We start from the raw sequence: 134,727 nt of genomic DNA on the forward strand, positions 1-134,727 counted from the left end.
ACAGCAATTAGCTATAAAATATAGAAATCTTATCTGTAACACGTACCTATTAGCTGTAAAATATAGAAATCTTACCTATAAATATATAGCTATTAGCTATAAAATACAGAAATCTTATCTGTAACACATAGCTATTAAATATAGAAATCTTCGCTATAATACATAGCTATGAGCTATATATAATCTGAACTATTATTAGAGAAATCTTATTTATAATATACAGCTATTAGCTCTTAAACATAGAAATCTTACCCCTAATACTCAGATATTTTAAATATAGAGTTCTTGTCTGTGATATGTTCCTATCAGCTATAAAACATAGAAATTTTACCTATAATATATGGCTATTTGCTATTACATATAGAATTTTTGTCTGTAATATGGAGCTATTAGCTATTACATATAAAAATCTTGTTTATAATATGTACCTATAAGCTACAAAATATAGAAATATTGTCTATAAGATATACCTATTGGCTATAATATATAGAAATCTTATCTATGATACAGCTATTAGCTATAAAATATGGGAATCTTGTCTATAATATGTACCTATTAGCTATAACGTGTAGATATCTTGTCTGTAAGATATACCTGTATCTTATATATACCTATATTCTATAATACATAGAAATCTTATCTATGATACAGCTATTAGGTATAAAATATAGAAACCTTGTCTATAAGGTATACCTGTTAGCTGTAACATATAGAAATCTTATCTAAGATACAGCTGTTAGCTACAATATGTACCTATGAGCTATAAAATATAGAAATCTCGTCTATAATATATAGCTATTAGCTATAATATAGAGGAATCTTATTTATGATACAGCTATTAGCTAACATATAGAAATCTTACCTATGATACAGCTATTAGCTATGAAATATAGAATTTTTATCTATAATGTATACCCATTAGCGATAAAATATAGCAATCTAATCTATAAACCCCAGCTGCTAGCTATAACCTATAGCAATCGCATCTATAGGTACCTATTAGCGATAATTAATAGGTGGAATAATGTAGAGAGATCCTGTCTATATCTTATCTATGGCTGAGCATCCCCTCCCCCACAGTGCAGCCGTGGGGACAGGGACCCCCAAGAGTTGGGGGGGGAGGGGCGGGCAGTGTCCCCCCTCCCCCACCCTGGGGCTGCGATTCCCACTTTAATATTAAAAATCAATCTTTGGAGGGAGTAGGGGGGATTTTTTTTTTTTTATTATTTATTGGGATTTTTCCCACCCTATTTACTCCTCAAGGAAATTAATCTCGGAGGATCCTGGGGGATGCTCCACCCCCCCACCCCCCAATCACGAAAACTAATTTCCCTTCATCTTTAATTAATTAGCTCACGCTAACGAAAGCACCGCATTTCCATGACAACCCAGGATTCCAGAGCCCAGCCCGGTACCACAGCAATAATCGGAAATTAAACTAATAAATAATAGATGCTCACCATTAATGAACTAATTGTAAATGGAGATTAATTTTTTTTTTTAATTAAAAAAATCAACTTTTTCTCACGGCGAAGCCATTAGCACTCGCCTGGAAGCAGAATTAAATCAGGGAACAGTAATCGATTCCTTTTTATTAGCAAATAGAGGAAAAAAAAAAAGGATTTATCAGTTTATTGGTAAAATAACAAACAAAAAAATCACCTGGGAGGACAACGCCCCTCCCCCACCCCCTCTGAAACTCTGCTTCAAATCCCACGCCAATGTCCTGGAATTAAATTTATAAGGGATATAAATTTATAATGGCTTAACGGGCTACACAGATGGAATATATACAGCTAATGGAATTTTCCCAACCAGTGATGATTTATTTTTTTATTTATTTATTTTATTTTTTTATGGCAAAGTAGGCGACTATACAGCACAATGGCAAAATAAATTAAATATGTATGTGAAATAAATTAATTATGGATAGGAAATAGCCAGGGGTGAGGAGCCCCTGCTCTGTCACGGCCCTGGGGGGAGGGGGATGCTCGGTGCCAGGAGGGGCCAAATCCTGCCGGGATGCACCCGGGTGCGCAGCAGCCCCTTCCCAAGGCGCAGCCAGAAAGCACCGCGATGTCAAGGAATTTATGTAAATGAGGTTAATTTATGTTTCTGTGGCGGAATGAGCTGGGCTGAGCCTGTCCTGCCACCTCCTTTTGTGCGGGGGAGGACGGGGGGGGGTGCTGGAGAAGGAAGGAAAAGGAAGGGGGGGAAATTACGAAATACAATAAAAATTTAAAAAATCCTCCCAAAATAAAAAAAATCCAAAATATGTTAAAAGTTTTAAAAATTAAACATTAAAAACGTTTCCAAAATAAAAATTAAAAAAATCCCCCCAAATCTGCTCAAAAATAGTCCCCCCAAAATAAAATTTTTAAAAAAATCAAGAAATAAAAAATACTAAGTAAATAAAAATGAAAAATTCCCCCAAAACCTGCCCCCAAATAAAAATAAAAAAATAAATGAAAAAATAAAAAATATAAAAAAATAACACCCCCCCCAAAAAATAATCTCCCCCAAATTAAAAAAGCACCAAAAATATTTAAAGAATAAAAAAATTAAAATATTTTAAAAAAATTAAATCTAAACACACACACACCCCCAAAAAAAATAAATTCTGCAGGGCACGTAGCAGGGATGCTGGGCTGGCACTGGATGCATCCTGCTGGTGCTCAGCCCTGTCCAAGGAATGCCCATCCAGCCCTACAGCACCCTGCTGAGCACCCCAGATTCTATCCAGCCCAGCAGCACCCAGCTGAGCACCCCAACTGTCACCCAACCCAGCACCCTGCTGAGCACCCCAGCTCCTCTCCACCCAGCCCAGAAGAGCCCAGCACCCTGCTGAGCACCCCGGATTTTATCCATCCCAGCACCCTGCTAAGCACCCCGGATTTTATCCATCCCAGCACCCTGCTAAGCACCCCAGATTCTATCCAGCCCAGCAGCACCCAGCTGAGCACCCCAACTGTCACCCAACCCAGCACCCTGCTGAGCATTCCCACTCCTCTCCACCCAGCCCAGAAGAGCCCAGCACCCTGCTAAGCACCCCGGATTTTATCCATCCCAGCACCCTGCTGAGCACCCCGGATTTTATCCATCCCAGCACCCTGCTAAGCACCCCGGATTTTATCCATCCCAGCAGGACCCAGCTGAGCACCCCAGCTCCTCTCCACCCAGCCCAGAAAAGCCCAGCACCCTGCTAAGCACCCCGGATTTTATCCATCCCAGCACCCTGCTAAGCACCCCGGATTTTATCCATCCCAGCAGGGCCCAGCTGAGCACCCCAGCTCCTCTCCATCCCTCTCAGCAGAGCCCAGCACCCTGCTAAGCACCTTTTATTGACTTATTTATTTACCCACCCCAGCAGCACCCTGCTGAGCACCCCAGTTCCTCTCCACCCCCTTAGCAGAACCCAGCACCCAGCTGAGCACCCCAGCTTTTATCCCTCCCTCCCAGCAGCACCCTGCTGAGCACCCCAGTTCCTCTCCACCCCCTTAGCAGAACCCAGCACCCAGCTGAGCACCCCAGCTTTTATCCCTCCCTCCCAGCAGCACCCAGCACCCTGCTGAGCACCCCAGTTCCTCTCCACCCCCTTAGCAGAACCCAGCTGAGCACCCCAGCTTTTATCCCTCCCTCCCAGCAGCACCCAGCACCCTGCTGAGCACCCCAGCTCCACCCACCCCACCCAGGTGGGGCAGGACCGGGCTATATTAACCACCCTGCAGCACCAGCTGCTCCCAGTACCCCAGGCACCCATCCTGCTCACATCTCTAGCCTCCTGCTTGGCCCCCTCCCTGCCCAGGGATGCAGCCAAGCCCCAGCACCTCCCAGACATTCAAGCAGAGGAAAAGCCTTGGTAGGTCAGTGGGGACAGAGCGGGGGACAATGGTGCTGGATGGTCCTGAGCCCTCTTTTTTTCCCTTCCTGCAGCCACCAGGATGCATGAGGTAGCACAGATCCGGATCAAGTACCCCAACAAGATCCCAGTAAGGGCTGTGGCTCATCCTGGCATGGCCACCAAGGCTGGCAAATGAGTTGTAACTCTCGGCTAACAGATTTTTAGGGCTCCATCCTGCTGTCCACAGCCCTGTTTCTCAGGGTCCCCCGGCAGGGTGGTCCCCCAGCCCCTCCCCCACCCTCCAGCATCCTCTCCCTGCCACAGGTGGTCGTGGAGCGTTACCAGAAGGAGAAGACGTTGCCTCCCTTGACCAGGACCAAATATTTGGTTGCCCAGGACCTGCCCCTCTCCCAGTTCACCGTCACCCTGCGGTAGGTGCTGAAGGACCCCAAGGACCCCCAGGGTTAAGGGGTGGGGGTGGAGACCCCAGAGTGAAAGCCCAGCCTGGATGCAGCTTGGCCAAGTGTTTAGCCTTAGCTTAGCGCAATTAACCTTTGCAGTTAGCAAAGGAGCAGTATCCCTCCACCCTGGTGGGATAAAGTGACAATCTGCCCTTTTCCTTGGGGAGCCAGGGTTGTTAATTAGGGGTAGGTAATTAGCAGCCCTGCTGGTTGGTTTAGAACCTTGGTGCTCCTGGTTCTGCTTGAAATCCCCCCATCCCCCACCATCAAGGATAGGTATCTCCTGGCCAGATGGAGGTGAGAACTTGGGGGATGGGGGCGTCGAGAGCATGTGGGGGAGGGGTTGGTCCTCCCAGATGTTTTGGGGCACATCCAGCTGTGCCCTGGCACCCACCTTTACCCCTGTGGGTGACCGGTCCTGGAGCCAGGATTGTGTCCCTATGGATGGATCCTTCCTGGGGATGCTTCTAGAAGCCCCCTTGAGTGGTCCAAGGGTCTTTCCTGCACCTCCATGGGTACTTCCTTCCAGGATGCTGCTGGGTGCTGAGCAATACTTGTTTCCTTCCCGGAAGGACGCGGCTCTGCCTGGCCTCTTCCCAGACCTTCTTCCTGCTGGTGAACGACAAGGGTCTGCCCAACATGGCCATCACCATGCAGGAGCTGTACCGGGACCACAGGGATGAGGATGGCTTCCTCTACCTGACCTACGCTTCCCAGGAAATGTTTGGTGCTTCCTCCAGTGCCGCCTCGTGGGAAGTGTCTGGCGGTGCTTCCTCCCTCACCGCCTCCTCCAATGCCTTGCAGGAAGTGTCCAGCAGCGCTTCCTCCAACACCTCCCCCAGTGCCTTGCAGGAAGCTTCTGGTGGCGCTTCCTCCCTCACTGCCTCCTCCCACGCCACCTCCCAGGAAGCGTCCGGTGATGCTTCCTCCAATGACTCTTCCTCCTAGGCCTCACAGGAAGCGTCTGGTGGCACTTCCTCCTCTGCCTTGCAGGAAACTTCCAATGATGCTTCCTCCCATGCCTTGCAGGAAGTGTCTGGCGGCACTTCCTCCAATGCCGCCTCCCACACCTCACAGGAGGAAGCATCTGGTGGCACTTCCTCCAACGCAGTTTCCTCGTGGCTACTCATCCCAGGACTCCAGTGCTGGCGGGATCAGGGATGTCTCTCTCCCAACTTGGTTTAAAATCTGTGGGGGATCCCGGATCGCGGCTGCACCGAACCTCCCCCCTCCCATTGCCGGGCCCGGTAACGCTCTTCGCCGCTCGCTGCATCCCTAATCCTGCGGCTTTAGATCCAGATTATCCTCCCAAGGCGGTAGGAGGTGGTGCTGGTTGCCTCCGAGCCCCAGGAAGGTTATTTTTCTAAAAAGGTTTTACAGCTCGTTATTATTCCTCGGAAAATTTAGGCTCCTTCTAAACATTTTTCCTAACAGGATTGGGGACGGGGACTTTCACGCTCGGTGCGGGATTTTGGGAGGCTGAGCATCCTCGAGCCGCTGCTACAGCATCCCTGCTCTTGGGGGGTGGGCTACAAAAATACTTGGTTGGTGCCTCTGGCCACCTCAATGCGGCTGGTCCCTCGGGGGTGATGCCACCCTTAACTTGGGGGGCCACCGAAACACACCTGGTCCCTCAGAGGTGATGCCACCCCTAACTTGGGGGGCCACCGAAACACACCTGGTCCCTCGGGGGTGATGCCACCCTTAACTTGGGGGGCCACCGAAACACACCTGGTCCCTCAGAGGTGATGCCACCCTTAACTTGGGGGGCCACCGAAACACACCTGGTCCCTCAGAGGTGATGCCACCCTTAACTTGGGGGGCCACCGAAACACACCTGGTCCCTCAGAGGTGATGCCACCCTTAACTTGGGGGGCCACCGAAACACACCTGGTCCCTCAGAGGTGATGCACCTTTAACTTGGGGGGCCACCGAAACACACCTGGTCCCTCAGAGGTGATGCACCTTTAACTTGGGGGGCCACCTGAAACACACCTGGTCCCTCAGAGGTGATGCACCTTTAACTTGGGGGGCCACCGAAACACACCTGGTCCCTCAGAGGTGATGCACCTTTAACTTGGGGGGCCACCGAAACACACCTGGTCCCTCAGAGGTGATGCACCTTTAACTTGGGGGGCCACTGAAACACACCTGGTCCCTCAGAGGTGATGCACCTTTAACTTGGGGGGCCACCGAAACACACCTGGTCCCTCGGGGGTGATGCACCTTTAACTTGGGGGGCCACCGAAACACACCTGGTCCCTCAGAGGTGATGCACCTTTAACTTGGGGGGCCACCGAAACACACCTGGTCCCTCAGAGGTGATGCACCTTTAACTTGGGGGGCCACTGAAACACACCTGGTCCCTCAGAGGTGATGCACCTTTAACTTGGGGGGCCACTGAAACACACCTGGTCCCTCAGAGGTGATGCACCTTTAACTTGGGGGGCCACCGAAACACACCTGGTCCATTGGAGGTTGATGCCACCCTTATCTCTAGGGAGCCACCAAGCTGTCAGCAGCCAAGCTGGGGGGTCCAGGGGGAGCAAGAAGGGCAAGGATTTTGCCCCCACCATTGCAAATCAGCCGGGGAGACCCCCTCCTGCGGAATAACAGTACCCCATCCCCCTCCCCTCTGCAGAATGGGGGGGCTTGACACACCCCCCTCTGCCTCCAACCAGCACCTTGAGGATGGGGGATACGGAGCAAAAACCCATCAGCAGCAATTAGCTGAGCTCAAATTGGGGTGCTGTGCTGGGACATGGGCTTCCCACCCCCCCATCCCACAAAATCCCTCTTCAATATTTGGGGTTCCCCTCGCCCCTTGCTGCACAGTCATGCTGGGTGAAGATTTCCTGCACATTTAATCTGAAAATGTTAATAAATGCTAATAAATAAGCTTGAAAATTAGCTGCTGCAATGGCGGGAGCAGATTCCCTGATGTGCTTTTTTGGGGGGGGGGGGGGGGGGGGGGGGCGAGTTGAAGAGAGATTCCCCCCCCTGCCCAGGGATGCAGGTTGGGATGTGGGGGCTGTACGTGCCCCCCACGCCGGGTGCAGCCCCCAAAGTGTGGGGCAGCAGGTTTTTGCCGAGGATTTGGGCTGGGAATTATTTTGGGGGTGGGGGTGATGGCTCCATGTGGCGCCCTTGCCGATGATAAGGGGTGAATCCAGGCGATGGGGAGATCATCCCCATCATCCTGGGGTGATCTCGGTGACCCGTGTGATTCCTGGGGTGCAGGTAGGGGTATCCCTGCCCGGAGCACTGGGAGAAACTGGAAAAGCTCCCAGTATGGAGCTGCAGCCCTTTGAGCAGAGCAGGATGGGGCTGAGCGTAGAGGATCCACGGATCTCATTTCCCCCTGGAAAAGAGCTGGAAAAATATATTTACGGCCCCGTTCGCTGGGTGCTGGGGGGGTTGTTGCCCCCCGTGGGGGGGGGGGAAGTGCTGCTGCCTGCCCCATCCCCCCTTTTTCCCCATCCCCCCCTTCTTCCCCATCCCTTATCCCAACCACAGCTTTTTCTCCTCCTTCCCAGGCAGATGTTCAGAGGCAGTGCTTGCTCCCCTGGCACAGACACCTTCCTGCTTGGTGGTGGTGGTGGTGGGTTTTTTATTTTATTTTATTTTATTTTGTTTTGTTTTATTTCATTTTATCTTATTTTATTGTATCGTCTCTGTGCCAGATGCGTGGTACCTGGAGAAGGATGGGGTGGGTTTTCCCTGCCCACAACAATTAAAGGTTCAATTAATGCTGAAGGCTCCCAGGGCTCTACGATGTGGCACCTTACGGGTTCAGAGCAGGTTCGCCTTCTTAATTAGCTTAATTAATGGCTGAAACCAAGGGTCTGGAGCAGAGGGTTAAAGAAGGCGAGGTGTAGCCTGGCAAAGCCCTGGTCTGGGATGGCAAAGAGCTTCCTGCTCCCCTTTCCTGCCCTTTTCCCGTTTTCCCAGGGAAATACATCTACCTTCCAGGCACCTGGAAGGAAACAGCTTTTGAGGCTTCCCCTCCTTTCCTGGATTTACTCCATGAGGATGAAGCCTATGGGGAAGGCTGCACCGGAGGGCGAAGGGTTTCCCGTCACCCAGCCCAGGTTAGTGGGATGAAGGAACCTTGGGAGCACTGGCCAAGCTCCAGTAAAGCCCTGGGATACACTGGGAGGCAACTGGGCTTGGCCAAGGTGCACGAGGGTCCCTACTGCCTTCCAGAACCAGAGCTGAATCCGTTCCGGAGACTTCCAGAAGATGCTGGATGCCAAAAGCATCCAACAGTCCCACCTTATCCCTTGGATCATAAACTCCTTGCGCTTGATCCGGGTACCAGCACGGTGCCCAACACCAGGATCGTGCCCAACGATTTGCACGATGCACGGGGACACGCCGCGCATCCCGGGCTTCCAGACCGGGAGAATCCCCTCCCCCCCCCCCCGGATGCAGGGATGCTGAAAGCTGATCTCCTTCATTTCTTCTAGGAAACCAGATCAAAAAAGCTGCTGACCAGCATTTTACGGGATTTTGGGGATGCTGATGGATTTTTCGCCGGGTCATTTCTTTTGCTCCATGCCATTTGTAACCACAAGCCACCCGTCCTACTACAAATATAATTACATATTTATTGCCGATATCATTCCAAGTTAATTACACGGCAGCTAATTGGCTCAGCAGGGGTGGGTTTGCCATGGTTGGGTGTGAAGGAGGCAGCGGTAATCCTGAGTGCTTTTCTCCCCTGGTCCTTTGCCGCGCGATGCTGTTACTCCCTAGAGGGACCAAAGGGACCAGCCGAGATGCTGCAGATGCAGAAATTTTTCCGGAGCACTGAGATTCCTTGATCTGCTGGACAGGATTGACATCCTCGCTCCCTCGTTAAGATTCCCTTGGCATCTCCCGTTTTGGCGTGTTTGTTAGCGGGTAAATCTTCTATTGTCGGACGCTTTATGGTGGGAAAAATTGCTGTGCCTTTGTTTCGTAAATTGGACTTTCATCTCAGAAGATGCTGGTGATGGGGCCAGCGCCCCCCCCCCCAACACATCAGTCCTGATTAGGCTCATTCCTTTTGTCTCATCCTTGAATAGATGTTTTCCCTGAGAGCCGTAATCATGAAGCCATCTCCAGATTGAGGTGATTAAGCCCTTGATTCCTCTGGCTCCTCTTTATCCCAACCCCAGATGTGGTGGTTTGTCACATGAAGGGTGATGATGACAAGCAACCAGCGTGTAATCCATCCCCGTCTTGCTCCTGCTGCAGCTGGAGGCTTCCCAAAACTTGGATCCTGGGGGATGAAGAAGGTACCTCAAGGGTTTCAACTCTGCTTCCTGGGCTCTGGTCCTTTGTGAGATGCTCTTAGGTGATCCCCCTCCCTCAAAACCTCCCCCACCATCCCCATGGGATTGCTCTTAGGTGATCCCTCAAAACCTCCCCCACCATCTGATCCCCCTCCCTCAAAACCTTCCCACCATCCCCATGGGATTGCTCTTAGGTGATCCCCCTCCCTCAAAACCTCCCCCACCATCTGATCCCCCTCCCTCAAGACCTTCCTGTATCATCCCCATGAGATTGCTCTTAGGTGATCCCCCTCCATCAACCCTCCCCCACCATCCCCATGGGTTTTCTGCACCTTGCTGCTATAGTTGGAGCTCAGACGCTCCCACCTGGTGCATCCCAATATCACAAAATGGAAAACTAAGCAGTTGCCTTGCTCAAGGTTGAACTTCCAAGGCTGGGAGCTCCTGGGAGCTGTCGGAGCCTGGTCAATGCGGGTGACAGGACCTTACCCCAGGCAGGAGACAACCTTGGCTGAGCCCAGCGGGATGCTCCGAGCATCCCCAGGTGGAGCTGGAGTCACCATGCCCCGGAGCATCCCCCCCAGCTGAGTCCAGCTGGCTGAGCATCATCAGCTGGATAGGACCCCCACCTTGCAGCCGTACCCCAGCAGCATCGAAAAGGCAGGATTTTCTCTTGGCTGGTGCTGGTTTCCCTGCTCCAAGGATAAGGAACAGCTTGGGAATGACTCACCTTCCCCATCAGGCAATTAGCAGCAGATTTGCAGCTAATGAGCTGTCCTGCCTCTCACCAGGCAGAGGTAAGATACAGATTTCAAGAGATCATGGAAATAAACCACCAACCCCCTCAACTGCGTCGCAGGATATTTTTAAAACACCTTTTAAAAAAAATCTAAAAAAAAAATAAAAAAATTTTAAAGAATAATTTATATTTCAAAAAGCCTAATTAGCTGGATGGACAGCACCGGGATGAACGGAGCCGGGTGCCCAGGAGCCAGCGGGATCCACACACGCTCCCAGCATCACTCCAAGGGTAAGCAGCGGCCAAAGCAGATGGAAGATCCCGCTGGATCCTCCGCGAGCATCCCGGTGCCTCGGCCGATGGGTGCCGAGATGCTGGCCAAAAGCTGGCGGCACAATGCGCTCGTCGGAGCTTGCGCGACAGAACTTTACTAATTGATGCTTATTTATGAATAGAAACCTTCTAGGAATCCAGCATCGTCGCCGGCTGGTTCATTAACGATTAATGGCTTTTAAAATAAAGGCTTTAGATGTGATTTAAGGGGAGGAGGGGGATGATGCACCCCCTCAACTCAACGGGTTATTTTGCTGCTGGAAGTGGGGAAGGACAGGGAAGTGAGGAAAAACCAGCGGATCAGCTGCAAATTGCTCCGTTAGCACTGCTGCTAATTGCGTGCCTGCTGTTTGGCACAGCAGCAGCCAAAAAAAAAAAACCAACAAAAAAAACCAAACCCAAAAATTCTACAAATTGCTCTTTCAATCTGTGATCCCAGGCAACGAACTGCAGCGATGAAGGAGGAAGAAGTGACAAATCTGAAAGCATCACGACATAGTCGAGCCCGGGATGGGGGCACGGAGTGAGCCCGGGGGGAGAGAGGAAGTGAGGAGTGGGAAAAAGGTCGGAAGTGAGGAGTGCCGGGAAGGATGACTGCGGAGAAGGGCAGGTGGGGACAGCACGGGAAGGAGAAGGATGGAGAAGGATGGAGAAGGAAGGAGAAGGAAAGAGAAAAAAGGAGAAGGAAGGAGAAGGAAGAAGGAAGGAGAAGGAAGGAGAAAAAAGAAGGAAGGAGAAGGAAAGAGAAAGAAAGGGAAGGAAGAAGAAGGAAGGAGAAGGAAGAAGAAGGAGGGAGAAGAAGGAAGGAGAAGGAAGGAGAAGGAAGAAGGAAGGGGAAGGAGAAGGAAGAAGGAAAGAGAAGGAAGAAGGAAGGGGAAGGAGAAGGAAGAAGGAAAGAGAAGGAAGAAGAAAGGAGAAGAGGCTGGGTTGCATTGAGCTGCCTTGCGATCTGGCTTGGTCCATCCATCCTCTGGCTCTGCACCCACCCACAGCACGTGGAGGTGGCCATGGTGGCCACCTGGCCGGGCAATCCGAGCAGGACAAAGCTGGGGGCAGAGGGTAAGGATGTTCCTCTGCCTGCCAACCTCCGCTGGGTTCATCCCTGGCTTTGCCTGAACCTCTCAGCCCTGCAGATCCCATCCCTCAGCATCCTTCATTGCCCACCTGGTCCGACCAGCTGGGACCTCAGGGCTCCCTGGTGCCAAGAGGAAAAAAGTCTGGAGCAGGCACTGTGCAAGAGCTCTGCAGAGGCTGGATAGGACCATGGGTGCTGAGGACTGTAAATCACCTGGGAGCTTCTACAGCTAGCCCTGGCACACCAGGACCACGCAAGGACCAGCCCACCCAAAAGGAGACCACCGGCTTGTTTGAGGAATGTCCAAGGTCCTCCTGAGGACACTCACCAGCTCCATGGATTACCTGGAAGCGCCAGTTTCTCTCCACTGGTGCTCTGGCTGTAGCACAGGGAGACAAGTCCCGGCTGGAAGGATATCCAGTGGAGTGCTGTCTGCTCCTGGGGTGGCCATCAGTGTCTCTGGATAACGCTCATCCGAAGAGCTCCCACTCCTCGACCAGCCCAGCATCCAAAGCCACATCCCTGAGTGGGACTGGACCAATCTTGACCAGCCCAGCATCCAAAGCTGCATCCCTGAGTGGGACCAGATGGAACATCCAAAGCTGCATCCCTGAGCAGGATCAGATGGATCTCAACCAGCCCAGCATCCAAAGCTGCATCCCTGAGCAGGACCGGACTGGTGGCAGATGCTTCTGCACATCCTGGAAGCATCCTCCTTCGCTGCAAATGGGAGCAGAAGCTTCCATGAGGATAAAAGGGAGCAAGACAGGGGACACAGGGTCCCAGGACAGACCTCCTGGCAGCCAGGATGCTCCAGAAGAGATGAAGTTGGAGAGGAAGAGGAGGGAACTGGTTCATCCCAACGATGACGCCGCCAGCACTGCCTGACCCTCCCTTTGCACATGCAGGAGATGGAAGCCCCAGCTCATCCAGAAGCTTCCAAGTAATTCCCAGCTTTCCCTGGCCATCCCCAGAAATCATCAAAGCTGCTTCGTTCAAATTAAGATTTCCCCAAGGGCCGCAACCTGCTTTGCCAATGTACAAACTGCTGGAAAAGGATTAAAAAACCAAAAAAAAGTCTTTTTTTTTTTTCTTTTTTTTTTTTTCTTTCCCCATGCTAAGTGTTCCCGGTGGGAAGCCTTGATGCCTAGGAAATTTTGTGATCTGTGCACGAGGCGCCTTTTCCTTCTGCCCTGGCTCTTTCCGTACTTTGCAGGATAAAGAAGGAGGAAAACCAAAGGTTTTTTACCCTGCAAAGGATTTTCCTTTGCAAACTGGTGAGGCTGGGATGCTCCCACCCCCCAGCACAAGGGAGGGAAGGGGATTCCCGACCCATAGAGATGCTGAGGAGGGAGGAAGGGACTGTTGCTCCCAAAATAGCCTGGGGACCTCGAAACCTGCTGCCTTCTCCTCCAAAAATGCCCACCCCTGGACCACCAGCATCTACCAGCAAACCCCCAAGAGCAACCTGGTCCTGTTGAAGCCGCAGGGTGGGGTGGGGGTGGTGCTGGGTGACCTCCCAAGGTCCCCCCCAACCCAACCCATTCCAAATTTGAGGCTCAAACCCCACCTCGCACCTTTCCCTCCCACCCACCTCCCAGGAGGAGATAACGAAGCAGAACCTTCATCACCAACGTTGCTCCTGCCCGAATCCATCAACCGGGCAAACCCACCCACCAGCTCAACCATCCCAGCTGGATTCACCATGGAAGACCGTGACTTTTTAATTATTATTTTTTATTATTTTTTTTACCCCATCTATCTGTTTGTGGTTCTCATCCCGAGTTGAAAACACCCCTGAGAAATTAAGAAATTAAATTCACGCAAAACTCAAGGTCATGCTTTTGCCCCCACCCCTCCCCCCAAGGTCTCATCCTGCTGGAACCAGCACCCTCGTTCCCTGGAAGTCATAAAAACCCATCAGGTCAATTAATATGGAAATCTGTTCCCGCTTTGCCTCCTGTTCCAGCCTCCCATCCACCGTGTTGATGATTCCTGCGCCGTTGATGAATAGCCTGCCATAAATAGGCTCTGATTAATTGCGGCTGCACTCAGGAGGGCTGGAAATGCATCATTTTGCCGCGATGGATTGGGATAATGGTCATCATCTGCCTTTGAGTGCCATTCAACCGAGCCCTGGGAAGCCAGGTGCTTGGTTTTGAGCTTTTTTTTAAAAAAAAAAAAAGTCGTGGCCGCGCACGTAGCTCCAGAGAAAGAGCTCGCTGCCGGCTAATTCCCGTTTTTTTCCTTATTGATCACCTCCAGCAATGGGATGGAGGCAGAAATAGATCCAGCATCCTACCTGGACCGTTGGGTTGAGGGATCTGGCATGCAGGAATGAACGAGACGGGCACCAAATTGCCTGGCGTGTGCCACCGGCATGCTTGGATCCACACCAGCACCTGGGCCAAATCCTGGGAAAAGCACGGCACCTTGTCATAGCCAAGCTTTTGCTGCTGGAATCTCCAGCTGTGGACGTTTGGATACCCTCCAGCATCGCACCCACCTTCCTAGAGGGCTGTCCCAAGTTGCACTGAATAAAAAAAAAAATTATATGTATTATCTATATCTCATCTAGAGAGAAATAAATAGGATTATATATATGGGATGGATATTTTACATAGAAACCATCCATTTTTTCATAGAATAAACAGAATATCTATTTTTTTATATATTTACAGTCACATTTGGGTACATTGAGAAGATGCTGAGCGCCCCCTCCCCCCCCCAAGCCTGGGCAGGGCCCCACAGCTTTTGGCTGCGTCGATGCTGAGTTGCCATGGAAACCTTGGAGCCTTGGGATGCAGCTGAGCATCAGCGAGGGCTGCAGCCAAGGTGCCAAGGCAGGATGGGTGCAGGCGGGGGGTGCCCCTCCCCTCCAGAGGGACCCTGGCACCTTTGGTCACAGCCAGCCGGGGTGGGGGACACCCCCTCCCCAGGTTTATTTACTCGCTTCTCATTAAGGGGGCTGGAACCCCCCCCAGTAGGAATTTTGTGGGATTTGCCTTCTGCCTTCCCAGGAAGCTGTGCCAGGACCCCAGGAAAATCCCGATGGCATCTGAGCGGGTGACAAGCCCCAGGGGGGCACCCACAGGGCTGAAACTCCCCGTGGGACACGGGGTGGGTGGATGGGTGGGGGGGATGGAGACACAGGGAGGCGGGAAGGTCTAACGGGGTATCAAGCTCTGGAAGCAAACGAGGTCTCAGCCGCTAAATCCCGTAAGGAAACGATGGCGAGACAGGATGGGAAGGCTGGGAGGGATGAGCAGCCACAGAGATGGGGGGCTGGGGGCAGGGACCAGCACCACAGCCCAAAGATCCTGAGCAGCTCAGCATCTCCCACGTATCAGGTACACCCGGTGCCTGGCGCATCCTGCCCAAGCCACCAGCACCGGGGCGACTCTGAGCCAAAACATCACTGGTGGTGGGCGTTGGGGCAGGAAAATGGGAGGAAAAGGGGAGGAAAAGGGGAGGAAAAGGGGAAGGGGGATGGATTTCCCACCCCAGGACCAGCCGTGGATGCAGACAGCTCTGGATGATGCCCACATCCCAGAGCCAGCAGGTGGAAAGCCCCGCTCCCACCCTGCTCCCATCCTGCTCCCACAGCTTCCAGCATCCAGGTACTGGGAATCCAAGGAAGGAAATGCCAACCCCACCACGCTGGGTTTTCCAGAGGAAAAAAGTTCCCTCGTGTCTCAGGGACGAGGTGCAGGGGGTCGAAGGTTCCTCATTTATCTTGGTGGGGGGTCAGTGGGGTGAAGGCTCTGGGGGGCTCAGGGGCTTCTCCCTGCTCCAGCAGGGTGCCCAGCGTAATTAAGCAGCCAGGCTCATTAAGAGCCACCGGTGGAGCTAGGGTGGCTAAAAAAAAAAATATTAAAAAAATTAAAAAGTGTTCACCCCTTACTTCTGGTCTCTTCTCCAATTTTAAAAATAAAATTAAAAAAATAATAAATATGTAGCCCTTCTGGGCTCTCCTGCAATTTTTAAAAAATAAAATAAAAAAAAAAAAATTAAAAAATTAAAAATGTTTAGCCCTTCTGGGCTCTTCTGTGATTTAAAAACAAATTTAAAAAATTAAAAAATATTCACCTCTAAGTTCTGCGCTGTCCTGCAATGTAAAAAAAAAAAAATTACCCCCATTCCACAGCCCCCCAACCCCCCACATCCCACAGTCGTCGCCCCCCCCCCCAACCCACAGCCCCCCCCAACCCTCCCACATCCCATTTCCTGGTTTCAGCTCCAGCCCTTCCACCTCCCCCCGGATTTCCCCCGGAAGAAGGATCCCCCACCCCGCGGACGGGCAGGAAATTTCCATCCCTGCCCAGAAAATAAAATAAAATAAAATAAAAAAATAAAATAAAAATCATTCCCTCCCGGGGTGTTTGGAGGCAGCAGGTTTAATGAGCCACCTGAAAATCATAAACCCTGGCATTAATTAGCTCCGGGAAAAAGGAAATGGGCTCAGTTCCGGAAAAAGGGAAATGGGCTCAGTTCTGGGAAAAGGGAAACGGGCTCAGTTCCGGGAAAAGGGAAACGGGCTCAGCTCTGGCTCTGGATGCTCCATGGATCCCATCGCTCCCAGCAGCTCACTGAGGAAGCGAAACGCGCCAGGTGAGCGGTGATTAATCATTAATTAATGAAAAAAGAAGCAAAAAAGCCGCCAGGAAAAAAATTAAAATAATAATTAAAAAAAATCCTGAAAACTCGAAAAACTCTCCTCCATCCCAGTGCCTTCCTGCTCCATCCCAGTGCCTCCCCACTCCATCCCAGTGCCTTCCTGCTCCATCCCAGTGCCTCCCCTCCATCCCAGTGCCTTCCTGCTCCATCCCAGTGCCTCCCCACTCTATCCCAGTGCCTCCCCACTCCATCCCAGTGCCTCCCCACTCCATCCCAGTGCTTTTCTGCTCCATCCCAGTGCCTCCCCTCCATCCCAGTGCCTCCCCTCCATCCCAGTGTCTTCCTGCTCCTTCCTAGTTCCTCCCCTCCACCCCAGTGCCTTCATGCTCCATCCCAGTCCCTCCTCACCCACCAGGGCACCCCCAGCCCCCCTTTCCAGCCTCCCTCCGCCTCAGCACCCACAAAGAGCCCGGGGAGGGGGGGGAGGGGTGCGAGGAAATGCGGGGGTCCCGCACCCCGATGCCTTTTGCTGCGGGCGAGGGGGTCTCCAGCAGCCCCCCTGCCCAGCCAGCACCGCCCTTGACCTTGCAGCTTGGCTTTGCACCCACGTCAGCACCCTCCGAGCCCAGCCGGGCTGAGGAAAAGGGGCTTTGTGCTAAATTGCAGGCAAAAAAAAAAAAAAAAAAATTAATTAAAATATGAAGTCCATCCCTGTTCTCTCCATCCCCTCTCCAAGCCAGGACCAGGCACAAACCATCGTTTCCCTCCCCCCAAACCCTCCAGGATGCCCCCGGGCAGGATGAGTCCCGCACCACAGCCCGGCCACCTCTTATGGAAGCTGGAAATGAATTAAAAATAATGAGCAGGAAAGTTCATTAAGGGAAAAGCTAAACGCTCCAGCCTCATCCTTGGATGCTGCCAGCAGCTCTGGCAGCGCCGCGCGCAGCCGGATCTGTGATGAAACTGGGGGGGGGGGGAGGGGGGGGGAAGGGAGGGGGGAAACTCAGCAAATTAGATCCAGTTGATGATCTAATTAAGGTTGTGTTTGCAGAACTATGGGATGCACAAGCCAGTCCCTGGGCAGATGCCAGGCAGGGGCACAAAACGGCCCTGCAGGGAGGTGGTTTGTTTTGGTTTTTTTTTTGGGGTGGTGGTTGGGGTTTCATCTTCTATAACAGCTCAAGAGCTACATCTAGAGGTCCAGGCACCATCCAAGCGGACACCCAGGAACCTCCCAAGGAGGGATATCGCTTTTTCCTGGGATATTTGGAAGCTGGGAGATGTTTTTTCTTTCACCCACGAGAGCTGCGGGTGGTGGAAAAGCGGAGATCATGGATTTTTAATCTAGCGCTGGTCCCACCGGTGATGCTCCCAGGTGGGACCAGGTCCTGGAGATGCAGGTTCCATCCTCATCCTCCTCCTCCTCCAACCTTTGCCTCCCCCAAAAGTCCTTCCGAGTAGGGTGAGCCATAAAAACCATCGGTGCCAGGAGGCTGGAAGCACCGATCGGAAAATACGGGATTAATTCAGCAATTCAGCTGGAATGTTAATGAAATGCAAAGTGACACGGGGGGTGGCGTGATGGAGGAGTGGAGGGGGCTCTGGCGGACGCAAAGACGGGATCGTGCCAATGGGATTTTGCTGCGCTTGTGAGTTCCCTGGGGAGAAGGATCTGAAGGATCAAGAAATTCAGTAACGAGGATTAGATGGAGCCTGGAAAAATAATTGCGTTCCCCAGCCGAGCCACCGAGCGCTCCCTGGGTGGTTTCTTTTTTTTATATATATATATATTTTTTTATGGACAATTAGAAACAGCAGTGTTAAATAAAGCCGCTCCCGTCTGTCCATGTGCCCTTCGGGATCCAGTTCCGAAAGCCTGGAGAACACAAATCCCAGGGAAGGCTGTGGGAAAACTCATGGATGCTCCCGGGGTGCACGGGGACACCAGCCCAGCCCCGTGGGCAAGGGCCCGGCAGCCATTTATCCAAAGGGAAAGAGACCCCCACCCCACTCCCACCCCGAGCTCCCCCGGCACGGATGGGACCCAGGGGTGCTGATTTGGGTGCTGCTGCTTTGGTGGTGGAGACCCCGCTCTTCCCAGGACCCTCAGCCCCACAACTGCTGCTTCCCCATCGGCTCCCGCTCTTGGGACTGACGGATACTTCCCTGATGGGTACTTCCTGATGGGTACTTCCCTGATGGGTACTTCCTGATGGGTACTTCCCTGCTGGGTACATCCCTGACGGGTACATCCCTGATGGATACTTCCCTGATGGACACTTCCTGATGGGTACTTCCTGATGGATACATCCCTGATGGATACTTCCTGATGGGTACTTCCCTGATGGGTACTTCCTGATGGATACTTCCCTGATGGGTGCTTCCCTGATGGGTACTTCCTGATGGGTACTTCCCTGCTGGGTACATCCCTGACGGGTACATCCCTGATGGATACTTCCCTGATGGACACTTCCTGATGGGTACTTCCTGATGGATACATCCCTGACGGATACTTCCCTGATGGGTACTTCCCTGATGGGTACTTCCTGATGGATACTTCCCTGATGGGTACTTCCCTGATAGGTACTTCCCTGACGGATACTTCCCTGATGGACACTTCCTGATGGGTACTTCCTGATGGATACTTCCCTGATGGGTACTTCCCTGACGGATACTTCTCTGATGGACACTTCCTGATGGGTACTTCCTGATGGATACTTCCCTGATGGGTACTTCCCTGGATACTTCTGTGATGGGTACTTCCCTGACGGATACTCCCCACCATCCCAGTGCCTCCCCACTCCATCCCAGTGCCTTCCTGCTCCATCCCAGTGCCTCCCTTCTCTCTTGACGGTGTTTTTCCAGGAAACACAAGTTCTGCAGCGCCTTTGTGAGCAGGAACACGTCAGGACTGAACCCCTCGGTCACATCTCCCTTCCCCCCAGCACCCCTGGACCCTCATCCCAACCCAACGCTCTGTTTAACCCCATCCCGACTTCGGTTTATTCACCAGGATATTGCCCACTGCTTCACGGTGTGCCCAGGAAAGGGTTTTTTCCCCCTGAAAAAAAAAAATTAAAAAATTATTTCTTCTGGGTTTTTGTTTTTTTTTTCCCCTGAAAAAAAATAATATTATTTCTTTCGGGGTGGGAATGTCCACCGTGAGCATCCCCCGTGTCCCAAGGACTGATCCTTCCAGGCGGGATTCACCGCAGCTCCTAAAGCCGTGCGGATGAGCTTCCCTGTCTCTCCTAGACCCACTTCCCCCAGGATAAACCTTTCCCTCGGTGAGAGAGGTGCGTTTTTCCTGGAAGTCCGACACGGCTCCCAATTCCCTTCCCAAGCTCCTTCCCAGGGCTGGAAGCTGCTGCGTCACCAGCCGGAGGACAGATCCGGAGCTCCTCAGCTCCGCTTTGATAACGGCGCTTGACAGTGATGGATGCCACCTCCCGCGGCGCGGCGAGAGCCACCGGCACGGGGTGGAAAATCATTCCTGAGCCCGGTTTTGGGGTGGGGGGACAAACACGGGGTCCGTCCCCCCTTCCCCACCTGCCTCTCACCTTCAGCATCCTCCTGGTGGGCTGAGGGAGCTGGGGAAAAGCATCCCCCCCTCCCCCCGCGCCAGCCCTGCCTCCAAGCTGGCTCCTGATTTCCCGGGATACGACAAGCTTCTTCCTCAGGCTCTGGAAAGAAACCAGAAGAAATTCCTTAAATGATCCTTCCGGAAAAGTGAAGGTTTCAAACACGATCCTGTCGGAAGCGGTTACTGTCAGTGTCACCACGCTGGTGACGGGTCCAAGGGTTGACACGCGGCTGGAGCATCCAGCCAAGGTCTTCCCGCAGGAGCGGGGATGTGCTGCTCCATGACTTATCCTGGGAAAAAAATCGCCGTCCAGGCCGTCCATCCGTCGCTGAATCGGGATACAGGACCAGCGAGCGCAGCAACCAGCGGCTGCTCCCTCGGGAAAAGGCAGGAGAGCAGCTCCGAGCACAGGATCCCCTACGGGAACCACGATGCTGCGCCTCTTTTCCCAGCGTGGCCGAACCCAAATTTTGGGATAACCCATCCCCAAATTCCAGAGCAGCTCCCACCCTCCCCACGCACCCGCTCGCTCCTTCTCCGAGGTCTCGAAGCCCCAGCTGCCGCTCAGCACTGCAGGATAGTTCCCCTGGGTGTGACGCCGGGCTGGCTTCACCCCAACGCTGGAACCGAAGAGCCACCAAGTCTATTTACTACGTAGGTCCCACCTCGAGTAACGCCGGAGTAGCCTCAGGGTATTTATTCTTCCCTGGGTGGCTGCTTGGAGCCCACCGGACGGCACAGAGCCCCCCCAGCTCTTAGTAATAATACACCCTTGTTACACCTTAGTAATAATAATAATAATAAATTAGCCATAATAAATACCATAATAATAATAAATCAGCCATAATAATAATAATCAGCCATAATAAATATCATAATAATAATAATCAGCCATAATAAATACAATAATAATAATAATCAGCCATAATAAAGACCCTAAACACCCCCAACCATCACCAAGCGCTTTATTTACCTCCGCTCCCGCTTTCATCACACCACCCACTTATTCGAGAGTTTTCCTCTTTTTCAGGTTCTCACCCGCTTTGTCACCCTGAGCTGGATGGTTGGTTTTTTTTTTAATTATTATTATTTTTTTTAAATCGATGTGTAGCTACGGAAACCAACTTTGATCTGCTGTGCGGGAGCTTTCCATCTCCCCGACAAAAAGCAGAACGGCGAGGGATATTCGGAGGTTTGGGTTTGATGGTCCAGTAATTGGAGGGAGGAGGCAGGAGATGGTGCCTTTTTCCAGCTCTAAAATGGCAGATTTTAGCAAAAAAACCCAACCAAACCCCACAACAAACAAAGGAAACCCACCGCCACGCTCCCTATAACGGCCAATTTCACACCAGAAAAGGAACACTTAAATTCACAGAACGCGGGAGAGGCAGGAAACAGTTCCTAAACCGCGCTAGAAGCACCGGGTTTTAAAATGAACCTTTCAAAATGAACCTTTAAAAATCAACCTTTCGAGATGAACCTTTCAAAATTTAAAAATTAAAAAAAAAAAACAACAAAAAAAACCCCCCAATCCACCAGGATTTAAGCAGTTCTTAGGAAATCCAGCGTTGATTCGATGCAAAGCAGAACGCAGTGACAAAAAAGGGGGATAAAAGATATCAGCTTCTAGCGTCAGAAAAACTTTTCCAAATTGGTCTTCGGCCACATTTCCATTTTAAGACTTAAAAAGAAAAAAAAAAAAAACCAACAAAAAACCCCACAGAAACAAGAGCCAGCTCAGCACATATTGCAGAGGTTTGGTTTTTTTTTGTTCTCATAGAAGCCACAAGATCTCTACAGGCAAAGGAGGAGAAATAATCAATACCAGAGCTCTTGAAATGTTTAATTGGAGAGGGTTTTATTTTCTGCGTAAGAGAGCTGGAACTATACAGCTGGTTTGCATTGGACCGAAGCTGGGATATTTTTTATTTTTAAATTTTTTTTAATTCCCCCCCCATTTTTATTTCGCTAAACAGAAGCAATGCAGCGTAACTGGAAAACAACGCCTTACAGTGTTTAAACCACAAGTGGGATTCAAGAGGAGCCAGAGGAAAAAAAAACCAAAAAACCAAAACCCCAAAAACCCACACACACCCCCCAAAACCCAACAGCTTTCTAGTTAAAAAGAAAAAAAAAAATCCAAGATAATGTCCGTCCTACAGAATGGCATCCTAAATAATAAAAAAAAAATAAAATTACGGAGCGACTCCAGGCTGTGGAAGCACAGAGCATCCTATGTACCGCAACGGAGTTGGGGCCGGCTACGGATCTGCCTGTGGTGGCAACCACTGGCCAGGAACTCTTGTCATCAGACCCTCCCCCCCCCCCCCCCCCAAAAAAAAAAAGGCATCTTCAAGTTTTTCCAAGAGTTGAAAGCGATGGCAGGAGCAGAGGGAGCTGCCGGTGCCACCGTGGGGAAGGGATGGAGGGATGGGAGAAGGGAAGTTGAAGGGAAGCTACGGACGGACGAGCTGGCTCCTCGTTTGCTACCCGCCGGGTTTAATTGGTTTTTAATTAATGGGTTGGTCAACCCACCCAGAGCGGAGCGAAATGGCGTTGGGGCTGGTTCCAAAAAATAAAAATTAAAAAAAAAAAAAAAAAAAAAAAAAAAAAAGTGGAAAGAAACATGCAGAGGGGTTGGGGTGTTCGTTCCGTCCCAGCACCTGCCGTTCGCACGTCGCGGCAATAAATAATTGGGGGGGGTGGGGGGGGGGTGGGGGAGGGGGGAAGCACTGAAGTGTGTGACCTTTAGCATCCACCATCCCTCTGCTTAAGGAGACACGGCAACAGGACTCGAGCGGCTGTGGCATCCCCCCCCAAAAATGTTGGGTTTAAACATTCCCTCTGCTGATGAAAGACGCTACTGGCTTTATTTTGGGTGGGGGTCTCACCCTGGGCTGACCATGCACCTCGGCGGGGGGGCAAAACACAGGGGCAGGTGCCACAGAAGACACTGAGATATGAAATAAGCTTTTTTTTTTTTTTTTGCTTTTTTTTTTCTCTTAAATTGGAGATGAAGTTCATTTGGGAGAGTGCAGGGTTGGAGTAGGTTTCGTTTTTGTGGTTGGCTTTTTTTTTTTTTTCCCGTTGTCGTTTTATTTATTTTTTTCTCTCCTTTCTTCCCCTCGCCCTTTTCCTTTCGACGGGTCACCAAGGCACTTCACTCCGTGCGTAGGATGATGTGGATCCCTGATTCTGTGAACACGGGGCCGCTCATCTCACCAGCCCTCAGCGCAAACGAAGCATCTTCGAAAGGTTTCTGCATCTGACCTGCGGAGAGCAGACACCACAAAGTTTAATTAAGCCCGGCAACAAACGCAACATCTTCCTAAACAAGCAAACCTCCAAAAAAGCTCCCAGGCAAACCACAAAGTCACCAATTAATAATCTGCAGGTTTGTTTTCAGCTGCTGCCCGAAGATGATGCAAAACGACGCGTTCGCAGAATTTTTTTTTTCTTTTTTCAACAGGGTTGGGTGTTGGGTTTTTTTTTTTTTCGGATCCTACAGACACAACTGCAGGGAGGAAAGATACTCAGAGAGCCGTGGACCCAAAAGGAAGAGAAAAAAAATCTGTTTTGCAGACTCACTGGCACAAGTGGAGGCCGGTCTTGCAGCCGGGAACGGAACTGATGTTCGTTACAAGTGGCGCTAAATAATTGACAAGGCACACAGGGATCATGGCATCACCTAAATAAAAAATTGCTTTTCCGGGGGCTCCAGTCTGCCAGCCACAGAATTCCAGGAGATCTGAGTAATCCAGGCTGGGGAAAGCTGGAGGTGCTGGGAGGAGGGACCCCCCCACACCCCCCCCGGGGGAGATTCACCAGCGGACCCCCCCGTGGCTCGGCAGGGTGGGGGGAAGGAGCGAGCAGAGTGAGGGGCTCAGCCAAAAAATTCAAGCCCAGAGGAAAGACAGCAGCCGGCTACGGGGTGGGGGGTCCAAGGGGGGGCACTAATTTCCCCCGTGACACAGGTCAGACCAGAGAAACTGCCCCCCCCCCCCCCCCCCCAAAAAAAAACAACAACCAACAAACAAACGAGGTTTTACTGATGCCAGCAGGTCCAGGTCTCACCGGGGGGGCTCTCAGCAAAAGCTTCAGCAGCAGGATGAGACGCAAAGTGCCCCCCCCAGGACGGAGGGGACCCGACAGTGCCCCCCCCCCCAGCACAGAGGGGACCCTTCCTCCCTGCCAGCGAAGGCTGGGGGGTGACAGTGCCTCCCCCCCACCCCAGAGGGGACCTGACAGTGCCCCCCCACCCCCAGCATGGAGGGGACCTGACAGTGCCCCCCCCAGCACAGAGGAGACCCTTCCTCCCTGCCAGCGAAGGCTGGGGGGTCACAGTGCCCACCCCCCAGCACAGAGGGGACCTGACAGTGCCCCCCCCCAGCACAGAGGGGACCCTTCCTCCCTGCCAGCGAAGGCTGGGGGGTGACAGTGCCCCCCCAGCACAGCCAGATGCCAATCTCTTTGCAAATTAAAGCTTCCCGCCCCCCCCCGAAGCCCGCACATCCCAGAGGCATCGCATCTAGCCCGGCAGCATCTCCAGAATTTATCTTTTTCTTTAGCACCTCCCTCCCTCCCTCCCTCTTCCTCTACCGAGGCCGTTAGATGCCGCAGAAGATGCTCGATTCCTCCCTTTCGGGATCAGTAATAGCTTCAGCTTGGCATTTTCCCCTTCCAAAATAAAAAAATAAAATATGTTTTATCACCGGAGTGACCTGATGCATACGGCTTTCCAGAGTTTCGCTTCTCTTGTTTCAATTAATTGCGAGAAGAGGCGGCTCACGAGCTCCAGTGACAAAGCCAGCGTCGTTCCCTCGAATTTTTGGGGGGGTTATTTTCCACTAGGACCTGAAACCTTTACATCAGACGAGGTACCAGCCCCCCCACTACACCACGGTGGTCTTCCTCAACCAGCCACCTGACAATGCTGAAGGGTTTGCAGAAGACAGATTGAAATGGTTTCACGGCTTCGCCTCCCAAGTAACCCGTCCTCCAAGTTCTAACGAATTACTTTTTTGGGTTGTTTTTTGTTTTTTTTTTCTATTTATTTGGCTTCAAAAGAGGTAGAGAGGGGGTTGGACTGACAGCTCAGGGGTTTGGCCACCACGCATGGTTCCAATGCCATCTAGTGGAAACCGCCTCTTGCAAAATTTCCTTACATTTTGGTGCAGCCAGGAAAAAAAAAAACAAACCAAAAAAACCCCCCAAATCAATCTCTTCCCCTACGTCTCCGAAGAGCACGATGAGCTGAGCACCCGCTGAACCCAAACCAGCGGGCACAGCACCCTAGGATTAACGCTTCATTCCATAAAATCCATAAAATCTCGCCACCCCCGCCTGAGTGGATGTGTTTGAGGAAGCAACTGCTGCGACGCTTTGGGATACGGATGGGATCAACGAATCCAGCATTCCCCCTCCCCGGCAAGAACCTTCCTAGACCCTCTTCAAACAAAATACGCACGGACACCCTCGTCAGAAAAAGCTTTTGGGTTGTTTTCCCGAATACTGTAGCCGCACTTGGGACGTTTGTATTTTCCTCCTAGCAGAAATTACGGCAAAAAGCATCCCTAAGACAAAGTTCAGTGCTACACTTCCCCATCCGAAAGATTTTTTTTTTCCTCCCACGCCAGCAAATCTCTTTCACGACGCAGCATCCACCGGCCTTTTGTTGTCGCTCCATCACTGCACCCATCGAGAATCCCGTGTAACAAAACCTCTCACCGGCACCATTATCTCAGTGGGCTGCGACTTGATCTTATTTCCACAACTCGTTAATCACTTGCCAATAAAAGCCGAATCATTTCTCCGCCGTGCCGCTAGCCAGGCTTAGCCGCCTCCTCCTGATTCAGCGCTCATTATGCTGCGCCACCGGATTTCCAGTCAGCATAGCTGGAAAATCCTTTTTTTTTTCCCAGCAGGAAAAGCCAATTTCACGAAGGGCGTTTGCACAACATCGCCTCTCAGCCTGGAATAATATTAATCATTGCATTCCTAATTGGTTTAACTTCCAGGCATCCAACGACATTTCCCGCACAGCGGGCTAACCTGGCATCTAAATCCGTTTTTACCTTCGGCCCTACGTGATGAAGCATTATTAAACCCCCCTTCCCCCTGCCAGGAAGATCAGGATCGACCCCGTGATCCCGATCCGGCGTCCACGCCGCCGGGCTGAGCTGGGCTTACCTCTGCCAAACGCACCCAGATCGCCTCCCGCTTTGGCCGAGCTGCAGTCGCTAAACTGGGAAGCCAGAGATTCAAAATCCTCTTCTCCCGATTTTATCTTCTGGATGTAGCCTGGAAAGAAGGGAAGAATTCAGGTGGGGGAAGGCAAAAAGGGGGGAACCCCCCTCCCCCCCCTGCTCCCCAAAACCTACGCACATGGAACGAGGCTTTCAGACCCCCCCAGAACAGAGCCAGAATTAAACGTCCATAACACCCCAAAAGTGCCTGTCTCAGGTTTTCTTCCAGCTTTGCACCGTAGTCCATTTCTATTTAAGTTTCTATTAAATAATAAATTCCTGTGCTTCGGGAGGGGGTAGTAGGCAGAATCAACTGGGGTTTTTTGTTTTTTTTTTTTTTTTTTTTTTTTTATCGGGCTCGAAAATAAGATGAGTTTTTGATTGCAGAAGAGCTCACCTCACCAGAAGAATCCCCGAGGAGTGAATTATTTGTCAAGACAGCTTTTTAAAAGGTATTTAAAAAAAAAAAAAAAAGTTGTAGTCTTCGCAGCTCCACCTCCCTGTCCTGAACCCAGCAGATCCCCCCATCCCAAGCTCGTAAGAAGATAAATTAAGAGAGAGATCATCTTTTCCAATCAACAGCTTGTTAAAATTATTATAGAGCCACTCATTACAGATGCTGAGGGCTCTCGGGGCTGGGCAAAGCACAAGCGCCCCCGACACATCCCTCGGTGCCGCCCGGCAGCTCGTCACAGACCCTCGAGACCAGAAAATCCCGCAAAGCTCCACGCGCCTCCCCAGACTCCGGCTCCTTCGTTAAGAGGAGCGGGATCACTAATTGAAATCCCAAGCCAGCACGGGTCCGACTCGCTGCCACCCCCCACCAAAATGCAATTTAGCACCGGTTGCAAGAAACGTTCCCGCAGGAGGACGGCTGCGTAGAGCCAGACAAACTTAATTCTCTCTAGAAACCCTTTTAATTTTCAAGCCCCTCTTTCCAGAAAACCTCCCGTCACCTTTTGAAAGAATCTCTAAGGCCTGGCTTCCATTTTAGACCTAAGCAGCCTCCTACCTTCAAAGAGAAACACCGAGAAGCGACCGATGAATGGGGAAAAAAAATGAGAAAAGAAATGCAGTTTCCCCCTCTCAAAGCTGTTCTGTTTATTTTTTTTTGGTTTTTTGATCACCAAGCTTCCTATTTCAGGTCGGTCCCGCGCAAGCCCTGTAGCCTGCATATATAAAGAGCCTGCACTTTGCTAGATAAGTCTCTAAAAATAATAAATATATATATATAATACCTAAAATTGGGCTGAGCATGGTTTTTTCCAGCCGCAAGTGAGGGTCAGGCATGTTAATTCCAGAGCTAGGCATTATTATTTGGAGGCACGCTCCCACAAAAAGGAGAGGGCGGTTTACGATGCAAAAAGATGAGGAAATAAGGATTTTTCCAGCTCGTTTTAAAGGCTAGGGAATTTTATCCAGCAGAGGAAATATCTGCAAGGGCTGGGAGCAGGTAAGAAAATCATTCTGTAACGAGCGGAGCGGAGGTTGACGTGTCCAGCAGAAGTGAAAAAGCAGGCTAGCCGTTTCTTAATTCACTCCTTTGTCGCAGTTTCACGCTAACAAGACAAAACTAAGGGATTTTAAACCCTCCAGCCCATTTTTCCTCCCCAACTCAGTCTTCTCTTTCTGCCACTAGCCTCAACCTTTGGAATCCAGCAAGGTGTTCAGGACGGCTGGGTTTGCTTTTCCAGCTGGACAGACCAAAAGAAAAAAAAAAAAAAATGGGAAAAGGAGATTGATTAGCTCTTGTCCTAGATTTTAATTTTTTTTTTTTTTTTTTTAAGCAGGCGCCCTGAATGTAACTTTCTACAGCTTTTGAATTATCTTAATACCTTAATAACCTGCTCCAACAGAAAACACCAGCGCTCAGCACCAAGTGAGATTATAACGCGCGCGGATCCTACCTGCTGCTTAGATGCACGCGTGGAGGCGGAAAAAGTCTACCGTGCAAGTCCAAAACTTTACAAAACTTAAGACAATGGCTATTTATCCTGCATTAAAAAGAGAAAAAAGGATTCTTAATCTGGGTGGAAGACAGTTTTAGGAAAGAAACCGGTACCAGTTCATCCTCTTAAACTAAGCTGCTTGAGCACCAACACTCTACTTGCTGACAAAACGGAGTTTATCCTAAAAATACCTATTTGCAGCACCATAAATACGTATCTAACTGCGCAGAGCTGCAAGCACCCGTCAAACAGCGCACCCAGAAGCATCAGGAATTACAGCTTTACGATACGTCCTGATGTCAAAGTAATGAAGGACCCAAATTTAAGGATCAGAGCGTTGATGTTTATATCCCAAACCGGTCACGTCGGCACTTTCCGAGGGGTCAAGAGGGTTTCATAAGCTTGCAGAGAAAACCAGCTACGCCTTGAAGTAGAATTTAGTTATTAAAACTTCCTAATTTTATGCCAGCGAGCAGCCTGAGAGCAAAACCCGCCTGTCAGCTACGGGAAGGTTTTCCTGGAAGAAGCCTAAGGCTTTTTTTAAAGCCAAGGAAGCTGTTTCAAAGCACCTCTACCAGAAGAAGACACCTTGTTTCTAACCTTTGGCTCCGTCAAGCGGGGTTGACAAGACTTTTCCCCAAATGATCTCGGCTGTTTGGAATAAATTACACAGATTAGTGTAAAAAAAACAAAAACAAACCGCAACAAACCACTGTCTGGGTTTTAATAAAGTATCCCTAAAAATCTCCAGGGCTAAGTGAAACCAAATCATGGGGTATCAGCGCAAAAAAAAAAAAAAAAAAAAAGGAATGGCAACAGATGGTGCTGAAATGGGGAGTGCTGGGGAAGAGCAGCATCCAAGGGATGGCGCTTTGGGATGAATCCTGACCGATTTTGCAACAAGAAACGGAGTGAAGCTAACGGCACACGTGAGTAACGAGCTGGAGCCGGGGGGGGGGGGGAAGCACCGTTGGCAGGAGGATCAGAATATTAAACGTGACCCCAAGGACCCGGCGAGATCCAACGACACCAAGTGAACTCACGCACCTATTTACAAACACACACACACACAAAAAAAAACACAACCAAAAAACCCCCAAATAAACCTGCTGTCTGCAGAGAGGCTCGATCAGAAAGAGGAGGACGTCAAAAGGGAATGACAAAGCACTCCAAAACAGGCAGTGTGACTTTAAAAAAGCGAGAAGCTCCTGGTATCTTCAGCAGAGAGAAAGGCAGGAGTAAACGCCCCAGTAGAAGGCACAGCTGGAATATTGCACAGCACGATGAACCCACGCTCGAGAAAAATTAATTGAAACTGAAGTGCAAAGGAGGGCTAAGAGCAGAAATGGCAGAAGGGATGACCTACATTCCCAGAAACTAAAAGCCTGGTTGGCTCAGCGTGCAAAACCAGGCTGGTAAAGAGCAGGGTTCTCTAAATCCACTCGGAGGTCAGCACGGGGAGGGAATTAATTAAGAGTAATTAAACACCACCAATGCAAGAAACAACGGATAGAAACCGATCAGACGCAGGGTTTAGCTGGGAAGCAGGCTTTGCTACACGTCAGGGCAGGATACCCCCAGCTGCCCCTCGATGAAGCGGGCAGAGGGGACTAGGAGGTTTTCCTGCCGTGAATACCAGGGTCAGGCTCAGCTCTGGAATTTCCTCCCAACCCCGCATTCCCTGGGATGTTATCGCCGGTTGGAAAAGCACCCCGAGCGCTCCAGCTCCCAGCGGGAGGGCGAACCCCCGTTTCATCCTCCGCTGCGACTCCCTGAACGGCTTCCAAACCACCCAACTGGAATATCTGACATCGAGTCAAGTTCACCTCCCGAAAACATTTATCTTCAGGATCATCCCCTTTCCCCTGGGAACAAAGAATTCCTTCATCTCATTTCTTTCTCGGGTTTTTATTCGTGTATAAACGCCCCAGCTAGATTCGGAGGGAGATCTCAGCCGTTATCCCCTCTCCAAACCAAACATGCCAAAAAAAGGAGACCTACTTAGGCAATTCCACGCTATAATTCCATTCCCCAGGTACGGTACATCTGTGCAGGGAAGTTCACCGACGCCTGACTGTCAGGAGCCGCGGCCGAGCCAAGCCGCCCATCCTCCCGGGAAGTTTCAGCTGCTCTAGAAACAATCATTTTCAAGAAGCCACCAGAAAATAATTAATCGTCACCTGATGGTCCCTGTGACCTTCCCAGGAATAAAGTTCATTGGGGACAAACGCGGAGAGGACAGGGGTTAGGGTTGGGTTGTTCTGAGAGCGGCATTCCCGCTCCAAAAATTAATTCTCTTTACCAACAACACAAGCGGGGCGTTTACACGAAGGAAATTTTAATCACGACTCCTTCCTCTTCGGACCCCACAGACGGATTATGGAACAAGGGTTATTTGATAGCGAGAAGGCTCGGAAGCTGCCAAGCTTAACCTCATCCTTCCAAAAGGGGAAAGTTTAAATCGTTTCTTTCCCTCACCCTACCACGGAGCACCCAAACCAAGTAAGAACGATGACGACTGTTGAGCCCAAACAACATTATTTAGGCTTCTAAAAATAACCAATTTAGGTAATATCTCCGTATCAAAAAGCCTACCCAGTCACAAGCTCCTGGAACACCTCTTTTAGAGAGAAAAAAAGACAACTTTCCCTTCTAAAAATAGAAATTACCCCCTCTTACAAAGATTCACCAACGCCACGCCAGCATCACGCATCATTTAACCTCTGAGCCGTAGAACGCTCTGTGCTCGCCTTTCAGTTGAACGTCACTGCAAGAGACGGCTCTAGAATACTTTTTATTCTTAAAAGAATAATTAAAAAAAAATAGGAAGAAGGAGAAGACAGAAAGAACGTGCAGCTCAGCTGAAATATTGCAATCTTTTAATCTTCACACCAGCCTCAACTCCCTTGGCACACACACACATCTCCACGCTAGGCGTGCATCCCACTTCACCTCCTCTGGTCACACTTTTCCAGCCACCCTCACCTGAAGGAGACAATTCCCCCCCCCCCCCCCCCCGAAAAAAATTAAAAAGAATAAAATATTCCCATCTGTGCCAGTTCATCTCATCTCCCCTTCCAAAAGGTGGTGAGCAGATACCACCTGCTGGTCACCGCCTGGGTGCTTTGCTTTACTGAGCAAAATTTCCCCTCCCAGGGGTGGCAAGTAAGAAAATCTTTAAATTAATTGTTGATTAGGACTAATGATAGCCAAAACACCCTCGCTACCTTCTCTCCCTCATGGCTGAAGCCGTAAAAGATACACCAGACGCAGTACTGCGGTACAAACCTGCGCGCCCGCAGCGCGCCAGCTAGCCTCGGCGTCCTTGCCGCCAGAAAAAAACCACAGCTGCCCACTAAAGGAGCACGGTCTCGGTTTCAGTTAATCACCGGCACTAATTGAAACCTCACCTTAAGCCCTCAAATTCCTTATGCTAAAAGGGAAAAGCCAGGAGTAACAGCTGGGCTTCGAACTTGCCACGCTAAGAGCAAAACCTCAACGCTGAAGAAACACGACATCAATTCAATTCTACAGCCAGAGTTGCAAGGAAAAACAAATGAACTAAAATAATCGAGGCTGCTGAAATTAACACCGCCTATGATTGCGGAAGGCATGCAGCGCACTCACTCCTAGACCAGACCACAAACCAGAACGCTTTGGGAATTTGGGAAAAACCCGTCGGATCACCCGTACAGCCCTGTGCAGGGTTGATTGCCTCCTACAAGCAACTTGATTTCAAGCAGAGGTTAATCAGAACTTACTCTAAGTTGCTATTAGGGCAAGGGGTCAAGTGGCATTAAATAAACAGCAATGTTTAAAGAACATCTGGTTTATCTTTCAAGAAGTTTATTTTTAATAGAAAAATACACATTTACACAGAAAATACAAACAAACCTCTGAAATAACATTAAAAAAAAAAAAAAAAACACAGAGGGGAAGACATTTGGGCCGGGACCTATCTTTATGCCATCGAATCATACAGCAAAATTGTTTCTCCGGGTGGGCTGAGCCACACAAAAGTCCACGTTCAAACCATTTGGCTTGAAAAAAACCCTTTGCTATAGCAAGTTCACGACACAACCACTCGTCTCGGGGTTCAATTCTAGCCTGAAAACGACTTTTCCCCTTCCAACAGTATCATATTCTCTCTCTTTCTCCTGCCAGTATCATATTCTCTCTCTTTCTCCTGCATTTACTTGCCATTTATAAGCTCCAGTGCCTCATCTTTGGTCCGTGTGATCTTTTCCTGTCTCCACGACGAGGGTCTTCTGGACTGGTTGTGTTTCACCAAGAGATGCGAACACCGCACTTTGCTGGGCTCCCCCTGGCCGTTCTTCCCGCTGCCGCTGGGCCGTTCCCACTGGCTGGCATTTGTGATGTGGTTGAAGTAATAAACACGGCCTGTGGACAGAGGGGGGGGGCTGGGGTTAAAAAAAAAGCTCCTGGCAGACCCCCAGCATCACCTCCTCGACCCCCAGTGTCATGTTCCTGGCCCCCAGCGTCCCCTCCTCGACCCCAAAGGCATGGAAGACTGGATTTCTGCGCGTGCTTGGCCACATCCACGCCATCAGCTCAAACACCCAAGGTGGGAGAGAAGCCTTTACAACTCCACGTAATTCCCAACGCGAGCGTTTCCGTCAGGAAGCGCCTTTAATCAAAGCAGCAGCCCCACGCAGAAGCAGGCTCCAGCTGCCTTTCCAACTCACGCGGCTCGCCTGGATTAGCGACAAAACACCCACTGACACAGCCAGAAACCACCAACACCCCCAGGCAGCACCCTGCCGCTGCCAGGAGGGTGGGCAGCGCTGGGTTTCTGGCTGAGGGACAAGACCCTGTTTCTCTTGTGTCCTGTTTACAAGGGGGAAGCAGCACAGAGCCTCTCCGTTAAGCGCATCCCGCAGCAAACGTGGCTACTGGCAGCAAAGATCACATCTTTGTATGGCGCAGACCCTTCCTTCCAAAAACCCCCTTTTTTTTCTACCAGAAAAGAAGACCTTCCTGCACAAGAGATCTGTATTTTCTCCGGGTAGTGGAGAATGAAGCTCCTGTGGAGTCCCCTCTCAACACATTCAGCGTTAGAGCTGGGTAATTCTGCGGTTCCAAGGCCTTGCAGCGCTCAGAGCCGCGCGTGCATTTACCTGCTATAACTCACAGCACGGACCGAGGTGATTTCTGCTTCCTTCTAGGGAATCCTTCAGCCCAAAGCTCTCTGCTGAAGCTAGGAGCGGAGCAGGCTCAGGTAAAAAGCCAAAGCAAGGTGAGGGGCTGCAACAGCCCAACTGGACGGGTGGGAATCCTTCAGCCCAAAGCTCTCCACTGAATGTTGGGAGCGGAGCAGGCTCAGGTAAAAAGCCAAAGCAGAGTGAGGGGCTGCAACAGCCCAGCTGGGCGGGGGGAAGCAAAGGGGCCCGTGTCCCAGCTGCGATTCCAGCCAAGAGCCTGGACCTAACACCGGACGGCCACGGCTCCAGGATGCTTCAGGTGAGCTGGTTCTGACAAAGAAGGGCCCTCACAGACTCCTCTACCCCACCAGCCTCACGGCCTCCCCTCAGGCGAGCGACAGGAACAGCCCAGCTAGAGAACGCGGCCTCCCAGGAACCTTTCGAGCCTGGAAGAGGAGGCCAGACCCCGCTGGAAGGCCCAGCCCCCCCTACCACACAAGGAGCGCCCCCCTGCCCCCAGCAGCCGCTCCGCCCCCCGGCCGAGGCCCACGACGCCCTCAGGCACAGCAGCCCCGCAGCCCAACCCCCACAGACATCCCCACCCCCAGCGCGGCTCCCCACCCCCCTCCGAGGCCCAGGCCGGGCCCACCAGGCCGCACCCCGACCTGGGCCCAACCCCGGGCCCCCAAGAAGGCGCAGCACCGCGGGGGCGGCCACCCCCCAGCCCCTCCCGGTGGCCGCTGCTCGTACCGGAGCTGCGGCTCATGCGCTTCTCCCAGCCCGCGGGCAGCTTCTCCTCCTCCGCCATCTTCCCTCGGCTGCGCCTCCCGCACCGCCCGCGCCCGGCCCGGCCCCATTGGCGCGGGGAGGGGGCGGGGACGGCCCGCCCCTTCCCTATCCCCATTGGCCCAAGGGAAGGCAGCGCCCAACCTCCCCGCGCGGCCATTGGTGGAAGCGCCCGCCGTTCCGGCGGTCATTGGCTGCGGGCGGGAAGCCGCAGTGAGGCCGGAAGCGGGCCTGGGCACGTGACGCGGGAGAGGACGGTGGCCGCAGGGGGGACAAAAGGAGCAGGAACGCATTAGAGAAACAGCAACGCGCCGTTCCCGCGGCTCCCGGGGCCGCCGCCGCGCCACACAACAACGAGACTCGAGAGACACGTTTATTATAAACCACTTAAACACTCCAGGGCAGCTACAGCAGGTTTAGAGCCTCAACATGGCTCCAGCTGAGGGGCGGGAAGGGGGGAAACGCAGATTGGTGGGGGAGGGGGTGGGTCCCACGGGGGAGCGAGCACCGCGGGGAGCCGGGAGGGGATGGCAGCTGCTACTGGTAGTAGAGCTCCAGGTTCATGCCATCATGGATCTCATCTAGCGGATGGAGTTAAGGAGAAAGACGTAAGGTCGATGGGGTGGTGTTGGGTTGGGGGGGGGGGGGGGGCAAAGCTGCAGGGCACCCACCCCCCGCACCCCCCCATCCGGTAACACCGTAAACCACCCGCCCGCAGATGGATACAGTCGCCCAGTGTGACGTGATCCTTGAAGATGGTGTACCTGCGGGGACAGAAAACAGCCCTCAGGCAGCCGGTACCAACCCCACCGCCCTGGGGATGGGGGGGCGATGGCCCCGGCTGCCTCAACCCCCCCTCCCCGGCTCCACTCACCATTTCTTGAGCACGATCTTATCCCAGCGGGTGCCGGTCTGCGCCGCGATCAGCTTCTTCAGGTCGCGGATGGAATCCTCGGTGCTGGCGGGGCCGTTAAGGAAACGGGGGGAACCGGGAGCACCCTCACCCCCACCCCCACCACCCCCGAACCACCCCCTCCCCCGTTCCCGGGGATACTTGCATTTCACCCGCACTTTCTTGCCCAGACGATCGTTGCAGACGACTTCAATCATGGCTGCCTGAGGGATGAGACACCGGGGGTTAACGGGGAGGCGCAGGAAGGCACCGGGGGGGTGTCGGTAAGGAAGGGGATTAAAGAAGGAGGTCCGAGCCCCCCCCCCGGGGCCTACCGAGCCCTGCGTCACTCCGCCACAGCCGCTACGCCGCTAGACCCGGAAGTTACCGGGAGCGAGGCCGGAAGCGGAAGTGACGTGTTTAAGGGCCGCCGCCTCGTGGGGAAGACGCGGCCAAGATGGCGGAGGCGGCGGGTGTGGAGGTGTCGGTGCTGCCCGACTTGGTGCTGCTGCAGGTCCTGGCGCTGCTGCCGCTGCGGGACCGGCTACGAGCGGCCAGGTAGGGCCCCCCCGCCCCGCACTGACCCCCCCGCCCCCCCGGGCCGGGCCCTGACCGACATCCCCCGCCCCCCCGGGCCGGGCCGGGCCCTGACCGACCCCCCCCGCAGGGTCTGTCGCCGATGGCAGCAGCTGGTGCAGGACCCGATGGTCTGGAGATACGTGGATCTGAGCCCACACCGGGTACGGGCCGCCTGGCTGCAAGGGGGGGGAGGGGTGCGATTGGCGGGGGGGAAGGGGTGTGATTTGGGGGAGAGTGGTGGGGGGGTGGTTCGGGGGGGAAGGGGTGCGATTTGGGGGAGAGTGGGGGGGGGTGGTTCGGGGGGGAAGGGGTGCGATTTGGGGGAGAGTGGGGGGGGGTGGTTCGGGGGGGAAGGGGTGCGATTTGGGGGAGAGTGGTGGGGGGGTGGTTCGGGGGGGAAGGGGTGCGATTTGGGGGAGAGTGGGGGGGGTGGGTGGTTCGGGGGGGAAGGGGTGCGATTTGGGGGGAGAGTGTGGTTTGGGGGGGGAGTCACCCCGCTGCGGGTGGGGGGTGAGGGGGTTACCCTACTGCGGGCAGGGGGCTGAGATCGGGGGGCGGGGTGGGCGCCCCGCTGCGGGCGGGGGCTGGGAGCAGGGGGAATCACCTCGCTGCAGGCAGAGGTGGTCCCCCCCTGCCCACCCCCTGGGACCAGGCCCTTTTCTCTCTCCCCCCAGCTGTGCTCCCACAGCCTGTGGCACCTTGTGCGGCGCCACCTCGGTGACAGCCTGCGGACGCTGCGGATGCGGGGCACCCTCTGCTCCGTCAGCAAGCGGCGGCTGCTCTCCCCGGCGCTGCTGGCTGCCCTGAGCAAGCGCTGCCCCCGGCTCCACCGGCTGTCCCTGGCTGAGACGGATCTCCGCCACGTCCCCTATGAGAGCATCCCCCTTTCCCTCACCGTGCTGGAGCTGAGCCGCTGCGAGATCCCCACCGCCTGGTTCCTCGCCTCTGCGGCGCCCCAGCTGCGGCACCTCATTGTCCACAACACCCCGGGTTTTTTCGATCACCACCTGCTCAACGTCTCCTCCCAGAACCGCCTGAAGACGCTCAGCCTTTGCGGCACCTACCGCCTCACCGATACAGGGATTCAGAAGGCGGCTCCGCACCTGGAGGAGCTGGAGCGCCTGGTGCTCCGTCACTGCAGCTTCGGCGACGCTGCCATCTCCTTCATCGTCCGCCACGCGAAACGTCTCCGCTTCTTGGAGATGAGCGACACTGACTCCCTGACGGACGTGGGGCTGGCTTGTTTAGCCACGCTGCAGCACCTGCAGGCGCTGTGCCTCCACCTCTGCGATAAGATTTCTCCCAGTGCCGTTACTGCTTTGTGCCAAGCACTGCCCCAGCTGAGGAACCTCAAATTAACCTTTGAAAAGGAAGAAATCGATAAAATTCGGGCAATTTTGCCCCACTGTAGTGTTTCACACGCTCCTTGACGCACAGTCTGAAGCAGCAGAGCGTTTGCTGTTCCTTATTACATGTGAAGTTCTCCCTTTGGTGTAAAAACCTGTTTCTCTGGAAGCTGCTATATGTATTTTTGGGGCAAAATTTCTGTCCTTCTGCCCTTCGTATGAAATGGCTTCTCAGAAAGTTGGTTTGGGTAGGATTCCCCCCATTTTCTGTGCCTCAGGGGCCGGGGAGCACCTAGCTTTTGGGAACCCCACTGATGAAGTGACCAAAAACCGGCTGAGGTTACAAGTTTAACCTCTTTGCCTTCTCCTCTTCCCCCACCACTAAACGTTGGGAAGCTGCTTAATAAGCACGGAATTCCAGAATGCTGCTGGAAAAAAACAAAATCTGGCAGCCCAAACCCCAGACTCCCAGTTCATGTCTGACTGCGATTGCTTAACCGCCCTGCACCAAGGCGCCGCACTCTGCCGGGGAAGAAATAATTGGGCGACACGTTCCAGAGCTGTTCTTTTCTTGGAAAAGTGGAGGTGATCTGCCCGGCCGGCGAGCGTTTTCAAGTCCAGGATGTCACCTCGCTTCTACTGTCGTTCAAATTGAGTTCTTCAGGCTGCTCCTCAGAAAGGTTTTGGTTGTGGGGTGTCCTGAACGCCCGGCCTGGAGAGCCACATGTCTCTTGAGCTGGTGTTATCTCTGGATTTTACTGGGAGCAGCCACCTTTCCTCGTCACCTTTTATTGTCTGTGTTCTCCTTTTCCTCCCCACAATGTTGTAACCCCAGGTGACCAACACCACGGGCTGTGACGTAGCTGTTCTCAGGTTCTTGAGCCAAAGATGTTTTCATATCGTTGTATTTATTAAATAAAGATGCTTTTGATACACATTTTCTCGTGCTGTGAGGTTTTAACTGAGCTAATGCTTTTTTTAAAAAAAAAAAATCAAGAGGTGGCTGGTGACACCGAGCGGTGTCTTTGGACGCTAACAGCGTCCTTCTCGGAAGCGCAGCGGATGGATTAATGTCTCAGCTGAGCTTTTTCCGGGCTCTGCCTCGATACAGCTGGTTTTCACCCCCCACCCCCCCTGCCCTCCCTTCAGCTGCAGCTTATGCAACAAGCCGTTGGCTTTCAGACAGACCTGGATGGCAGTGACCCCCCCTGTGATGAAATCCTCATCGCTGCGCGTCTCGTTAATGGCTGGTCTTTGCGCCCTGGCCTCCTTTCTGTTCCTACACACAATCTCAGCGTAGCTTTGGGGCAAATAAACAATGGTAAAAAACGCCCCAGCTCTGCTTTGGAAAACATCCCAAGGCTGCTGGCTTAATAAGTACGGCCACGTGTTTCTCCCAAGCCTAGAGATTTACGTGGGAGTAATTAGCGTTATTAAAACTTCAAGCGCTATCTGTCCCAGCACTCTAGGCTTGGAGAGCGAAGGTAAAGCAGCAGAAAGGAAAATTAAAACCAGTAAAAATCTGTCTTATCAGTCAAGGCTGCGGGAAGAACCTAAATGTTCTCTCGATGTTTGCAGTGGGACGCTTGCGAGCCCGGCGCCGCAAACGACCCAATTTAATATCTGAGGGTCCCAACGTACCACTTTTCCGTCGGATCCGCAGAGCGCCTAATTGCTAACCGTGTGGAATAGCACACAACGGCAATTACAACTTCAGATGGCACGAAGCGAGCTTTTTCAGGTTTGGAAGCAGGAGGGGAGCTGTCAACATCGCGTGGCCATGGGCAAATTGCAGGAAGAAAGGGCTGGAAGGTTCTTCTTGAACCATCAGATGTGTTTCTGCCCTGGTGGAGCAGCGGCTCACCCTCCTCCCGCGTCTCCTGAAGCGCTTGGAGGGCTGGTTTAAACCCTTATTGCTTCTAATTTCCAAATTCAGGTGGTTTCCTACTGTTTATTTCATCTTTTTCTGACCTTTTACCTTGAACGATTCATCCCCAGCCCCACCTTACAGCTGTCTGTACATGCGTGGAGACGCCAGCTTTTAAAAATAGGGAAGAAAATTGGGCGCCAGCTAAATCCAAACGGCTCCTGGTGCCCTGTCGGGGCTGAGAGGAGCAAAAATCCACGGCCACCAAGGTGAAAAGAAAACCCAGCGAGGCCGTACGCTTTCTGGGCGATGGATCACTGTGGGGAGCGACCCTTAATTGAGAAGCTGCTCCTGCACCTCCATCCCACGTGGATGCACATCCACACCGGCATTGCGTTGGACCCGGATCCGTTTATATTTTTTGGGAGCTAGCGCATCTGTTGGGGCGCCGCTTGCGCCTTCAGCTTTGGTTTCCAAACCCCAAATCATTTTTCCACCACAAAAATGTGGAGGAAACACCTTCAGAAACTTGAGAATTATTTTTTGTTGGTGTTTTTTTTTTCTTTAATCCAAAGGGATGGGGAAAAGTGCAAACAAAAAAGGCACCTGGCTTAGCTGGAGGAAAAAAACAAACAGGGACAAACAAATTATTGGAAGTGGACACGATCCAAGCGGCTATTTTGAGAGGCCAAACCAATAGGACAGCTTGGTTCAATTATAACCTTTGGACTGACCATCCCTAGGGACAGTGGAAGTCCTCGATTACCAGAGATCCCGGCGCAAAAGCTGCTGTTTGCTTGGGGCTGAGCTGCATCCCCTTCCCGGGATGGACGAGGAACATCTTCACAACGATCTGCGTGTTTTTAAAGGTAACTCCAGCCACGCCGGCTTCAACCCGCCGCCTCCTCCGGTAGGAGGAACCGGGATAACGAGGCTGCGTCCTCCAGCGCGGTCTGGCTCCACCAAGACGTGGTTTCCGAGGGAGAGGAAGGTCCGTGCTCTCCTTCCTTCTCCTCTTAGGTCGGCTCTAACGCAGTTGCTTGGGGGGGGTGGGGAAGCCCACCCCGAGGAGCTCATTGCTGCGGCTCGGAGGTCTTGGGTGGTGGGCGCTGATGGAGATGAAGGTCTGGTCATGGTGGTGGTGCCCCACCAGCAACACCTGAGAGGCTCCAACCTTGCAAGTGTCCTGGACCGGGGAGAAATGAGGCTTTTCCCGGAGCTTTCCCAAGTCAAGCTTCCCAAAGCCAGCAGCCCAGCACCCTGGCAAAGCTCCCAAGGGTCATCCTTGCCACCCGGGGGGGATTCCCATGGGTGTCCCCCCACCCCAGGAAGGGCACCTGAGGACAGCAAAGAGCCCCCCAGATCACTTGGAGAACAATTTCCCCTTGGAAAAGGGTCGCCAGACAGCTTGGGAGGCTTCCAAAAATGTGTCACAGCCCCTAACACGTGGTGGGAGCTTGAAATTATTTTTATTTTATATGTCACCTGCCCTGCCCTTGAGCCGCGTGTCGCCGCCTGCGTTGGGGTGCCCTCAGCTCCCCAGGTGGATCTGAGCAGGAATTATCACTACAACCTCGGCTCCTGTAGCAAAGAGATAACGATTCTGGGTTATTTATTAACCCTTTGATAAACGGAACCAGAAGAGCTATGAAAAAATCCTGGTGATCCGTAGGGAAATTATGTGTCACATCTTTTTTTGGGGGGTTTTTGTTTGTTTGTTTGTTTTCTTTTCAAGACAGAAACTTCTTCCAGCAGAAGCTGAGATCCTTTTTCACCGTCTACTTGCTGCTGGCCCTCTCCTTCTTGCTGATCATCATCCTGTTCGCTGTGTCGCTCTCCAGAGGTACTGGGACATCATTGAACTAATTAATTAGGCAGGTAGGAGGCTGATGAAGGCCAAGCGCCGTAGAGGACTCTACAGGTCCTAATTCCAGAGGAGCTCCCAGACTGTCCCACGGCGTGACCGCTGACGTCCGTGCCACCCTCTGGGGCTAATCTGAGCCAGGATTTTAAATTCCCAGGGATTTCTTTGCCCCATAGGCTGCTGGAAAAGTAAATCCCGTCTTGATCCTTGGTGGGGTGAGGCACTCGCAGGCAGTCGGCGTGCACGACCGATAATCTGGCATCTTTCCCTCTCTCTCCATAGTTTCAGCCATTTCTTCCAAACTGGATGAGGTGCACCCGGAACAGAAACAGAATTTCTCCAGCAGGGATTCGCTCCGTAAGTCCTGGCTGCTTTTCCTCCCCTCTGGTCTCCCTAAATAATTCCCGAAGCGTTCCCTAAATCATTTACTTCGCTTTGCCAAGGTGGTGCGGCACATCCGTCCCCCACTGGATTTGCCACTGAGCCAGAAGCAACACATTTCTATTTTAGAAAGAACCAAATTTTCCTGGGAATAAGGAAAAACAAAACCCCGACCACCTTTTTTTTGGGGGGTGCTAATTGCCACCTTCCCGGCAATCCAATATGCCGAGCTGCAGGACCGTGCCGCTGCGTCTGGACCAGTTTGGCACTGGAGCTCTGCTGGGAAAACTTTCTTGGTGGGATAAGCCCAGCTCAGCTCCGTGCCATCCCCCTGAATTCCCTCCCATCCTTCTTTCCCCAGTGTTTCCCTGCGGACCTGGATCCAGGGAATGGGAATACTTTGACGGAAAATGTTACTACTTCTCCCTAAGCAGAACAAGCTGGCACAAGGCGAAGGCTGCGTGCGAGGAGATGCACTCGCGGCTGGCTGTCATTGACAGCTACACCAAGCAGGTAAAAAAATCCCAGCTCCAGGCAGGAAAGTTCCAGAATTCCCAAAATCCTCCTGTGCCTCCTTGGCTCCCTGTTGCCATCCTGAGCATCCCGGGAGCCGGGAGCTGGTCCTGTTATCCTTTGGATCAGCCAGCAGAGAGCAGGCAGAACCTGCTCTGCCTGCATCCCTGCCTTCCCTTGGATGCGGGCGGGATGCTGAGCACCGGCACCAATCCTGCACCTCCACCTGGTCGAGAAATAGCCAAGGGCAGAGCTGAACCTCCCTTCCCGGAGCCAACACGGAGCTCAGATGGCTCCAGCCGGCTCCAGGAGCCTTTTCCCGGTGCTTTTCCCTCCTGATTCCTCTCCCCGCTGCAGAATTTTATCATGTTCAGGACAAGGAATGAGCGTTTCTGGATCGGGCTGACGGATGAGAATTCGGAAGGGGAATGGGAATGGATCGACGGGACCGACTATAAAACCACGTTCACGTGAGTGCTGGCCTGCCCTGGGGTTTGCCACCCATCACCCCAAAACCTCCATGCCCCTCCCCCACCCTGCCCCGGCACGGCCATGGCCACAAGGTCTAACACACCAGCAGAAGCAAAATTTGGCATCTAAACCCACCCAAAAATCCAACGGGTTTCACTTTTCCCTGCCCTTCTCCCAACCCCAGGGCTCTGCCACCTGCTCCCGCCGCCCTCTCTCAGCTCCATCCTTTTCTTCCCAGATTTTGGAAAGAGGGAGAACCCAACAACAGCGGGAACAACGAGGATTGTGCCCACCTCTGATGTCGGGGCAAGTGGAACGATGTCTACTGCACCTACGAGTGCTACTACGTCTGCGAGAAGCCTCTGCCCCCCTGAGCTGAGCCCCGCGCCGAGGCAGCGGCCGATGCTCCCGCACCGCCGAGGCTCCTTTTCCTTAATTTATACTATCCAGGCGCTTGCTCCCGGCTTTTCCTCGCCTCCACGCTGTCCTGAGGAAGAGCAGAGATGGATTCGGATGGTCCTACGCCATATTTTATATATATATATACACACACACGTGTATCTTTAAAAAAAAAAATTAATGAAAATAATATCAAATAAGCAAAAAAAACCCCCAAAATCAGGAATCCAAAAAAACCCCCCAAAACCAAAATTGGGAATCCTGGTTCTCCATGGGGAGCTCAGCCTAATAAAGGACAATTAGTGCCCTGGTTAATGAAGTTTCTCTGTTTCTAGGAGGGCGTGTAGACGGGTAGGGGGAACTGGGGCAGCAGGACGCGTTTTGAGCAGCTCAGCAGCGGTGCTGGAGCGGGATGGGGAGAAATGGGGCAGAAGATGGGATTTTCCTGCCCGATGGCTCATACCAGGAGCGGGATGGGGACAGGTTGGGGACAAATGGGACCAAATATGGGATCTTCCTGCCTGATGGCACATGCTGGGGGCAGAGATGGGACAAATGGGGCAGAATATGGGATTTTCCCATCAAACTGGTTTCCAGTCAAACCATTAAACACCAATTCAGAGGTGGGAATGAGGTTTGGGCTTCCTAGCGGGGGAAAAACCCCATCGTTTTCCTAACTTTTTCCTTTTTCCTTGGTGTAGTTTGGATTCCCCCCAAAATACCTTGCATGCACTGCAAAGTGTGCGTGTGTGCTGCAGGGAGGGGTGTGCACACGCATGTGCGTGCATGACAATGTGCGTGTGCACTGCAAGGGGCTGGCGTGCACACACGTGTGCGTGCGCTGTGTGGGGGGGGTGTGCTGCAGGGAGGGGTGTGCACACGCGTGTGCGTGCACGACAAGGGGTGTGTGCACTGCGAGGGGCTGGCGTGCACACACGTGTGCGTGCGCTGTGTGTGGGGTGTGTGCTGCAGGGAGGGGTGTGCACACGCATGTGCGTGCACGACAATGTGCGTGTGCACTGCAAGGGGCTGGCGTGCACACACGTGTGCGTGCGCTGTGTGGGGGGGGTGTGCTGCAGGAGGGGGTGTGCACACGCGTGTGCGTGCACGACAAGGGGTGTGTGCACTGCGAGGGGCTGGTGTGCACACGCGTGTGCGTGCGCTGTGTGGGGGGGGGTGTGCTGCAGGGAGGGGTGTGCACACGCGTGTGCGTGCATGACAATGTGCGTGTGCACTGCAAGGGGCTGGCGTGCACACACGTGTGCGTGCGCTGTGTGGGGGGGGGTGTGCTGCAGGGGAGGGGTGTGCACACGCGTGTGCGTGCACGACAAGGGGTGTGTGCACTGCGAGGGGCTGGCGTGCACACACGTGTGCGTGCGCTGTGTGTGGGGGTGTGCTGCAGGGAGGGGTGTGCACACGCGTGTGCGTGCACGACAAGGGGTGTGTGCACTGCGAGGGGCTGGTGTGCACACGCGTGTGCGTGCGCTGTGTGGGGTGTGTGTGCTGCAGGGAGGGGTGTGCACACGCATGTGCGTGCACGACAATGTGCGTGTGCACTGCAAGGGGCTGGCGTGCACACACGTGTGCGTGCGCTGTGTGTGGGGGGTGTGCTGCAGGGAGGGGTGTGCACACGCGTGTGCGTGCACGACAAGGGGTGTGTGCACTGCAAGGGGCTGGCGTGCACACACGTGTGCGTGCGCTGTGTGGGGTGTGTGTGCTGCAGGGAGGGGTGTGCACACGCGTGTGCGTGCACGACAAGGGGTGTGTGCACTGCGAGGGGCTGGTGTGCACACGCGTGTGCACGCACTACGAGGGGTGTGCGCTGTGGGGAGCGGGTGGGAGCCGCTCTCAGTCACCCGGTACTGGGGGGTGTCCGGTCGTGCTCCCCAACCCAAGTACAGCTCGGTCCCTGGGGGGGGGGGCAGCACCCAGCGCACCCGCCCCCCGGGACACCCCCCCCGGTCCCCTGTTCCCGGGGCCACCCCGGCAGCCCCCGGCCCGGTCCCCCCAGCTCCCCCCGGTCCCCCCCTGGTCCCCTCCGGTCCCCCCAGTCCCCCCTGCCCCCCCCCCCCCCCAGCTCCCCGGCCGATGCCCTCGGCGGCCCCGACGGCGGGCGGCCGCACCTCTGCCTGCCCTGTCGGCGACACGTCTGTCGTGACGGACCCCGGCAGCCCCGCGGTGAGCGGCGACGCGGCGGATTAACACCACGGGCGGCGCGGACACCCCCCCCACCCCCCCCCCCCCCCCCCCCAACCCCAACCCCCACGACCATCCGGACCCCGCGGAGCCTCCCCCGTCCCTGCGACAGCGCCTGTCGTGAGACGCGCTGCCTCTGTCACGACACCCGCTACGGGGGGGGGGCGCCGTCGGTATCGCCTCTTGGGCTTACCGGGGGGCATCACCCCCAAGGGGGGTGGGGGTGGTGTGTCCGCCTGGGGTGTGGGTGGGGGTCCCGCCTGGGGGGGGGGGGGGGGTCCCCCCTGTGGGGTCCGGCTAGGGGGTGGGGGTGGGTCCCTCCTGGGGGGTCCGGCTGGGGGGTGGGGGGTTGTCCCGCCTGGATGGGGCCCCCTGCGCGCGGGCCGGCTCGGGCGCGCTCCCGGGGGGGCGGGGGGCGGCGGCGCGGGCGGGCGCGGGCACGGGCGGGGGCTGCGCGCTCTGCCCCGCACACGGGCGCTCCCCGCTCCGCTCCTCTCCCATCCCCTCCCTACCGGGACCGGCACCGGGAGCCTTATCCCGGTAAGTGCCCGAGCGCGGACGGGGCGGGCGGGGATGCGGTTCCCGGTGCCCGACGGGTGGGATGCTCCGGGGGTGGGGGGGAGGGGGCCACACGGGGAGGGGGGGGCGCCCCGTCCGGGAGCGGCGGCACCGGCAGCGCAGGGACCCGTCGGGCCGCCAGGACGGGACGGGGAATGGAGGGGGAGGGGGTGGATGGGGAGGATCGCGCTCGCTCCCCCCCGGTGCAGCCCCCCCGGTGGGCTCCGAGGATGTGGGGGGCAAGGTCGGTGTTAACCCCATCGGTCCCGGGGGGAGCGGGGGGGACAGACGCCGCAGCCGCCGTGATTTCGTTACCGTTCGTTCACCGGAGCTCCGGGACGCGGAAAACGAGCGGGAGGCACCGGTTAGCCCCGACCCCCCGGGGGGGCGACGGATCCCGGTCCTTAACGCCCCCCCCTCCGCCCGCAGCCCCCGCGATGAAGACGGAGGAGGCTCCATCCTGCCTGCAGCAGGCAACGCCGGTCCTGGGCTTCGGTGAGTACCGGGGAGCCCGGCAGCGGGTGCCACGCACCGGAGAGCGGGGACCCCCCCCAACCCCCCATCAGACAGCATCCGTGCCCACCCCCCCATCCTCAGACGCCCTCACCGCTGCGGGGGTCTCGGTGTGGCCGTAACTTGCTGCGGGACCCCCCAACCCTACGATCCCACCCGCCGGCAGCGGCATTCCCGGCTCCTCCGCCGGCTTTATTCCTTCAGCGAGGAGAATCCTTCCCCCTGGGATTGTTGGGGTGACCGGGAGGGGGGGGGGGGTGTCGGTGGGGCCATCTCCCCCGGCTCCACTTGGATTTCGGCTTTGCCATCCGGCAGCCTCAGAACCGCTGCGGCTCTGTGGGTTGGGGTTATCCTTACCGGCGCCCAGCACCGGCACAGAACCCCGGGAAAAGGATGGGAACACCGCCAGCCTCCATCCCTACCTCCTGGATAAAACCCCTTTGGAGTTTATCCCGTTTTTTCGGTGACTTTAGGGAGCAGCCCGCGGCAGGGCCAGGCTGTGCTCGCGTGGCCCTCGACCCTCCCAGCCAGGGGCGATGGTTTTGCCGATCCCAAATTTAAATTATAGCCAAGACATCCCCCCACGACATCCCGGGAGGGGGTTCCCATGCCCCCATGGATGCGGGCATTACATTTGGGATAACGCTGGGGTGAAGCGCCCGAGCTGCCTCCCCTCCATCCTGATGCTGGGTGCTGAAGCTGGGCTCACTCCTGTCCCCCTCGTTGTCCCTTTTCCCAGCCAGCACATGGTGGGGTCCCCCTCGTTGTCCCTTTTCCCTTTTCCCAGGAGAACAAGGTGGGGTCCCCCTCGTTGTCCCTTTTCCTAGCCAGAACATGGTGGGTCGGGATTGCTCTTCCTTCACGTATTTGTGGATCCAAACTGTTGCGTTTTTATGAGCCTGATGCTTTCAGGGCAGCGTAAAGCAGAATTTCCTTTACTTTCAGTTTTGCTTTTTTCTCCCCGGGCTGGCTGTGGGGGGGATTCGGGCAAGCCGACAGTTTTCCTGGGATTTTTCACCCCCCTGGAGCTCGGGATCGCTGGCTCATCTCCCGTTGTGTTACAGCATTGTGGCCTTGTGGCGAGCAAGACTGAGGTGTGAGGGGGCACCACAGGCAGGATCCCACTGCCTCCCACCTCCCCGAAGCCCTGGCACCCCGAATCCCTGGCATCCCAAATCCCTGGCACCCTGAACCCCTGGCACCCCAAATCCCTGGCATCCCGAATCCCTGGATTCCCAAATCCCTGGCATCCTGAATCCCTGGCACCCCAAATCCCTGGCATCCCATATCCCTAGCATCCTGAATCCCTAGCATCCCAAATCCCTGGAACCCTGAATCCCTGGCATCCCATATCCCTAGCATCCCGAATCCCTTGCATCCCAAATCCCTGGTACCCTGAATCCCTAGCATCCCAAATCCCTGGCACCCCAAATCCCTGGCATCCCATATCCCTGGCATCCCATATCCCTAGCATCCCAAATCCCTGGTACCCTGAATCCCTTGCATCCCATATCCCTGGCATCCCATATCCCTAGCATCCCAAATCCCTGGCATCTCAAATCCCTGGTACCCTGAATCCCTGGCATCCCATATCCCTAGCATCCCAAATCCCTGACATCCTGAATCCCTGGCATCCCGTATCTTTAGCATCCCGAGTCCCTGGCACTCTGAATCCCTGACATCCCAAATCCTTGGCATCCCGCTGCTGTGCTCACCAATCCAGAGGGACAAACACCCCCGGGGCTGAAGTTTTGTGTCTCCCCTATTTAACCTGATCCCACGTTGCCAGAGCTCCCTGGCGAATTAACTATCTGCTTTCAAACTGATTTCTTATTAGATTATTCCCAGTTTTTTTCCCCCCTAAATGAAAGAGAGAGGGATTTTAATCCCAGATGCCTCCAACCCCCCTCAGGCTTGGCTGATCCCGTGGTGACGCTCAGCCTGGGGTGGGGTGGGGGGGGTGGAAAGTCAAGAGGGTGGAAATATTTGATGGCAGAGGTTAATAGCAGAGGGAAAAGTGAGAAGTGGAGGCTCGGCATGGGATAAATATCCATAGGGAAGCTCCGTGCGTGCCACAGCCCCCAGGATGTTGCCTCGGCCACCCACGCCACTCCTGGCATTGCAGAGCTGCTCTTGTGCTGCTGCTCCGGCATCACCCAGCAGCGTGGCAAACGTTCAGTTTTCCTCTTCTTGAGCCAAAAGCCTCATTTCTGCTCCCCAGCTGCTGGATCCCGACCTGCCGGGGGGGTCTCAGGGTCCCAGTCCCCTCCAGCTGATGCTGTCACCCCAGTTCCAGGTGCCAGCACTTCATTAAGGAGCCTGAGATCTGCAAAGGACTTGGCTTGCTGCAACGGCCGGCATCGCCCGGGCACGTGCCCGCAGGCTCTGCCGGCTGGGATGCCGGCTGGGATGCTGGAGACACAGGACCCAAACCCAAACCTCATTTTTTTGCCTGCGTGAAAAAGCCCCAATTCGCCCAAATTTACTCCCTGTAAACAGCCCCTCCTGCGTGGGTGGAAGGACGGCAGCGCCCTTCAAGGCAGAGAGCCTCTGCTGTGGTTTCAAATGATTTGGGGGCTTCGGGAAAGCATCCGTGGCTAAAATCGGATGGAAAAAACCTTCAGGAAGCTTCCTGCTGGCGGATGCTCTCTGCTCGCCTTTTGCCTCCACCGTGGTGGTCCTGCTCCACTCATCCGTGCTCCCGCCACCGATGTGAGCTTCCCCGAGTCCAGGGAGCTGGCAAGCTGGGGGGCTGGTGCAGGGACCTGGCTGGGACCTTCAGCCGTGGGGGAGGGTGCTCAGGTGTAAGGGCTGCTTCCCAGAGCTGGGGGAGGGGGGAGATCTGCAGGGCTGGGCTGGTCTCTGCGTGTTCCCGGAGAAGTAAATCCCCTTTTCCTGGAGATGCGGCTGGGTGAGGGCTCCTCTGTGTCTCCCAGCCTTGTGGCTCTCCCCCAGAACACATCTCCTGCCATTTCCCACCGCTCCTTGTTGGCTTTGCCTCCTCACCCTGGGCCGGTGGCCAAATCAGAGCCGGGCTTAGCCACCCCCTTCAACCCCACGTTCCTCCAAGGTGCAGTAGAAGACCTTGGTTGCCCCCAGCAGGTTTTCTAACCAGGTTTAAGCTTCATCCGTGGGACGGCATCACCCTCCCCAGCCTTGGAGGGGGCTCGGGCAGGTGTTATCCCAGGATCCAGAAGTTTACAGGAGGATAAAAGCAGGGACAGGGATAAATGCTCCGAAACCCCACGGAGCTTGGCAGGATGGAGGTTGCGGACATTGGGAGACGGTGCCACTGCCTGGCTCAGCCTGCAACCCAGATCTGAGGCACCAGATAGTGTGTTTATTACTCTCCCTCCTCTACCTTGAAGTTATCGTGACAAAGCCTTTGAAGAGCAGCCATAGATTTACTTGTTGATAACACCGAGGAGAAAAAGAAAAATCTCCCCAACTGCTCTGGGAGCCTTTTTTAAGCAGCTTTTAGCACCAAATGTGGGGTGAAACTGGACACAATTCAGATGCAGCTCTGTGCTCCGACCTGGAGTTTTCCAACACGCTCAGCACCCGCCCTCTCCCAGTGGGACACGGATGGATTCGCTCTCCCGTTCCCACGTGTGTTTTCCCCGTCCTTTGCCATGTAGATGGTGCCAGAGCGGAGGGGTTGGGGTTCACCTGGCATTTATCACCCAGAACCTGGAGAAACCCCAAAACTGCTGCTTTCAGAGCCCGCTTTGACGTTGATTTTCCACCAAAAAACCTCCACACTGAGCCTCCCCACTCTCCTACACTAACACCACGTGGCTTTGGAATGAAAAACAAAAAAAAAAGCAAAACCCAACGGTGGGCGATGGCAAGGAGTTCCGTGAGGCTGAGCATCACCCCCTCCCAAAAGCAGATGCGGATTTTGCAGGACACGATCCCTCCCAGCACAGGAAAACCTTTTCTCACACCGTTTTTTTTTTTCTCCCCTGCTGCCCAGGTTCGGATTCCAAAATGCGGGAGGTTTGCGCTGGCTGCGACACCCCCATCTCTGACCGGTTCCTCCTGCGGGTCAACGAGCGCTCGTGGCACGAGGGCTGCGTGAAATGCACCGTCTGCCTGCAGCCGCTCTCCGGGACCTGCTACTGCCGCAACCGGCAACTCTACTGCAAGCACGACTACGAGAAGTAAGTGTCCTCCACTTGTTCCTGGGTTTGCCATCCCTCTTGGCTCGGTTTTGGCTGTGGTGGAGGCTCGAGGTGTTTCGAGAAGGGTGGGGGGCGGTGGGGCACGGTGGTGGTGGTGGCACATATGTTGGTGAGGTGACCAGGGGCATCACAGTGGCGATGGTGGGTAGGTTGGTGAGGTGACCAGGGGCATCGTGGTGTCACGTAGGTTGGTGAGGTGACCAAGGGCATGGCGGTGGTGGTGTCACGTAGGTTGGTGAGGTGACCAGGGGCATCACGGTGACAGTGGCACGTAGGCTGGTGAGGTGACCAAGGGCATGGCGATGGTGGTGGCATGTAGGTTGGTGAGGTGACCAAGGGCATGGCGGTGTCACGTAGGCTGGTGAGGTGATCAGGGGCGTGGTGGTGGTGTCACGTAGGTTGGTGAGGTGACCAGGGGCATGGTGGTGGCACATAGGCTGGTGAGGTGACCATGGGCACAGCATGTCCCGCATGGGGACAGAAGTGCTTCGCTTCGGTCGCATGTGGTGGCGTGGCCGGGATGAAGAGGATGGAGGGATGAGTTGTCGGCTGGGGAGGAGGGAAGCACCAGCGGTTGGCTCTTGGGATGCTGTTCCAGGAAATAGGGATGTCCAGGGCCACCCAGGAGATGAAAGCGCTTGTCATCCTGGGCCGGCAGATGTACCCCGAGGAGCTTTGCTTGGCAGGGAAGGTCCTGCTCCCTGCTCGTGGGGTGAAGGACAGACCAGACGCGGCCGGGAGCGGGCACGCTGCCCCCGTAGACATGTCCCCATGTCCCCCAACCGTACCTGGGAGCTGCTGGCGAGCTCTGCATGCTTTCGTGGCCGGGGGGGGCGGGGGGGGAGGACACGTCTGTGCCTGTCTTCGCCATGGAAGGGTGGCGGGCTCTGCGCTGCTCGCGATGGCAATCCCGTGTCTTCAGGAGGGTCGGCATCACCAAGTGTTTGGAACAGGATAGAAATGGGATAGAAAGGGATAGGATAGGATAGGATAGGATAGGATAGGATAGGATAGGATGGGATGGGATAGGATAGGATAGGATGGGATGGGATGGGATGGGATGGGATGGGATGGGATGGGGGGGGATGGGGGGGATGGGATGGGATAGGATGGGATAGGATAGGATAGGATAGGATAGGATGGGATGGGATAGGATAGGATAGGATAGGATGGGATGGGATGGGATGGGGGGGGATGGGGGGGGATGGGATGGGATGGGATAGGATGGGATAGGATGGGATAGGATAGGATAGGATAGGATGGGATAGGATAGGATAGGATAGGATAGGATAGGATAGGATAGGATAGGATGGGATGGGGGGGTGGGATGGGATGGGATAGGATGGGATGGGATGGGATGGGATGGGATAGGATAGGATAGGATAGGATAGAATAATATAGAAAAGAACAAAATAAATGGAATAGGATAGAAATAGAAAGAAGAACAAAGAGAAGAGATGAGAAAGGAGAAGAGAAGAGAAAGAGAAGAGAAGAGAAGAGAAGAGAAGAGAAGAGAAGAGAAGAGAAGAGAAGAGAAGAGAAGAGAAGAGAAGAGAAGAGAAAGAGGAGGAAGAGAAGAGAAGAGAACAGAAGAGAAGACAAAAGACAAGGCAAGAGGAGAAGACAAGAGAACAGAAGAGAAGACAAGAGGAGAAGACAAGGCAAGGCAAGAGAAGGCAAGGCAAGAGAAAAGAGTATTTCAGTTGGAAGGGACCTACAAGGATCATCTTGTCCAACTTCATCTGCTGTTGAACACCTTGCTAGGGCATCCAGCAGAAGACCGGGCGGCTGCGCTCCTCCGCTTGTTACAGGACTTTAATTGCTTAGATCGAATGTGGCGTTTGAGTGCTCAGTGAATCCAAACGGAGCTGACCAGAGGGAAGCGGCCCACCAAGCTGGAGGGGCTGGGGGCACTTCGTGAGCGGGAAGCTGGGTTGTGGTGGTGGGGATGGTTTTTTGTTCCAACAAAACCCAAAACAACAACAAAAAACCCTGGAGGGGCTGTAGGACAGCATATCGCTGGGCTGTGTGATTTGATAAAATACAATTATTGCTGCAGGTGACATTCTCCGAAATGTCAGGTTTCTCGATTTATCGTGATAAATTTATCAGCTTTGCCTGCAAAACTCCTGCAGCGCTGGAGATGGGAGAAGTGTCAGCAGCACCTTCGCTGGTGGCGTGGTTGCATCCTGCCCCAGCACTAAGGCAGTGAAGGGTTTTTTTGACTTTAGTGGGTCATAAATGCACTTTTATTGCCAAAGCAGCTCAGGTGCTTCTCTGAGCATTTCTCACGCATTTGGGAGGTGAACAGAGGATGGAAAAATCTCCTCTCTGCCACTGCCTGGCTCTGTAGCCACTGGCAAACCCTGTCGCCCTCACTGGTTGAAAAAGTGGAGCTTTCACCCTTCGCTTTCCTTCCAGCACCGGTGACGTCCTCTCCCGAGGGGCATCGGGCAGCCCAGGGAGCTGGTCTGGGCACCCCCACGTTTTGCAGCAGAGCAGCCACTGGAAATGAGTCTGGGAGGACAGGGAGAGGGGCTTCCCTCTAAGGACAGCCTCATCTCCCCAGTTCTGCCTTCCCTGGTGGCCACCGTGAGCCCCAAGTGGCATTTTTTTTTTTTTTTTTGGGGGGTGGGGGTGTGTGTGACGTGGCACAAGCAGCCCCTTGTTTCCCCTAAGGCTGATCCCTGACAGCTGTGAGCCGGAGCAGTGGGAGCCCATCTGCTGGCCACCCCCTTTCCTTCAGCATCTGAGGAACAAGAGATAAGCTGGAAGAACCTGAAGGGAGTGCAGGATCTGCTTCCTCCGAGCAGGACTTTGAATGAGATGAGCCAGCACCGCAGCCTCCCGTCTGGCTGCACAAGGCAAGTGGCATCGCTCCATGGAGCCGGGGGCAGGGGCGAGCATGCTGGAGGTTATCTCTCGGCACGGAGAACTTTGATCATGGCTGGAAACACCAGAGCTGCTTCCCACACCGGCTGTGGCTCTGTCCACCTTGCAGCGGGAGGGCATTGGCTCCAAGCAGGGGATTGCTCCAAGGCAGGGGATTGGCTCCAAGGCAGGGGGATGGGCTCCAAGGCAAGGAGGATGGCTCCCCGGCAGTGAGATGGCTCCAAGGGAAGGAGATGGCTTCAAGGAAGGGAGAGATGGCTCCAAGGAAGGGAGTGGCTCCAAAGGAAGGAGATGGCTCCGAAGGACAGGGATGGGCTCCAAGGAAGGGAGATGGGCGCCAAGGAAGGAGATGGCTTCCAAGAAGGAGCATGGCTCCAAGTGAAAGGAGAATGGCTCAAAGGCAGTGGAGTATGGCTCCAAGGAAGGGGATGGCTCCAAGCAGGGGAGGGCTCCAAGGAAGGAGATGGCTCAAGGCAGGAGATGGCTCCAAGGCAGGGATGGCTCCAAGGCAGGGGAGGGCTCCTAGGAAGGAGATGGCTCCAAGGAAGGAGATGGCTCCAAGGCAGGGGATGGCTCCAAGGAAGGGGATGGCTCCAAGGAAGGAGATGGCTCCAAGGAAGGAGATGGCTCCAAGGAAGGAGATGGCTCCAAGGCAGGGGATGGCTCCAAGGAAGGAGATGGCTCCAGGAAGGAGATGGCTCCTAGGAAAGGAGATGGCTCCAGGCAGGGAGATGGCTCCAAGGCAGGGGATGGCTCCAAGGAAGGAGATGGCTCCAAGGCAGGGATGCTCCAAGGCAGGGGATGGCTCCAAGGAAGGAGATGGCTCCAAGGCAGGGGATGGCTCCAAGGCAGGGGATGGCTCCAAGGAAGGAGATGGCTCCAAGGAAGGAGATGGCTCCAAGGCAGGGGATGGCTCCAAGGAAGGGGATGGCTCCAAGGAAGGAGATGGCTCCAAGGCAGGGGATGGCTCCAAGGAAGGGGATGGCTCCAAGGAAGGGGATGGCTCCAAGGAAGGAGATGGCTCCAAGGCAGGAGATGGCTCCAAGGAAGGGGATGGCTCCAAGGCAGGGGATGGCTCCAAGGCAGGAGATGGCTCCAAGGAAGGGGATGGCTCCAAGGCAGGGGATGGCTCCAAGGAAGGAGATGGCTCCAAGGCAGGAGATGGCTCCAAGGAAGGAGATGGCTCCAAGGAAGGAGATGGCTCCAAGGCAGGGGATGGCTCCTAGGAAGGAGATGGCTCCAAGGCAGGGGATGGCTCCAAGGAAGGAGATGGCTCCAAGGAAGGAGATGGCTCCAAGGAAGGAGATGGCTCCAAGGCAGGGGATGGCTCCTAGGAAGGAGATGGCTCCAAGGCAGGAGATGGCTCCAAGGAAGGAGATGGCTCCTAGGAAGGAGATGGCTCCAAGGCAGGAGATGGCTCCAAGGCAGGGGATGGCTCCAAGGCAGGAGATGGCTCCAAGGCAGGGGATGGCTCCAAGGAAGGGGATGGCTCCAAGGCAGGAGATGGCTCCAAGGCAGGGGATGGCTCCAAGGAAGGGGATGGCTCCAAGGCAGGAGATGGCTCCAAGGCAGGGGTTGGCTCCAAGGAAGGGGATGGCTCCTAGGAAGGGGATGGCTCCAAGGCTGCTGCCTTTCCTTCTGCCTCTGGTGAGGGACCTAAATAACTACAATGATGCTCTGGCAAACTCCAGATCCATTGGGAAACGCTGTGAGCTTCTCCCCGCCTGGGACAGGGAGCCCCTCGGAGCTCGGCAGCTCCCCGACGTCACTGCTGGTCGCCACAGATGCTGGCGATTCCAGTAATGCCATGGCACCGAAGGGCTGGGCTGGGCTCTGTCAGTGGCTGGTGCTGAGGTGATGCTTCCTTGCTTCATCCCATGCCACACAAACCACTTCCACGCGCTCCCTCCCCGCTCGTCTCTCCCGTGTCAAACCTTCCACTGAAATATTAGTGGAGGGACAACGCTGCTTCCTGGAAAACCCATGTGGAAAAGGAAGTTGTGACCTTCTGCAGCCGGTGCTGCTGGGAAGAGCTGGTGAGGGAACAAAGAGGCATCTGAGGATGATGCTGGGAAGAGGCTCCACCGATTTCCAGAAGTTTGGCAGCATCCTCTCAAGACTCCACGCTGCAATCTTATCTGCCCTGCGCTTGGTAAAAAAGAGCCACTGATGCAAGCGCTTGGCAGCGATGGGGATGGAAATAAAAATACCATGGCTTGCCTGTTTCTTCAGGGTGGCTGGGAGAGGCAGGGGCACGGAGCTGGGAAGGCACTGGGAAGCTGGGAAGGTGCTGGGAAGGTGCTGGGAAGGCACTGGGAAGCTGGAAAGCCACTGCTTGGCGTGGCAGGGAAGGGCTGAGCACTGTGGCACCCACATCCTGGCGAAGGGTGAGGGTCCCTGGGTGCTTTGAAGCAGAGGAGTTGGACCCCTGAAGGGTCTTGGCTTGGGCTGCTGTGCGGGTAGGCAGGAGCCAGGCACTGGGTGGGGGATGGGGGTGGTTTGACCGCTGTGGTTAAGAGTAACCAGCTCAAAACATCTTTGCAAAGAGATGTGAGAAGCATCGTCTCCTCCTCCGGGCGGGCGCGTGCCTGACCCGAGGCCAGTGACGGCATTTCCACGTGGAGAGACCTCAGCCTCCAACGCTGCTTTTTTGGCCGTCGTGTTGGGGTCACTCTGGTTTTCCCAGCAGCTGCAGGGCTGCAGCCCCCCGGCACGCTCTGTTCCATCCCCCTTCTGTGCCCCGAAGCATCTCACCGCCCTTCCAAAACCACCCCCTTGAGGGTCTCCAGCTCCTGAACCCCTTTTGGAAGCTAGTGCTTCGGGCGCTTTCGAAGGCTCAGCACCTTTGTGCCTTCACCATGGGAATTTCCAGGGAGGCAAAGTCTCAGTCCTCCCGCTTGGAAATCTTATCCCCCGGAGTATTTATGCTTGGCCTTGACTTCCCAAAGTTCCTGGATTTGGCCGAGGATGAATCCCAAGCTGCAGAATCCCGTGTCGCCCTGGGCTGCGGCGTGGTGACCCGGCGGGGAGACCCATCTGGCATTTATTCCTTCTCATGTGAAACTGCGCAATAAAGAGGAAAATGCTTTAATGGAGAGATAAGCCAGCAGCTGCAGCTGAACGTGGGGGAAGGAACGGGCTGTTGGGCTGGAGATGAAATGTTAAGCCCGAAGATGGATGTTGTTCTGCCGTCCCTGTCCTATAAAACCACCATCTGAAGGGTTTTGTGAAATTCTCCTCTTCCCCTCTTGCCGGGGGCCCAGCCAGCTCTCCTGCGCTTTGCTCAGGCACCTGCCCTGTAAATCCAGCTCCGGGCAGCTTGTGGCAATGCAACGGCTCGGGGGAAAAAAAAAAAAAGGGGGGGAGGGAGAAAAGGGGTGGGGGGTGGGGGGGAAGGAAGGAAGGAAAAATCCTCCTGAGCAATGATAGAGTGGCTGTAACGGCCGGGTGCGGGGCGCCTTGTTTACTTTGAAGTTTGTTTTGTGGAATGACAGGCGATGTGGGGGCTGCCGGGGGAGCTGTCAGGAGGGATCTGAACCGCAGCCTCGCGCTGGCAGCCTTCCCCCACTCCTCCGCGCTCTCCTCTTGCCCATGTGGAGCTGATTTGCTCGTCCTCTCGGTCGAGATACGGGGTGAACTTGGCTCGAACCTGACTTGCAGCTTCTCCATTGCCGAGCGTTTTGCCGGCACGTGACCGGCACAGCTGAGCACGGACCGAGTCCTCCGAGCACCCTCACAGTCCCCTGCTCCTTACCTGCATCGCTTTGGCTTCTCCATCTGCTTGTAGGATGGAGGCCAGAAGGTTGAGGAGGGGTCTGAGCATCGCATCCCAGCCGTGGGCTCTGCCTGCATCCCTTCGAGCATCCTCTCAGAGCTGTTCTCATCCTTGCTGGGCGAGCTGGGCAGAACCCAGCCCTGCACTTCAACTTGAGATAATGTTGCCAAGCCACGAGTGGGGTTGAAAGCCCACGCAAAGTTTGGGGTGGCCAAGGTTTGGGGGGGGCAAAGTTTGGGGGGATCCTGCTGAACCCAGAGCAGCTCATTTGCCTTTTGAAACCCGCCGTAGATAACCTCCGCTGCTCCGGCATGTGGAGCAGGGATGCTCAGAGAGCAGAGGTAGGAAACACGGACCCCCGAGACCAGACTCTTTGGTGCACGGTGGCCAAATGGCCGTTTCGGTAGCCTGGAGTGACATCCAGCATCATCCTGTGGAGACCTTGGACCATTCTGGGCAATTTTAGGGGTTGTGCAGGTTAGGAAAAGCCCAGCGAAGAGGCGAGTGATGCGATACAAATGGAGTTGCTGGAAAATGGGAACTAGCTGGCTTTTCTCATCAGGTGGAGTAAGGTGGGGGCACAGGCGATGGCTGGGACGTGGAGGGGACCGAGTTTTGTGCATCCCCAGGAGCAGCGTGGTGCAGCCCAGGAGGAGCTAGCAGCCCTGCTCCTCCCTGCCCAAGGGAGCGACACCCTCCCTGCCCAAATATTGGGGACTGACCCAGAGCGAGCCCCTTGGCAACTCTTCTGAGCAAGCTGGTTAATGTTTAAACCCATGGGGGAGGGCTCCTCTCCCAGCAAAGATCTCCTGGGTTGCAGAAGCCGGGATGGGAGGTGGTCAAGAGCGAGCCCAGGCGCTGTGTGCAAACCCCATTGCATTCCAGGAGCAGGAGTCAGACCCTAGAAATGATGAAATTGGTGTTGAAACCAGAAGAATTTGTGGTTTGGTGTTTTTTTTTTCTTCTCGTGGTGGGATTTTTTGGGCTTTTAAGTAAAAAAGCTTCTCCCTCCCCTTTGCTGCATTCGGGACATTGGGTTATAGGCAGCTCAGAAATTATCGGAGTGCTTCCCCAGTATGAGGGCTTTAAAAAATGGTGCTTGAGATGTATTTATAACCTGAAAAAGAGGGACTCGAGGACAAAACGTGATGGATTGCAAGAGCTGAGGATAGCTGCTGCTCTTACAAAGGCGCTTCTGGTTGCCTGTCCCACCTGGCTTTACCAAGCGCCGCTGCTCCTGCCTCTGCTGGGCATCCCAGTCCTGATGCTCCGGAGCAGGCAGGATCCGTCCCTCCTGCTCCACTACAGGCAGCTTCTCTGTCTGCTGAGCAATGGGGTGCCCCCCCCCGAGTCATGTCTTCTCCTGGCCCCCCCGCTCCATCAGGCTGGAGAGAGGTAATGAAAAGTGGCGGCGCTCTGGAAAGGGAGCAAATAAATGAGATAATGAGCCCCCTTGACGAGGCAGTGATGAATGGAGCCCGCGTGCCCGCCGAGCAGACCCTGCGGGGACCTCCACCAGTAACAAGAGGGGAAATGAGGGAATGGAGGAAGGAAAGAGCTGGCAACTCCTTCCAGCTCCTCCGGGCTGGGTGATGGGACTGAGTCCGGGCACCCTTGGGTGGCACCTTTCACAGGGCGAGGGGTGCTTGGCGCTGGCCCTGCGAGGAGCATCTGCAGCTGTTGGTAGACGCTTCGCTCCTCCAAACTGGGGAGGTTGGTCCACCAGTGAGGACCAGGCAGGACCTCAGTCGTGCAAAAAGTGGGAAGCTTGAAGCTGGGGAAGGAGCCCGGGGTCCTTTTGGGATGGTCCTTTTGGTGTGTTTGCAGCTCCGCATCTCCCTGGACGGGGTGGGATGCTGCCGGGGAGCGGGACCAGTTCCCCCCAGCTTCAGTGACCAACCCCATCCCACAGATGGGGATCCTGCAGGATCCCTCCTGCCTTTTTCCCCATCCCAAGGATCTCCTCCTTCCTTGTCGGGCGGGTGGTTGAGCCCTGTCTCCCACTGAGAGCGAAGCCCGGCTGATGATTAATGATGTTAATTACACAAAGCTATTCCTACCCCAGTTCTCACTGTTCCCTTGCATTGGTTTGTTCACAGGGCCCAGGAAATTAAACACTAACTCTATAATCACTGCAAAATGAAAGAAATATGCAGATGCGCCTTGAGCGTGATTAAGAAACCAGCCACCACGTGCTGTCTGTTCCCCATTGCCGTTGGATTCTTTTTCCAATGGAGGGGGGGAAATACGTGGGGAAGGAAGAACTTTTATTTTTTATGGGTGGCACATTATTTTTCTAGTGTAATTAAATGTAATTTACTTGGATAGATAGTCTTTTTCTCTTTTGGGCTGGTTTTTTTTTTTTCCTTCCGTGTTTCGTGTCCCATGGCCTCGAGTCTCTCCTGGATCCCGCAGCACCAACTTTCATGCTACTCCTGGGCAGAGTTTTTGTAACCATCCAGCATCCAGAGCCCTGTGAGCATCTCATTCCAGCTGTGCCTGCCTGGAAAAAAAGAATTGGCTTTCTCTTCTGATGAGGGAAAGGAAAAATATGCAGGTATCAGAGTCCACAACCATAATTTGAGGGACTGTCCCCCCCCCACGCCAGAGCACACAGATACACCTTGGCAATCGGGTGGGTGCCAAGGGTTTATCCAATTTATATTTATCCAACTCGGGATTTCCAGGGAAAGAGGTTTCTGATCCCTTCCAGACTTTATGGGCACAACACAGCTACCGAGGATGCTGCCACCTGGCACCTGGGCTGGGGGAGGTGGATATGGTCCAGCGGGCAAGCAGCCTCCGGGAAGCGCAGGGATGGAGAGCCTGCTCTGCGGGGCTTTGCTAATTAGCGTGGCGCTGACAGACGGGCTACAGCTTTTACCTTGCCATCGGGGAGCTGGCAGAGCCCCCCCCGGCTTGCTCTAGGGCTGGCCACAGTTCGCTGGGCTGGGGAAGGGGTAGGTTTGCTCGGCGGTGGGGTAAGGCTGAGGGTTCGCTGTGCGCTGCCGGTGTTGCCCCAAGACAAACCGGGTTTAGAGCCAGCACAGCCCCAGTTGGGCTGGCAGGTTCCTGCCCCGGTGTCTGGGTGAGGAGTGGGGGTTGCTGAAGGCTGGGCCAGCGGGCACGGAGCAGGGTCAGAGCTCAGGGTGACGATGCTACTGGCATCCCAGCATCTCGGATGCTATTCGCATCCCGGCACCTCCGTTCCCCTGGCGGTGCCTGGAGCATCTCTCCTCCCGCTGCAGCGGGGTCTGGATGTTACCTGCACGCACCGAGCGCTGCAGCTTGTTTGCAGGGATGCCGACACGCCACCCCATCGACTTTCCCAGCGCCAGAGCTCCTCAAGCAGCGTGCCGGGAAGGGCTCTGATGGTTTCGAAGGCTCCGAAGGGTGGGAGGCTGGAACGTGCTCCCACTTCTGGATGCAGCATCCCTCTCAGTCCAGAACCAGGGACCACCAGAGGGCAGGCGTGAAGGCAAAGGTGCCAGAAATAAACTCCTGGAGCCAGTTTCCAGGCTTCCAGCCGTGCCAGGGCTGTGGCACTGGGAGCAGCAGGCAGGCGGGCAGGAGCTGTTGCCCTGCAGCACGAGCATCCCGACGGGGAGCCCTGAACTGTTACTGCTTTAAGAAAAACACTTTTCTCCCAGACTAGGAGATGCCTGGAGCGTGGCCGGGGAGCCCAGAGCCTGTTCTTCTCTCTTTCCATCCGCAGTGGTTTAGGAAGGGTCCAGCAGAAGGGGTTTCCAGGCACTTGGTCTCGGCAAAGGGTTTGCACCAAAGTGGAAAGCCCACGGCTGGCGCGACTGATGGCAAGGATTTAAGGGAAAGTGATTTATGAAGCACAGAGGTGCTGCTGTCCCCCTGTTAGCACATCGCCTTTATTACCAAACGTGTCTAACACTGCAAGTGCAGCACTCGTCATCTATCACCCCGTTTCCTCGTCCTCCACCTCCTTCTTTGAGAAGTTTGCGTGAAACCAGACGCTAAAGAAACAAGGGCGAGAGGTGGCAACGCTGAACAAGCGTGGCTGGTGCCCCACAGAACCCTAAAAGTCAGGGTTAAGTCTTTCTCCCATCTTTCTCCCCAGGTATTTTCCTACCTCCTGCTTCCCAATCCTCTCCCCCTCTTTCCCTCCGCTGTTCCTGCTCACTGCTCATCTCCAGAGCTCTAGTAGCTCCGTGACTCCCGCGTTGCTAACACGCCGCTGGAGAATGTGGCCTCTTCTCTCCTAGCTGTTGCACAAATTGAATTATAAACCAGATCCATAATCTGCTTCCAGCTTTCATTTCCACCCCCCCTTAATGCAATTAAGCTTAAATGTGGTTAATTATAGTTTATCCTAACTATCTCGGTGGCAGCTTCACACATCTTTGACTGCTCACAGAGTTTATTTCCATTATCAGGGTCTTGCCGATGCGGTAATATCGGAGCTGGTCAGCCTGGCATGGGGAAGCAGCATCCCAAAACCCTTTCCCAATTCCTGGCTGTGGTTTTGCTGGTGCCAGGAGAAAGATGAAGCTAAAAAGCAGCTTGACCTGTTAAAAAAAAAAAAATATGCAGAAGTTTAATTAACAATATGCTTTTAAATGGGTGACGTTCATTCCAAAAAGCGGCGTCATTCCCTTGCAGTGCCAGGGTAGATTTTGGGGCACGGTTTAAGTGCTTTCCACGCTGTGGTTTGTGACCTGTTCCCTGAGGCTTTGGCTTGGTTGGGTTTTTTTTATTTTTCCCTTCTTCTCACAACTTTTCCCTTCCCTTCTCTTTATTCCTACCCCCTCCATCCCAAGTCAGGCTGGTCTGTACGTGGAGACCTCCCAGTGAAGTCAGCTGGTTTCTTGATTTACACCGGTGGGTTCCCATTGACAGCTTAAAGCTTTCACTGCTTAAAAAATCTCTTTAGATTTCTTAAAATCTGGATTATATTGGACTGGTACGTTGGTCAGGAGCATCTATGCAGAGGGATCGCAAAGCTGACAGTGTTAGCTTGGCGTGCTCTCTGTAGTAGATCACTCGCTAAGGCAACTTTAAATCCAAGTTGTTTTCTGGAGGTTGCTCCTGGTGTACCTCTCTCAATCCTTAATGCAGGTTTATTTTTATTTTTATTTTTATTTTTATTTTTATTTTTTGCTGAAATATTGCCCTGGTCATCTCTTGGACCACGGCTCTTTTGCCCGAGCATTTTAATACTTTCTAAAATGAGCCCTGCTTAAAAGGAGGGTTTATTTTGAACCCTTGCAGTGAGGATGCTCTGTTATTCCTAAATCACAACAGGAACGGTGGGGATATGCCCAGAACTTCCCAAAAAATCTAGCAGGGCACAGACAGGGACAACATTTTTTAATGGCCAAGTGCCAACCTCCAGCTCATCACTGGCCCAACTCAGCTCCAGGGGGTACCAGAGGCGTTTTGCCAGGAAAGTCGGCTCCGGTCACCAGGTTAGGACGGGCTGGAGCTAAATGTCATTCCTGGAGGCAGGAGCAGCCCTGGCCAGGCACGGTGCCCCGTGCCCCCGCACGCCCCCTCCCTCCTTTCCAACAGCGAGAAGAGGGCGAGAGCGCGGTGTTTAATTTAAATCGCATCTCCCAAGCTTGTTCTTTTCTCAATCAATATTGCTTTTTACATCATATCTAATCTCTTTCTCCACCCCGCCCCCCCTTCCCAAAGTAAAATTTAATTAAATAATTCTAATGAATGTTTAATGATGTTCTTTTGTCATTATTAAATCTGTAATAAAAGTGTCTGCAGCCCTCCTACCTCCCCCCATCAATACCCCCACCGCCAGCCCTCCCTCTCCCGTGCACACACTGTCCTGCTGTCTCTCTTTCCCCCCTGCCTTCCCCCCTCTCGCTGTGACAACGCCGGCATTCAGACCTGAAAACAGGAAATGAGAAAAGGAGAAACAGGATATTGAGTTTGGATACTATCAGGATGGGTAATATCACCCCTAGCTACTAAGCGAAGGAAGCCTTCTCCTGCCAGGCATACTAATGGAGATGTGGAGGCTTCCCGGAGCCGCGCAATAAGGCAGGGCAAAATCAATATGAATTGAGAACTCCCAACTTGAAACCTGTGGACCTGGAGCGAGTTCTTGGTTCGCGTCTTGTTGAGCGGAGAGGGTGGAAAAAAAGAGGAGAAAGAAAGGAGCCGACGGTTCCCTTCTCAGGGGGGGAGCGGGAAGGTGCTGTCTCGGTGATACAGAGCCAGAAATTTTGTCTCTTCCCACAGAGGTGGAATCCCCATCCAGGTGCAGTTCCCATTTTTTTTTTTTTTTGAACCAGGGGCTGAAGCTTCCCAAGAGCTTCAGCGTGGAGGAAGAGCCCGCTTGTGAGCGGGGTGGCTTGCCAAGGCATGACACCAGCTCTCTGCACTGGGAAAAGAAAACGATTTCAAAAAGAAGAGGTGGGCAGGTGGGTTGGGGGCAGGACCCACCTCCTCACTCCTGCACTGGCAAGTGGCTTTGCTCCCGACAGCATGCAGAGTATCCTTGAAAAAGCACCAAGCGCAGGACCCCAGGAGAGTTGAGCGGGAAATTGCACGGGTTAAACCCGGAGAAATAGATGCTGCCCCTGCCCAGCGTGTGCCCATCCCCGCTCGGCTCAGGGCTCCCACGATCTGTTGGAAATATTAAAAAAAAAAAAAAAAAAAAAGAAAAGCAAGCATTTAGAATACACTCTCAAAAGAATAAACCCAAAGCTGCAGCCTAGTTCCAGTCCAGCGCAGGTCTGGAGAGATCCAGCGGTTGAATCCCATCTTCCCCCAGCTCCGAGCGAGCCTCGCATGGGATTAGAGCAGAGCAGGAAGATCTTTCCCTCTGCCTGGCAAGGCAAGGGCAATGCCGACGCTGAAACCCCCTCCACCGCATCCCCCCAGCGATGGGGGGGTATTTTCAGCTTAGGGGAGCTCCGGCAGGGCTGGGAGCGCAAGGCAACCAGGCTGTTCGTGCAGTGTTAGCAGCTGGAAGGGAAGGGCAGGAGGGAATGGCTCCAGGTACGCGTACTGCCGCCGTCCCTCCGTTCTGGATGGGTTTGGAAGGAGCCTGCTCGGTTTCTTCCTCGGGAGCGGCGAGGAATACCAGCTCCCATCGAGAGCAACAATACCCAGCGAACACGGTCCTTGCACTGGGTGGCCACGCGGTTCCCATCACTGCAGAAGCCCCTGGCGTGGGGGACAGCGGGATTTGGGAAGGGCTGCAATGCCCCGAGCGGTCCCACTGGGAAAGCAAGCACCAGATGGGTACCAAGACGGGTAAAACTCATTTTTAGGACCCGTTTTCCCTTCCACCGAGCTTTTCAGGGAACGGCGGTGGAGTGGGATGTTTTTTTGGGGGGGTACACGCTCACAAAACCACACAACCCCCTTCTCCCACTGTATTTTCCCACCGTCCTTCCCACCTGACAGAGACACCCCAGCACAACCCCTCCCCGGCAGTACTCAAGGAAAAGCATGTTGGGGGTGTGTGTGTGGGGGGGGGGGGGGGGGAGGAAAAACACCAAAAGAACCCCCAACCCACATTTTTTGTTAGCATTCAGCAGTGATATGACAGACGCCCTATGAATTCTGGGAGATTTTAATAAAGAAGACAGGCCTGTGAAATTTAATAAAAGAGTTCATCAGATTATATGGTGATGGCTCAGTGCCACCGTGCTGGCAGTAATATCCTCGCAGTGGGGGGTTTAACCCCTTGAGGGACAGAGCAGCAGCAGAGTATTAAATCTTTCAGTAGCATTTCACTTGTGTCACTTTAATATTTATGAATCTCTCCGGCTTTGGGAACCTCTTCGGTGTTGTTTTGCTTTTCTGTTTTGCTTGTGGTTTAGGTTTTCGGCGGCGTTAGCGGTTGGCTTTTTTTTTTTTTATTATTTTTCCCAGCGTGTTTTCACCGCTGACAGGAACAGAATCAAGCCCAGGGAGCAGAGCTTGCACCTCTTACCTTGGTGGATGCCAAAGGCATTTACAGGGTCCAGCCAAGCAGGACCACGCTTGCAAGACGCAGGGTTTTTTGGCTACTCTTTAGAACCCAGGGCGATGACACAAAATGCTGCTCACGGTGCTAGATGCAAAACTGCGGGGAGATCTCTTGGCTGCATGCTCCATCCCCAAATCCTGCTCCACACAACCGTGGTGCTGCCCTCATCCTTTCCCAGGGGTATTTCCAGGGGTATCTCCAGGGGTGGGGAGAGAAGGTTGGGTCGTTCACGCTGTGTGGCAGTGAGGATGCAACGGCAGCAGTGTGATGGTGGCTCTTCGACTCTTACCTCATCCCTCTGCCTTTTAGAGAAACATTTAAGCGAGGTGACTAACGCCTGTTATTTTAAATTTGGGTTTTTTTCCACTCCTCGGGGGAGAACTTTGCAGGCAGCAGGCTTTGGTAATCTTTGACTTCTGAAGATTTCTTTTCTGGCGTACAGGTTCACATCAGAGGTTTGCAAAAGTTTGAGTCTCGGCAGTTTCTGACAAGAGGCACAATGACATGATCACAAAGTTCCTTTCTGGCCATAAATCTACCCATGTAACCCCGCAAAGAGTTTTGGAGGCAACGGAGAGCAAAGGTGACTGTTGCCCCCAAATGACTCCTCCTCTTTCCGACCCAAACATTGCTGGGAAAAGTCAGAAATTAAGCAGAAGGAAAATTTCTTTTCCCCCCTGGTGCCGCTCTGTATCGCCGACCCAGGGGAAATGGCTGGTGCAGTCGGGAATGAAAGCGCATATTGTGCCGCCGCAGCCTCCTCGTTTCCCTTGTGTGTTCCCTTCCCTGTCAAGCCCCCAGCCCAAAATCTGGAAAGGGGCTTTGCAAGTTCCACTGCAATATTTCAGACAGCAACAATGGATTTGGCAGCTCAATGTTAAGTAAACAGACCTCGCTTAAGCCTGGACTGCTTCATTTTGACTAAACCCTAACTAAATAAGCTCGTTTCACCAAGCACAGGCCTCCCAGCTTAATTCCTTGCTTCATTAACACCTTTTAATCCCATCGAGACAATCGTATGCCTGCCAAATTACCCTTCCCAGGCCTGGGTCAGCGTCTTCTCCGTGTCACAGCGGGTCAGAGAGGTTCTCAAACAAGTCACTGCTCAGCTCAGCTCCATCTGGGAGCCGGGTGGCCGCTTCTCCAGAGCCATCGGCCGAGAGACCGATGCCCTCGGCTCCAACACGGCTGCTCTGCCAGGATTAACGGAGAGTTTGGGGGTGTTTTTTACCAGGACTAAAGTCTGATGAACGAAGTCCATAAAACCCTCTGAAAAGATGGAGAAAGATCTGAAAGCGCCTCGGCTGTGGGCAAAAGCCAGAGGGATGCAGGTGGTTCCTCTTCTCGCTGCTCCACACTTTGCAACTTTGCTGAACATCTTGGGGGGAAATCAATCACAAAAACCAGTATTTTTTTAAATGGAAAAAAGAGAAAATAATCGCAAAAAAAAATGTTGTTCTTAGAAAGCAAAGCAAGGAGTTCATGGTAAAAAGAAGATAGTGAAGCTGTAGGCAGGGGGAGGGTCTCAAATAAAGCGATAGTTTTTCACAGGGTATGTCACTCCTTGCTACAAGATGCTGCTGGGACCAAGATTTCAGCAAGCTTCAGACCGCCAGGCATCACCGTGGTGTCCAGGCATCCAAGAGGAAGGGGGAAATAGCGTCGGGACTTTTGGGTGGTGCCGGTTGTGCTCCTGCAGGCGCTCAGCCTTTTCTGCAGAGGGGTCAAATACCTCCGGGCAAGGAAAGCGTGGGCAGCTGGCGACCCTGGCCTCCAGCCCAGCACCAAAGCTCTAAGAGACAATCCACCTCCGTCCTGGCTTAGGTGACACATGCCGTCTCGGAGCTGGTGAATGGTACAGGTGCGCTGGCCCCGGCTGCCAGGCAGCTCTCCTGCCCCCAGCGCCGGTTCTCTGGCCACGCGTGTCCATCCATGGGAAGAACCAGCTGCCAGGACCGGTCCCTGTCACCCCAAGCCTCTCTCACAACACCGACTTGGGAGCGACCATCCTACTTGCTCCATGGCCGAATTCCCAGAGACGTTCCCACTTCCAAGCCCACCCGCCTTCCGGCTGCTGACACTTTTTCCAGCCAGGTGAGCAATCCCCCGGCAGGAAAATCAAATTTCTATTATTTTCCAAGGTAATTAACTTAAGGCAAGCTGGTAAGAGTCATAGAATCATAGCACGGGGTGGGTTGGAAGGGACCTTAAGGATCATCTCGTTCCAACCCCCGCTGCCACAGGGACACCTTCTGCCAGACCAGGTTGCTCAAAGCCCATCCGACTTGACCTTGAACACTTCCAGGGATGGGGAATCCGCAGTTTCTTTGGGAAACCTGTGCCAGCGCCTCGCCACCCTTCACGAAGAAGGATGAGGGACATGTTCCTGCGTGCACACACCTGCCTCTGCTCACTGGATGGTTTCCGACTGTTCACAGGAATAAAAGCCGACAGCCTTATCACACCTCCTGTAAGGATATATCAAACAGAAATCAAACTCAGGTGGGATTTGGGGGAAATGGAGGTCTTAAGGACACAGGGGGACCTGGACAAAATAGAAGTGGGCTGTAAGGATCAGGCAGGCCAGGGGTCTTTCTGAAAGAAGCGGGGTGTCGTCGTTGTGAGTTGCAGGTGCATTGAAGTGGTCCTGCTGCTGCTCCGGGAGCAGGCAGAGCTCTGGCTTGTGTCGCTGCTCTTCCTAAACGCGCTTTTCATTACGAACCTGAGAACCCGCTTATTTTTCAGCCTGTCCCTCAGCGTTGTTTCCGCAGGCAGCCGCTTCCAGACACCGTGCAGCCGCGGCCGCGGCACAGCCTCCCAAGCCTCCTTGCAACCCACTGCCAGCAATGGAGATGTATTTTGTTCCTATGGCAACCCAAACAATATTACCTTGACTTAAACGGATTCAGGCAATATTAAAACCAGCCTCTTTAGGAATTCCTGGTGTTGGAGGGGCTGAGAATTTTAATTTTGTGTAATGCGAGCTGACACCGTGTTTATGAGCTGCTTGCTGAATGTTTTCTTCAATTAGTACAAAGCAGAGCGGATTTGTTTTCGGGGCTTAGCTGGGAGATGGAGGGTGCGGGCATCACGATGCCAAAAGCATTATTGAGTTACGCTGCAGTTACGCTTCCCTCACCTGGTGGCTGAAAAAAAAAAGCCCTTTTCATGGAAGCCTGGGACATGGCAGCGTCTTTACATGAGGCTTTGCTAACTGCCTCGTCCCAACAGCGGCGGGAGGAATCAACAGGGTGAGGTCTCCGGTCCCAGCTCTATTTTGTTTTCACCTTTCCTCGTTCTGCTCCATCCCTGCAGTTAGAAGCACATCAGGCTTGGATAAGCAATATTCCGGATGTTTTCCGCAAGCAACCAGGGATATCACTCAGGCTAGAAATAGAAAAGGAACGAGGGAATGCTCCAGTTATCTCCATGGATAACAATAATTAAGAAAACACAAGTGAGAAGCAAAACAGGCCATCCTCGATCAGTGTTTTCCTAAATTATCCTGTTCCTTACTTGGAGACAGGTCGGGATATTGAAGTAAAGCTTCTGTTTGTCAGGTTTGTGTTCTCAGCGTGTCTGGCGCTGGATTTGGAGCTCTGGGGTGGAACCAGCTTGGCTTGGATGTATTACAGGAGCAAACGCGTCTCTGGAAGATACGACAAGACCGTAGTACCTTCTGGTAGCATGGGATGCAATGGAAGCTTGGGGCTAGCCTGTCCCCAAGTCGAACGGTGTTCGTGTCACTAGATCCAGCTCCGTAACGAAGCCAGGCAGACTTTTCTTCGGGGGCGGTAATTCTCCCAGCTGAGATGCAGAGAAAAGTCAGTGCTTGCTTTAAAACCGGTTGTTTGAAGGATAAGGGACAGAAACCTGGGAAGAATAGTTTGGTGACCCACGACCAGCGTGACTAAATTATAAGCGGTTTGCAAGAAGATGAAGCCATGATGAAGTCTAGCTGCTGGGCGTGGAATACAGTAAGATTCGAACTGGAAATAAGGCATAGAGGAGCTCGTTAGCCCCTGGAACCTCTTCCAAATGGACGTGGACAGATCCTCCTCCTCTCGGAGCCTCCAGACCGCAGCTGGCTGGCCTTCCCTCTACGTCCACCACCAGCGAACGGGCTCGAGGTGGGAATCCCTGAGCAAGATCCTCTGGGTTGCAACGAACGTGGGGTCAGACTACATCCCCATTATCTTCCACCTGGGCTTAAAACCCAAGAACGTTAATGACTTTCATGTTTTGGGGTATGTCACAGGTTCCTGACTGATCTCAGGCAGCCGTGATCGCAGGCTGGCTCTGCTGTTGGGTCTTTTTTATCGTTTTTACTATTTCACTTCTGCTGTAAAAGAAGGGTGTTGGTGTTAGGAAAGGGACAGACTGGGACTCAGCCCAGATTCAGACTGGGACTGTGCCTGGAACACGCTCCCAGTTTGCTCCTTCGTCAGACAGTGAGAGGTTGTGGTTAAAAGGCTGCTCTTTACTCCCAGCTTTTTCAACTAAAATTTGATTATTGTTTTTCAAGCGCGACTTACAGAAAGACAAAGAGGAAAGGGGGAGAGAAAGAGACACGGGGAGGGAGAGAGGAACATGCACACACTCACACAAAGGAGAGAGAAATCCCACACCATTCCAGTTGGAATGTCCCAGACACTTCAGCCGAAAGCCACTGCACAGCACAAATCCATGGTGGTATTTGGAAGGGATGAGCCCACCCCTGTAAGCCTCTTCATCCTGCTCCACAGAGTTTGCCAGGAGGATTAACCCAGTCTTGTTCTCAATCCCAGTTTATGAGTTCCCTGCTGGTGGGGAAGATCCTGTGTGTTTAAACAACAGCCTAATTAATCCCTATTTTATTACTTTCTCTTGTCAAGTGGCTAAATAGAAGCTGTCAGCCGGCAGCCACCACCGCTCACATTTGTTTAGATCCCAAATTACTTCATCAGAACCATCTGCTCTGTACGTGGGGTGCTCAGCAGTTGTTTATTTCTCTCTCTGGACACGGTGTGGGCCACAAACAGCTTTCCCCCTGGGATTCCCTGCGTAAGGCTACTCCAGGCCCTGGGGATGGTCCTGGAGCGGTCCATGAAGTCCTCTCATTAGGAGCAACCTAACAAAGCCAGGCAGCTGACGGCCCTAGGGAGGACGAGGGGACACAGAGCTCTGTCCCACCGGGCCAGGCACGTTTGTGGTCCTCCCTGGTACCAGGGAGGGTCAGCAAGCCCCAGCACGCAGGTGGGATGGATGCTTCTTGCTAGCACAGCTCCAAACATCCACTTCCTCCTTCCCTTGGCTTCCTGAGCCCCAACCCAGGGCTGATCTCCCCTGCCCCAGGGTCTAACCGCTCGGATCTTCTTTTCAGGCTCTTCCAAACCAAGTGTAGCAGCTGCTTGAAAGCCATCGCCCCCTCTGAGCTCATCATGCGGGTGCTGGAGAACGTCTACCACGTTCACTGCTTCTACTGCTGTGAGTGTGAGCGGCGCCTGCAGCGGGGAGATGAGTTTGTGCTCAAAGAGGGGCAGCTGCTGTGCCGCAGTGACTACGAGAAGGAGAAGGAGATGCTGAGCGCTATCAGCCCTGCACCCACTGAGTCCGGTGAGAGGCTGGAGCCGTGGTGAGCGTGGGGAACCGGGGTGAACCTCGTCCAGGGTGCTTACTCCCTGATTGACTATGGGGGAGGCTGCAGAGGGAGATGTACGCAGGTAGAGGTTGTAGCATCTTTTCCTGATAAACGGCCAAGGGGGTACGAGGCTGCTGAGATCCACTCGGACGATCTGGTGAGGTCTGGGTGGGCTTTTGGATGGGATGATCCAGGGCCAGGCTGGCCCAAAAGCACTGTCTCTGAACTGACAGCCCTGCCCCCGAGCCACAGCTCAGTCCACGAGCTTTCCTGGCTTCGCTCTGCGCTTCTGCTCTACATCGCAGCTCAGAAGGAGCAAAACTCTGCCACGTTTCTCTAAATCCTTGCCCTGGGAGGTGGCCCAGAAAGGCCAGTCTCTGCTGAACCACCACTACTGATCCTCTGTTGCAGTGAAAAGCGAGGACGAAGACGGCAGCCACTCGCACGGCAAAGGCAGCGAGGAGAGCAAAGACCACAAGCGCTCCAAGCGCCCGCGCACCATCCTTACCACACAGCAGCGTCGGGCATTCAAGGCCTCGTTCGAGGTTTCCTCAAAACCTTGCAGAAAGGTATAAGGAGGCCACTCAGCACAACTGCTGGCTTGGATCCTCGTAAAGGCGATGTAAGTTCTGATTCAGCTCTCTGGGTTTTGTGGACAGGTGAGAGAGACCCTGGCAGCTGAGACGGGCTTGACGGTGCGGGTGGTACAGGTCTGGTTCCAGAACCAAAGAGCCAAGGTGAGTGATGGTTCTCCTGGGTTCTGCATACCTGGGGAATAGCACACACGCTCGTTCAATTAAAAGGGAACTTAGAATTTAGCTTAGGAAAAGAAAAAACAGAAGAATAGAACAGCTATGCAGGACCCAAGCACTGGTCCACCTAGTCCCACAACGTGTTACTTAGCAGTAGCAAAAGCACAAAGAGAAATACAAAAATCGATCGATTATAGATGTTTGCAGGGCTTAACATTTTTCATGCTGTGAAGGAATTTTTATTACTCTTTTTCTGCTTGCTTTCCCCCCCTTACTACACAAAGACGAGAAGGATTTCCCACTTCTTTCTTCTAGAAGATTAAACATTTCGAATTTAGCAGAATTTAAAGGATGAAACCAGAAAATAATGTGGCTTTGAAAAACCTCGCTCTGTAGTAAAACCAAGTCCTTTGTTTTTTAAACTGCAAACGGCTTCTCCCACAAATATAGCTTTTTGTCAGCCCCGTTCCTCACCCAGGGATGCCTGCAGAGGACTCACCCAGAGGAGTATGAGCAGCTTTATATCACAGCCGTGCTCGCTCCCTGTGAAAACACAACTCACTTGCCTCCTCTCTCGCTCAGAACCTCAAATCCAGGGTCTCCATCTCCTTGCAGATGAAGAAGATTGCTCGCAGGCAACAACAGCAGCAGCAGCAACAGCAGGAGCAAGACCAGCTGGGCAACCCTCGTTTAGGGACCGGGAGAGGGACCGGTCGCAACAGCAGGCAGAGCAACGACGACAGCGAAGGTGAGGAGCGGCCGCGGATGGTGACAGCTCTGGGGGCTGCAGGCTGGGATGGAGGGGACCCACTGGGGGTGTATTTGAGAGGGAATGGGCACAGGAAGAGATGAGCAACGAGCACACATACCAGCTGAACTGGCTAGCTGGAACGGCTAGGTGATGTTCAGTCACGGGTAGTCGTGACACACCACGTATCTCCTCTTTTTGAGAAGACTATGGTTTTTTTCTGTCGCTTGTACGCACACAGCCCAGTACCACACGGCGCTGGTCCAGAGTGAGACCACCAAACGCCGCTGCAGCAATGAGGATAATGTTATCGCGATAGTGCTACGTGCTGTGCACCCTTTTCTTCAACCCATCCCACTGGTTGTGTCTCTAGACGCTGCGAGCGTTCACGGTCTGGATGGGCTGATGGTCCCCTACCCCAGGATCCCCCAGCAGCAGCTGCTGCCCCTGGACCAGAACGGCTACAGCACAGACTTGTACAGACAAGGGCTGACACCCCCGCAGCTTCCAGGAGACCACCTGCACCCCTACGGTAGGAGAGCGGTGTGGAGACCGTCCTGTCTCTGCATCAAAGCTGCACATCGCAGCCCGAGTCGTGAAAAGCCAATTCTGCCGAGGTCAGCAGCAGCGAGTGCTCCACGGGACCTTCTGGCCAGCCCTTCTCAGAAGTCTGGGGAGGCCAGAGCCTCAGGATGAGCTCGGCTAGGGGGCAGGGAGCAAGGCTGGGGTCTTCCCTCCATCCACCGTGAAATATTTGAGTGAGGAAAGAAAGAGTTACGCCGACAGCCGGTCCTGCGTGTGGGGCTCACCTCACGCCAGCCCTGCTGACCATTGCTCCGGGTAAAACACGGTCCTGCTGTCACCCTTACTCAGGTTCACACTCGTTTCCTTTTCCTTTTCTAGACTCAGAAGGAGTTTTTCATGATATGGACAGCGACAGCATCAGCCACCTGGGAGACTGCCTGCTCTCGACAGCCGAAGCCAACCTCCTCCAAGCCCGTGTGGGCAACCCCATCGACCGACTCTACTCCATGCAGAGCTCGTACTTCACGTCCTGACCATAGAAAAGCTCCCAGCTCTTCACGAGTATCTCGGATGGATGCTGCTTCCAATTCAGAACGAGGGTGAGGGAGAAGAAACAAGACCGAGACCTTCAGAGACATTCCTTGAGCACTGCACAACGGAGGACGCAACCAGCTCCGCCACGCGTACAAGCACTAATTCCTGGAGACTTTTCACAGCCTGAAGGACTTTTGGGACGTCTCTCTCCTTTTTTTCTAGCCACCAGTAGATCGATGGTGTGATGTTGTTTAGCTGTAACTTTAGCAGTTTGTCCAGTGTTTAAGCTTTTGAGCATTATGTCCTGCAAGCAAAGACTGGCCAAGCTAACCCGAGCTGCCCCTCGAAGCAGGAGGTGCTCTTCTCCCAAGAACTCGAGTTTATTTAAGCCTCGGTTGCAGCTGAGCTGCTCACTGTGCTGTTTTGCCTCATTTCCCAATCCAGACGCAGGCTTCACGAGACAAGGTTAATTCCCAACAGTAAAATCCAAGGTCCTGAGCCATCTCTAGGGGATGCCACCGCTGCTTCCGAGATTTTCTACGTGGTGGTTGATCGGCTGGCCCAGGGCCGTTTGTTAACATTTCACATTTTGGAAACGCACAGTAGTTTGGCCCCCGATTGAAAACAGCTACCCTTGGGTACCTGCTTCAAGGAACAACAGAATATTTACCCTCTCTCATGTTCAGGGATGTCAGGAGAAGCGTAACACACCCACAGCGAGTCCTTTGCCAGCTTTATGCTTGTCTGTCTCTAAAAGAGCAGTTTTCCTCCCTTTACGGACAGAACGAAAACTTCATTCTCAGAAAACAACAGCTGCCAGCCACAGTAATCTCAGTCTCTTTCTTTAAAAATGAATCAATTTTACTCTAAAAATACTCCTGTGGGAAAGCCCTTCCCCTGTAGGTCTGTCCACAGAGAGATTTCCCACCCTGACTGCGCTCCCAGTTTACTCCAGGCACCCCAGCACCTCGCTTCCCTCCATCCAGTGACGAAAAAAACGGGATTGCGTTATCCCGTAACGTGTCCCTGCCGAGTCACTTCGCTCCAAGAGGCTACGTTTGGCTTTTGCTTCGAGGGCAACATCAGGACTCGGCCAAGAGAAAAGCATCCCTGCTGCGGATAGAAAGGAATAACCCATTTTCTCCATCCACCACCATGCCACGAGGCAGGTGAGTTACGAGAAGCAGGTGGGCAGCAACGTGTGTACCCACCAAAAGGGCAAGAAAGAAGAGAGCGGAGAATGGAAGTCTGAATTATTACCAAAGGGAAATTCTTTACTCTCCTGCTTCGGACCCAAGTCTGGGATTTGGTTCTTTATATACGTGAAGGATAGCCGGTATTCCTGGAAAGGTCAGGTTTTCCCAGGAGCCTGCTTACAGCACGTTAGCTGAAGGAATACGGTCCTCCAGAACTAACCTTCCCTTCTCTATTTGAACTGAACAACCGGCAGACAACTCCAAAAGGAAACAACGCTTTATTTTTAAATCTTGGATCTCCAAAGCTGGGAGTCGAACAGCGCAACTCAAGAACCCGGCTGACTGATGTTTCTGTACGTGGTGTTTTACTTCCAAGCATTCACAGGTTTGCCAGCCTGATTTTAAAGGTGTGTAGCCACTCAAATGAAAAAAAAAAAAAAAAAAAAAAAAAAAGGAAATGGCTAGGTTTTGTTTTCTGCGGTTATGAAGGAAGATTCCCAGGAATTCCAAAAAATCCAGGATTTGGGGCTGAAAGGAGATGCAGTCCTGATGCATTTTGTTTTTTATCAGGAATTTGGCACCTTCTTAATTGCTTATAGAGAGCTGACATAAGGAATGACGTGTAACAGAACCACAGCCCTTATAAAGATCCCCCCACCGTTGCTTCCTTTAATAAAGCTGTGTGAACGTGACACGTGCTGATGTGCAGTCACTTCCCGTTGTGCTCACAGTGCCAGGTTCTGTAGCTGGACTTGCCTTTGCTCTCACTATCTGACAACGCCTATCCCCAGAAGGCAGTCATGTACGTAGTTTACAGACACTTTGACATTTCTTTTTACGAGGGAAGGGGGAGCCTTTTGCAGAAACAGCTATTTACGAGACGTTTGCCCAGATAGACAAGTTGTAGACCAAGCTGCTGCAGCTAGGTGACTTCCACCTTTGTTGTGTAGTCACCCACCCCTAAAAAACAAAGCAGAAAAACTCCTCCCGCTGTGCATTACTTTCAGAGGCTCTTGCACTACAGCCGGTCTCAGTTGAGATTAAGTTTTAAGAGGACGTTACAGTGAACTATGTGCAAATTGATGTTTCTCCCAAATACCAGAGCCAGCTTCACCCACTGAAACCCCACCCTCCCTTCTTGTGATCTAGTGCTGTGATGTGCCATGTTTTTTTGCATGTACATTTGAAAATAATAATAAAAAAAAACCAAGAAAAAAAAAAAGAAAGCAAACTCTTAAGTGGAAATCTGAAGCTTGCCTCGGCACAAACTGCATGCATGGGCAGTCAGCTGGCTCCCTGCAGTCCCACGAAGGTTGGCCTGGGCTTCCCAGGAGAATGGCCCATCCTTCACCCTTCCCAGGAGTTAGGTATCCTGGAGTAAAGGAGCAACTCGTGTGAGTGGCTGCTCATACCTCCATAGAGTCAGGAAACTCAATAGCAGGTGTCAGGAGTTGCAAAAGGAACCAGGATCCCAAGGTGAATAAATAAATACGGTGAAGAGCTACACTAGACCCGGGGCTCCTGATGCAAAGATGTCTGATGGTGACACGAGGGGTCAAGTACAAGAGCCAGTGATGAAACGGATACCCTAGAGCTAAGGAAGGAAAGGACCTGCTGTCAGATAGCAGGTGCTCCCCCATTTTGCGCCCAGGTTCTGCCTGAAACAAGCAGAGATCAGAAAGGTGGACACCAGCACCGCAGCCGACAGAGCCCACAGGCTGTCGGGCTACTTCTTACCAGAGGACAGAGCTGCTTTTATTTTCAGCAGCCAGGTAGGTATCAGTGTTCAGTGGCTGCAGGTGAACCTACTCCCAAGCCCGTCTGGCAGCTGGAAGTCTTCTTGCAGTGGTGAAAGACCTGGGGAGACAGCGAGCGTTAAGTGGGAAGAGGCAGAAGTAGCTTTGCATACATAATGCAGGAGAGATCTGGCCCTTGGGCAGCCCAGGGGTACCAAAAGGCGCCCCAAAGCACCTGTGACCATCAGCCAATTAAGCCTCACGGCTATCGTAGGACTTGGGGAACACGTACTTGAAACAGCAGCAAGAGGCTAAGCTCACCCCGCAGCAGAGTGAGGAACAGAATCACAAGCACCTGAGGTGACACCCAGGCTTTTTGGCTTTCCCTTTTTGCTCTGCACGGTCAAGAGGCAGCGCAATTGCTCGCATCCAGCTCGGAGGTGCAGGTCCTTGGCCGTGACACGCCAGCCTGTTTCCCCCAGGAGGCTCTGGGAGCACCCGCCACTCTCTGTCCTACCCAGGTGTCTTTCCCTCCTGTCTTTGCAGGCACGAAAATAAAGGTGAATAAAAAGCCAGTCGAGATGGCAGACTGACTGCCAGATGAAAAAAACCCCAACCAAACCCAAATGCTCCCTTCTGCCCACACAATTCCCCTCGTGCTCAGAAGCGGCTCAAAAAAAAAATAAAATAAAATAAAATAAAAAATAATCAGCTGGATGACAGCCAAGGAAAGCAAATGTGTGTGTGAATGGAATGTGGCTCTGCACAACTCTCTGCCCTCAACAGTTGCCCATTTCAGACCCGGCCCTGCCAGCAGCACTAAATCTCTCCCCGTGACTGCAAACACCAAAGGAACACGCTGATTTATGGTTCCTTTAAGTAAAAGAAGCAGAGTGTAAAACGAGAATATTTTCTGGATGAAAAATTAAAGAGATGTTTTGGTTAGTTCCTCATTCTAGGATCATGTGTAATTTACCTTATTGGTTTTAAAGTTCCACTTGAAAGGGAAAATGACATCAACAGGAGTTAAAGCAACAGGCTGAAAAAAAAGTCCTGACACACTTAACTTCACATTCTGAGAGATCGAAACCAAGAAGAAATGGAGGCAAAACAAAGCAGAGAATTAAGTAACCTAATGATCCTTGGCTTTCTTTTAGTTAAGGACCTCAGAACTCCTTGCATGCATTAATTAATTATCCCTCATTACTCCCCAGCCCAGTAGGTGTTATTTATTTCAGAGATGAGTAAACAGAGACATAGACCATGTTGGGAGGATCCTCTAAGGCCACACAGAAAGACAGCGAGTAAGTGGAAACAGAAAAAAAACCTGACACCCCATCTACTTAACTACCAGGCAAAAGGCACATTTGACTGCAAACAAGAGAGAAGAACAATTAAAAGTGGAGAAAACATAGAACCAGGAGACGGAAACCCAGCAGAGAATGGTGATGCTGATGCCAGAAGACAAGAAACAGAAGTGTAGCGACACAAAAAGACTTGTGGGAAGGAAGGATCCTTCACAATAATTAACCCCCAAGTGAGAACGCCTACACAAGCTTGGCGCTGCTTGCTTAACAGCTCTCATCCATCGCAGAATTTGCCCCTTTGGGTTCCTCTCCTCAGTACTGCAGGGCTGTAGCGTTTATTTCTGGTCTGGTCTGTGTTTGGGAGGATGTGAGAGGACCAATCTATCTGAATCCTGCTCTAATTATTCCCCCCCCCCCCAAGTCTCTCACTCTAGGAACCACAGGCTTATTCATTTATTGATTTCAGCCACTTGGCATTAATTTAGCTGAATCTCTTTGCAGTCTTTGGAGAAAAAAGCTGAACCTACCAGTTGGATTGACTGCCCGAGGACTTTTTCCCCTTGTTCAGCTTCGTGCCAGTGACTGTCCCCCTTCCAACGGCTTCCTGCACTCGCTTCCAGAAGCCTGTCCTAACCAAACTAAGAGGTATGAGATCATAATCCTGTGGTACAAGAAATGAAGAGGCAGCTTTCCTGGGTTCCCAGTTCCAAAATTTTCAGCTTTTCAGAGGTCTCCCTTGCCAGTTTACACCTCGTGTAAGATACTGGAGCAACAAATGCTCCTTTTAGCTTTTAAGGCTAAATATGTTTCCAGTGACAGGACCAAAAACCCACAACAGCTGGATTTGGAAGTAACAGCTTTTCCCAGCACTCCCAGGGACACTTGTTCACCCTGTGTATACAATTTTGCCTTATTTCCAGCTGCTACCGCGCATCCGAGCCAGTTAGATCCACGGCGGCTGTTCCCTTATGTTGGCAAAGGGCAAAAATAGCTGTAACGGCCACTCAGATTTTATTCCAGCAAATTTGGGTAGCCCATGCCATTAGGATGAGCTGCAAAACTCCTGCTTCTCGCTTAAAGAGGCCTTAAGCCCCTCTGCCTAAGTGAGAATAAAACTGATTAATCACGCAGCACTGCACGTATAGCTGTGGATTCCTTCAAGGCTAAGAGGAAAGCAAGAGAATACTCTCTGGCTTCTTCCAGCCGTTCCCCGGCCCATCCAGTTGAAGGAAAGAAAAATCGTTGCTATGCCTTTCACTTTTCGCAAAGGCATTTGCCAAATTTGCCAGGGCTACAAGATGACTTAATCTAGAAACCTTTCCACGGGAGCTGGCAAACTGAGGAGGGCCACAACTTCAGGTAGTGACCACCACAACACTCCCCTCCACGGGAAGGTTCTGTCAGTCTCTGCTACACGAAGTTATTTTACGTTTACCTTACACAGGCAGTGAAAGACGTGCACTCTTTAGTCACCATGCAACTTGCCGCTGCCTCACGAGTATTTTCTCGGAAAACATTTCTCTCCACTGCTGCAGGCAGAAACGGGATGGAGCAGCACCCTTCCTCTCCCCCGTCTCTGTAGTAAGGAGCGAACTGAACCCTGCGACAGTTTGGCTCATCGATGACAGTGGCAAGTGGCTGGCAGCTGAGCGGTTAATGTGTTAAAGCAAGTAATAATAGAGTGGCTCAGGCTCCTGAGGAGGAGGAGGCGGCATAACTGGGCTTAAGAGGGGGCCCAGTGCACCTTAAACATAATGAAAAATGGCTTTTCTGCTGACAGGCTGACATTTCAATACAATGTCAACAACATGTAAAGCACCTTTGCTCCTGTGTAACGGCATCCTTAATAAAGCTATTCACACCACAATTTATGACTAATAGGGTGCTGCCTGGTATAAATAAAAACTCAAAAGACTCAATAAAAATAGATACTTTTTTTTCCTCCTTTTCTGGTAGCACTTGCCCCCCCCCCCAAATTAATTTTGAGGCAAAGCTACTGTCACCTTTTCCTCCCCAATTTTTCCGTCAGAAGATAAACAGCTCTTTACATTGCAAATGCGCAGCATTCAATTAAAAAAAAAGTTTTCTACAAGCGTGTGTAGACGTTTTAAGACCACTGCTGAAATGCACCCACCTCTGAGGCAGGCACCAGCAATGCCGACAGCCAGCTTTGAGCTTCGGGCTCTGCTAGAAGCTGGAACAGCTCAACTTAAACCTGCTGTCCCTCTCCCCAAAGGAGCGAAACTCTGCCCAACTGGAAAATGCCAAGCCATGTTTGCCAACCAGCACAGGCTCAAAGGCGAGCGCTTGGACTTACGCCTGGCTGAAACACAAATAAGGATTAACGTGTCCCAGGAAGGGGTATGGACCCCTGGGAACCAGGTCAAAGCCAAGTTTCCTTGTCCACGTCTCACCCTCTCTTCAAGGTACAAAAAAACCCTCACAAACACTGGGCTGTGCCTTCAGAGGAAGACTCCACGGGCGTTGTACGTAATAGTTTCTGGATGTTGCCCACTCCCTGCACACTTTTGGAAGATTTTGATTTATACTTCTCTGTAACTCTTCTGGAAGACCCAAGCTCCTACTCTGGACAGCAGCAAAGTTCCGAAGCTGCGTTTGTGTCACTAAGTCACAGAAACTCATTTCTCCTTCCTTAAACCTGGTCTTGAGTTCCCCAAAGGACTTTCCAAAGTTTAAACTGGTGCTGGGAGACTCTCAGCCCCACTTCACAGCCCTACAGCAGTTTCCAGACGTGGCATGCTGGAGGAGACACGAGGGCCCTAGCTCGCAGCACCCCAACATTCTCCCTCCGCAGATGTGCTCACAGATCCCACGAGCCCCAGGTCTCAACCCCCCTCCTCATAACACCATCTACAGTTTCTTTTGTTTTAATTTCACACACACACTATTTACAGCCCAGGAACAACCTCTCCTTAGAGCTGGGCTCTTCGTCCCCCTGGGGTAGAACAACAGAGCCCCCCGCCCCGCCTCCAGCACCCCTGCACTGGAAGATCTCTGTTGCACTTCCAAGTAGAGCAGTCAGTGCTCTGAAGTCTGTGCTTTTTCTGCCGTCTCTGCCGGTGGGAAGACTCCCTCTGCTGTTCTAAACCAGCAGAAGGCCTGGGGCTACAACCCCTCAAGGCACCCCCAAAACTGGGAACCACACAGGATGTTTTCAGGTGAGTCAAGCTGACCTTTACAGTCAAAGAAAGGTCCCTGCAGTTGGTCCAGCTCAAAGAGCAGCTTCCATCATCAGTGGGAAAAGCCAGAACTGGCTTTGGATCTTGAGAAGTGTTGGGTTTTTTTATTGGGACGAAGGAAAATTATTGTGCTTACTCATCAAAGGAACTGTTGAAGAATACAGAGCACAGAAAAAGAGGTAAGGGCTGATTTCAGTGCTCGGCTCTCACACAAGCACAGCTGCAGGTCACTGCTGATCCTTCGGTGTCGCTTCAACACAGTTCCGTAATTTATTTACTTAGAAAGTTTTTAGAGGCAACTCAGCAGACAAACCCCAGCGTTACCCGTCCAGTCAATGGATCAGGAATGCTCTGGCATCCCGGTCAGAGTCCAGCTGTCTGCTGGAGACAAGCGTAGTGTAACCAGACCCAGAAAACCACATCCCAGGGCGGCGTGTTGTTTTTCAGAGGGGTAAAACCAACCCAACCAAGCACTGGGACGATACTCCAGAGTACAGAAAGACTTTTCATTCACTCCTGAAGATGAATTTTAATTCCAAGGCTCCCCTATGAAAAAACAGCACAAATACAAGCTTCAGGTAGGCTCTGCGCGCATGCAGCACCCTAGTTATGAGGTACAGTAGATTACCATGTCAGGTCATGGGAGTATGTCACGTTCAGGTGATTTCCACATAGTCAGTGACGTGTTATTTACTTTAAGGTGGCTCCATAGATGTTTACAAGATCTTCAGCAGAGCGCTGCAAGCTGACCTGCCCCAACAAAGCCATTCTGTATATATTACCATACCAAACCGATGGCCAAGCTGACCAATAGATTTAGACAAAAATCACAACTTTCCCTGGGCAAGACTGCTTCCCTAGCAGAGCCTTTCGCCCAGGGTATCGGCTCAGTCTGACAGAGAAGAACAAACCCATTTGGTTAAATACACCATTGCACTCACAGCCACGATGGCCACACACACATCGCTTAGAGCCCTGGACAGTCCATGCCAACGGATAAACCACTCTTGTAACCAAAATATACTTCCTGGCTGTGCTCAATGGTTTTCTGAGACAAGAAGGGAAGGTGGGTGGGAGAAAAAGGAGGGTCTCTGTGTATTCTGGGCTGTACTGTTCCACTCCAGCTGTGCAGCCAAGCAGCCCCAAGCAGACATGGGGAGTGGTTGTCAGTAGGAGGGCTCTGGACCACAGGTGTGGAGAGAAAGGGGCTCCGCTCCGCAGCCCGACACTCACCTCACGTGGAGAGCTTCACCTGGTCAGCGCAGAGCAGAAAGGCGTTGACCTGATCGCTACAGTTCATGACGGAAGCTTGGTTCTCCTTCAGACATTGCTCAAAGGCAGCAAACGGCTCCGCGCAGTCCCGGCGGATCTGCTGCACGATGGGGCTGCGGGACAACACCGGGAGCTGCATGGCCTGACCCTGAGGGGTCCAATCCTGAGGGGCCCGGCCCTGGGGGGTGTCTGGCCCTGGGGGGGTGTCTGGCCCTGGGGGGGTTCCAGCCCTGGGGGACCCCGGCCCAGCCCCAGCCCTCAGTGGCCCGGCCCAGTGGGGCCCAGCCCGGTGGGCCCAATCCTGAGGGGCTCGGCCCAGTCGACCCAACGCTGAGATGCCCAGCCCAGCCCCAGCCCGAGGGGCCCAGCCCGGGGGACCCAACTCCGGGGAGCCTAATCCTGAGGTGCCCGGCCCTGAGTGGCCCAGCCTGGGGAGGATGGCCCTGAGGGGCCCAGCCCGGCCCCAGCCCACCCTCCCCCCGCACTCACTGCGCGGCGGCGCAGCGGGACATGCTGAGGCGGAGCCGGTGACAGTCGCGCTGCCAGGAGGCCGGGCTGGCGGCCACGCACCGCCCGTACTGCTCCATCTCGCTGCGGCAGTAACGTGCCGTGATCTCCAGGGCCGCCTGCCTGCGGGGAGACGGCAACGTTACCGCATGGGGGGGAGGGGGGCAGCGCGGCCTAGCGCGGCCCAGCCCCGCCGCCGCCCGTACTCACATGCCGCCGGTGCCGCTGGGGGGCGCTCTGCGCATGCGCAGCCCCGCCCCATCCGCCCCGCCGGCCACTGCGCAGGCGCCGCGCGCGGCCCGGCCGGAAGCGGAAGTGGGTCGTTTGCGGGTCTGTCGGAAAATGGCGGCGGCCGGCCCGCCTCCGGGTCCGTTGGACGAGCTGGTCTTGTCGGTGACGCTTTACCGCCGGCGGCCGCGGCTGCTTCACGGCACCGTGCTGCCGTTTGTGGCGGGGCTCTACCCGGCCTGGTTGTGGCTGTGGGGACCGCGCGTGTGGGCGGCGTGGCGGGAGGCGGTGGCGGTGGCGGAGGAAGAGGAGGCCGGCCCCAGAGCGGGCCCGGGCCCTGCGCCCCCCGAGGCCGCGTTCTTGGCGCTCGCCGCCATCGGCGTTGTCCACCTGCTGACGGCGCTCTCGGGGCTGTGGTCGGTGCACGCTCACTGCGCCCTCACCTGCGTCCGGGTGAGTCCCGGGGCTGCCGGTGCGGCGGGGCCGGCCGGCCGGGCGACCCCTCGGGGGCTGCCCCCGAGCAGCGCCGGGAGGCTCCTACCGCGCCCTGCGGGCTCTCCAGGCGTGCGGGGGCGGCTGAAGGCGTGGGGGCGTGCGGTCCATAAGGGGATGTTTCTGAGGAAGACGGTGAGGGGACGCTCAGCATCACAACGCTTCTCCCCTTAGCTGGGCTTGGGCAGCATGGCGGCGTGCTGGTGGCAGAGTTCGGCAGGCCCCAGCCCCGAAGCGGCATTGGGGAAACCAGCGGCATGGCTGTGCACAGACAGCCTGGGATGCGGCGGGTGTTCAGCACAGGGGCCACTGCCTTTGCTGGTGGCGAGCCGCCGTCTTTTGACGGTGGACCAGCTGGTTGCCGTTTTTACAGTTGCTTACTGGCAGCTGTATGTGCCTCAAGTGCAAGTGAAGGACTGAATAGACGTCCTTTAGCGATAGGGTGTGATTTTGGGGATGGACTGCAATAATTGGAATGTCTTTGATTCTAACAACAGCTCCACAAAAGCACCCGGCTGTAAAGGCCTCTGTGGTTGGCCCGGTTTAGTGCAAAGGCCTCTGTGGTTGGCCCGGTTTAGTGCATCCCAGCCAGAATCCCTCTTGACTGGGGGAAGTTCGGGGCCTGGGATCTGCTTGATGACGTGTGTCTCGTTTATGTTTCAGGAGCCTTGTCCTAAGAAAGCCACATTGGCTAAAGTGGTGCCAACCCCCAATAACGGATCGGTCGAACTAGTGCCACTCCACAGAGACCAGGTAAGGACACTGCTGCTGGGAGCAGCGCTGATGTTTGTCATGGGCCAGGGAGCTGCCACAGCGTAAGCCTGCAGCTCCTCAGCTTTTAATTTAAGTAATTAGTGAATAATCGGCTGCGGTCAGTCACAAGTGGGGATGTTAAAGGGAGCACGGTGTTTCCTGGCACACGTACCACAAGAAGAATCACACAATGACAAGATACGTGAGGGGTTGGGGTTTCTTTCCTTCTTCAGGCCCAACTGTGTGTGGAGTGAAGCCTTTGCTGTGTGTTCAACTGATTTGTTTTGGTTCTTTTTCCCCCCTCTCTGCAGGGTGAGGATGGGCAGGAGGCTCTTTCCTTTGAATTTCAGAAAATCAAATACTCCTATGAGATAGATGGCAAGAAACAGTTTCTTCCTGTAGCTTTCCCGGTGGAACATCCTCTTTGTTACTACCAGAATGCCCGAGGTTATCAGGAGGACAAAGATATTCGAGCAGCTGAGAAGAAATACGGTACAAACAAGTAAGTTTTCCAGGTGCAGATCTCTTTGCCACGGTATCCCAGCGTTGAACCACATTTCTAGCCTTGCTTTATAGATTTCAGTTACTGCTGACACTTGTTTCAAAAACGGAGAACGGTAGCGTGCTGGGGGGGTCTTCTCCGGGGTGGGCTATAGATGGAAATTAATCACGTATAACAAATTAACTGAATCAAAGTAATTGAAAATAGGGAGATTGTGGACGTTCTGGAGTACAGCGTGGTTTGACGCCAGAGGCTGCAGGTGGCTTTTGGGTTGGGCTTTTGCTGGGAATCTGGAATGTTCAGATTAATAACAATCCGATTCTTTCCCAGGGCTGAGATGGTGGTGCCGGAGTTCTTGGAACTCTTTAAAGAAAGAGCTACAGCTCCGTTCTTCATCTTTCAGGTAAAATGAACAAACAAAAAGAGCTGTAAATACTTCTCCCTGCTAAAGAACGAGAGAATTCCTTATAATCCTGGCCTGAGAGCCACAAATCAGCTGGCAGCTTTCTAAAATCGAGAGCAAGTGCTGATCTTGCACTGTAACATCAATTTTACTTCTGGGAGGAACCCTCTTTCTCCCCAGTGGCTGTACTGTGGTTTTCTGTTTTTCTGGCTTGCTACAGTTCAACGTTTACCAAGTTAGCTTCCTGGAACTTGAAGCTTTTGTTTTCTGAGAGGGATCAGAATAACTCCCGTGTCATGCTCTCTCCACAGGTGTTCTGTGTGGGGTTGTGGTGCTTGGATGAATACTGGTATTACAGTGTTTTCACCCTCTCCATGTTGGTTGCGTTTGAAGCTTCTCTGGTCCAGCAGCAAATGAGGAACATGTCGGAGATCCGAAAAATGGGCAACAAGCCCTACATGATCCAGGTAATCCAAACCGGAGAGAACTGTGCAGGAAGTTTTTGCTGTAGCTGTCTTCTAACTGATTAGTTGCTCCTTTTTCCCATTCTTTGATCCTTTTCTGACACATACAGAGCTGCTGAAAGTGCTTTTCCTCCCCCCCCTCCAGGTTTACAGAAACCGCAAGTGGCGCCCCATTTCCAGCGATGAGATTATTCCAGGGGATATCGTTTCCATCGGTAATGACTTGCGTGATGGTTGTAATCAAAAGCTTGTTTAAAATCTGATTTCTTCTGGTGTGGTGAATTGAATTAGGTATATTAATTAGGTCTTGGCTGGGGTGCTTTTGAGGGCTTTGATTCGTAAGTGTCACAACTCAAGGGTCCAAGAGTTTGGGCTGAATCTATTAGACCTGCTAGCTGCCTTTAAGAAAGGTAAATCCCTGCATCAGTCGGCCTCAGATTCTTCAGCTTAGGACTGTGAAGATGAAGGGTTCCCTGACAATAAATTCCTCGAACGGAAAGGGGAAGGGCCTGGCACCTAACCCTGCTCTCCCTTTTAAGGTTGTGTTACCCCAGGTTGTGATCGCGGTCTCCGAAGCCTGAACAGCAGTGAGAACCCAGTGACTTGATGTTAAACATTCTTGGTTTCAGTTAGAGACCCAGTAACCTTCAAACCCTTTTGGGTCAGGGAGTGGGTACGTGCTGGGGTAAACTCAGCAGCTCATGGGGAGTTTTGAAGCTTTAGGAATCTCCTAAACTGAAGGAGAGCTGTGCCCTGCCAGGGAAGTAGCCAAACAGCAGTCGCTTCTCCCTTTGAGCTGCTTCTCAGATTTAACGTGTTAATTGCAGGCCGATCTCCTCATGAAAATCTCGTGCCGTGTGATGTGCTGCTGCTACGTGGAAGGTGTATCGTAGACGAAGCCATGCTGACAGGGGAGTCTGTGCCGCAGATGAAGGTCTGAGAAATGTCCTCTGTGCTGTCCCTTTGTCGTAACCTGGAAAAGTAAAAATGCAAAGTCATCCCTTGGCGTGAATGCCGGCCCAAGCAACCTAGTCTGTTTGTTACCAGCTCTCTGTCAGTGATTGATGGTCTCTGGTAAATGAGAAACAGAAAAGTCTGTTTTGTCTGGCAATGGCTCCAGCTTTTGGGTCTGAACTCCATCGTGCGGGCATGGCATCGCTCTCCTACACATTCCCCAGTCTGGATTCCTTTGGTGGGGTGGAGGTGGGAGGAGGAATGGGTGTAAAGCACTTCAAAGCCCCGAGTCTTCCTTTTTTTTATGCCAGTGGGTGACTTAAAAATGAGAAAGTAATGCTTGCGGAGCCTCCCTTGCTGAATTCAGTGTGCCAGGGGTGAACTAGTCCCCCGAAACCAGCATTCCCACAGATGCCAGGCTCTAAACCCAGACCGATCGGAGCTGAATGGCGTGTTAAGGTCTAGATTCGGTTCAGGCTTTGGTTGAAGTGAAGCTGAGAGCATCTCGTGGGATAAGAACAGAAGAGAATACTTTTAAGTGTACTTGTTTACAGCTGTGATTCTGAGGCTGAGTGTTGTCCCGCAGGAGCCTGTGGAAGATCTCAATCCAGAGCACATCTTGGACATGCAGACAGATTCCCGTTTACACATCATATTTGGGGGAACAAAAGTGGTGCAGCACATCCCGCCCCAGAAAGCCAGCACAGGACTGAAACGTACGTACCTGCGCAAATCTCCTCAGAGACGAGCGTGTGGCACGCTCGCAGGTTGATTTTAGGGGGCTTGATAAAACTTCTGGAGGGAGTCGTTGAGCCAGTCTCCTTGGCCCTGTCACTGCCAGTTTATTTTGATTATTAGGCTGCTGTGATGTCCTGTTGAACTTGACTACGTCCTCCTGTAAGAGAAGGGTGTAGCTTCAAGTTTATTCTGTCTGTGGTAAACCTGTACAAGATTTGCCCTAAACTTACCGTCTTCCTTCCTCTTCCAGCTGTTGATAGCGGGTGTGTGGCATATGCTCTGCGAACCGGCTTCAACACATCTCAGGTACATTGTGGACGTGCCTTCTCGTCCCCGTCTTGTCGATGGTGCTGGCTGTGTTGCTCAGCCCTCCGCAGTCAGAAAACGCTTACGAAGTACAGCGACGGGGGAAATATAAATCGGGGCATTAAAATTACTTGTTTGTTTGGGACAGGGATAAATAAGGTTGGTCTCTGTGGGTCGGATAAGTAGTCTGATGTTCGGTGTGGAAGCCCAGCAGTCAGGATTCGGGGTTCCTGCTGTCACTGGCCACGCTGTGTCTATACTACAGCTTCTGGTTATCCCTGTTTCTATAATGGTAAATGTTGGGAAAGGGCTTCTGAGTGTGTCTGGAAAGACTGGAGCCACAAACACGAGCTTTTTCAATCGAAAATTGAAGGCTGCTTCAACGAAATCATCAACTCCAGTGACTTGTTAAAAAACCTGCAAACTTGTTACTAATTATAAGTGACTCTAGGCTGCTGCCTAATAAGAGGATCACAGACGTGGGAATCATTCTCAGGCTCTGGCCCCAAAACACCAGAGTGTATTTTTAAAAATGGGTTTTGTGCGTGTTTTTAACAAACCAATGCATTACACATTTTTAACGAACCACTGCATGCTGCAGAGTCAGCTTCTTGCATTGAAGGCTGTATTTCTCAGGGGAAATTGCTGCGTACAATCCTCTTTGGGGTGAAGAGAGTGACGGCCAATAACCTGGAGACCTTCATTTTCATCCTGTTCCTGCTGGTGTTCGCCATTGCCGCTGCAGCGTACGTCTGGATTGAAGGTGAGATTTATTTTTTTTCCTTGCCTCTTCCAGGTCTCTGCACAGGACTTGCACCAAAGCCTGTGGGAAGGGCAGTCGACGTAATTCCTGGGAGTCACAATAACTGGGTTGGGCTGCGCCACTGTTTCAGTGTAGGGGCCCGCACCGCTGAGAAGATTCGCTCGGGGATTCCGAGAGCGATAAAGTGGATTGAACTGGAAGGAGACAGGGTTGTTGGTCTCTGGCAACAACGCCGGGCTCAGGACTTGTGAATTTAATTGTCTTGGGGGACTTGTAGGGTCAGGTTTTTACGGAACAGCTCTCTGCTGCTCCTCCGTGCAGTAGCATCCTGCCTTCTTGTTCCGCTGCCGTTATGCTGCTTTTCTTGCCCTCCCACAGCCCTTCCTCGGTAGGTGAGCTCCTCTGTGGTACTCATCCAAGTTCCCTGGGGCACACCCAGTCTGAGGATGAGGAGGTATACAGCTCTCCCGTCTCATTCCGTAGGCACCAAGGATCCCAGCAGGAACCGTTACAAACTTTTCCTGGAGTGTACTTTAATTCTGACTTCGGTCGTTCCACCTGAACTTCCCATTGAGCTCTCGCTGGCTGTCAACACCTCCCTCATCGCCTTGGCCAAGCTCTGTAAGTACCAAGCCTAAACACAGAGATAAAAAAGAACTTCTCTTGTGACTGGAACTGTGGGGACATCAGTGAGGAAATGAGAGTGTAATGACTGTAGCTTCCTCTTGTTTCTACGCGGGGATGGGGTGGGTTTGGGAGCTGGTGTGTGTGAGGGGGTTTAAAGGCCAAAATGCTTGGGAGTTGTGAGCTTTGAAGTGGGTCCTAAAGCAAGTGTAGGAGGGAACTGCTTGCTCAGCAGCCTCGCGGTTCTGCTTTGAGCAGCTTGCTACCCGTGGCATATGGAGGTCAGTGAATTTGGTGTTGGGCTGCATCGCTGCTATGGCTTTGGCGGCTGTTGTGGTTTCAAATACTGCCACAATTCAGAACAGGGAGGTTTGGGTTCGTTAACTATCAGAGCACTGTGCTGAGAGCTCCTGTCTTGTGATTAAAGCCACCGAGCGTCCTGTCATGGCAGATCTCTCATGGAATTTCCTCTCTTCTTCTAGACGTGTACTGTACGGAGCCCTTCCGCATCCCCTTTGCAGGCAAAGTTCAAGTTTGCTGTTTTGACAAAACCGGCACATTAACCAGCGATCACCTGGTAGTGAGAGGAGTGGCTGGGCTCAGGTAGGTCCTGGGTGATTTTTGTTACGTGATTTGCTGTGGTCCAGGCTTTGGGCGCTGTGGGAGCTCCTCAGGCACGAGTGCAATCACATTCCAGTGAGGAAGAGAAGAGAACTGGGGATTCAGAGTGAAAGATGTGGATTGAACTGGAAGGAGAAGAGGGTTGTTGCTCTCTGGCAACGACTATGGGCTTGGGACTTGTGAATTTAATTGTCTGGGGGAGCTTGTTGCCCCAGGCTTTTGTGTAACCGAGCTCTTCGCTGCTCATCCTTGTAGCAGCATCCTGCCACCTTGTGCCGCTGCCATTCAGAGCTGCGCTTGAAGGTCGATGCCGCGGCAGAGAGACAGGCAGCCAAGTCCTTCGATTGTGCAGTTACTTAAGTGTGTTAGTTCAGGCCTCTTCTTCGAGTGCTCTGCTTGAATCAAGTTTCCTTTGGAGGACTGGCAAAAATGATGGGCTTTGGCAGTGTTTGCACTTGAGAGAGCGCCAGATTTCCTACGGCTTTGATCTCACCATGAGAAGCTCTGCTGTTTACTATATTAGAGTAGGAATTTTTGGCTGGGAAAAAAAAAATTTTTCAGGATTTGTCTGAGATAATGTGAATGGGTCTGTTAACAAGGGCGGTCTTTTTTTTTTTTTTTTTTTTATGCTGCAGGGATGGGAAGGAAGTGACACCAGTGTCTGACATTCCTGTAGAAACCCACCGAGCCATTGCTACTTGCCACTCGCTTGTGCTGCTGGATGATGGGACGCTAGTGGGAGATCCGTTGGAGAAGGCGATGTTGATGGCTGTGGACTGGACCCTGACCAAAGGTAAAACCTGTTTCCAGCTCCTCCCTCCTCCCGAGCCCCGTTTACATGCGCTGGGGGGTGTGGGGTGGGTTTTTTAGGGGAGGGTGACAACGATGACACTGTTCTGAGCGTGACGTTACCTAGTCTGTGGAGATTTCCTATGCCTCATGCCAGCTTTCTGCACGGAGTGAATGGCATCCGGTATGATCCCAGGGACTGGTCTGGGGCGGTGGAAATCCTTGTACTCTGTGTCTGAGGGACAGCAAATAGTAGAAGTCCGTTCTCGGGCCTGCAGATACTGCGTTCTGCAGCTGCCAGGCTCAGGTTGGTGTCTTCCAGTTCTGCTTGCGCAGACGGAGTAAAATCAGGGTGCGAGTAGCGCAGGTCGCAGCAGTGGAAACGTGACAGCGTGGGTTTCAGCGAGGTCTGCGGGCAGTCCCTCTGGAGGCTTTCTGCTCTGCTTTCTTGTCTCTCACACGCGCAGACAGCGAACGTTAGAAATCTTTCGGAAATACTGTGTTACATATCCCGCTGAAATCCGTGCTGTTGTGTTTTTCCTTCTGGATTTTTACCTCCGATGAGAACATTTGCTATAAATGCACCTTCAGCCTGCTGTGCAGCTGTTATCCTAACGCACCCAGGTGTTCTGATCCGCTATCTCCCTTGCCTGTTGGCATGAGAATTTCCAGCTCTGTATGCTTTTATCTAAAGAGAGGAAAATGGCGTGATCTCAGTGACCTATGGGTTCCTTCGGGACCTTGAAGGGAGGGGTGTTGCTTTTGATACCGAGAAACCTTTCAGGATTTCCTGATCTGTTTGTTTCCAGATGAGAAAGTTTTCCCCAGAAGTATTAAAACTCAGGGACTGAAAATTCACCAGCGCTTTCATTTTGCCAGTGCCCTGAAAAGAATGTCTGTCTTGGCGTCGTACGAGAAGATCGGCTCGACTGATCTCTGTTACATTGCAGCTGTGAAAGGGGCCCCAGAGACGCTGCACAAAATGGTGAGCGCATCTCTCTAGGAGAGGAAGGGCCTTCGTTAGCACGTGTGCTCGTCCCCTTACGCCTCTGCTTGGCCCTGCCAAGCCTGGAACCCGAGGGATGTAGGCGTTACATCCCGCCCAACGGTGCAGCCATCCCATGCCTGAAAACGGGCTCCACTGGGGAGTTTCAGTCTAATCCCAGTGAGATCCCAGTATCTCGCCACGGGGGCTCCTGGCCCTGATGCTTTTGCTGACCACAGAGGGCTAAACCTGGGGGAATCTCCTCTTTCGCCCTTGATGGTGAGGGACCCTCCCAAAGGTGCCTTTTTTCCCCCCCTCTCTGTATATTTAATGCAAAATGCCGAAACGTGCTTGAAACTGTGTTAATACGATGCTTTTCCCCACGTCTTCTCCAGTTGTCTCAGTGCCCAAGCAACTACCATGCTGTCCACACGGAAATTTCGCATGAGGGTGCAAGAGTGCTGGCCCTTGGCTACAAAGAACTGGGTCACCTCACTCATCAGCAGGTACGGGTGTTTAAGCCTTGGAATCGAGCTCCCGTTAAAGGAAACGGAGACGGTGTGAGCAGGGCTGGGGAAGAGGGGGAGAGGGGGTCTCTTGGGATGTGGTTGCCCCAAACTGCTGTAACCTTGTTGGGTTTTTTATGATCTGGATCTTTTGGGAAGATGGCAGCCTCTGCCCTGTGCTCCCAGCTTTGAATTCCTGTCCGTTATTCGTCGATGTTTCTGTTTCCCTGTTGGTATAAAGCAGGGTGCGTTCTTGTCGCAGCTGAAGAGGCTTACCACAGAACTTCTCAGCTGTGAAACTGGTTTTATCTGGGGACGGGAACCTGTTTTCTGTGTAACTCCTTTCAGGGCTGCCTCAGTGGAGCTTTGTGCCGAAGGCGGCTGTCTCCTAGAGCAGCTGGGGACGGTCTAGCATTGCTCTGTGCATCTTGGGGCACTAGCTGGTGCTTTGATTGCAAGGAAACACCTGCTGGAAAAGGGGATTGCCACAAAGCAGCAGGTAACACCTTACTGGTTTGCTTTGGCAGGTGCGGGAGATGAAGCGGGAAGCTTTGGAGTGTGATCTTAGATTTGTTGGATTCATTGTGGTTTCCTGCCCTCTCAAAGCTGACTCCAAAGCTGTCATCAGGGAGATCCAAAACGCGTCACACCACGTAAGCGTCAGCAGCATCTTAGCCTTGCTGGTAGCCAAGGTGTTTGGGGTGTGGAGTTTGCGTACCCGAAGCCTTTGTGTAGTGAGGGCAAAGGCTTCGCTGTGGTGAAGGCAGGGAGACCTCGTGCATATGATGTTATTTTTGCGGTGGGCTTTGCCCCGGCTCGGAGGAAGCCTCCTCGGGGCGCTGCACATCACTACGTTTGATTGAGAATGTCACCAGCATCCAAGCTAGGCAGAAGTCCTTTCAGTGTAAAAGAGACTCATCATGAAACCCCACTTGCCCACCCAGAACTGATTCTCTGACCCCTCTGGCTTTCCCCTCAGGTAGTGATGATAACAGGAGACAATCCTCTCACCGCCTGCCATGTGGCCCGGGAGCTACATTTCCTCCGGAGGGAGCACACCCTCATTCTGCAGCCTCCTGTGAGCAAAGGTAACTGATCCCATGCAGGAAACTCTTCTGTGCTTTGGAGGATGGCAGCCAAAGGCCTGCTGGGGCAGCTGGGGCATCATGTCAGTTAGCCACGTGCTATTAGCACTGCTGCTTGGTGCTGATAATGGAGATGACTTGCTCTCCAGAAGCCTAGATAACCCTCTGTCCTTTTGCCCCTCTCTTCTCTGGCTTGGAGTACTACGCGAGCTCTGCCAGCTCCAAACGCGAGCTATCTAAGCACCAAAAGAACAGAAACAGCCGCAGCTTGAAGGCCTCCTTGCCGTGCAGGTTCAGAGGCTTTCCAGGGATGCCAAGAGCCATGTCGCTGACTGCAGGGAAGGGCAGTCCCCATGAGGAGCGTACCTAGGTGGGAGGTGGGCACAGCACTGTCCTGAGAAGCAGCAGGCCTCGTGTCCATGAGGCTGAGGGGCTGAAAACCCGAGAGTCAGCGTCTGTGTGGTGGCTGGGAGCATTTCGCACAGCCAGGCGCCTCAGCCACGCTCACATCCAGCTTGCGCTTCCCTCTTCCCAGACTCCGGCTGGCAGTGGCGGTCCGTCGACGGCGCTGTCTTGCTCCCCATCTCGCCCACCTCCTTGCAAGAGCTGACGCAGCGTTACGACCTGTGTGTCACTGGGGAAGGTCTCTCCCACCTCCAGGCTGTGAACAGGCAGCAGCTGCTAAAGCTCATTCCGCACATCCAGGTGTTTGCCAGAGTGGTGCCCAAGCAGAAGGTAGGAAGCGGCAGCTTTAGCAGGGCTCGCGTGGCGCCTGGGAGCCACGTAGATACCAGCCCCTGATTAATGCCAAAGCTGTTTACAGCTAATGAACATACCCAGCAGCACCTCTCTTGATACCCGAGCCAGCAAGCAGCAAGAACCAGAGCTCAGGATGTGCCGTGTTCTTATCCTAGAGAGTCCTGAGCTCTTCGGCCTGTTTTAGCTCTGTGCTCCTAAAATGCAGCCCAAAGGTGAAGCTTTGGGAGCCTGGGTGTGAGACCAGTGAATTCCTGCAGAACAGGAACTGTTCTGTGTGCTTGACCAAGACACATAACCCAGTGCAGGCAGCAGCGTGTCGGGAGGCGCGGGCTGCCGAGGCTCACTGCACCCTTTTCTGCGCAGGAGTTTGTAATCACTACGTTGAAGAGCCTGGGCTACGTCACGCTGATGTGCGGCGATGGGACCAACGACGTCGGAGCTCTGAAACACGCAGACGTGGGTGAGTCTGCGTGCAGGACTCTCCTGCGTGCCCGGCTGAGTTTGGCTAGCGTTCCTAAATGCAAAACCGGTGTTCATTTTTCCGGTATTTTGAGGGCTGGGATCGATCTGCCCAACATCATTTAGTGGCAGAAACCAACATCAAGAGGAAGGATCGCTGTGCTGGTGGAATGCCCACTGCCTGCGTGCCAGCAGGAATTGGCTGCAAACACGTTTTTCTGGAAGAAAGATCCTTACATATGGTTTTTCCCCCCCCCCCAAGCTTTCTTTTAGCAAGCATAACATCTCTGAAGTCCCTGCGTAACTAGCACCCTGGCTCCGGGTGTAAACAGCAGTTGGGATTCCTGCTGTGTGGAAGGGATCACGGCTCTTTTTCCCTGCAGCTAATTTTTTTTATACTCTGACAGGAGTGGCACTTCTGGCAAATGCTCCCGAGAGACTGCCCGAACGGAAGAAAAGATCTCGAGACGGCCCCAGTGACGGGAGGCCTGCCCTGCCATCCATGGGGAGTGGGACTGTGAAGCCCACCTCCCGTGGTGCCAAGCACAGAGTCATGTCCCAAAGAGAGGAGCAGATGGCTATCCAGAGGGTTGGTAACGATATTTTTAAAAGTTAACTTACCCTTGCTCTTTGTTCCTCCTCTGGTTTACTGCTAATTCATGGGAACTGGAAATGGCAGGATGTACTGGGAAAAGACCAGCTTTTCTGCTTTTTATCCTGAAATCGTGGATTTGGGCAGAGAAAGTGCTGCTTTTCCAGCCAGCCATCGAGTTAGCGCTGCAAGCATGAATGCCTCCCCTTGGAGCAGGGGTGTGGGAGGGGGTAGCACAAGGTCATCTTCCATCCAGGTTGTGGTGATGAAGCACGTGTCTGTATCTTTAATTCACCGGCAGGAGCGGATCAGTCAGGTCCTGAAGGATTTGGAAGAGGAGCGTGTACCCGTCGTGAAGCTGGGCGACGCCAGCATTGCCGCCCCCTTCACCTCCAAGCTCTCTTCCATTCAGTGCAGTAAGTGCGTGGTGGGAGCTGAACTTTGCATCTCCGCGTTCCCCAAGGGGAATAAATCTAGATCGGAAAGAAGCCAAGACAGAGGGCGTGGGGTGGTGAGAAACGCCCCCCCCAACCCCAGGGCACTGCCAGTTTTTTGTGTGGAGCAACCCTCTGCGGGTTTGTTGGATGGGGACACGAGTGGTGAGGGGTTAACTGCTTCAGAAAAGGAGAGGGCTGAGGGACAAAGCCCCAGAACCCATTTTGTTTTTTCGTTTGGTTTCCAAACTCTGCTTCCTCTTGCTCCTTAGTCTGCCACGTGATCAAGCAAGGTCGCTGCACGCTAGTGACTACGCTGCAGATGTTCAAGATCCTCGCCCTGAATGCCCTGATCCTCGCTTACAGCCAGAGCGTCCTCTACTTGGAAGGGGTGAAGTTCAGTGATTTCCAGGCGACTTTGCAGGGTCTGCTGTTGGCCGGCTGCTTCCTTTTCATCTCCAGGTCGAAGGTGAGGGTTGGGACAGTGGCTGGTCTATGTCGGGCACACCGGGATGCCTGAAGGAGCGCCTCTCTCCCCAAAAAAGCTGTTGGATTTCAATAAGTTAAGAATCCACAGGGCTGGAGGGGGTGAGGGGTTTTGTTCCCCTGGATTTGGGAGGCTCCCAAGGCCAGCACTTGTGTGAGGGAGTATCCCGGGCTTGCAGGCAGGCAGCTTCGCTCGGGTTATGGGAATGGTGCGGTCCCAACGACTGCTGTCCCCACACGGAAAGGTTGGAAGAGGTGGGAAGCGGAATGTGGATAAATGGTTTGGTCGAGGCTGCTGCACCAGCTAAGCTGTGGGTCTCCTCGGCGCGTGAAGCGCAATTTTTGTAGGTGTTCCCTGAGAAACACTAACGTTAGTCGGATCCTGCTGGAAAACTGCCTAGAAATGGTCAAAACCATTCAAGGCACCTCTGCTCGCTTTGCTTTCCCAGCCTTTGAAGACGCTTTCCAAGGAGCGTCCGCTGCCAAACATCTTTAACCTCTACACGGTCCTGACGGTGCTGCTGCAGTTCCTCGTGCATTTCCTCAGCCTCGTTTACCTGTACCGCGGCGCCCAGGCACGCAGCGATTCCAAGTAAGAGTCTCTCCCTCCAACACTGGAATGTTTTTCTCCCAGTTGCTGCTACGTGGGAGGGTGGAGAGCAGCCTCCCTCACTACAGTGCTCTTCCTGTGAGCGCTTTATCAAGCACGGCAGGTGTTAGGAGTTTAATGTGTGGGACACATCCAGAAAAAACATTTTTTAATTGTCTATCGAGCACGTTGGCAGGGAGGTGATGAAACCAGCAGGAGTACGGTCTGATACGCTGTGGTTCCAACGTCTACCGTCCCCATATGGAAAGGGAAAAAAAAATAACACCAATGAGGTGGATTAGTGGAAAGGTTATAAAGAAAAATGCCCCAAAAAACTGATTTTCTTTCCAATTTTTTGATTGTTATTTTGTGAAAAAGAACCCCTTGATGACCTGTGCTTGCAGCCTCTGCGGCTCCGCTCTTACCCGTGCAAGCATGCTTGCTGGGGAACTGGTTTTGCCTGACCAAACTGGAATAAACTGGGCTCAGCAGGGCTGTGCAAGGGGAACTGAATATTCCCGGTGTTCTGGGTCTGACCTCCAGCTTTTTCCTTTCAGACAAGAGGAGTTTGTGGATCTGTACAAGGAGTTTGAGCCCAGCCTTGTGAACAGCACAGTCTACATCATGTCCATGGCGATGCAGATGGCCACGTTTGCTATCAACTACAAGGCAAGCCATGTTTTAAGTCGCATCTCCAGCAGCACCACCAAAGCGTTTTTTGTAATTAAGATGCAACAATACAAAATTCTCTAATTGCAAACTACGTTTTCTCAGTGCTCTGCCGGGGAGGAACTCCCTCTTTTCGCACCATGTGTCCCAAACCGTCGCAAATTGCACCCCGTCCCCTAGTTTGAATGAGTACGGCCTCATGGTTTCTCCCCGCGGTGTTTCAGGGCCATCCTTTCATGGAGAGCCTGCAGGAGAACAAGCCTTTGCTGTGGAGCATCGTCCTTTCGGGACTCGCCATCGTGGGCCTTCTCACAGGCTCTTCGCCAGAATTCAACGAGCAGTTCGGCTTGGTAGAAATCCCTACCGAGGTGAGCAGGCGGCGTTTCTCTGCTCCTACTGGATTTTAAGTGCGGTTTCCAGTGGGAGAACAGGTCTGAGCCCATCTTCAGGTTTTTAGCAGGGTGGCAGGAGCACTGACTGCCCGAGTAGCTCCGAGGGAGAGGATAGGGTAGTGATCCTGCTGAAGCGTTGGGGATTATTTTTTTTTTTTTTTACAGCAGGTTGTGAATTTTGTGAATTTCTGAAAACGGAGTCATTTTTATGAAAGGAGGAAGTTCAGGCTGTAGCGGAGCAGTTGCTGCAGAGTAGCGCCTCGTGGGGCAGCGGCTCTGGAGTAACTGAAGAAGGGGAGGGACCGACGCGTTGTGTTTTTTTTCCTAGTTCAAGATCGTGATCACGGAAGTGTTGCTGGCTGACTTCTTCCTCGCCTTGTTAGTGGACCGAATTCTTCAGTTCCTGCTGGGGAGCGCAAAACTTAAAGTGCCTTCCTGAAACGGGTTCCAAGGTCCTGGCCCCCAGCAGTGCTATGCGAAGGACAGCACCCGCGGCCGCATCGCACCGTCGCAAGAATCATCCTTAATTCTTTTGACAGGAACTCTGATCCTGTTTGGAAAACGGGCGTGGGGAAGCTTTCTTCCAAATCACGTGGATATCACCTCTGTGAAACAAGACCTGACTTTTTAATGTTTCCAGGATGTACCACCAACTGGCAGGACTTTTGTACTGCCCTAACGTTTAAAGGAAACGTTTACAGAATTTGGTAACTAAAACCAGAGTCGATGTATTTTAAAACGTGTTTGGGACTTCCTTGGTAGGGCCGAAAGCTTTGCGATGGTTTCAAATAGCCAGTGGGACCGAGTGCAGGAGTAAAAGCAGCAACAAACTAAAGGTGAGGCCGAGGGGTAGGAGTTGTGACACAACGAACAGCGTAAACACCCTTGCAGGAGGTGTAATGTTCAGAATAAAGACTCGTAGTGCTGACAAAGCGTAGGAGAACACACACAGCCAAGAACTTCTAGATGTTACCGCTGCCGTACGCGCCAGCCCCGAAGCCCTCTATTTCAAAAGCACTGCAAAAATATTTTGGCAGTGAGAAGAGAAACACGTTTATTTTTCTCCTTAAGCAGTTCCCATGATCAGATACTGATTGCATTTCTTTGGGTACCCCGAAATTTAAGCAGAGAGGGAGCAGCTCAGCCCAGCTGGATGCTGTTCACATCCTCCAGGTTGACTCCAGGGCTAACAAATGCTGGGTGGGAGCCTGGCAGCCGCTGTCCTTTCGACTACAAAAGCATAATTGTACTGAAAACAAAAAAAAATAATCGGTCAGGATGAGACACGGGTATTTAAGAAATTCTGAACGCGCCCGCTGCCCCCCCCCAAGAGGTGCGTGACCGAAGCAGCCCTGTTACCTCTTTCTCAATATCGGCAAGTGACTTAACATTCAGGTCTGTGAGAAAAACCTAAAACCAAATAAAATTAAAACATAAAATTTCTTAATTCAGCCAAGTTAGGAGGCAGGGCCAAGAACAGCAGCATAAGGGAACTCACATTAGTGCCAGAAATGAGCCTGCTTTCAAATTTGGGGTGTAGTGTGAAAGGCACTCCGTCCATAGCTGGGAAGAGAAAGGAGAGAAGCGTTAGGAAATCACAGGAACGGCTCTGAAAACAATTTAAAAAAAAAAATACATTTACTCCAATCTGAGGCCTTGATCAATTCCTACATAATTAATTACCACGCAAAGCAGATGAGTGGAAGGGGACACCTCAGCAGCACAGTTTGAGCAAGAGGTCAGTGATGGCTTTAATTCAAGCGAGAAATAACTTGGAGGAGGGGAGAAGTCTTTTAAGAAAACGCAGCTCAATTCCAGGCTCCACCGAGAAGAACCGCGCAGCAACAAGCTGCATGCGAACCAGCTAAAAGCCCCTTTTTTTTAATGTATATTTTAAAATACTCCTTAAAGACAGCTATGCTTGCTTCATGCAGCTTCCTCGCTTCTAGCTGAAGAAACACTTTACCCGAGAGGCCGTAGATGTTGGAGGTGTCGTACAGAGATGGGTGCTGGGAAGCGCGTTTGATGCTGCACCGAGCCGCTGGTGACCTGTAGCAGATCAGGATAATTAATGGCTGGAGATGTGCTCAGGTGAATGGGAACCACGAGGTGGGCACCGGCAGCCGCCAGATTTTATTCCCAGTTCTGGACTGGTTCAGGTAAGACTGGGGAAGGGTTAAAAAAAACAAACAACACCCCAATGTGGACGTACTGCTGGTTTGGGTCGGGGGGCTGGAGCGAAAGCTGCCTCAGGCCGGCGCTGATGGTCCGTGGTTTGGGGACGGGCTGGGGGCTGCACTTTGGAACCGGCCCCTTTTTACACCAGATGGCAAAACTGCCCATTTCCCTACGGAAAACCGGCGGGTGTTTGTGGGGGGGCGGCAGGGGGCGGGGGTGGGAGGATTGGGGGAGGGGCAGGACCCCCTACCCTATTTTCATGTAGTGCGGGAGGGCTTTGCTCTTGGAGCTCAGCTGGATGTCAAACACGGCCGTCTCGGCGGCGTCCAGTGGCACCAGCTTCACGTACACCCGTTTTTTCCGGGAGACACCGATTCCTGCGGGGGGGGGGGGGGGGGGGCGGAGCCGGTGGCAGGAGGAGGTTGGGGGGGGGGGGGGGTACCGGGCCCCGCCACCCCATCCCCCTTACCGTGGCGGGGGGGTGACTTACGTGGCTCTGGGAACTCGGGGGCGCGGGTGTAGCCGGTGGGCTGCGGGCTCCGGTCGCTCAACACCTGGACGTCGGTCACGACGGGCCCGGGAGCCGCCTGGACGGGACGGGACCTCGGTGCCGGACCGGGCACAGCCCACCCCCTCCCACCCCCCCGGGCTGGCACCCGCCGCCCACCCCCCGCACCTGGGCTCCGCCGCCGCTCACGCACAGGTACCCGCCGCCCTTGTGCCCGAAGCCTTTGCCCAGGTTGGCGGCCGCGCCCTCCACGGTAACGGTGATCTGCGGGCACACGGAGCGGCGTAAACCGGGAGCCCGGGCGCCGCTCGGCCGCGCCCCCCGCCCCCGCTGCCTCCCCCCGGACCCACCGCGGTCCAACCGGCGGGGGCTGCCTCGGGCGCAGCGGCCCAGCCCACGCCGGTCAGCGGGGTCGCCGCCGCCGCCGCCATCGCCGCCGCTTCCGGCCCGGAACTGGCGGAGCCCCGCCCCCTCCCCGCTGCTATTGGCCCGCTGCGGCGATTGGCTGGCGCGCTCTGACTGACGTGCGTGACGGCCACTGAGCGGCTGCGCGGCCGCCGGGCGCCTTCGAACGCGGAAGCGCGGGGAAAAGCGGGCACCGGGAAGGCACCGGGCTCACACCCGGCTCGCACCGGGCTTTATTGACAGCAGCGCGGCCCCGCAGCCCCCCGCCCCGCTCAGCCCTCCGGCGGCAGCGTCTTCCTCGGCGGGGCGGCGATCAGCTTGCGCACGGGGGACTTGTCCACCTGCCGGAAGGTCCTGGCGGCTGGAACGGGGAGAGGAGAAGGGGAAAAAAGCCTGTTAACCCCCGTTAAAGCCCTCCACGGAGGCTTCCACTCCCGAGGGGCTCTCGCTTACCGAGCTGCTCCGACAGGCGTTGGAGGTACAGCCGGCTGTCCTCGCTGAAGGTCTGCAGCACCGTCACTGCTTGCTGGAGCTCGTCGAGCTGCAAATTGAAAAAAAAAAAAGCAAGACAAAAACCACTCAGTCCTTCGCAGGGGGCTTAAATCTTTTCCCCCTAAACCAGCTGAGCGACCTCACCACAAGCTCCATGCAGCAAAAAACTTCCTCCTGGTCATCCAGGATCTTCTGGTAGTCGGGTTTGCTGCTGAGGACCTGGGCCTGGGAGGTCTGGAGGTGGGGAGGGGGCTCTGCCCACCCCCCCTGCCGCTGGCATTCCTCCAGCTGCCTGCAAGAGACACCGTCTCGGTGAGGCACAGCTCGCGGCATTGTCCAGTTTTCCAAGAGCTGCAAGATGTGGGAAGGGGGACGATCCACACCTGGAGATCTCTCCAGCACCTTCCTGGTAGCGCTGCAGGAGCCGATCCCAGGACTGGCACTCGGCAGTGAACCTGCGGGGAGAACAGCGCCGTACGCCTGATCCCTCTGTAACGCTCGACAACGGCACAGGCCCGTAGGAAAAACGGCTAAAAAATTAAATCTGCCCCAAATTCCAAGAGGCGTCTGTTCAGAGTCCCAGGCTGTGCACCGGTCGCTCTTACCTGGCGATGTATTCCTTGATTTGGGCCACCGACTCATCCAGAGCCACATCCAGTAAAACCCTGAAGCACAGATGCAGAACGGGCTGGGCTGCAGGGCGCTGCTGGAGCCCATCCCATCATCCCATCCCCCGCTCCAGCCAGAGCCACGTCCAGTAAAACCCTGAAGCACATCCCATCCCAGCACATCCCACCCCTGGCTCCAGAGTGGCAGCCAGGCACATGGGAATGTCTCTGGAGACGCCACAGCCTCTCTGGGCAGCCCGTCCCAGTGCCCTGTTACCCTCAAAGACTTTTTTCCTGCCACTCCAGTGGAGCTCCCCGTGTTGCAGTTTGTTGCCCCGTGGCCAGGCGCTGCTGGGAAGAGCCTGCCCCCACCCCCGACACTCGCCCTTACAGTGTTTGTACACGCTGGTAAAATCCCTTCTGTTCTCTCCTCTGCACAGGCCCAGCTTGCTCAGCCCTTCCCCGAGGCAGACGCTCCAGCCCCTTCACCATCTTTGCAGCCTCCGCTGACTCCTCCCCAGTAGCTCCCCATCTGTCTCAAACTGGGGAGCCCAGCACTGGCCACAGCACCCCAGACGTGGCCTCATCAGGGTCCCCTCCCTCGACCTGCTGGCCACGCTCCTCGTGGCCCCCAGGGTCCCACTGGCCACGAGGACACGCTCCTGGTCGTGGCCAGCGTGCTGTCCGTATGATCCTTGTTATCCACGTGGGTTTTATATCCACTTTAATAGGCAAAATCTTATTTGGGGTGGGTTTGACTTGCAGACGACTCCCCTCTCCACATCCTGCATGTGTACCAAGGGATAATACAGCTGCTTCTTCCCACTTCAAAGTTTCACCCCCCTCTAAAATCTGCTGGCCCATCTCCACAGCAGCCTTTCCCCACTCGTTCTGTTACAGATGCCTGGATGGGGGAAGCCAGCTAACTAAAACGTTTAAATGAACCCAATGTATTTTGACACAGCTGGGTTAGGAAGGTTTGTGCGGGCAGGCCGAGGTCGTACGTGGCAACAGACCCATTTTGTACTCAGGCTACTTGTTTCTCCACCCAAAAGCGATACGACTCACCGCTTACACTCCGCAAGGGATGAGTGGGGTGAGCCCTTACCCTTTAGGGTTTTCTATGCAGCTCTTTAGCGTTCCGTCTCGTTTCAGCTTCTGCATGTATCGCTTCAAGTCCTCTGAAACCGAGTGCACTGGAGATAAAGACAAAATAAAACAGTGCTCGTACCCACTGCCTAGAAAGCTAGTTAGTCCTGAGAGAGGAAGCGGTGACCTAACCTGCAGACACTGCTCTGATTCCTTATAGTTTTTCTAGATATTCTAGTTACACTGCTTCTAAAGAAACAACTCATCTCGGCGGCCACTGCTGGCTTTAGGGTGTTCACGTCTCTTCCCTCCCAGAAACCGTGGTCACATACAGCAGCTTAAAAACCATCTTTCCCATACTTTCTGCTGCACCCACCCCTTCCAGGAGACAGCTAGTTTCATTTTGAGAGGATGCTAGGGAAGGGTCGACGTTTTTAAGCCCAGGATTACCCTTACTGATGCTGTATCACACCTTACCATTAGCTCTGTAAGTCTCATGGCTAAAGCCGTCAGTCTGCTTCAAGACGTGTTCGAGTTTCTGTGCAGAAAACTAAGAGAAGATGGAGAAGAAGGTTTTAGCCCTTTCCTGAGCTGTATGACAAAGTCTGGGGGAGGATTTGTTAAGGAGAAAGGAGCCTCTCCTCCCCTTGCACATATTTCACAACTCTGTTATACAAATCAGAACGTACATTTAGTGGCAGAATAAAGGCAAGGGAAAAATAATTCACTTTTTAAAAGAGAGGACCTTACCTCGAAACTGGACAACAGCAGCACAGAAAGCCGGTCTATCTCTGGCAGATCCAGGCTAATTGATTTGCTTAATTCTGAAAAATCAGAACAAAATCATTTAAGAACAATTACATTCACACCAACGGCTGGCATTTTCCTGAAGGACACTTAAAAGCTGTTGTTGTATAGGAGCGTGGTTTGCAGGCTATGGAAGGAGCAGGGAAAAGAGGGAGAAACGCGAGTTCCTAACGAGGAAATGTCACACTTAAGGCTCCACCATGCTAATAAAAAGGCAGAGACTACAAACCACTGGTCTACAGAAGCCGTTAGCACAGGATGTCCTTTTATCCTCAAGTCCCTGGACCTCTGAGACCACTTCCAACACGGGTATCAGTGGCCACTAGCTAGGAATAACGTAATTGTGCTCTAATCGCCCTAAAGGTTGTGCCATAAAATCAAATCTCAACTTGCTGCAGGCTGCCCTACGAGTTTCTCGAGAGAGCTTGATAAAGGGAAGAAGCGGAGGCTGTACCAGTGACATCTTGGTGAAGGGGAGGCAGAGACGTTCGGCGTCTTGTGCCTTTCAGGCTCGAACGACGCCAAGAGCGACGCTTGGCTTGAGGAGTGGTGATGAGCAGTCTCGGGGACAAGCTAAAAGAACCCAGCATATTGTCACTCTTGGTACTCTTTCTTAAGGGACTCAATCTGAAGGTACTTTTCCCAAGACTGGGACTTCTGCGGGATGTCTTCACAGCTGCTCTGGTCACCCCATGGGGACTAGAGTTCTTGCTACCAGCAGTTTTGTCAGGCTGCTTTAGGAATTGCTTGGGATCCACTTGCTCCTCTCCAGGGTCAGAATCTGAGACAAATAAGATATAGTTGTAAAAAGAGGGGCAAAAAAAACAGGGGAAAGGGTCTTTTCTAGGGATTCAAACGCACTGAACCTTTGTTTGCGCTCGGAGCAACAGCAGTGTTATAGTTGAATTTGAAATAACTAGAACCCGAAATAAATTCACTAAGTATTTATTAAGGCAGGAAAGCAAAAGCAGCACTGGGCAGCCGGGGAGTCACAGCTCCATCCAGGCTCGCAAATTCCAACAAGTAACACAGCCCTTTTATTCTCAACTTCAAGGCCGGTTTAAGCAAACAGTTATGCTCTCAGTCCCGTAGCAAGAAGCTGTATATTACAAAACTAAGCTATTTTTACACTAAAGTCTAGACGAAGACAAAGGTTGTCATAGTAACATGAGATTATGGTTTAACATTGGCCTTGAGAAGGTACATCTCCAACCTCATGGTTAACAGTTAACTCTTTTCTCGCCAGACAAAACATTCTCAAATCTGTTGCAGCAAGATCATTCCTTTTGTTAAAAACCCCTTTGATCAGCAAATTACCCTTAGTTACTTATTACAGCAGCGCTGAGGTGCGAGGCCGCATCACCGCTCCACAGCCTCCCCGGGCCGCCGGGGGCCCCCGCCAGCGTGGAAATCCTCCTCCCGGGCCCCAAGCCTGCCCCGCCGGGGCAGGCCCAGCCTCTGGGGGCGCAGGTCGGCCCCGTCACCCCGCTCCCGGCCCTTACCTGCCGCTCCCCCTCCGGCCGCAGGGCGGGCTCCGCCGGGGGAACGCTGAGGAGAAAATCGGTTACAAGGCTGGAGGCGAGGCCTCCCCGCCGTCCCACCGGCCGGGCCAGGCCTCCTTCCAGCGCTCACCTCCTCCTGCGAGCCGCCGGAGAGCTGCGGTGGGACGGGAACCGGCCCGGTGCTCCCCGCCGGGCCGCAGCCGCTGACCGCCCGCTCCGCCATGGCGGCACCGCCCAGCCGTTGGGCGCGGGGCATGCCGGGAAGCGGGGCATGGCGGGAAACGCGCCCCGCCCCCCCCGCCGCGCGCCTCCCCCCCTCCCTCGCCCGCCCTGAGGGAGCGCCGCCGCTTTTCCCCGCCCGAGGAAAACTGACAGGAAATACAGCGAAAAAAAGGGAGGAAAAAAAGAAAAAAAAAAAAAAAAAAAAAAGCTTTGGAAGTTTATTATCTTTGATAAAATCTCAACTGAAAGGGGTGGACTCTGTGTTAACAGCTGCAGGAATGCACAAAAACCTATCATCCACGGGGAAGTCAGGTGATGCTGTTGGGTTTTTTTTCATTGGTTTTGTGGTGGTTTTTTTCACTAGACATTAAATTAAGAATTATGTGGAATGACACAGGATGGAAGGTCCTACCCGAGAGCAAAGTCCAGTGAGAGTTTTGGTAAAGCAACGTTCTGATTAATTAGCTCAGAATGAATTCTAGTTAAGAAAAGCTTATTTTCCTATACAAAATTACAATACAGAGAACGCATACAATTACAATACAGGGGGTTTAACTGTTAGTAGCTATCAACTAGAACAGAAATTTCATAGTAAAAAACTTTATGGAAATTAAAATAAGTCAATTTTCTTAAGCTGTAAAACTTGAGACAAACGCCAAGTTCTAGAAGAGACACTTTCAGATTCTTACCATAAAATCCATATTTTTAAAAAATGAATTTGGTTAGGAAAATGAAGCAAGTTCTTTTAAAACAATTTCACATCCCAATGGGCATAAGTAAAAAGAACTCAACTGTGTGAGGCTGAGAGGTAGAGAGGTATCATTGTAATCACAATCTTCTATTGGTTCCAGGGGTTTTTCTGAGGTAATTAGCTGTGTGTCAAGTTGTATAAACAATAGTATTGGCAAAAGAGCAACATTGACAAATTACACTAATGACCTCTTTCCTCTCATCAATAGGTCCTAAAAACTTAATTAGACGCATCCGAATTAACACTTCCAGGGTCTCCAGCAGGTGAAGTGATTGATGAAGGGGTGGTAGCATCCTGCCAGCTGCCATTAGCCTGAAGGGAGAATAAATGCAACATTTCATTAAAACCTTTAAGAAACTACTTGTAAAAACTTGTTTTTACACATTTCCACCTTACAAGGGACCAGAGCTTTGGAAAGGAAATTACTATTTATCAGCTCTGGCAAAGCAGGGTCCACAAATACCCCGTGTAAAAAACGCCCTTCCCTCCCCAGATTTTATGGTGTTACTCTTACTCCTAGCACTATCTCCTTGCGGCAAGAATTAACTGAAGCGCACAAATTTTCTGGTGACCAAAGCCATAACTTTAAGTCAAGTATTTGTATTAAAAGATGTCTTTCCCTGCTTTTTCCTATCCCCACATCAGACATGTCGGCAGAATAAAAAGTCAGCTTATATTCACAGATCACCGTGCCACAGTCTCAGGGCAGAGCTTGTGTTTCTGGTGAGTAAATACCTCAGTACATCTTACATCTATGCGCTGCGTCGTATACAAAGGATTCCCCACAATTGTGTCGTATCTTCCTGTCTGGTGTATGACATGATGTAAGGAATCCATCTAGAACGAGATCCCACCCCATGAGAACAGTTAAGGACAGAAAGTCAGGTTAAAGAAATGTGGTAGTACGTGGCACACACCTATCAGGCCAAAAATTCTTTAAATAAGGGGCGGGTTTTCTTGCAGGAAGACAAGTTTTCTCTGCAGTTCTTGCTATTAATTGAGCTACTACAGCTAGTTCCTTACCAAGCAGAATTGGAGCCTAGAATCACACCTGTCACCTACAGCTTTTATGACAGAGGAACAGATTTTGCACCATTCAGATGGATTTAGAAATTCAGCAGAAAGCTGAAAATTAGTTTAACGATACTGTTAACCGCAAATGCTAAGTTCTACTTACATGGAACAAGATTGGCTCTAAAATGAGAAAACACCAATTCATTAATGTATATTTAAAAGGGATAGAAACCCAGCAGTAAGTTAATTTAGGTATCAGTTAATTCTGTAAGAGAATATTCCAGTTCCAAGAGAAAAGATGCATTTGAGCAGGCTTGCTTCTTGACTCGTTTGAGAAATTTTACTCTAATCATGTTTTGCATCCGAGCCAGTGCTGGCCAGAGACAGAAGAACCCACCCCTATCTGGTATTAAGAGAATCTACTTAAAAAAAAAAAACCCAACCACAAAACACCCCAAGATTGTCTAATCCAACCCTGCTGTCAGACGCTGGGTCAGTCTGGTTGGGTTTTGAGTATCTCCAGGGACGGAGACCCCATAACCTCCCTGGGCAACCTCTTCATACCGTATAAAGGACAGAAACGGGATTTTAACTTTTATCTCGCTGCTGAAAGTACGTGGTGGTTAGTTGTTTTTTGGTTTGTTTTTTTTTTTTAATTCCTTACTGACCTGCGACTGCACATTGGCTCCCACTGGGGAGCTCTGGTAGGAAGTCAATGACTGCAAATTTATAAAGGAATCTCCGGAATTTGTCATCTTAAAAGAGCCAGAGGAAGCTAAAAAACAAAACCAAGAAAAAAGAACATATTTTAATGAGAAATAACACCCAACAAAAATGGTTCTTCAAGGAGTATTACGTAAGTTTAAAAGAAAAAGAAACCCTACAACCATTTTGAACACCGGTGGGCTGCGGTACTAATTGTCACAAGAAATAATGAGAGACCTTCCAGCGGACAGACTCTTCACTGGCACTCTCACTCACCTGAATTTGGTGTAGACGGAGAATTTGCCTGGTTGCCTTGAGCCACGACATTAGTTGCATCCACTGCCGTTTTTGCGGCATAAATATTGGCTTCTTCTTGGAACTTCCCCATGTTTTTTTTATATCGAATTCTTTTGTTACCAAACCAGTTGGAAACCTGGAAACATAGATATGGCTGTTAGCATTTGATCAAACTATTATATTTTCCACTATCTTTGGGAGTTGTCAGCAAAGGAGATGTTTTAAACTAGGCTTCAAGCAGAAAACACCTTCTACTAAACCCTTCGGAACAACCTAAATCCTGTTTAAGTACCAGTAACTGAAGCCTGTTGCTAAAAAACCCCACCGCTCGAGGAAGGAAAAATAAATTACTTAATTCCCCATAAAACATATTTCATACCTGTGAAACTGTGATGCCACCTTTCTTTGCTAGCTCTTCTTTGGCCTCTTCACTGGGGTAAGGGTTACTCAGATGCGAGTAAAAATACTCGTTCAGTACTTCCGTTGCCTGTTTGCTGAAGTTACGTCGTTTACGCCTAGAAAAATATTAGTTATTCCTATTTAAAATGGTGTTTTAGAGTAGAACGGCTAGACTTGGCTTTTCCCCTCCCCCTCTAAAATACGCTTGGCTTGAAGAATGTAAGAAGTGGGACTGGACACTGTCAATGGCAAAGCATATACCCTAGCAAGCAAAATGGGTGGCAAATTCTTAATATTTAAACAAGAACAACCCTGGGAACAACAGACTTGAGATTTCTTGCACAGTCATTGGCATTGAGCAACAAAAGAAGTCCTGGCTTGAACACCCGTTATCGCTAGGCTGCGTTTTCTCGTACCTTGCATCAAGAAAGCGTGAGCGCAGGATCATCACTGCCTCGCACGTGCTCTGCTTCAGCTGCATCTGGATGGTGCTGAACTTGCCGTGGATTATGTTCACCATGCGCTCTATTTCTTTCGGCGAAATCGGCCTTGTCCTACTCTGTTCCCTAAGCAGGTTCATAACGTGGGTGGTGAACTCACTGCAGGCCTGAAAACACACACAGTTGTATCGACAAACAATAAAATACCCTAGAATTTGTTTCCCCAACAAGAAAATATATGCAAAAAAAACTTTAGAGTTTCCATGTTTCAGCTTTACTCGATTTACTCTTAAAAAACAGCAACAAAGATAAACGAGACATTTAATATCTTTAGTTTGATGTCCAGTCCCTCTATCTTCACCTTACTTCCGTAACACTGAGATAACTTTTCAACTCAATTTGATATCCTTGCATTCACCTGAATTCATTATACCTCCTGTTCTGTGCTTACAACCAACACCAAAGGAAAAAACGGTTATTTTTAATTGAGATGATAAAAACTCTTCCATGCAGAAAGATCACCTGTTCATATTTCTCTAGCTCAGAGTGGTATATCTGTCGGATCTGTGACAGCTTGGCCCTGTAGTCAGAGTGTTCAATGCTATTGTCATTTGGACAGCCACCTGATGTTGCTGCTACAGCCATCGGTCCTCCTCTTCCTCTTTTCTCGGGCCCGGAGACACCCTCTGCCAGCAACATGTTATCTAGTCTCATTAGTTGAGCATCTGGGGGATCTTCTTCCTGAATACCGCGAATACTTAACACTAGATAAATATAAAGAAGGAATCAACAGATTATTTCTGAATCAGGAAAGAACACCCACTTCAATTCTGGCAAAGCATTTAAACGCCCTTCAGAGGTTTTAGCCGGTCTTGAGCTCAAAGGGGGGAAAAATAAAACGAGGCGGGGGAAAGGGTGCGTTTAACAAAGCCACAAGGCGATGCATCAAAACAAACAGGACATTGCTCAGATCAAGGAACACCGAAACATAAATCCGTACGCAAGGCACGAGCCTGACCTCGTCCCCTTTATATGCCGAAGATGCAGCCACGCTGTACAGCAGCAGGCTACAAACTGAGGTCTTAACAGCACTGAATTTTAAAAATCTATTAAAAACTATTTAAAAACTACCGATATCTGAAACAAGATGAAAAAAATACGCTAGAAGCCGGTTTCTTTAAGCTTATACTCAACAAACCCAGACTGCAGCAGTCTGTACACTCAGACTATTTAAGTTTGATTCCAAGCAAATATATTTTTAAAACTTAATTGCCAAAATTTTTTGACAATGTATTAGGAACTTCTTTTTTTAAAAGGCGTAAGAACTCACAAGATACCAAGTCAATACAAAAAAACGCCAACAGCGTTTTGACTTTTAACTGCTAGACAATTTTAGTTTGATAGTCGTCAAGCCACCAAATTCAAATGCCCTTTTCCAAACTCTTAACAGGCAGGTTAATGCTAATTTTGAACACACAATCAGCCTAAACTTAAAATCACATTGCTGAACTTGGTATTTTGCAGGTACTACAGAAATTAGTACGCAATTCTGATGAAAGGAGAGTTTTGGGGTGGCTGCAGACCCGAATTCGCTCTGTCACAGCAACGCACATCCCCAGAACATCCCCAGGCTTTTTGCAAGCAGAAAAAGGTAAGGCAAAAATAGCTGTACATGGGTAATGGCTGAGCTCAAGGTAGGACAACAACGAGGAAAGTGTTGACTGTTTTAAAAGTTAGTGGCTTTTCTAACTCATTATGGAATTAAAATGAGTACCTTTAAAAAAAAAATTAATAGCAGACCTACTGCATACACCTTTTACTGAGTGAACATGACAAGAAATGAAACAAACACAGAAAAAAGGGGTGTTTTTTTTGTTTGTTGTTGGGTTTTTTGTATTTAAAAATCGCCAGCTCTCCTTTTTTCCAGAAGACCCAGCAGAGAGTTGGCCAGTGGCCACTTGCTCCTCGGTCTTTTTGATAAAACTCACATTAAGCTAAGCACAAATTCAGTGGAACAGATATTTTGGTGTCACCTTCTTATGTGAATGTGCTTCTGCCAAACGTCTTTTTATGCACATTATGATGCATATCAGAGTACCTCATGTTGAAGTCAAGCTCCCAGCTGCAGCTTAATTTTATGTCACTTGTCTAATTATGGTAATTAGACATTAGTTATCATCAATTACACATAAGCTCATCTCAAGTTGACTGCTGAAAAGCACATATAAAGCACCTTCCCAGTCTCAAGGGAAGACTCTGGTTGGCCGACTCTAGCAAGTCACGAGAAACTAGAAAGGAGTTAACCACCACCAACACGTCGTAAACTCTATTTCCAACCTAGTAGTTGCAAATTTTATTTAATAAACTCTGACAGAGGTGAGCAGACCTAAGAACCGATGAGTGCAAGAAGCTTGGGTCTGTCCAACCAGCTCCATCGAGTTGACTTGGAACTTTTGGCATTAACTGCATCTTAATATGTGTGACAATTAAAACAAGTTCTACAGAAATCATTGCCGCAGATGTTGGTTTTTAAATTAAAGCCATCGTCTCCTGGAACGGATACCTTTGGCTTGAGCTTTATTTTTACTCCTAGCATCTTCACCTAATGATAATATTTGTACAGGTCATAAATTACATCAGATTCACTCAAAACCACCTATTCAGTCAATTCCTGACTCTGCTGCCAGCAGCAGACAGTTCCGATTTCCAAGTACAGTTGTTCATCTACCAATCTTCCAGAGCTATTAAATCTCAAAAGACAGCGCAACAGGAAAGCAAAGCCACGGCCGTTGCAGGAACGCCATGCTCACACCAGCTTCTGCAAGTCTCTCTTGGCAGCCTGGTAAAAACAATTCCAGGAGCACACACCGTACCACTCAAAGAGTTTTGTCAGGGTGGCTGCATCTACCCTGTGAGCTTTCGGCATGCTCCGTGGGTCAGGCATCGCCCGTTTCTGCATACAGTCCTGAAAATTACGCCAGCAGGAGTCCGCAGTCTACATGGCTTCTGCAAGAACTAGATTTCACTAAAGAAAAAGGAATCCAAAGGGGGAAAAAAAGTTACCACAATAAAAAAAAAAAAAAAGCATGTCGGTCAACACTGACTTGTTACATATGCCCGTCCTCACACACCGGTTATTAACTGCTGGCTCACTGTACTCTGAGGAGAATGCTTCCTCAGCAAGCTTACCCCTCTCAGTAGCCTTTCGGCCACTGAATTTTTCAAGTTCCCACCATAGTTTAGGAACATATAACAACTCCATTAATACTCAAGGCTTTGAGTCAAGACACTAAGAGACCGGAGTTACGGCATAGTCAGTGGTTTAAGCGTGATTTAGAAAGTCCTTGCGTAACGGTAAAATCCTTCACACTTAAATCCTTCCCTGAAATCCTTCCCAATCCATCATTTTTATGGATGTTTAAGAAAAATCCTACCCCGGCTCAAGAAGCCCAACGACTCGCTCCCGTCAGCTGCACTAATACAATATTGTGCATTCTCTGGCACACCACCTACCAGATATTCATCAAATATGTAAAATAATTATACTAAGCAAAATGAAATTCCCATCATTTCTAATTAATCTTTAATTAAAATACATCACAACCTAAGGTGCTGAAGCCTCACTCAGTATGCAAATGCAATCATTACAATATATTTACATCTCATTAATTAAAGATTTGCAGTTCTGTAATGAACTGTACAAGATCACTGGTACCAAAATAAGCAATACACGCTTTGCTTAAGATTTGCTTCCCCTTCCCGATTTTCCTTCATGGAGCAAGTAATGCAGAAGCGCGTGATAAATGCGTCTGTTTGGTAGCGAACACACACAGTTAGGACCAAAACCTGCATGATCAGTGCTAGAAATGAACAGCCTGTACTGTATGGAGCATAAAACACCTATGGAGAGTGCAAGAAGTAGGCACTTGGGTGCTGGACCAGCACCCCTCCTGGTCCATGTCTCTGTTGTTCCAAGATGATCCTGTCCCCTGTGTGACCCTTGCAAATATTTACTCTACGACTCACGCTAAATACTGACTCACGATGGTTTTATTCAGGCAGAAGGGTTTCCTCAGTCTGGCAGCCCACAAATCAGACTGTTCGGTGAGAAGGCAGGAGCGTATTTTTTTTAATAGCGGGTCACCTAAATCGATCGTGAAGCCCTTCTGAACTACTTACCGCTACTAAAATACCACACACATACATCGTGTGGCACCCAGCCAATTTTTCACCTGCACTGGACACCCCCATTTTTCAGTTAGTGGTCCTCCCTGGGGGACACCAGCCCCCCAAGCACCCCGCTACAGAGAACGACGTCGCTGTTGGTTCAGCTGCTCTCGCAGCATCGTCACAGAGAGCGCCTTCTCCAAATCTAACACTCTCCTGCACGTTCAGGGAGAGAGGAAAGCAAATGGAAACAGAAGACAAAAGCCAGCAGGGCTCCGAGCGCTGAGGAACAAGACTGGGCTACGTAAGAATGTCAACAAACTCAGCAACAAAGACAAAGCGTGTTCTTCAGCCACGCCGCTTGCCAAGTTTTATAACCAGATGAAAAGGTGCCCGTTGAATTAACCCAGCCGAGCGCCAGCACAATGCAGGAAGGACGGAGGGTTGCAGCTAGCAACGACAAGAAACAATAAAAAAATGGTACTCCATGTTACGATGCTGCAACAAATACGTTCCCTGCCATGGGCCAGAAATACAGAATCAGAGTCCTACTGTGCAGCGGGTTCTGTAAAAGTGGGGAGAAATATCCTCTCCCTGCCCCAAGGGGCCTGAAGCCATTGCAGACTACTGTCTTCTGAGTATGGTATAATCAGCCGAGAAGAAAAACTCTAAAATTTAACATTCAGCACCAAAAGCGTGCATCTCTAATAGGAGAGATGGTTAATTCTGATTTTAAGATAGAATTATGCCATGTTTGAATTCATACAGCTTGAATCATACCTGAAGTGTAACCTGACGAGCAAAAACCCCTGTCTGCTGCATGGATTAAAAACGCTCTAAATGCTTCTGAGTTCCCACAAAAAACTAAGGAGGCTTTATTGGATTATATGCCTCTTCAAATACCTGCGTATGCTCCAAGCAGGTATTTAAGACTTCAAAATAAAATACCTGTTTTTCCCAAAAGGTGGTTTAAAATAAAAAATAGAATCACTGGGGGGGGGAGATGATGACAACACACACGGGGCTTGAGCAAAATATTAAACGTGGCTAAATCTATTTAAATTACAAAGAGTAATTTCAACAGAATTACAAAGAGTACATCTGTAATTTCTTTTTCATTAATAAACACTGCTGCTGGGGAGAATTTTTCAGCACCTTTCAGCTGTCTGCCCATTGCAGAGGCATACGGCTTATCCTGAGCTATTGTGAACGATAGGAGCGCTCCAACAAAGAACGAAAGAAAGATGGGGGGGGTGGGGGGGGGGGTGGGGGGAGGAACACGTTTGAAACTGATTTCTGAGCTAGAAAAGAAGCTTGTGTGCCTGGGTCACAAAGAAAGCCCAAAACCTTGTGCTACAGTATGTCCAGGCTTTTGTTTGCTTGAAGCCATAACATCTGCTCCCCATAATTTAAATAAGGAATAGACAGACCATCAGACATTCAAAAACCTATGAGACCAAAACAAATCCAGCATAACCACGGCACCAGGGTCTGCTCCTGCAAGTGTATTTAGCTGGGAGAAGTCACAGTTTCAATCAATAAAACACAGAAGGTTCCTTTCAACCTAGAAGGGAAAACCAGAGGAAAGACCCTCTGTAAGGACAGCAATCCTCGGAGGACAGACAGACATAAAAGCTCGCCCTGGCAGCGCACACACACGCTTCCTACCCCAATATTTTCTCTCAGGAGCAAGCTGCTATCATGAGGACGCAAGATATGAACCAAATTCCCAAGAAATGAACGTGTAACGTCCGCCTGGGTGAGGAGGGCACCGCGGAGGACCGAACTGCATGGCCCCTCATTTGGCGATGCAATGAACAGCGCTGCAAGTTTCGATACGCTTTTAGAAAAAAATAACAAAAATGTAGGTTTAGGATGTTAAATATTAACACAACAAAAAATTTAAAAAAAAAAAAGAAAAAGACCACCATTTCGGTTAAGTATTACGGAAGTAGTTATTCTCTAAAAAAGCATCAAAATTCACTATGGTTTATAGAACTTATATATTCAAACAACGTTCAGCGTTCAGATATGAACACACACGGGGTGATTCAAAATCGAAATCCGTTTGCTTCTGCTCCTCAAAGCAAGCTGCACGATCACCAGCTCCATTTCCTGCCACTTCAGTTTTCCAATATCCCCAAGTGTTCTGCCTTACTGTCTCCTTTTCTCCATAATACAGTTATTTCTCAACTTCAAACTCTTCCTACCACGATTTCGGTACTAATTCCTTAAAGGGGGGGGGGGGGGGGGGGGGGGGGGGAGAAGGAGTGTAACAACATAGCAGCGTTATTCAGGATTCTCTAGGTAATCTAGAAAAAAAACCACCCCAGCCTATAGATTCTTTACATACACACAACTAGAACACCTACTCAAATAAGCAGCGTTTTGTCCAAATCTGCACGCAGACAGCATGACAAAAAGCACATCAAAGCAATTCCCAGCTTACAGAAGACTAGTAAGCCAAAAAACAGCCTTAAGTTGTAGAGTCTATCAGGGAAAATACAATTTTTTTGTATTTTTAATTAAATTAAATGCATTAAATGAGAGCGAAGCAGGTGACGGAATGTGGGTTTTTTGGAAGGCTGAGGCCAGGAAAGACATCAACGCACCTGTTTTTTCCTTGATCTCACACAGCACGCTGAAGAGAGCAGGCTTCATTCTGTGGCAGTTCAAGGCATGCTTTCTGAAACGGAAGAAGAAAGAATGAGCAAACGCCAGCAGGAAAGGCAGCGAAAGACGCCAAGGCTTTACAGAGGACTGGAACGCGCTGCAGTGACAGCAGGTTAACACATCGGATTAAGTGAGAAATGGGCAAGTTCTGGTGATAGATTTCATTTAAGCACCACACTCAGTCATCGCTAGGAGCAAACTGTCGTAAAAACACGCAGGCCTTAGAATCCAGAATTCTGTGTCACTTCCAGGAACTGCAGGCACCTTCGGTTCTACCAAAAGCGTGTTTTATACATGGGGATAAAAAGTTGCTTCTTGAGTATACTAATATAAAATCTAATCACGGAATCCATCAAAAGGTAGAAAAAACCCGGGGTTTTTAGGGCACATACATCCTGATCAGTAGGAAGAAACTAGTACCGCTCGCCGACTCGCCTAGCTCACGCAAGCGGCCGCCCAATCCAAAGAAAAGCAGACTGTATTTAACGGCATTTTCGTACAAGTTTTACCGCACGTGCTAATTCTGCTTTTTTGAAGCTCTTCCAGTGTTTGCGGCTTTGTTTTCCCACTGCTCTCCAGGAAGGGACCATGTTAATTACACTGTTAACACGGAATCCATCCTAATGCCTAATCAAAACAAGAGAATGACATCTTTTGCTGAGTTGAAAACACATTTGAAGCGCGGTGAGCGCCGTATAAAAGCAGGAGCTGAGGTTTCCCACGGAGGGCGGGCGGTGTTTTACCACCACACCGATTTCTAAGGCTGGCCAGCAGTCAGGTGCCCAACTTCCACTAGACGTCAGCGGAAAGAAGCATCTAACCGCACCACACGCCTCCAAGAAAGCCTCGTTTGCTTCTCGTGACCCCTTCTGTCATTCAGAAATAATATTTACGTCACCTTTACGGCTAGGTTTCAGTATGTCTTTTACATAAATACAAACTGGCCTTCCTTCTCGTGCACCAGTCTGTACTCCAGCCATCACAAACAGTGCAAATACAGGTGCCCAGCTTCCTCACAACCCGTAACACTTCCAGCTACCACCAAACTGCCAGCAAATACCAGAACATAAGCTTTTAACAAAAATTGCAGAAGCTGAAGCCAATCGGCCGCTTTCCTTCATGACACGGCCTAAAGAAGTATAAAACCCATTCGGCTACGGAGATGTTTGATAGTATCAACCCCAAGACAAACAGCCTGAGAACAAAGGCAGCTGAGAAGACAGCCTAGTGGAGCCTATTGTCCTTGCCTGATGAGGGAAAAAACAGGGGGAGAGAGAAAATGAATTCCAAGCCTTCAGACTGTACGCTCCACCCGGAGTCTAAAAAGTGGTGTTTACGTACAAGGCAGGAGAGATACTAGACCCAGAGATAATTGCATAATTAATATGGCCACTAACTCTTGTGAAGACGGCTGCAACGTCTTTAACAGCAGCGTTAAACTCACCCTTGGCAGATGAATTTCCTTCCATCGCAACTTTCACCCCAGTTTGCAACTTGTATTAAAAAAAAAAAAAAATCTCGCTGAGCACACTGCAAGAACGCTCTGGCGTTCACTAGGCGTGAAAATAATGCACACAAAATACAGCCACGTGCATTTTTAATATAAATAATAGAAGTAAACCCCAACAAATGAAACGGTTAACACCGTGTTACCAAGATCACTTCTGCAGCGGGTTTAACCAGGCTTGAGTTTTACTTTCTCAGCAGCGCGTCCTCTTAAGAAGGACCAAGCCAACCCAACAAACTTCTTGTCCAGAAGACAAAAGCAGCTTCTTTTATGCACATACACGTGAAAATCCACTAAAGTTGCTTTAAAACGTGGGGGCCTTCAAAACCTGCAGTGCTCCAGCTGGAGTTTGACGGCATTTCTAAGACAACGTTGAGGTCATTTAGTTTAAGCAATGGTCAGGCCATTTTTCAAAGCCCATTCCTCAACTCTTATCTAGAATTCAAGTTCCTAACAAATTTATTCTGGTCAAAATGATCTTAAATACGTCGTCAGGAGAGAAAACTACGGCTCTTAAGCAACGTACAGGCAAATTCACGCCTATAGGATCTATACATGAGCTGCAGACAGGTCTTTCTGAGAAGACTGGCAAGTAGAAAAGAAAAACTTGTTTGGGGAAGAAGCAACGGCCCCGCACGCGACCCCCAGCAAGCAACGCTCACGGATTTCATTGCCCTACAAGCTGCAGTTGAAAGTTACCCTAAAGAGTCGACTTTAAACCCAAATTATGAGTGCCTTCGAACACACGGTTTCTCCTCATATAACCCACGCAGCCCTCTGGAATCTGGTACCTGCCCATGGTAGTGCCACTGCCTCGGCATGCCGGTTGCTGACGGCGCACGGTAGCACCAGGCGTAACTAAACGCAGCCAAACTTTAGGCAGAGATTAATAAACCCCCACGATTTTATCGGCAGCCATCGTTGCGATAGGAAAATCAGGGCATGGGCAAGGACCAAGGGCAACGCCAGGGGCACGGCGCCACGTTCATCCCGGGGAAAAAAAAAGACCAGAAAACCATTTTGTTGCTTTTTATAAACCCGCTCGATGAGTCTCCACCTTCTCCCAACTGGCCTCATGGTGGGGGCTGCCCACCTCGCGCACGCCGAGGAAGCAAAGCGTGTAATTACGTGTAATTGCACCGCGCCAATCAGGGCCGGACGCAGCTCCAGGGCACAGAGAACACACCAGAAGATGCTGAATTCTGTTGATTTCCAGGCTGGTTTTGCCATGCAATTATTTACATCCCACCGAAGCCAAGGCAAGAGGAAAAGTAGGAACATTGCTCTTTTTCCTTTCGATAGGATTACCGAAAAAACTTCCCGGTGGCGGTGGAAAACGTCGCGAGCCCCTCGCCGTGAGGGGCTCCACGGACCTCTGCTGCCTCTCTCTTGCCCTTCCCAAGCAAACTTCGGCCCTCAACGGCTGCCACCGTTTCGGCTTTCCTGTTCCCAGTGGCGTCAGGCAGGATAATCCCGTTTCCACCGGGGATGACGGCTGCGATTCCCGTCTTGACGCCACCCCGGGCTATTTCTTAACGTGGCGAGAAGGATGGAGAGTGGGGAAATTAATTACAAGCAACGAGGGCGGCCTCCCGGTGCTGGAGGCCGGTGTGGAAGCGCTCCCCGGCTGACGGGAGGTGATGCCACGGAAGCACCGGGAACCCAACGCCAACTTTTCGCCTCCGGTGGGCGATTTCCCACCGACCCCCAACCCCCCCTCCCTCCCCGGGGCCTCACCGGAGCCGCGGCCCCATCGCACCGCGGGCCCCGCCGCAGCCCCGGTACCGAGCGGGGCAGAGCGTCGCGCCCAGCCCCGCCGCGCCGAGCTGAGTCACGGCACCGGGCTGCGCGGGAAGGCGGCCGGTACCGGGCTGCCCCCCCCCGCCCCGTTCCCCGCCCGGCGGCCGGGCCAGCCGCTACCTGGCCTGGGCCTCGTCCAGGCTCTGGTCGGTGATGGCCATGATCTGCTGCAGGACGTCGCCCGTATCGTGGTGCGCGGGCGGCGGCCCCGGTGGGGGCGCGGCGGCCGGATCCCCGGCGGCGGGCGGCGGGGGCGGCGGGATGCCGCCGGGTAGGGTCACCCCGGCGCCGTGCGCCGCCGTCAGCAGCCGCGACGGGTCCTCCATGGCGGGGGGCAGCGGGGCCGGTCCGCCGCGGACGGGCAGCGGCGCGGCCCCAGCGGCTCCCACACAACAGGGCCCAGCGCCCGCACCCCCTCCCGCCGCCACCGCCGCCGCCGCCGCCGCCCCCGCCAGGCCACGCCCCCTCCGCCGCACGCCGGGGGCGGGGCCGCCGGCAGCGCCGCGCCGGGTCCTAGCGCCGCCCGCCCCCGCGCCGGGTCCTAGCGCCGCCCGCCCCGCCCCGCCGCCTCCCGGAGTGCCGCCGGCTCCGCTGACCGCTGGAGGCGGCCATCGGCCATTTCAGGCGGCTCTGCGCTCATGAGCTTCGGGGGTCCCGCTAACTGACCTCTCATTTGTCAGAGCAGAAAACAGAACATCTCCGCATGCTAACACGCGTGTATGTGCCGTGCAAGGAGCCCGGTCGTCGCCCAGCCACCATCGTCTCCTGATGTCAGGCCAAGCATCACACAAGCACGGCTCCCATCTCCGCTTTTCACGCTCAAAGAGAGCAAAATTATTCAGATCAATGCTAATGGCACTTCATTAGTCAGGAACACAACCGAAGGAACAATCAGACTACACGTTGCTTCTGTGTTGCTAATCCTGTTCACGTTTCTTAGTAACCCAAGGAAACTGTCACTTCTAAACCGATTTGTTCTGCCCAGTTATTGCTGAACTACTGATCTTCTGCAACGCCAACGCCACGGGTATCCACCGGCGCCATAAGCGCCTTCTTCCATGAGCAGGCGGCACAGGCTCCAGCCTGGGCTCAGGTCGTGTTCACTCATCGCTTTGTCACCTCCGAAAGGCTCTTGCTGCCACCACGCGTGGCTCCGAGCGTGCAGAGGCTTCAACAGCAAAGCTACCGCGCATCTCACAGGTTTGCAGATGAATTAAGGCTTGTGGGAGCAAAGCAGTGCAGAACAAGTTATTTTTTAGAGAGGATCACCCAGACAGCTGTATAAGTTTGGGTATCTTCCTAAGCTGCTACTTGGAAGTTATAGCACTCTAGCCAGACCTAGGGTTGCCTAAAAACAGAAGTTAGAAAACCTCACGGTTAAAGTGTATTTAAATGTGTCTGCACAAGCATGCAGCTGAGTGCATCCGTCACCGTTCTTCACCTCTTTCAGCATTTTGCAGCCCAGCAGCATAACGTGGTTACAGCGTTCCACATCCTCTTACAGCTGCATTGCAAGTAGAAGCATCTTCTGCTCTCCTGATTGCTGCTAACCCAACGCCTGCATCTTCACCACATAGGCAAGGGTCATTTACCGTTCGGTGTTGCAGTTTTACTGCTGTTTAAAGTAACAATATCAGTTCTGCGAATACGAAACATTGCATTCATCCTCCAAAGCAGGCACGTGATGTTCATCGTCTGCTTCAGAACACAAAATCCAGGTTTGATCCCTCTCTCGGATGCCCGGTGGCCAGGTCTCAGTGTCAGCTGGGCACATCAGCTTCTCCGGCTGCTCAGCAAAATCTTTGTAAAGAAAACATTCCCTCCTAGACATCATGATGAATGAGGAAGGTGCTGCAAACCGACACGGAGCTTCCCCTCTGGGGATGTTCCCAGCGGAGCGAGTGTAGCGTACCAGCAATCGCCCGGCTGAAGTAGCTGTGCTCTGACAAAGTTAAAATACTTTTTCTGTTCCTCTGCAGCAAACACATTGAGGTTCTTACAAAAGAAGTTTACTAAAAGCGGCAATTACGGTAGCGTGCGGGGTCTTCACGACTCTGGAAGGCAGCAGGGCCCCCTGGGGGTCCCGCTGAAGCCCAGCTGAAGGCCCCCCTCCAAGTACAAAGCAGGGAAACCTCCTTCTCCTCCTGGTGAGCTTTATTCTCTCCCCCGTAACACCACACACCTCTTAAAACCACTGACACTTTCAGGCACCGCTACAACCGTGATCAATGCAGAGCCATGGGTAGAAGTCTTAGCATACTGCTGTTCCTCGGGGGGTCATAGTTGCATTTAGGGGGGAAAACAAACAAACAAACAAAAATTTGTTACATTAAAAAATGTCCAAGAAACCGCTGGTATCAGTGAACACAAACATCCAAGTACCGCGTTCCCAGAACTCTGCTTGCCTCCATCAAGATCTTGAAATCTTGTTTCCAGGCAGAGCATTACCGTTCTCTTAGTATTGGTGCATTTATTGATTGAACTGACTAAAGCTTTAAATCAGAGGGGAAAACAATAACCACAGTAAGACTCTCAATCGACCTGATCTTGGTATATTTACGATGGGGTTTTTTTAATCACTGGGCAGCGTTTGGACCAGAAGCAGCATCTTCCTGTTTTTATTTTTTTATGTATTTATGTGTGTGGATGTATTTGCATGTGCAGTGTCTATTGGAGAGACCCGTTTCTGGTTGTTGGGAAGCTTCAGTGCTAAAGCAACCCTGGCTTTACCCTCCCTGGATGTGGTTCTATAGGGACAACGCCCGCGTGGCCAAGCAGCACTTTTGCTCATGCTAATACTTTCCACCGCTACTACCACATCAGGGGATTGGCAGCAAGCTGCAGCTTATTTGTTAAAATTTCCAAATATGAGTAATTCGGATGGAGCTCTAACATTTCTGTGCAACGAAAACCAAGATCGGTGCTGGGTGTATGTTTTGCCTTTGTTATTTCAAGTAAGAAATCTTAGCTAATGCTCCTGTGGAACAACACAGAAAGCACCCTAAGCAAGCGACAGCTCGTTTAGAAAGGCCCCAGAGCAGGAGCAGGGTGGGGACGAAGAGACAGAGCAAGGCAAGGAAGAAAATGACAGTGACAGAGAAAACAGATAAACCCTGCAAGTCCCGGGGTTGTGACTTGGCTCAGAACCACCGACCCGTCCTCCTTTGTTATCTTAGCTCCCCAGTAAGTGATAGTGACGGTGACATTTATCCTGCGGCTTTCGATAGATTCTAGCATGTCACTTTTTAGCGGGGAAGCTCTGCAGCATCCAGCAATCTTCCATGTATTCCAACATCCCACCGCAGACCTGGGACCTGGATTTAGGCACACACCCGGCTTTAGGAGCTAGAAGTCCGCACTCAGGAAGATAGCGACCCCCACTTTGTGACTTCGAGTGCACACAAATGCGCTGCTTTTTTTTTTTTTTTTTTTTCTCCAGGCTTTATTTTCAGCAGGTTCTTGCATAAAATGCCAGGGCCAAACCCCATTGAGTAACACCCTTTAAGACCCCAAGGGGTCAGGTTTTCACAGCGAGGGAACTAATTTTCCCATGTCACAGGGCTGAATGTTTATGACCCTGTTGCGGCTCTGGGAACGCTGACTGATGAGATACAGAGCAAGCACCACTGAAGAAATGCTGCATTTCTCAGAGTTTTGCTAAAATGATTAATAAACCATCTTTTCTCCTTCACAGGCTGACTATAGGGGGAAAGGGAGCTGGATTAAAAGATGACAAGAAATTAAATTGTCTTGCAAAAGTTCTTGCTGATGCAGCCAAGGGAACAGGGAGAGCTGTCTCCAGCTCTCTGATAAATCGCCCTGTGCATTTCGATTGGAAATGGACTGGGGTATAATTAGCAAGTGAATTCTCTCCTGTCAGCACAAAAAAAAAAAAAAAAAAAAAAAAAAAGGGGGGGGGGCGTGGGGGAATGGTTCATTTTAAAACTACAGCCAGGACTTCAGATGCCAACTGACAAATTATAAACTGAGCCTGAAGCCCACAGAGCATCAAGGCGCAGGGTGAAACACCCCCGCTGTAGCCTACACCTTATCTCTAGGCATTTCCACAGCCAGAGCTACAGCTCAAATAAGTGTCTGCGTTGCGATGATGGGATTAGATGAGCCGCTAGACCTGTGATCACCGCTTTTGCGAGGGGAGGCAGCAGCACACAATCGATGAGCTCCTCCTGGAGAAGGAAAACCAGCAGGCTCCCCAGCAAGAAGCTTGTGCCCTCCAGCTGTATTTCACGATTCATCTGGGCCAGCAGATTTCTTCCTTATTGCTTCTGCCCACGAGATGCTTAAGTTACATGTACGTGTGAAGATACCTGCACGCTCTTCATACGGGCAGAAACACCCGCCTGGCTCTTGCACCTGTGACAACTGCTTGCTGTCGGCATCCTGGAAGTCGGAACATAGGAACTTGGTTTCGCAGATCAGCCTGAGGCTTTGCCCAGCCCCAAAACCAGCGGTGAGATGGTGGGAAACAGGCTCCACCACCACTACCACCACCCAACTCCTAGAGTCACATACTGGTGGCAGCGTGGGTGGCACAGCCCCTCCATGCAGAGCGCTGGAACGTTGCTGGTGGGAGGCTGTGCATCCCCCTTCTCAGGGGAGAAGGGGGCACGAAGCATCAGGCAGAGAAGAAAACACGGTGCAAGAACAGCCTGGCTGACATTGCTTCCCAGCAGAGGAAGGCTCCAGTGTGCTGCACAACAGCTACCCACACCCCTGCCGAGGTTTTTCTGCCAGTAAGGGGACTCGTGAGTGTATGATGCTCCTTGGAAGTAGCTCACCATTTCAAAACCCCACTTGTAGAGCGCTCTGCGGGCTCAGGAGAGCTGTGCCCCATCGCATCATCCCATTCCTGGCTTGTGGTTATTTGTGCACAAGTCCTGTGGCTTCAGCCTCAAGTTGCTCGCACATCCCTTGGCTACTGCCGCAGCCGCCTGGGGAACATCATGTGCTGTTAGCAGCAGATGAAAGCGACTGCAAAGTCCATGCCCTGGGCAACACAGCGGTGATACAGGTCACCATCAGTACCCCCAGGATACCCGCTTGTGCTCAGCTGGGACGCTTTGGCTTTGGCCTTCGTATTTGTGAAGTCCCTCCCTGACTTGCCACAATCTGTCAAGGGTTTCCAAATGCTGATGGGTTCCACTTTGATTTCAGCTGTGAGCTAAATTGCTTCTTACAGCCAGATTAAGGAAATAGTGCAGTGAGTCCAGAGGAGGCCATGAAGAAGATTAGAGGGTGGAAGCACCTCTCCTGTGAGGGTGGGCTGCGAGAGTTGGGGGCATTTGGTCTGGAGAAGGCTCTGGAAAGATCTTACAGCAGCCTTCCAGTACCTAAATGGTGCCCACAGAAAAGCTGGAGAGGGGCTTTGTACGAAGCGTGTAGTGACAGGACAAGGGGGAACGGCTTGAAACGGGAAGAGGGAAGATTTAGGCTGGATATGAGGAAGAAATTCCTCGCCGTGAGGGTGGCGAGGCGCTGGCACAGGCTGCCCAGAGCAGCTGCGGATGCCCCATCCCTGGGAAGGGATTCCCATTCCCTGGGAATGTTCAAGGCCAGGCTGGACGGGACTTGGAGCAACCTGGTCTGGCAGAAGGTGTCCCTGCCCGTGGCAGAGGGTTGGAACGAGATAGTTAACGTCCCTTCCAACCCAAACCGTTCTGTGATGATTCTCTGAAAACTGGTCAAACGCTGAAAGCTGCATTACACTTGCAACAGCCCATACCAAAAACCATCAAGACACAAGGAAGCATCTTTGACTACTTGTAATAGAAAAAATGCGATCTCTCGGATAGCCAGAGAGAAAATAAGAGCAAGCACTGCTTCAGCGAAGGTCCCTAAGGCATGGAGGCAGCAGGGAGAACAGGAAAGCAGCAATGCCAAAAGCATTTCTATTTCTCTGTCATCGTACAGCACAGCAGCCTCGGTATCTCCAGGTCCCACTACTCTACCGTGCTGCGTTACTCTTACCCAGACAGAAGTGGGTGGCAAGTGCTGGAAATCAGAGGCGGGTAGCACCAAATAAATAATTTTGTGAGAAATGACATCCCAGAGCAAAATCCAGTGGGCAAGCTCCTCTTACTTCCTGGCTGGTGGCACTGAAATCTAGATTAACCCATGACTATGAAACTTAGGAGGAAAAATACTCTCTTGCTACCTTTGGTTGGTCTTCCCACGTAGTGCTTGGGACATCATTTTGGACAAGATGGGGACACTTTGCAGCATTAGAGACATTACAAGCACATTCAAAAAGTCTTTCTGAGAAATCCTGGGCACACTTTTTTTTTTTCCAGTTTGCATTCCTTGCTTTCAGTGAGCAGGGAAAAACCTGGAGAGCAAGACCGGTTCTACCATGAAAAGGGTCAATGCAACTCAGCCAAACACTCCTTTCCAAGCACAAATCAGTGAAATGCTCTCCGTCACCATCACGGAAGAGGCCGAGGGGAGATTTACCAGGAAATAGGTGTGAAGAACTAAATAAGAGTTTTATTTTACCTGCTGGAAAATGCAGCCCCTCCTGACCTCATCCTTCTGGTGCCCACTGTATTCTCTGCGACAGGCACAGCGTAAGGACAAAACCTGGCCAAGACCACCAGCTGGAAGCAGCATCTTCCAGAAACCCTGCTTGAAGCTGGACTCCAGGATGCTACCAGCTCTCACATGAGACGAGACACAGGTTCTTCTTCCTTTTGCTCACAGAAGTTCCACTTCAATAGCGCGTGGGAGCACAGACTTGTGAAACCCAACTGCTGCTGCTGAACGTTGCGCTCTTTATAGCGAAGCTTTTCACAGAAATACCACAGGATGTAATTATTCCACCACCAGTGTGACCCTTCTTAAATTATCTTGGCTACACACGTGCCAATCCACTGCAGAGATACCAGGCTTCACTGCACGACTGCACTAACGCGTGTCCTAAGCCAGGAACTCACCCCACGAGAGCTTCGAGGTGCTCTGCCTTCTGCAGGGGGAGGCAATGCAAACGTGGTGGGCTCCAAAATTATCTGCCACTGGCATGCAGACCAGGGGCCCCAGGTGTCACACCAGGCATCCTCACACATTAAAAATAAACTCTCAGCCCCGATGTTCCAGCATTGCCCAAGACACAGGAAAGCACAACTGACTCCAGTAAGCTTAATTTTTGCAGTGGCTATGCTTACAGCGTCGCAGAAATTTTGATTTTCATTTTCCACAGCTCAGTAGGTCAGAGAGATGAAGAACTGAAGTTTAAAAACAAAGAAAAACCCACCATCACCAGCTTCCCTCTGTGAACCTCACTTTCCCCTTTGTTCTGTCTTTCCCCTTTCCACAGGTTGGGTTTTTTTTGTTGTTGGATTTTTTTTCTTTAATAAAATAAACCTTCAGACTCCATCGGTCCCCACAGTATTAGTCTCCAGTGCTACCCTCCCCCCCAAAAAACCCACACCAAAATCCATATTACTTTTGGCAGCAGCTTGCTTAAGGAATTCCAACCAGTCAGCAAGGCACGACCTCTCATTCCTGGAACCATACAGCCTATCTTTGATCAAGTTGTGTGTTCTCACTTGTCCTGCATTTGATCCCTTAAAAATAGTTCCTAGGTGTCTCTTCCTTCCTCCCACCTCACACAGTAAGTCTAGAACAATCTCACAAGCCTAAAAAAAAAACCCAACAAAACAAATCCCCTCCCCCCCAATTTCAGCACAATTTCCTCTTAAAAAAAATAAAAAATGTTGAAACCGGTAATGAACCTTCAAAGGCAGTTTCATACTGTGATTTTAAGGAAGAGCAGGGGGTCTTTGCAAACTGAAGGGAGGGATGTTGCCACATTTAAACTAGACACACCACAGGTTATGCATGATGAATTAAAACGCAAGCTATCCCACAAACCTGGCAGCATCCAGCTCTGGATACAGTGATAAAGTTTTATTTAAAATCTCCTAAACAGAACCGTGTAATCAGGTACCACCCCACCCTTTTCTGCAGCATCTTGTTTAGGACACAAAACTGCAAGTGCAACATGGGTCCTGCCTCCACGTAGTTCAACACAGCTTTGCGTTTCCAAATAAAACTAGGACGTAAAGTCACAGGGGATACCGAAGAGCCTAACCCCCTCTTTTTTTGTGATGCATGTTCTATAAATCCCATTTATGTCTCCCCATCTTCTGTGCTGGGAGGGCTGTTAAAATCCCCCTCCTATCTCTTCTGCCTCATCGATTCACCAGTTCTTTTCAAATCTCACGGAAAACAGCACTTTCCAGGCTAGCTCCTAATTTCCTGCTCTCTCATCTATTACAGCCAGCTGGAAACAACTAGAAATCCGCAGGTCCCAAGTCACTCAGGAAGAAAAATCTCGCTGAAGAATTCCAGGCAAGCCGCCTCCATTCCTGATGGGTGCCAGGCATCACTCAGACAAGCTCCACTAAAGGTTTGGGACTTTCTTTCTCCTCCTTACACTAATTAATTTCTATTTACCTTTGGGAAACCATGGATGAAACTGCATTTGTACGTTCAGGTCCCATCATTCAACAGAATCCGTTTTTATACAGGAGTATTGACGTGTTCCAGGTAGTCAGGATATTCTGCCTAGTACCAGCTGGTCACATCCCTGCTATACAGGTGGGTACCAACTGGTCACATCCCTGATACACAGATGGAAAAATCAAGGTTGTGTATGACCGTTCTTTCATATTTATACCACTTTGACAGGCTAAATTTAAATAAGTCATCTAAAACGGGGGGGGGGGGGGCGAGGAAACCCCTCGGAGGCAATCCTCTCTACATGGTGGTCATAAAGCATCACGAGCCTGTTGTCAATGACTTGAATTCTACCTGTGTGGCGGGTACTTACACAAAAGCTCTTGTCAGAGTGGGATGGCATCGCTGGAAGGCGGCTCGACAAGCAGCCAGCAGAAGGCTGAGGTCAGCCGAGTTACCAGATCCCTCGGGGAAGAACGTGTGCAGCTTATTAAAGGCCCAACTGGGCAGAAAAGCCAACTGCAGCTCTTTTAGGAGCCAAGTGTCATCTCACCCACTACAAAGATTCATTCACACCCAGATGCAGTCAATTCCTTACAGCCACCCCAATTAAATCCGACTGGTACTGGTCCCACCCCTAGGCAACACGAACTTTCTTATTTCCTCCTTCCCTCTTTGTTAATAAAAGCAAACACACACCAGGCTCTGCTTTAATTGTAATCTCAGCTTTGCCTGAAGTAGGGCTCGCGTGCCTGCTGCTTTGGGGATATTCAGGAAAGCAGAAAGCAGCGACCTAAGTTTGTTCTGCCCCAGCTCCACCACTCCCAGTAACAGCTCTCCAGGTGTTCACCAATTTCAGCCTTCCTCCAGCTCCTGCTAATTCGCCCCCTGCTTCCACCGCAGTGTGTGCCTGTAACAGTGTTTTCCAGGGAAAACTCTCTAGTATTCTAGCAACTAGTCATCTTCTTTGGCAATAAAAAAATAAAGCGAAGCCTCCTCTTAGCCCTACCACCTGGTAGGCCTTACATGCACAACCTTTCCCCACGCCAGCCAAGCCTGTTTGTGAGCAGTGGACCAAGGCTGTCGTCTTGCCCCCAGCTCTGGCTGAAAATTACTTCCTCCAGCTCTTGCTGGTCTTTCTGGAGGCTCTAACCCCTCCAGACACACACACTCCTGCCAGATGCTCTCAGAGGCAGCCTGCCTAGAAGGCAGACCAGTAGCAGGGCCACCACACAGCAAGTCATGAGGGATGCGAGCGTGAAGGGCAGCATCCCTCCCCTCCCAGCACCGCAACACACAACTGGAGGCTGTTACTTTTCCCAGGGCTTCGGGAGATGGGAAAAATGCCAAGTCCTCTCTTCTAAAACCCAGGACAAAACATTTATTCCAAAAGTCTCTGGGACACAGAGATGGGAACCATATTCCAAGACTGTTTGAGTCAATCCATGGGACTGTCACCTTAACGGTCACTTCCTACGTTTTGCAAGAAAAAGTCCATACACACGCATTTGAGTAACAATGCCTCCCGTACATTGTCTTCTCTGCAAAGCCAGCTGAGGCGATCAGGCAGGATCAGAACAGGGCTGTTGTATAAAAAAAAAAAAAAAAAAAAAAAAAGCACCCTGAAATTATAAATTTAGACCATAATTCCAAAAACCTGCCTTATGTTAGCCTCTCTGCTCTGAGAGAAGCCCATGGAAAACTAAACTCTGGATTTTCGGACTGTCACAGGCACTTTCACACTGTTAACAGTTTAACAGCTTGAAGGTGAAGGAAACCTGGAGTATTTACGGTTCCTCAGCTGTGAATATTCTTCTGCCAGCAGAGCCTCTGCCCTCCAGCCATGGCCTTGCAATCAGGAGCGACAGTTTACATCCCATATCAGATGCAGCCAACGGACTTACCCACAAAACTAAATCCTACGTCCGCTAATATTAATTAGCGCCGCTAAGTTCTTAGGGTGCTTTGCCGAGAGAAAGGCGACATACGGACAGACTGTTAACACGTTATTTGAGCAGTTGAGTATTAAGGTACAAACTGCACATTAAAACCTAAGGCAAAATACTGATTGCCTTGGAATCTAACCTAAACCTGTCCCAAAGGGTTTTCAGCGAGTAGAAAGATGGTTTAATGGGAACATGACTCACTCCACATTTATGAATAGGCAATGAACTTGTGAATACCACATGGTATCACTTAGCAGAACACAAACACAACTGCAACTGGTTACAGCACCGCTCTCCGTTTTAGGAAAGAATTAGGTGCTTCTCAGACATCCTCCAAAACCCCGGAATACTTTGAAATTCAGTCACACACACTTAGGAAAGCAGGAATCTGCTTCTCAGGAAGCAATTCCAAACAGATTCCTCTCAGAAGAGGATTTAAGAAGAATATGATTTCTGAAGTGGGTGGAACACAACCTGGATAAGGCTCTCTGGGGAAACACTAAAGCTCTGTTTAGGAAACAACGCGTAAAGCTGAAGAGCTTTGGCTCTTTGGAGCACGCTGCCACTGGAACGATTCTTTCTGAAGGCGGTAATACTGAAGTACCAAGAAAATACTTTGCTTGTTGAGAGATCACACAAGATTCCCGTTGCACAGAGCTTGCTTCCAGATGCTGCTAAATTAAATCAACTTTGCATTAGAAACAGCAGTCTTTAATAAGAATACTACTCAAAGTATGTTTGTCCTAAACAACGCGCCATCCAGCAGTTCCTTAAAAGCATCTTGTCCTTTATCGATGACAAGTATTTTATAGAAATATTTATGCTTGAGCATGTAAAAGTCTCCGCTGCTTTAGAAGCAGGTCACTCTTCGCCTCTGCTCTTCTGCTGGGAAAGCAGCCGCCATTCAGCACCGCGCTCGTCTTGCTGACTGAGCGCTAAATAGAGGAATCCACAGTAAAGTGCCCGTTCTGAGAAAGTGTTCTGCGGTCCGTGGTGTTCAACTTCACCGCCGTGGGGGTGTATTTGGAATTCCTGTAACAGACAAAGCAGAGGATCCTCCGGAAGGTGCTACGCATCTCGTTGTCCCTGTAAGAGTAGACTATCGCGTTTATCAACGAGTTGATCTCTGCCAGCAAAAGGACATATTTCTCCACCGCTAGAACGTTGCAGCTCTTGCAGCCCAAGCCATCCAGGAGGAGCACAACTTGCCCTGGAGTCCAGCAGATAACAAAAGCACCTGGGGAGAGAAGAACCCCCATTAGAGAAAAAACACGTTCCTGGCCGTGCCCCGTCACTCACCACAAAGATGCTCAGCGGAATCACTGGTGGTTTATCTTGTGAAAAAAGTTAAAGGCGGAGGAAAAAAGCCCACTAGTAGTTTCACCCTATAGTTTTGCTTTGGAAGAAGACCAAGGATTCAACCAGCAAATATTAAAAATGGAGGCACTGGGTTGTCCTCCCCTTCCCCCCGCCCCATTCACTCAGAAGAACTTTTCCCTCCAAGAACTTTCACTCCCCTCCCCTCGCCCCCACCACGCCATTTACAGAGCGAAGACAAAGCGGTCACATTTCCTATTTACGTGCCACTCCCTCCAAAAAGGGGAACAGGCTATAAAATTAGGGAAGAGCCAGAGTAAAGCATCTTAAATGAAATAATCACTGTTCATACAGTTTCTGGGGGTTTAACAGGGTGAGTTTGGAAGTGTCCTGGCCAACACACAACTGTTGAAGTCCCCCTCGAGCAGAAAATAGCCACGCAACAGGCTGGCCAGTGCCCGGACAGAGCTGGCCAGACTCCACCACCAATTCAGTCGGGCAAGGCTACGCTCTTGCCACCACCTGCAAAGCTCTTTGGCAAAAAGGCTAATTGCTGTTTCGCATGACGGAGTGGGAGGTGCCCGCAGCTCCTAAAACCCTTCTTACAGTCGTGATTTTAAGGCTGACGTAAATGGAGCACTCGCCCATCAGTGCTCCTGGAGTTCGTACATAAGGTTGTATCTTCAAGCGCACGAACTGCACCCTGCTGCGTCTTCTGGGAAAGGGTGGTCAAGGCGACAACTTGCTGGGAACCTCGTAACTACACCCTTTACTGAAAAACATCAGGAAAAGGACAACATCCAGAGGAGCAGCACCAAACCCAAGAGGCTGAATTTAGAGCTGTCGTTGAGTGAAATGCCCCACCAGTGAACACAGGGACACCTGGGAGGGATCTCCTGGGTTTCCAGGGGTGTTCCCCCACTGATTTCAGGCCACTGCATTGTGTAACCCTTTTAATTTAAGTAAATCATGCTCCCAGGTGGTCAGCACAGCAGCCACCGCATCTGGGCCAAGCAGCTCTCCCCCGCGCTTGTGGACATGACTTCACTCCCTTTAAATTTAGCAAATACACAAAACAGATTCCTGGTTGTCATGAAGGGAGGTCCAATACTTCTATCTTGAGTGAGCCTGCAGGCAAGGGACCTCCTTGTTTAGTGAGGCACCTTTTTTTTTAGCCAGGTTTTCAACACCTACAAGGCAAGCCAGGTTCTCCGGAGACCAGCTCCCAGCAGCACAAAGTAAAGCCAGAGGAATATTCAAGATGAGACGGGGGAAAACCAAAAGGAGGTACCCAAGAGGTTCTCGGCCTTTGCCTGCAAATCCAGCTGATTTCCCTGCTCCTTAATGGAAGCACAAGTATTCAGAAAGAAGCCTGAACTCTTAATAATCTAACACAGCACGGTCACCAACGACTCAGCCCTGTGGTTTGGTCATCATCACATCTTGTGTCACTCAACTGGTCTGTGGGAAAACCTCCTCCCGGTTTCCAGATGTACCTTGGCCTTATTACTGGTTTCCAAGTCAGCTCCTAGACCTGTTCTTAACGCCCAACACCTGCAGGATTATCAGCCACAACTACACAACGACCTTGCCTTGCGATGGAGTGGCCCACAGAAAGCTTCTACCACGCCCTCGCCTTCCTCGCACGCTCACCAGCAGCTACACCCTCTGATGCATAAGGCGCAAAGTATTCCTCTGTGCAGAGTCCAAGTTTGCAGAAGGCTGGGGAACGAGGGTGGAGAAGGAATTACACCAGGGCTTTCATGGGGAGGGGAAAAAAAACCCGCTGCAGTCTCAACTTTACGCTGAATCTGAAAGGAAAGGCAGTTTTCTGCCCAGGTTGAGCAATTCCCTCCCTCGCTCCCTTTGGTGCAAGGGACCCACGCGGAACGACGGCTGCTTCTCTCCAACGCTGCCCTGCAGAGGAAGGGGAGAAGCCCTACAGGTTACAGAAGTCCTCCTGTGTCTTCCTCAGCTTTCCACATCAGGCTCCTCCCCACTGTCCATCCGCAGATGCCAATCCCAATTCCCCGCGAAGCCACAGCAGCTCTTCTGAGCCTCCTCTCACCCAAGTTTTTAACTCGCCCAAGGCAGAAGACAAAGCAGGCAGGCCAGGTCAGGAGGGGGGACATCGAGAAGCAAGGCATCTCCCAAATCGAGCCGAGGCACCAGGCGTGAATCCCATTTTCCTTCTTGCCCAGCATCCCCATCCTGCCCACCCTCTCCCAGCTGATGCTGTGAAGTCCCATAAAGTCAATCAGCCCTGCTGACACCTTGGGGCGACCCCACTGGTACTGTTCAGGAAGGGGGCAACAAAACAACTCCTCTCCACCCCACGGGCTGTGCAAAACATGCAAAGTAAATCATTCTTCAGCCCCCCTGACCCTCTGTGCAGCATCTGATCAGCTCCAAGGCACCAACAAACTCCCAGCTGCACGCAAGAGATGGAGAGATTGCGAGGCAGGGAAGGCGACGTCACAGGAAAGGCAGGAATAGGCAGAAAACTCTGGTTTCGATGCTCGCAAGTTACAACAGGACCCGGCAAGCCGGCGTGCCCCTGAGCAGGGACACACCAAGCAGCCTGACAGCCCCCCACCCCCACACCACTCCCCTCCCCTGCTGAGCCCCACTGCCAGCAGGGGTTTGCAAGGGAGTAGTCTTTGTCTGCAGCTCCGAGGTTTCCCTGACGGAGCAAATTCTGTGCTTATCAGGAAAGATTTGCAAGCAAGGGGTTGTGACCGTGAGCCCAGAGTCGAGCTGGGTTGCGGGAGATTTGAGTACGTTGATTTATTGCGCTTTATAGAAAGGTTGTTAGACCATTAAAGCACGAAGCAAAAGCAGATGAAAGAAATCACGGAGCGGCGAGGCTGTCGGAAGCACAGTGCCTGCGCCAGCCTCCGCCATTAGAGGCACAGCACTGGGCAGAATCCAAATATATCCAAATCAAGTGAGATATCCTGGAAAGTCGGAGCCTCAGCGCCAACCACTTCCAGTTACCGATCGGCCTCTATTAGCACTACAGACTGCGGATGCAGACAGATGACGGGGCTGTTAGCGCTTTGCCGGAGATCCTATGCTGATGGAGAGCAGCTTGAACAATGAGCTGAGGCCTCCCAAGGATGTATCTACCCGAGCAGATTCAGACCCAGCACTGAGCTGCTCAAAAAACCAAAGCCTGAGCAGAGTTCAGTGCCTGGTTCCAGTAAGCAGTAAGGAATTTGACCACAATTCCCTCATTCTTCCCCCCATCACCTCATAATATTTGTCCCAAGCCCCTCACAGCTCTTTGATAAAGGATGCGCCAAGCGCTGCCTCTTGATGGAGGCCTGATTATAGCTGCTAATTCCACGCTGCACTTCTAGGGAGGGAGCACGAGAGCCGCTCCTGTCCCCGAAGCCACTGCACTTCGGGCAGTTGGCTATAACCTTCCTGCAGAGTCCTGAAGCTCTCGAGTTCCTCGGCAGCCAAACCAAACCACACCACCACCACCAGCAGCAGCTTCGGAGACCAGGGAAGCAGAGCATGACTTCCCATCGCTGTCCCGAGCACATTCACACACACCCCCAACCCACCCACTCCCAACCCGGGACGGGGGACCAAAGCGTTATTTAGATCGGCCAGAGCAAGGTGGACTTACTTAGGATAATAGTGACTGTCTTGACAAGGCTGATCATGGTCTCCTTGTAGCGGGGGTGGAAGCTAGTGTGCTTAGACATCCGTGTCATCTTCCTTTTGACGTAGATGAAGATGTGCGTGTACACGACCACCATGATCAGGAAGATGACCAGGTTGGAGATGGCCCAGAAGGTCAGGTAGCTCCTGCTGTAGAGCGGTGCCATGCTGGAGCACTTCTCCAGAGCACAGAGGCAGTGCCAGCCGTAGGACGGGATGAGCCCCAGGAGCAGGGCCGTGACCCAAATACAGAAGATGAGGATCATCACGCGCTGGTTGGACATTTTGCTGTGTAACTGCATAGTGAACACGGTCTGGTGCCTTTCCACAGCAATTGCCAGCAGGTTCACCACAGAGGCTGTCAAACTGGTGTCCAGCAAGCTCTGACGGATGAACCAGGTCTTCAGGGAGAGCTCTGCTGTCCGGGGCCCCGTGTGGAACATGAGAAACATGTAGGCGATGCCAGCAAAGAGGTCGGCCGCTGCCAGGTTCCCCAGCAGGTAGTAGATGGGGTAGTGGAAGCGCCGGTTGATGATGATGGCAGTGATGACCAGCAGGTTGGTCAGGAGCACAATGACACTCACCGTCAGGCCCAGGGCAACCACCAGCACATCCTTCGTCCTCCAGTACGTGGTCAGCTCTTTGCGGCTGTTGTTGTAGAAGAACCCCACGGTCTCATTGTAAAAACAGTGCTTCATCGCTGCTGTCCTAAAGAGGGGTGACAGTATTATTAGCTTGTTGTCCCCGTGTGTGTGTCCCCCCCCCTACACACACAACTGTTGCCAGCCAGGGAGATACTGAGCAGCATTACAATAATGCCTCTGACACAGATGGAGGTGGAGAGGAGCTTGGAAGACATGAACAGCCCCATGAGCAACAGGAAACCACTTTTGTACTCAACAGAGACCTACACACGTCTCACGGGCCAAGTCCTTAGCGATCAGTCCTCAAAGCCGTGCCGAGGATGCAGCAAAACCTTGAACATCCATGGGAGGAGTTAAGGTTTGCCAGATCTGATAAGATATTCTCCCTGCCGGGCCCACGCAGCTTCGTGGGGACAACAGACAAAACTACCGATGTCGCCCCAGATGTCCTGCTTCAGAAACATAAAAACAAAGCCACAGCAAAGAAGGTTTATCGGTCAATCACTAAACAACGTGCTGGTGAAGCCTATGAGCCTCTGCAGCTGCTGCAGTCCCCAGGACTGCTGCTTCTGCTTCAGTGAGCGCACGCACCTCATCTTCCCTGGGTAGTTTCATTGCTTAAAGGCCACCACAACACACAAGCCGCTTCT

The 134,727-nt window shown here is 52.1% G+C and overlaps 11 protein-coding genes and 2 long non-coding RNA genes across 26 annotated transcripts in view; 6 read left to right on the forward strand and 7 right to left on the reverse strand.

Moving 5' to 3' along the window:
• The first annotated feature begins 3,807 nt into the window (after positions 1 to 3,807).
• LOC119156848 (microtubule-associated proteins 1A/1B light chain 3C-like) lies at positions 3,808 to 5,250 on the forward strand. Its single transcript, XM_037407227.1, has 4 exons — positions 3,808 to 3,859; positions 3,934 to 3,989; positions 4,166 to 4,272; positions 4,875 to 5,250. Exons 1-4 carry the CDS (start codon positions 3,808 to 3,810, stop codon positions 5,248 to 5,250), a joined length of 591 nt encoding a protein of 196 aa, XP_037263124.1.
• Positions 5,251 to 21,769: 16,519 nt separating this feature from the next.
• Positions 21,770 to 34,165, reverse strand: PIN1 (peptidylprolyl cis/trans isomerase, NIMA-interacting 1). The gene is made up of 4 exons (XM_037407328.1): positions 34,035 to 34,165; positions 32,323 to 32,523; positions 26,118 to 26,228; positions 21,770 to 23,198 (listed from the first exon to the last, which is right to left on the reverse strand). The coding sequence occupies exons 1-4, from the start codon at positions 34,090 to 34,092 to the stop codon at positions 23,089 to 23,091; spliced, it is 480 nt and encodes a 159-aa protein (XP_037263225.1). The 5' UTR covers positions 34,093 to 34,165; the 3' UTR covers positions 21,770 to 23,088.
• Positions 34,166 to 34,429: 264 nt separating this feature from the next.
• Positions 34,430 to 35,380, reverse strand: UBL5 (ubiquitin like 5). Its single transcript, XM_037407466.1, has 5 exons — positions 35,298 to 35,380; positions 35,125 to 35,186; positions 34,945 to 35,028; positions 34,797 to 34,834; positions 34,430 to 34,651 (listed from the first exon to the last, which is right to left on the reverse strand). The coding sequence occupies exons 2-5, from the start codon at positions 35,178 to 35,180 to the stop codon at positions 34,608 to 34,610; spliced, it is 222 nt and encodes a 73-aa protein (XP_037263363.1). The 5' UTR covers positions 35,181 to 35,186; positions 35,298 to 35,380; the 3' UTR covers positions 34,430 to 34,607.
• An 18-nt stretch (positions 35,381 to 35,398) lies between these two features.
• Positions 35,399 to 37,822, forward strand: FBXL12 (F-box and leucine rich repeat protein 12). Its single transcript, XM_037407465.1, has 3 exons — positions 35,399 to 35,520; positions 35,630 to 35,702; positions 36,216 to 37,822. Exons 1-3 carry the CDS (start codon positions 35,420 to 35,422, stop codon positions 36,969 to 36,971), a joined length of 930 nt encoding a protein of 309 aa, XP_037263362.1. The 5' UTR covers positions 35,399 to 35,419; the 3' UTR covers positions 36,972 to 37,822.
• A 1,663-nt stretch (positions 37,823 to 39,485) lies between these two features.
• On the forward strand, positions 39,486 to 42,697 carry LOC119156976 (hepatic lectin-like). Of its 2 annotated transcripts, none has more exons than XM_037407456.1 (6): positions 39,486 to 39,623; positions 40,490 to 40,597; positions 40,901 to 40,975; positions 41,434 to 41,512; positions 41,887 to 41,982; positions 42,222 to 42,697. In XM_037407456.1, exons 1-6 carry the CDS (start codon positions 39,581 to 39,583, stop codon positions 42,280 to 42,282), a joined length of 462 nt encoding a protein of 153 aa, XP_037263353.1. In that variant the 5' UTR covers positions 39,486 to 39,580; the 3' UTR covers positions 42,283 to 42,697. The 2 variants fall into 2 exon arrangements, with proteins under 2 accessions (XP_037263353.1, XP_037263352.1); XM_037407455.1 differs by having other exon boundaries at positions 39,490 to 39,623; positions 41,361 to 41,512; positions 41,870 to 41,982.
• Positions 42,698 to 49,631: 6,934 nt separating this feature from the next.
• On the forward strand, positions 49,632 to 74,351 carry LOC119156991 (LIM homeobox transcription factor 1-alpha-like). Of its 2 annotated transcripts, XM_037407476.1 has the most exons (7): positions 49,632 to 49,812; positions 69,832 to 70,064; positions 70,501 to 70,658; positions 70,749 to 70,826; positions 71,457 to 71,589; positions 71,963 to 72,121; positions 72,493 to 74,351. In XM_037407476.1, the coding sequence occupies exons 1-7, from the start codon at positions 49,640 to 49,642 to the stop codon at positions 72,645 to 72,647; spliced, it is 1,089 nt and encodes a 362-aa protein (XP_037263373.1). In that variant the 5' UTR covers positions 49,632 to 49,639; the 3' UTR covers positions 72,648 to 74,351. The 2 variants fall into 2 exon arrangements, with proteins under 2 accessions (XP_037263373.1, XP_037263372.1); XM_037407475.1 differs by having other exon boundaries at positions 71,963 to 72,598.
• CHCHD5 (coiled-coil-helix-coiled-coil-helix domain containing 5) lies at positions 58,747 to 82,171 on the reverse strand. 6 transcript variants are annotated; one of them, XR_005107339.1, is made up of 5 exons: positions 82,077 to 82,171; positions 81,849 to 81,989; positions 81,321 to 81,472; positions 80,716 to 80,837; positions 80,170 to 80,633 (listed from the first exon to the last, which is right to left on the reverse strand). XR_005107339.1 is itself a non-coding variant. In XM_037407481.1 (4 exons), exons 1-3 carry the CDS (start codon positions 82,109 to 82,111, stop codon positions 81,322 to 81,324), a joined length of 327 nt encoding a protein of 108 aa, XP_037263378.1. In that variant the 5' UTR covers positions 82,112 to 82,171; the 3' UTR covers positions 58,747 to 61,038; position 81,321. The 6 variants fall into 6 exon arrangements, 5 of the variants coding, with proteins under 5 accessions (XP_037263378.1, XP_037263377.1, XP_037263376.1 ...); XM_037407481.1 differs by lacking the exons at positions 80,170 to 80,633; positions 80,716 to 80,837 and adding an exon at positions 58,747 to 61,038; XM_037407480.1 differs by lacking the exons at positions 80,170 to 80,633; positions 80,716 to 80,837 and adding an exon at positions 70,745 to 70,857.
• A 6-nt stretch (positions 82,172 to 82,177) lies between these two features.
• Positions 82,178 to 98,505, forward strand: ATP13A1 (ATPase 13A1). 2 transcript variants are annotated; one of them, XR_005107337.1, is made up of 27 exons: positions 82,178 to 82,547; positions 83,250 to 83,339; positions 83,651 to 83,841; positions 84,172 to 84,244; positions 84,556 to 84,711; positions 84,854 to 84,923; positions 85,536 to 85,642; positions 86,249 to 86,378; positions 86,651 to 86,706; positions 87,343 to 87,469; positions 87,953 to 88,090; positions 88,576 to 88,696; positions 89,350 to 89,507; positions 90,313 to 90,488; positions 90,884 to 90,994; positions 91,522 to 91,647; positions 91,974 to 92,082; positions 92,615 to 92,814; positions 93,202 to 93,298; positions 93,705 to 93,886; positions 94,191 to 94,305; positions 94,596 to 94,792; positions 95,259 to 95,401; positions 95,956 to 96,067; positions 96,292 to 96,435; positions 96,788 to 97,166; positions 98,394 to 98,505. XR_005107337.1 is itself a non-coding variant. In XM_037407467.1 (26 exons), exons 1-26 carry the CDS (start codon positions 82,209 to 82,211, stop codon positions 96,896 to 96,898), a joined length of 3,579 nt encoding a protein of 1,192 aa, XP_037263364.1. In that variant the 5' UTR covers positions 82,178 to 82,208; the 3' UTR covers positions 96,899 to 97,198. The 2 variants fall into 2 exon arrangements, 1 of the variants encoding a protein (XP_037263364.1); XM_037407467.1 differs by lacking the exon at positions 98,394 to 98,505 and having other exon boundaries at positions 96,788 to 97,198.
• Positions 85,586 to 86,741, reverse strand: LOC119156994. The gene is made up of 3 exons (XR_005107340.1): positions 86,631 to 86,741; positions 86,387 to 86,557; positions 85,586 to 85,681 (listed from the first exon to the last, which is right to left on the reverse strand). It is a non-coding gene; the product is annotated as an uncharacterized LOC119156994 (long non-coding RNA).
• Positions 97,488 to 104,313, reverse strand: MVB12A (multivesicular body subunit 12A). Of its 5 annotated transcripts, XM_037407470.1 has the most exons (12): positions 104,179 to 104,313; positions 104,049 to 104,094; positions 103,001 to 103,327; positions 102,490 to 102,563; positions 102,217 to 102,289; positions 101,759 to 101,846; positions 100,648 to 100,707; positions 100,426 to 100,497; positions 100,187 to 100,334; positions 100,004 to 100,091; positions 99,778 to 99,911; positions 99,314 to 99,409 (listed from the first exon to the last, which is right to left on the reverse strand). In XM_037407470.1, the coding sequence occupies exons 1-11, from the start codon at positions 104,302 to 104,304 to the stop codon at positions 99,823 to 99,825; spliced, it is 1,191 nt and encodes a 396-aa protein (XP_037263367.1). In that variant the 5' UTR covers positions 104,305 to 104,313; the 3' UTR covers positions 99,314 to 99,409; positions 99,778 to 99,822. The 5 variants fall into 5 exon arrangements, 4 of the variants coding, with proteins under 4 accessions (XP_037263369.1, XP_037263371.1, XP_037263367.1 ...); XM_037407471.1 differs by lacking the exons at positions 104,049 to 104,094; positions 104,179 to 104,313 and adding an exon at positions 103,864 to 104,039; XM_037407472.1 differs by lacking the exons at positions 99,778 to 99,911; positions 100,004 to 100,091; positions 100,187 to 100,334; ... (6 more) ...; positions 104,049 to 104,094; positions 104,179 to 104,313 and adding exons at positions 97,488 to 97,708; positions 97,819 to 97,869; positions 97,958 to 98,022; ... (3 more) ...; positions 99,128 to 99,224; positions 99,496 to 99,628.
• LOC119156995 lies at positions 98,515 to 110,945 on the forward strand. Its single transcript, XR_005107341.1, has 2 exons — positions 98,515 to 98,618; positions 109,401 to 110,945. It is a non-coding gene; the product is annotated as an uncharacterized LOC119156995 (long non-coding RNA).
• PBX4 (PBX homeobox 4) lies at positions 104,472 to 118,460 on the reverse strand. 2 transcript variants are annotated; one of them, XM_037407469.1, is made up of 9 exons: positions 118,144 to 118,460; positions 114,656 to 114,729; positions 108,399 to 108,640; positions 107,853 to 108,043; positions 107,417 to 107,552; positions 107,017 to 107,173; positions 106,704 to 106,810; positions 105,772 to 105,858; positions 104,472 to 105,333 (listed from the first exon to the last, which is right to left on the reverse strand). In XM_037407469.1, exons 1-9 carry the CDS (start codon positions 118,347 to 118,349, stop codon positions 105,241 to 105,243), a joined length of 1,293 nt encoding a protein of 430 aa, XP_037263366.1. In that variant the 5' UTR covers positions 118,350 to 118,460; the 3' UTR covers positions 104,472 to 105,240. The 2 variants fall into 2 exon arrangements, with proteins under 2 accessions (XP_037263366.1, XP_037263365.1); XM_037407468.1 differs by having other exon boundaries at positions 105,757 to 105,858.
• Positions 118,461 to 128,206: 9,746 nt separating this feature from the next.
• LPAR2 (lysophosphatidic acid receptor 2) overlaps positions 128,207 to 134,727 on the reverse strand; it is a 10,454-nt gene continuing 3,933 nt past the window's right edge. Inside the window, exons 2-3 of the mRNA XM_037406101.1 lie at positions 133,399 to 134,141; positions 128,207 to 129,681 (exon numbers count right to left, since the gene is read on the reverse strand). Coding sequence (XP_037261998.1) covers positions 129,380 to 129,681; positions 133,399 to 134,141 — 1,045 coding nt within the window. The 3' untranslated portion in view covers positions 128,207 to 129,379. The remainder of the gene's footprint in view (positions 129,682 to 133,398; positions 134,142 to 134,727) is intronic.

This window comes from Falco rusticolus, chromosome 13 (assembly GCF_015220075.1).
Source record: "Falco rusticolus isolate bFalRus1 chromosome 13, bFalRus1.pri, whole genome shotgun sequence".
In the NCBI taxonomy this organism is placed as follows: domain Eukaryota; kingdom Metazoa; phylum Chordata; class Aves; order Falconiformes; family Falconidae; genus Falco; species Falco rusticolus.

Excerpts from the sequence above, each read along its gene's own strand:
- LOC119156848 (XM_037407227.1), top strand. The coding sequence starts at position 3,808 with ATGCAGCCAAGCCCCAGCACCTCCCAGACATTCAAGCAGAGGAAAAGC. Across the intron at positions 3,860-3,933 it reads CAAGCAGAGGAAAAGCCTTG|CCACCAGGATGCATGAGGTA; the intron begins GTAGGTCAGTGG and ends CCCTTCCTGCAG. Across the intron at positions 4,273-4,874 it reads CAGTTCACCGTCACCCTGCG|GACGCGGCTCTGCCTGGCCT; the intron begins GTAGGTGCTGAA and ends CCTTCCCGGAAG.
- PIN1 (XM_037407328.1), bottom strand. The coding sequence starts at position 34,092 with ATGGCGGAGGAGGAGAAGCTGCCCGCGGGCTGGGAGAAGCGCATGAGC. Across the intron at positions 32,524-34,034 it reads GCGCATGAGCCGCAGCTCCG|GCCGTGTTTATTACTTCAAC; the intron begins GTACGAGCAGCG and ends CTCTGTCCACAG. Across the intron at positions 26,229-32,322 it reads GGCACTGGAGCTTATAAATG|GCTACATCCAGAAGATAAAA; the intron begins GCAAGTAAATGC and ends CCTTCTTTCCAG.
- UBL5 (XM_037407466.1), bottom strand. The coding sequence starts at position 35,180 with ATGATTGAAGTCGTCTGCAACGATCGTCTGGGCAAGAAAGTGCGGGTG. Across the intron at positions 35,029-35,124 it reads AAAGTGCGGGTGAAATGCAA|CACCGAGGATTCCATCCGCG; the intron begins GTATCCCCGGGA and ends CGGCCCCGCCAG. Across the intron at positions 34,652-34,796 it reads TCACGTCACACTGGGCGACT|ATGAGATCCATGATGGCATG; the intron begins GTATCCATCTGC and ends TCCATCCGCTAG.
- FBXL12 (XM_037407465.1), top strand. The coding sequence starts at position 35,420 with ATGGCGGAGGCGGCGGGTGTGGAGGTGTCGGTGCTGCCCGACTTGGTG. Across the intron at positions 35,521-35,629 it reads GACCGGCTACGAGCGGCCAG|GGTCTGTCGCCGATGGCAGC; the intron begins GTAGGGCCCCCC and ends CCCCCCCCGCAG. Across the intron at positions 35,703-36,215 it reads TGGATCTGAGCCCACACCGG|CTGTGCTCCCACAGCCTGTG; the intron begins GTACGGGCCGCC and ends CTCTCCCCCCAG.
- LOC119156976 (XM_037407455.1), top strand. The coding sequence starts at position 39,581 with ATGGACGAGGAACATCTTCACAACGATCTGCGTGTTTTTAAAG. Across the intron at positions 41,513-41,869 it reads TTGACAGCTACACCAAGCAG|AATTTTATCATGTTCAGGAC; the intron begins GTAAAAAAATCC and ends TCCCCGCTGCAG. Across the intron at positions 41,983-42,221 it reads GACTATAAAACCACGTTCAC|ATTTTGGAAAGAGGGAGAAC; the intron begins GTGAGTGCTGGC and ends TTTTCTTCCCAG.
- LOC119156991 (XM_037407475.1), top strand. The coding sequence starts at position 49,640 with ATGCGGGAGGTTTGCGCTGGCTGCGACACCCCCATCTCTGACCGGTTC. Across the intron at positions 70,827-71,456 it reads TCCAGAACCAAAGAGCCAAG|ATGAAGAAGATTGCTCGCAG; the intron begins GTGAGTGATGGT and ends ATCTCCTTGCAG. Across the intron at positions 71,590-71,962 it reads GAGCAACGACGACAGCGAAG|ACGCTGCGAGCGTTCACGGT; the intron begins GTGAGGAGCGGC and ends TTGTGTCTCTAG.
- CHCHD5 (XM_037407481.1), bottom strand. The coding sequence starts at position 82,111 with ATGCGCAGAGCGCCCCCCAGCGGCACCGGCGGCAT. Across the intron at positions 81,990-82,076 it reads CCCAGCGGCACCGGCGGCAT|GCAGGCGGCCCTGGAGATCA; the intron begins GTGAGTACGGGC and ends GTCTCCCCGCAG. Across the intron at positions 81,473-81,848 it reads TCCCGCTGCGCCGCCGCGCA|CCCCATCGTGCAGCAGATCC; the intron begins GTGAGTGCGGGG and ends GTTGTCCCGCAG.
- ATP13A1 (XM_037407467.1), top strand. The coding sequence starts at position 82,209 with ATGGCGGCGGCCGGCCCGCCTCCGGGTCCGTTGGACGAGCTGGTCTTG. Across the intron at positions 82,548-83,249 it reads GCGCCCTCACCTGCGTCCGG|GAGCCTTGTCCTAAGAAAGC; the intron begins GTGAGTCCCGGG and ends TTTATGTTTCAG. Across the intron at positions 88,091-88,575 it reads CATCGCCTTGGCCAAGCTCT|ACGTGTACTGTACGGAGCCC; the intron begins GTAAGTACCAAG and ends CTCTTCTTCTAG.
- MVB12A (XM_037407470.1), bottom strand. The coding sequence starts at position 104,304 with ATGCCCCGCGCCCAACGGCTGGGCGGTGCCGCCATGGCGGAGCGGGCG. Across the intron at positions 102,290-102,489 it reads TGCTGTTGTCCAGTTTCGAG|TTTTCTGCACAGAAACTCGA; the intron begins GTAAGGTCCTCT and ends ATCTTCTCTTAG. Across the intron at positions 99,912-100,003 it reads ACGCCTGTCGGAGCAGCTCG|CCGCCAGGACCTTCCGGCAG; the intron begins GTAAGCGAGAGC and ends TCCCCGTTCCAG.
- PBX4 (XM_037407468.1), bottom strand. The coding sequence starts at position 118,349 with ATGGAGGACCCGTCGCGGCTGCTGACGGCGGCGCACGGCGCCGGGGTG. Across the intron at positions 107,553-107,852 it reads TCACGCTTTCTTGATGCAAG|GCGTAAACGACGTAACTTCA; the intron begins GTACGAGAAAAC and ends ATATTTTTCTAG. Across the intron at positions 107,174-107,416 it reads GTGGCATCACAGTTTCACAG|GTTTCCAACTGGTTTGGTAA; the intron begins GTATGAAATATG and ends CTATGTTTCCAG.